Source organism: Zalophus californianus, chromosome 3 (assembly GCF_009762305.2).
Source record: "Zalophus californianus isolate mZalCal1 chromosome 3, mZalCal1.pri.v2, whole genome shotgun sequence".
NCBI classification, from domain to species: Eukaryota; Metazoa; Chordata; class Mammalia; order Carnivora; family Otariidae; genus Zalophus; species Zalophus californianus.
Window position 1 is genome coordinate 148,887,151 of NC_045597.1, and position 114,124 is coordinate 149,001,274.

General features: G+C 34.2%; 2 protein-coding genes across 5 annotated transcripts; both read right to left on the reverse strand.

The window, feature by feature from the left end:
• Positions 1 to 298: 298 nt before the first annotated feature.
• Positions 299 to 102,366, reverse strand: CALCRL (calcitonin receptor like receptor). 4 transcript variants are annotated; one of them, XM_027590248.2, is made up of 16 exons: positions 102,137 to 102,366; positions 80,597 to 80,664; positions 44,905 to 44,995; positions 44,634 to 44,717; positions 43,314 to 43,406; positions 39,903 to 40,038; positions 36,619 to 36,729; positions 36,411 to 36,523; positions 34,933 to 35,024; positions 17,130 to 17,256; positions 13,973 to 14,126; positions 12,439 to 12,499; positions 12,288 to 12,354; positions 7,463 to 7,633; positions 7,268 to 7,309; positions 299 to 2,014 (listed from the first exon to the last, which is right to left on the reverse strand). In XM_027590248.2, exons 5-16 carry the CDS (start codon positions 43,365 to 43,367, stop codon positions 1,799 to 1,801), a joined length of 1,344 nt encoding a protein of 447 aa, XP_027446049.1. In that variant the 5' UTR covers positions 43,368 to 43,406; positions 44,634 to 44,717; positions 44,905 to 44,995; positions 80,597 to 80,664; positions 102,137 to 102,366; the 3' UTR covers positions 299 to 1,798. The 4 variants fall into 4 exon arrangements, with proteins under 4 accessions (XP_027446049.1, XP_027446046.1, XP_027446047.1 ...); XM_027590245.2 differs by having other exon boundaries at positions 7,463 to 7,681; XM_027590246.2 differs by lacking the exon at positions 80,597 to 80,664 and having other exon boundaries at positions 7,463 to 7,681.
• On the reverse strand, positions 27,440 to 28,025 carry LOC113920077 (ubiquitin-conjugating enzyme E2 N-like). The gene has a single exon (XM_027590249.2). The coding sequence runs from the start codon at positions 27,919 to 27,921 to the stop codon at positions 27,463 to 27,465; it is 459 nt and encodes a 152-aa protein (XP_027446050.2). The 5' UTR covers positions 27,922 to 28,025; the 3' UTR covers positions 27,440 to 27,462.
• Positions 102,367 to 114,124: the final 11,758 nt, after the last annotated feature.

A 114,124-nucleotide genomic window follows, 5' to 3' on the forward strand; every position in this document is an offset into this window, starting at 1 on the left:
AAATTAACACACTGGGTAAACACATACACATAGTGATTTCTCCTCCTCAAATTGACTTTTACTAATTTAAGGCATTTTCGTTTTTCAGAAATTTGAGTGGAAAATAACATTAGGGAAACTGAATCGCATTGAAATGTCACTTTAATTCATTAGTAAGGCTTTCTTCCATCTTAACTGAATTACTCCCTAAACATTCTGACAATTCTTCTTCACTGATATATTAAAGTCTTTCACTGATTTTTAGTATCATATTATCATAATAGCTCTATTAAAGCATTTTATATGATATTTATGTATATATATATATATATATATAGTATTCCTCTAGTTTTTTTTTTTAATAGTCTGGAACATTTCCAAATCCATTTATATTTATACAGTAAGAGTCAGAAAAGTAATATTTTTACTGGTGTAAAAACCGTAAGAATGGCAGACTGACATTTATTACTGTAGGAATCCTTTAAAATTTCTGGATTAGAATGAAAGTTCATCGTCAAAATAAAAGGAAAAATATGTCAAACGTACGTACTACTAAGTTATGAAAGAATCACCTAAGCTAATGTAATAAAACAGTGGCCTTGAGTTTTTTTAATAAATATTTTATATCATATCAAGGATATTCCTGTTCTCTTGGTTCTCAAACAAACTTCTGATGCTGGCATCTGGTTGTCTTTAAAATATTTACCCAATATAGAATTCCAGACTCTATTTTATTATAAAATCAGCCCAGACACAGTATCAGATATTGACAAGCATACATTGTTACATTATGTATTTGTTTTTTTTAAAAACTTATCTAGATTATATGTATTTGATTTGAGACTATAAAATAGAATAACAGAGTATTTACAAGCTTATTTTCACAACAATTTTTTTTTACAAACTTCCAAGAAAATAAGAAATCCTTCACTGATTTCCTTCATGTAAAATAATTGCGAATTTGTCTACACAGTAGAAATGGAAGGGCCAAAGTTTCTATTTACAGATACAGGGAAACTGATTCCCTCCCACTTGTGTAGTAAGATAGGAAAGTAGCTGACAAGGTGTTTGTAATATCAACCAAGATGTCTCCCTAATGATAGCAAAGTAGGATTGCATGTCCTACATACTGTTCATCAAATTTCAAAAACAGATATAATATTGGATATGACTATGATGTATCAGCCAAGGAGTAGACAATAGCAGTTCTGCTCAGTCACTTTTCTTGGAAAATAATTACTTCTTTATCCAGTCCATTTGAAAGGGTAAATACAAAAAAGGCTAGAAGATTTACTGGGTTAAAAAAAAAATCAACTGCACCAATGAATTATGGGATAAAAATTTTAAAAACAGACAAATGAAAAGCTAATTTTCCCTCCAAGTCTGGAGGTCTTACCTAGCTCTTTTTAGTCAGTAAGAGTAGAATTGTGCCCAGTGTGTATATGAACTTTTACAGTCTTATTTGTGAATTCATGCAGTGGTGTCCTAGAGCTGGTACATACCAGCCTATGAGATTTGATTGTACTGATATTTTCCCAATTTCACATTCAGCAATGTCAAATTGGTAGCCTTAAATCAGCCATGGTGGGAATATACCACAGAAACTGGAAAACATTACAAATCAGGGTTTCTTTTTTCTCCCAAAGAGCTAGTTATTAAACATTTAACAACACACTACTGAATTGATGTGAAGGTTTTCTTTTTCTTTGTGGCTTTCAAGAAATTCATTGAATATTGAAGTCTTCTGGTTGTAAATCCATAGTTCCAAGTCCTTTAGTTAGGAGTGGCACAAAATAGTTAAGCAGTACTCCCTCAATTATCAATCATATAACTTTTCTGGTTTTAAGACAACATTTTCAATATCATGGATGCTTTTGCCATTTAAGTGTTCACTAGGACAGTCATGACTGTAACCTGTACCATCACTGATTGTTGATACTGTGTAAGATGCACTTCGAAGAGCATCTGTATGGGAAAAGCTGTTTCCAAATTGGATTTTATATTGATTCCAATTTCTTTTTAGAATTGCTTGAACCTGTCAATCAAAAAGAAACAGAAAGGACAAGAACAATCCATTATCTGAAATAAAGATATTGTATTTAAAAGTATAATAAAATGATTTATGTAAAACTTAAAAAAAAGTATTGATGTTAATTAGTGAATAATACTGCTTTATTTTCTTAATTAAAAGAATTAAATTGAGAACATTAAGAAATTTATATTTAGGAAATTCATTGCATTACTCTTTACTCTTAGATCCCATTAATATTTTTATGCCTTATCTTTGAAGCTTTAATAATGCATATGAATGTATTATTGTCAAATAAGTAGTTAACCCAGACCCCCATTTGCAAGCTTGCATGTGTAACATTTAGTTTTATATCAGTATCTTAATAATAGAATGAGAAGACAATTAGTGAGAGTACAAAAGGAGAGAGAAAAGAGGTAAAAGAAAAAGAAGTTAGGGATACAAGGACTACAAATTTTCATCATCATCATTAATAGCAGCAACTACTTTTTACTGAGTGATTATCATGTGCCAGGTATTGTGCTACATTCTGGAAAAAAAAATTAAGGTTTTTGTCCTCCTGAAACTTACTACCCAGAGGGAAGAAAATGTTGAACAGGTAAATTACAAATGGGATAAGCCTGTGAAAAAGTTTAGGAAGGTCACCACTCCACTTCTTTGTGTTTGGATCCCCCTCTGACTGGGTGAATTTGATATTTAATGACTTCCTTCTTCTCTAGGGCTAGAGATCAGGATTGGTAGACCACATATAGTGACTTTGGTTTTAACTGAACATGAGACACTAAGGGGATTTTCTTCATATTGACTCAGTAAGTGGAAATGAGAATATTCAAATACATCTCCCACTTGGTAACCTGGATATTTCCAGGTGTCTGATGACTGGGCAGACCAGTGTGGGGCTATCTCCTCCTACTTTACGAGTGAACTAGCCACATGCCTGTGACATAAGTTAGGTCTGTCCAAAACATGTCTAGCTTTGAATTGTCTTCCCCAAGCTCTCAACTGCTCTTTGACATTTTGATTGTTCCTCAGAGGCAATCTGAGCATCACTAAAAGCAATTTTCCAATTATCCATGTACTAGAAATATACTCATGCAATAATTGTCTACCTTGCTACTAATTATATAGAATTCCTCAACTCTTCATTCACTGTATTCATGTGTAAAATTAATATTAAATATTAAATATAAATATTAAAATAGGGCTGGTTTATTTAAGTCTACATTCTTTTGTCTAATAGATCTAGAAAACTTCTCCAAATTATGAACAATCTATTACTAATAGGTATTCCCAGGAGCTCTTTTAATGAGAGGACTCTGTGGGATACTTCAAAGTCCTTTTAGAGTCTCCTGTACTCTGTCACTTAAAATGAACACAAAGTTTACTGTCTCACTTTATATTTTAACATGTAGAAAAATGGAAGACACAAATACAAAGTCAATGGGTTTCTTTAGTTAGAATTCAAAATGAGTTATTAGAATTTCAGGTATTAATTATGTAATTAGAAATGCAATAAATGTGTTTTAAATGTATTTTTATGAAATTCAGAACTTCAGGACTTTCAAGCTTATATATGTATATGTATATATATATATACATATATATATATATATACACACACAGACACATATAAACTGTATCTAAAGGGAATAATTTATATTCTTGTAAATTTTCTTTGAAATAAAAGCATTTATAGGACAACAAATACATTTATCTTGCAAAAAAGTATACACTACCGCTTCCCTCATGATTTAGTAATGTCTTTCTTAATTCTCCAAATACCATGTTTAAATTAAAGTAATTTAAAAATAATGTCTGCATATGTAATATCTTCATAAGCATAAGCAAATGACAAATGGAATGGCTTTAGAGTGTGCTTTTTAAATAAATATTCAAAGATTTACAACAAAAATGACTTTTGGCCAATTTTCTAGATATTTCTGATGGGAATTGTTTTTGATCCTGATTTTCTGCTAAATGCATTTCTCTTCACTTTGTTACTAAATGATGGACTGACTGAATACATTTACTATATAGTTTCTGTTTGAAAGAAAATAGAATGTAATTTTACACAAAAGATTCTACATAAATGTTGGGAAGCAGCTGACAAGAAGAAGTATCTTAGCTGTGAATGTAATAATTATGTTCTTGAAAATGAAAGCTTAAATTCAATTCCAACAGTCAAAATGACTTTTGAAATATCTGACTGCTCTTGAAATATCTGCTTTGATTACAATCATCACCCTATTTCTTCCTTACAACCAAATCATCAGAAAAACCATGGAAGTTCAATTTCCTGAACTCTGCGGACTTACTGAAGTTAAAAATGAAACTAATTAAAGACCCATTGGCCTTGTAAGGATCTGTTTGTTTATATTATTCTCTATAAGGATTTGTTTTTCATCTGCTTCCTCTAATACAATATCATACTTGTTCAACAGAACATTAAAGTGGCCACTCTTAATACACCTTTAATGAGAAAACTGTAATGGGGAAAGACAACAAGGAAAATTGCAATTGGAAGGGAAGATAACCTGATGTTATTAAAGATATGAAAATGTAAATGCTATACAAATAGTAAGGCAACTCTTTTTATAATGTAACATTACAACTTTATATGCCCATTAGCACTTGATAAGGAATCAATTCTATATTCCTTAACCTAAATTAGTTAAAAAATAGTTAATAGGGCTTCATATAAAAATGCTACCTAGTTCTCATAAAATATAGGTTTGGTTATTCTCAATAAATCTTTTTGTTCACTTTATAAAAGTATCTCTCAGGTGTTGTTAGATTTACCCTTGAGGCTAGGGAGGGCACTTCTAATAACTAGATCTCTAGTTTGTGCTAACAGTCCATATTTGGCTGAGTGGGCTAGAGATGAGATGAACGTGTCCTGAGCACTTGTCATGCCACAATTATTTAACTAGTGAGAAATGCAAATAGGAATATTTTGACTAAAAAATAAACAAAATGTGAGAGTCAAAAAAAAAAAGTAGAGACTACGCTAAAGGGAAGCTACTTGACCTCCCATGGAAAGCAAGAAGGGAACGTAAGCCTGAGCAAATGATTTTGAGAACTACGTGACATAGTTGGAACCACACAAAATGAATCTGGCAGTTGTGCCTTCATGTTATGAGAGTGGGAAAAACTAAGAGGCAAAGAGACAAAAAAGGAGGGATTATAGTATTTCTTAAAATGAGAAATGAGTCATCCACAAATAGGGACTGTATCTTGAGAGATGAAGAAAAGGGGACACATATTGGAGATGTTGTAAAGAACCAAAGGATTTGGCAACAACTAGATTAAAAGATTTTGTATTATTGTAATTTTTTACTGCCCAAATTTTCTCAATTTTAGGACATGGCAGAAGATCAAGGTCTGGGTCTCTTTTGGTTACATAGAGAGTGCAATAAGAGTATTAGGCATTAGTTTAGATATTCCCTGGGCAAACTTTCCAAATAAAAAGTCCAATTTGAGATTGACTCCAATATGACTAATGCTTCCATTTGTGCATGTATTTTTGAAAATGAACGATTTGACAGATCTAGTAAGGAATCTATAAGGTACTGGTAATCTACTAAGGGTGGGGCATGCTGCTAAAAGCTTTAGATTCTTAGCTTACACTAATCTTTGTGAGACTGTGTAAGGAACTTGCTTTTATTTCCTTTTAATAAAAGTAGACACTGAGACTCTAGGAGGCTCAGAATATTGCCCGAAGTATTACAGCATCAGGAACAAAGTGGCATCTTTGGGGTAAAAACACATTGTTGTATCTATGCTTTTATTCTACACTGCTTCTTATCACAAAATATTTTACTAGTAATTATGATTAATACATTTAGAAATTACCCTTTATTAAAATGAAATCTGTTTCTGCAAGTGGAGAGGTATATTGTTCATATTGTATGCCTGTTTTTTGGCATGTTGTCCATTTCTCTCTCATCTATATTTAATTGTAAAATCCCATATAGGCAGCAGATAGGATTGTCTAATTCAGCTCATGCAATCATAAATTTATAGAAGTACATAATAAATGCTATTTGAATTTTATTATCAAAACAAATGATTTATCTATTCTTCCTTATTGCATTTTGCATCTGTACATCTCATTACAGAAAAAGTCACTGTTGTCCACTGTATAACAGAAGACTCATGGAAGCACCACTTAAAGATACAAAATATAGCCTACTATGTTTGACAGTTCTACACTCTGTTATAAATAATTAAATAAATGAAATAAACATTTTAAAAAATCAATTTAATAAAATCAAACATGAAATTTCATCATGTGCTAAGAGAAAGAAGTAAACGATTATTAAGCAAAGGAGAGCAATATTTTATAGTTTTTCATGACATGTACATGATTTCCAATGTTGATTTATTTTTTAGGAATAGTTCTTATAATGTTACACCTACTGGTCCATATGTTTCCCATCTGAAGCTTTGCGATAAGCTTCACAGTTACCAAGTATTTGAGCCTCACTCGGTTGCTGTGTGGATTTCTAAACTTTGTTGAATTTTACAAAATCCTCCAACAGGGTTAAAATTTGTCAAATCGATTAAAAACAGTTAAAGAGCTAAATCAGTATAGCTCAAACCACTGAGCTATAACACTATTCATATGCATAAGAAACTTGGTACCAGTTTCTAAAACACCTGAAACTTTCTTGCTCGGAAAGCCTTGGATAAAAATCTTGAAATATCCAAGAGCACATTGCCATGTTACAAATTACAGCATTCTGTTCTCCTCAGTTTTCTAACTTACTGCATGCCCTCCCTGTATAACTAAGAGTTTAATTCTTTAAAATCTTTTTGTAACCATCATAAAACTGTTTTCCAAACCACATTGTGAGCCAGGCAAAGCAAAAAAATAGAGAAAAGGGGAAAATGAAAATGAGCCAATTCTATTTCCTATTAGAGTGTATGTTTTATGAGGTTAAGGACTGACTAGCATTGTACCTACGACAAAGGCCGGACTTACTAGGATTAGTGCAAAAGGTAGGTCAAATGCTACATGACTAAAAGTCACTGATGGACTATTTTAAAGTGAGGCTGGATTTGCCCTATTCTTGAACTCCAGTATGACCCAAGCTTTTGGGAAGAAGAGTTGCATCCATGAAAAGAGATTCGTTTTTTTTCCTGATCAAAATGGAATTTGAAGTAGTTGTTCCTAGGGAATGTATAATTGTCTTTCTTTTTAGAAAAAGATACATTGCAAATATAAAACGATAAAAGGAATAAAAATAATCACCATACCTCTCCATTAAAGAAACAGAAAATAGTAGAAACCAAAAGACCCTGTAAAAGAAAAACAGAATTTTCTGATTCCAAATGGAAAAGATATATTATTTGTAACCAACTTGCTACATACATAGTCAAAACTAAACCAAAGCTATATGCAATTTAATACCAAACTTCACAAGCTGCCTTCCTGATTCAAGAGCACCATACCTGATAGTGCATAAGGATGTGCATGATGTAGTCATATATCTCCTCTGCAATCCTTCCTTCAGGTCGCCACGGAATCAGCACAAATTCAATGCCAAGTAACGGCACCAGGATAAGTGTAGCTCTCACAGCTTTCATGTAGAGATTGGATTCTGCTTGGTGAGTAACTTTTAACTTGGTAATGAGAACACGTACAATATTTAATAGAAAAAAAAGATTCACCTAAAAAAATAAAATGGCATATTGAAAACTGTTTAATATTTAATATTAAGAAGCATTACTGAAGGATCTTTGATTTTATAAGTTGTAGATTATTTTCAATGTACAAGAATATGTTCTACTGCAGAGAATATATGCCTAATATATTAATTTGTATTTCTAGAATTGTGATTTATTAATTTAACAAGCACATCAATGTTAGTGGACTTAGTTTTAGAAAAATAAAATTACGGTGGAATTATTGTGGAACACATTCAGTTAAGGAATATCTAAGTGTTTTTCTCAGCTCATTTTCTTATGCAGTTTTTTTGAATTTTGCAATGGTCCAAAAACTAAGTCTTTTGAACATTTTCAGCTCAAACAAAGGAAAGAATTGTTTATAACAAATGCTAATTTTTTAAGTGTCTCCTCTTTATCACCGTCCATACTAGTACTTTCTAAATACATATTATACCATAATAACCATTTTCATCTTTTTGGTTTCTCCTTCCTGTGTTTCCTTTTGTAACAGTAATCCTCACAACTCCTGAGATAGTACTGTAAGCTTCTTTATCATTCTGAGGAGGCTGATCACACACTAAAACCAGCTGATGTTCAACCTAGATCATCCTAGAGTTAAAACAATTTTGGCATCCTACAGGGCCATCTGTTAATTACTTTCTGTAATTACATATTTACTGTGTTAAAAACTTTTCCCAAGAGAAATCATTCTCTTTGAAAGGGAGATATAAAACTTCAAAAATTTAGTGTGAATAACTAAGTCACTCAGGAAACAGAGTACTGCTTTAATATATCTCTCTCGCTCTCTCTCTCACTTTGAATACCACTTTCTTATCTTCATCCAAGTCAATATCTTTTATGCTTGTCTATTTTTTCTGTGCCCATATTTTGCGCCTTCAATAAGATTATGGATATTAACTCCAGAAGGGCCCCTGAGGGCTCTTACGTCATTACACTATATTCTCTTTCCTTTTTCTTCACCCTGACTTCTAGCATCTGTGCTTTAATAATCTAAAGCTTTTAAACTACATCCTGATAAGTAATTTATATATGCTTACCTTAATAAATTGGAATAATAATGATAGCCCCTCATTTAATATAGAAAACAATGAACAAATAACATACATATGCTGATTTAAGACATGTGTTATGAAAATAACTGGGCATAAAAATATTCCACTACTATTCTTAGAGAATCTAATGGGACATGTGCTCCAAAGTTTACCACAATCCCGATGGAAACACATCTATGAAAAGTAACATGGTTATAGACACAGGAATGTCTCTCCTAAAGACAAAAGCAGAATAAGCCATTTTAACAGGTGTAAGAATGAAACATGACAAATCAACACATCAGCTGTTTTTCCACCCATCCTATTATGTTCCCTTCCTAAGCACTCATGGTTATTGCAAAGTTTTGACTAAATGGAAATTACTACCAGCCCATGAAAGAAAATATAATAATGCCCTTTTATCTGCTTATAAATTTAGAATATAAAATATTTTATAATCCTTACATGCAAAAGTCATATATTATAAAATCAGTAGAAATGTTGCAATTTAGATGCTCATTATGTGAAAATCTCTAAATGCAAAGTGCTTTTCCAAAATGGCAAATCTGATTTAAAATGTGAAACTAGAACTAGAAAGTCATCCTACTTTATTTTCTGCAAATACTTCCATTTATTTTGAATAGGAATTGAATAAGAATTTTAAATTTCAGATGACCTATATCTGAATCTCATCTATCTTTGAGCAAAACTAGTTAAGGGGAAGAAAAGAAATCTGTTTTTATTCCAATACTCATAAAGATCATGTAACTGGTAGGCACAATAGGACATTTTCATCTCATGATCCCACACTCGGGTCATGAAAGGAAGCAGTGTACCTCAGCACAGTGATGGCAGGGGGATTCCTAGAAGCCATTCCCAGACTAGAATAGCCAGCAATCACTTAACTGAACTGACTTAAAAATCTCTCACTAAACACCAATTAAATGTATCCTCTCTCAACTTCCCTTTGGCAAGATCTCAAAAGTGCTGTAACCACTCAGATACCATCCTGCTCAAGAGGAAATGTGACAAGGGAAGTCTGAGTGGAAAGAAACTGATTGAGGTTGAAATATTTTCTTTATAAAAGTTGTACTTAAGCATGTGACCATATAAACAATTGCTAAGGCCCCTCCCAAGACCTTGGAATCGGCCAGAACCAGTGAGGAGCCCTAGAACTCAAACAAAGACAGAAATATTTATCGTGTTAGAAAAACAGGCTCCTGCTCTTTTTTAAGCCAAGAAAATGGAAAATGTTTTAGGCAAATAATGTGGATTTTCACTTTCTTTCTTTTAGAGTAGCTTGATGGGTTATATTTCTATGTGATATTCTACGCTTTTTTTTAAAGATTTTATTTATTTATTTGAGAGAGAGGGAGAGAGAGAGAGAAACAGCATGAGAAGGGAGAAGGTCAGAGGGAGAAGCAGGCTCCCCGCCGAGCCGAGAGCCCGATGTGGGACTCGATCCCAGGACTCCGGGACCACGACCTGAGCCGAAGGCAGTCGCCTAACCAACTGAGCCACCCAGGCATCCTGTGATATTCTACCCTTAACTGCACCATCTACTCTTCCCTCCCAAAATTGATGTGGATGGGCTTTTCCAAGGATTGTGTTAGTTGCAATTACATTTTTTATTTGCTAGGTGCTTTTACTTAATTTCCTGAACCTCTCTGATTTAAGCATTTGAATTACCCCTCTGAAGAATCAGTCAGATCTCTTGTAATAAAATTTTGCCTTATATTTGTTCTGTAAGTTCCTGGGTGGCCCAAACAACATATCTTATTTCTTTGAACACTCCTCAGAGCAAAATCATGGTATCATGTAGAAATTACAAGAAACTTTTTAGAGCATTTTTTGGGAGAGTTTATTGTATTCTAGGCACTGTGTTGACAAGATGCGTCTCATTTAATCCTTACAATACCCTATGAGGTATCTATTATTATTCCCTAATCACAGAAGAGACAACAAAAGTACTGAGAGGTTAAATACAACAAAACAAAACACCCCCCAAAAAACAGAACTTGCCCTGATACACACAGCCAGATGTGGTAGAATTAGATTTCAATGTTGGCTCTAAGATTACAAAGCTAGGACATCTCAAGGTGTAACTTAAGTCCGGTGTATCATGCATGTCCCTAGTATGTGCAGGGCAGAAAGGAAGGAAATGCTTCTGCTTATGAAATTCTCACTAGAGTCTACATTAAGCTATGTTAAACTTTCCATAATCACTGTAATAAATTCCATGGATTAATTTTTAAGCTTATGTGGTCAGGCACAAATCAGAAGTTTGACACTTGCTACATGCTTTATACATGCCAAGTTAAGTCCTTTATAGGTGTTAACTCATTGGACTCCTTGTTTAAACGATTAAAAATCACTATTATTGTATTCTTTATCTTACCAATGAGGCACTTGAAATGTAGAGTGATTAGTTTAATTGCCTAGGGTCATACAGCAAGTAAAAGGTGGAAGAAGTGTTCAAGCCCAGGCCTTCAGCCTCCAGAAGTTTCTCTGAATTGTGACATGCTTTTGAGAATGGCTCGAACAGTATTCTAACATAATCGTATGCTAAGCTGCAATTAGCAAATATAGTAAAAAAATAGAAGAATCCTTGTCTAAAAAAAGAATTTGAAAACAAGGATTAGGAAGCTCTGAATTTTGACCAAAAAACATAGCCCCTTTATCTTTTTCTGTATAATTGAATATCACCTGTAATTATAATCTCAGACATTAATCACATTCTGGTGTCTAATGCTTTATGGAAAGAAAAACCCTGTTAATGTGGATGAATTTATTTCCCCACATCGAAACAATGTAATAAAAGCACTGAATGTGACTTCTGTTTCCCTGTAACCACACTTAAAAATGTCCAATTGGTGTATTCATGTTAAGTGATGATACTTATGACAGTAAAACAACAGTTTAACCAATACTCTCTTTTTCCAAATTACAGTCTTTTCTTTATTGGAATATTACTCTTATTAGCAACATAGGTGTATAGTTTTCCCCATTTGCCATTCCCTCTCACTAGATCTATCCTCTACCCTTCTCTGTTCTGCTCTGCATCCCAGGAAACTCTGAGGCACCTCGAAAGACTGCACCCTTGCCCAGGCTTCTTGCTCTGACATTTGTTTCATTTGGCCAAAGGGAAGAACCAAGTAATCAGGGCATAGGAAAAGAGAAGTTTGAGTATTTCTTCCTCATTCTTCTTCCCTGCCAGGCTGTGGTTTGGGCAGTGGCTATGTTCCTCTACTCAAGGCCATGCTTCCCAGCACTGGCCCAAATCCCAAAACACTGTTCTGTCCCCTCTTTAGGTCTAAAGCCATTAAGAGTTTCCCCACTGCAGGTCCCTGGTGCCTGGCCATTCCTTATGAATTAGCTCCCTTCCTCTTCCTGCAAATACCTCAAATTAACACCTTTATTAAACTCTCTTCAGTTAAACACTGTGAACGTGTCATTTACGTACACCAGGGTCCTGAAAGATACCATAGGCCAGATGATTCAGGAAATAAAGTTGAAATATGAACAATGATGAAACAAGGAAAATTTTCATTACGTACCAGTAAAGCAGCACAAATTGGACCATGGATAATGTAGAGAAGATGGGTATCAGAACTGATCCAGCAGCTTGGGGGGAAAAAACAGCAAAATTATGTTGGATATTTTCATTTATGTAGTTCCAATAGAAATCAGAAAGAGAGATTATCTTACTTGTCATTGTAATATAAGCTTCTCGCCACAGCATGTATACAAGCAGGGATCAGTGGAAATCCTGCAAATATCAAACAAAAAGAAAATTAACAGGCAACTTTCTCTGTAGATGGAATTCCTAAAATGTGGTCATAAAATATGAAACTCAGGTACTCTGGGAGCAAAAATAACTGGTCACTATATGTTTAATGAGTAAATATTTTCTGTATAGCCAAGCAATAAATATGATAAATATTAGTTATTTATATGTCCAGGTTTGTGTGTCTGTGTGAAGTCATTTTGAATCAGTGGACTTGAGAGCCTAAGTCCATAAATGTGCTGCCTAAGCCCCAAGGCTTAGAAGAATTCATATATATTTTCTATGATATGGAATCAGCCAATATTTATTTAGTAGGATGTGGGAAGAAGTTGAGACTGATCAAGTGAAGAAAAAGAGGAAGAGAGAGAGATGGTTTATATATTAGATATTTTGCATGTTTTTAGCATTCTAAATGAGATCTTTCCAACATGAAATGAAGACATGTTTTATAAAGGTAACCTATACTAAATATACTAAAGAGTGTGTGTGTGTGTGTGTGTGTATGTGTGTACATACCTTTATATATCTGTATCTATTGTCTGACTGGATAGATAGGTAGATTGATATATGATAGATAATTATAATTTCAGTTATGTTTCTAGAAACTAGTCCAGTTGAATTCATTTTCAGCATTTTATATTTTGAATTATTCTAGTTGTTTTTAAAAATGCACTAGAGGCACAGATCAAGAAACAGACTCTTAGTTACAGAGAACAAACTGATGATGACCAGAGGGGGAGGTGGATGGGGGATGGGTGAAATAGGTGACAGGGACTAAGGAGTGCAGTTGCTGTGATGAGCACAGGGTGATGTACGGAAGTGCTGAATTACTATATTGCATACCTGAAACTAATATAATACTGTATGTTAACTAACTGGAATTAAAATTAAAACTGAAAAAAAAACAGAAAAAAAAGAAAAGGAAATATGCTAGAAGTGTATCATTATTTGCATTGTGAATAATACCATGTCAGGAGATTGTGTGGAAAAAATAGATCTTTCGTGTGCCTTTATTCAATTACTGACCCCTCTATTCTTAAGATAAAATGATATTTTTTAAAAACAAACTTTTTTTGAGTGGAATTTCAAAGCTGGCTAAGCCCAACGCCCTCATTTGCACAAAGGAAAAAGAGATTCGAACAATATGAAGACTAGTTCACTAATTCATGATTCTAATTCTGTCGTGTTAGCCACTGCATACTTAGCCAAGATACACACTGAAATATTAAATAGAAAAAACCCAACAACATTGTATTATTGACCTGTGACTACTGAAAACCATGAGTCAGTAGTTCTTTGTTTAAATATTTCAATTTACTGCAATAAGCAAAGGTTAATCACCTGCTGTTGTTTGAGAATGATTAATAATAAGTATATTTTTATTACAAAGGAGCTCTGCATCCTCTAAGAGCTTTCTTAAAAGGTGAGTCAGCAGACACGCGTAATGGCACTTACCCCAGCCAAGAAAATAATACCATATCAAATGTTGCTTTTCCGCAAACACAGCCACCACAATGAGTGTGTGTAGGTAAATGCCTTCACAAAGCATCCAAAAGTAGTTACAGCCCATCAGGTAAAGATGAATGAACTGAGACACTTTACAACTAACCTGTGAGAAAAAAAAGAAAGCCATCAATATTTAGTTGTTTGTGAATTCACATGTAAAGCAATAGTCTAGTTTAAGTTAGCTATATAGAGACCTGGAATTTTCTCTCCTCTACACAAAATCTTATATACTGATGATTCAGATTTGTAAAATGCCAGTCTTCATCCTGATAAGTTTTTAAGCACTGACTCTAAAGAGTTATAATGGTACACCTCCCAGGAAATGTGTAAATTCCAAATTTATTACAGTTAGTGGATGTGTTTTTTCCAGATACATTTTTTCATGAAAAGTGACCAATAATTGAAAGTCTTGCATACTACTGCTACCAGTGCAATTACTCAGTAAATAACAATCTAATGGGCCCGTATTTGATATTATTCAAATATGAGGTTGAGGATTTCATGTAAGTAAAAAGAAGAAAAAGTTATGGTTTCTTTCCTCTTTTTCTGAGATCCCCACTTTCTCTTCTCTATTCTTAAAAAGATCAGAAGAGGAAGGTTCAAATACAGGCTAAAGTAAACATGAAGGAGTAAGAGATATATTTTGCTCCCTTAGAAAGGAGAATAAATTTAAAACTCTCCCAGAAATATATGGCCATTTACTCCCCACAGCTCCCAATTTCTAGTCTGGTCAATAAATATTTAGTGGCAATTATCATTATTTTTGAAATAAATATTTTTTTCACTAAAAAGAATATTGGAAGGGAGATACAGTAGAAAATAGATATTGGGGTTCTCGTAGAATAGTAATCATGACATGTGCCCATTAGTTAGCTTAAAATATTTTCAATGTTATTTCATTTAATCTTTAATTCTGTGTGACATAATTTATCACTAGTCACATATTTTACAGATAGAAAACTGAGTACTGGAGAAGTTAAGTGATTTGCTAATATTCATACAACATCAATCTAAGCTATACCCTGAACACAAGTCTTGTAATTCCAATTTTGTTTTCATGATTATACACAATGCCTTCTGCCCGTAGGGCATTTATAAAACCTATTCTTCCATTAAGTACATTGGTAGAATGCATAACGTTAAACTTTAAAATAAAGTATCTTGATGTCAAACATCATGTTATATTAACAAAGTCTTCTCAAGGGTAAAAGTGAGTTAGTCAACTATATTTATATAGAAATAACAGACTTCAGCTTCAAGTTTTTATCTGGTATAGTTTTTAGACGTGCATATCTAATTGGACTTCTTACTCCTGATTTCACTTAAAAAATTCATCCATAAGTCACTATGATAAAAAGAACTTAAAACATGCTTCAGGAAAGTATTTTTATGAAGGGCATTGCTGATATAAACAAACAATAAATTTTCCAAGAATATATTAAAAATATATTACAGCCTGCAATTTGTACATTAAACACAATATCCTTATAACTAAATGTAAGCTTTAGAATCTCTTGCTCTGTAGCTTCATGATGAAACTTATCTCTTTGCTCTAGAGAAAGTCACTCAAAAGTGGTAGGTCATTGGCCAGTTTTTTTATGTTGCTAAATCTATCCCAGTGTGTTTCCTCACCTAGTGACATTAGAGTGGAACATACACAAGATTAAGCAATCTGGATACACGTGTGCAAACAATGCAGGGAATTTTAGGATTTTGGAAATTACCCTAAAACACACGTAAAACACATAGGAGAGTATTGTTTATTGGGCCACTGAGTGAAAATTCCTTCCCTTCCATGGTTTCTACTGAAATCTAGTTACTAATTTATTTAGTTACTACTAGATAACTTAATCTTTAAAAAACCACTTTATGTACACCATATATATATATATATATATATATATATATATATATATATACACCCCTCCACAAATCCATATCCAAAACTGTAGTATGGATACTATAAACATTATGAAAGCAGATAATTTTAAATACTTGAAAATATGTTTGTTATTTATGCAGATACTTTAAATATAGCTCACATATGCATATAGTTTGCATAAAATATATACACTTATATAAGTAAATTTTAGGTTATGTTTTAAAATATGGCTTTTATATTATGACAGTTTCTGTGCTTATTTTTATGTATCTTTTGATACTCATCCTAAAAATTGTGCTTCCAGAAACAGACCCCAAAATACAGAGAACAAACTATGTATGGTTACCAGGGATGGAGGGTAGAGAAGCAAGAGATGGGCAAATTGGGTAAAGGGGAGTGGGAGATACAGACTTCCCGTTGTGGAATGAATAAGTCATGGGAATGAAAGGTACTGCATAAGAAAATATACTCAATGGTATTGTAATAGAGATGTATGGTGATGGACAGTATCTACACTCGTGGTAAGCATAGCATATCAAGTTGTCGAATCACTATGTTGTACACCTGAAACTAACGTAACATTGTGTGTCAACTACACTTCAGTAAAAAAAACTTAAAAACAAATTGTGCTTCCAAAGGGATTATAAGGAAACAACTTACAAATATTTGCTGAGATACTGAGGACCTGGTAGAGTCCTTTTAAAAAAAAAATCTCATATTAAGAAACTTTAACATTACATAGGGGATGTACAATTCATTTTCCCTGGTTTTATTAACTATTTAAAGTCACCTGATCCCAAATATATAATTTAATTAAAATTTTTCTGTTTTCATGCCTTGTGTTTCTAACTACATCTGTAGTTAGTTGCTTTGATTGACTTTTTAAATTCGATTGAGTAAATGTTACATGGTCATAAACCCTTAAGTCCCACCAGCAGGAGGACTCTAGCCATAAAATGAGGTGAAGATGTGTATAACATATATAAATAATTGAAGCAAAGAAATGTATTCCTCCTTTATAACTTGGGAAAGATTGAGATGTATATACCTTTATAGATTGGAATATAGATATATATACTCTCTAGATGTCAGAACTTAAAATATATATATGAGTATTTATACACATTTACATATATCAGGACCCCCCACCCCACCACCACCTTTCACTCACATTTCTTTCCCTCTAACCTCTTGAACCTAAGGGTACAACCTCATTTTACTTACAGGATTTGTGGCCACTAAAGCCTGGTTGTTGGCCACTGCAGTGAGATGAATGATTGTTACAATAGAGTTACAAACAAAAGAGAAAAATAGATTTTTGTGCAAGGTAATCCTTTGGCAACTTAGGCTCCTAAAAGGCAAGAGAAACCAAATATTTTATTTTTATTAATAATCATTCAAATAAGATACATTCACAATTCATAATAGCTGTTCCAAATCTGGAAGAATTATTTTTTTCTCCCCAAGATTGATTCATGATAAAATCTTAATTAGGGAAAACCTATAATTCCTTAAAAGAGAACAAATGAGTTGCTTCGGTACAGGTAGACATTTGTAGGAATAGAAATTTGCCCATACAAGGCTTCTAAATAAATTTCTTCTGTGAATCTCTCAACATGATTAATATTTTAATTTATTCTGAAAATGTAGAAACTGAGATTCAGTGAAGTTAACTGATCAAAAAATCCTGTAGATAATTAATTTGAAAACTTTGGATTTGTCTGTCAGAATCTTACACAGATAATGCTCTTTTCATTATACCACAAAGGTTGTTCTGTTTATATAGCCTGTTTATGATTGTTTATGGTTGTTCTATTTATAGAGCTTCTGTGTGGTGATAGTGATTATGCAGACCAACCATGAGAAAAATAACATTGTATTCAGAATAGATAAATTTATAAAAATATAGACTTAGCAACCAATGATGTTTGTTTGTTTAGCTTTACTGAATTTTCTTTCTAATTGGTCCAGCCATATGTAAGGCATAAAATATTACCACTTGTGACTGGAGGTCCTCCTATATAAAACAAAATTAAAGAACTGGCTATTTGGAATTCATATAGAAATAAATTTTAGGAAAAGTCATTATTAATGACAAGTAACGCCATTCCTCGGATTGAATCCACATCTACTCTACCAGATTGTCCACATATGACTCTATGCTCAAAGACCAACTCAAGTTCTACCTCTTTCATGAAGCATTTATTTGAATGCTTATGGGTAAAGTTTTAAACTAATAGAAAGGAATCCACTTCAAACTGAATACTTAATATCAAAACAAAACACGTATGTAGGGAGGGAGACAGGAATGATTTCATTACAGAGACTTAAAAGTTCGTTTTGTATTTTTATAAAATTATGCAATTAATATGGTCAACCTAGATAATCCACCCTATTTAACACAAACTAATGACTTCTACTTTGGGAACTTCAAGGAGATTTTAACTTAATTTTATCACTGTATCACCTTATCCTAAATAAACCATGTGCCCAGGATATCATAGTTAGGCTGGGATGCCAAGGTTTTCTATATTTAAAAATGCAAAGTTTAAGCTATATTGTCTCTGAAATTTCTTCCAGCTATAGATCTGTGATTTTATATATAGCTTTAGTATTTTAAAGGGTCTAGAAGTGAATTCAGTCCAAACCAGTATTTACTGATTTTCAATACATGCCTTCCACAGAAGTGGGTGCTATGAGGGAAACGATGAAAGACTTCATGAATGAGATGGCTCTGGGGCAATCAACTGAGCATAAGACAGTCATACATGATAAGTATGTGAAGTGTAGCTGGAGTCCTTCAAAATAGAAACAGCTCTGAGAGCTGCTTGTATTTTCGTATTAGAGAGTCTTTGATTTGATGGTGCAGTGTATGAGAGGTGTGAGAGGCGTGAGAGGCAGGCAGGGATCAAACAAAATTAATGAATGTGAGAAGAGGTTTAGTAAAGAATATTCTTTTCAGATCATTTGTATCATGAATGGTTTGTTTTTTTTGTAATTGGTCACTCTTCACATTATGAACATATAAAATTTGTCTACCTGGTCTTAGTTTTAAATGCCTTCCTTGAGCTTACTCAGTGTCTGTGGAGTGCCAACTATTGTTTAGGGGAAAACTGCCTACCCATGCAAATATGTACTTTTTTCATAACAGAATTTGAATAACTCAGCTACCACCATGGGAAAAATAAAATAAAAAATGTTTTCCTTAGCTGGGCTATTTTGCCCTTTTCTGCTGAACATTGGTTCAGGTCCATTGGTTAAGACATAATATATAAACAACAAAATTTCATAGTTTTCAAATTATGACCAAAACACTGGGAGAGTTTGCTTAGACAGCAAATAAGAAATGTTTGTAAAGAGTAAATTGGAATGAAGGAAAACAAACACTAAATAAGGCTTTTAAAAATAGCAATTCTTGATAGAAGAGCCTAAAGATGACCTAAGGAATACAAAATGAGTAGCATTTATATTATGACTATGGGTGTTTGTAATATTCACATGTGCAAAGGTTAAAAATATGTAAAATGAAATGCTAACTGTAGTTAGTTGAAAACAATTTTAATTTTCTTTGTGTACACTTAAACTTCCTTTTCTCCTCTATGATAGTGTATATTTCTGTTCCTCTCAGAATTCCCACTTTTTCTGATGACTGCTCCCACCTCAATCTGGTTTGAAAGGTAAGGACCTAAAAATGAGCTTCTGGCATCTATGCTCTTCTAAAGATGTAGTTACTGTGAGTCCACCAGCAAAAAAGAAATTGCTTCTTACTCTCTTACTCTGTGATAAATGGATATATTGCATTTTCCCCTTTGAGAACCAAAATAATGCCATACTATGGGCAAAATTTTGAAATAATAAAATGAAATCCTATTACAAATAAAATATTTAATATAAAAACCAAACAAATACTTAAGAGGATACATGAAATCATTTCAAAACAGAGACATAAAGCTTATTTTGAGTGTTTTACAAAATATGGTCAACATTGATAATCCACCCTATATAATTCAAACCAAAGACTTTTGCTTTGTAAACCCTGATATCCAGTTTAGCTGTGAATATTGTTCTGTTGAACTGAACCATTGCAAAAAAATTCACTTTGTGTTGTGTAAATTTGTCCAACTATCTATAATATTAGCCTATGGCTATTGTTTTAGTTTCTTCCATTTCTTCCTCCAGATTCTGTGCAACTTAAATGCAGACAGATGCTATCTGACATATGTTTTCTATCAATGTCTAGTGGTAAAGATGCTTAAATTTTTCTAATGATGCATATTGTTTTCTCTAAACATATTCATTAACACATGTAAGTTCATCAGTATGAATAAAATCAATTGGTAAATGAAAACCAAAGTATGTACTTGGTAAACACATTGTTTTGTTTAAATAAAACCCTAAAAATATCCAGGTATTTTTTCAAATGTTAACCTGAAACCAGTTTCACCTACTCTAAGTTTTAAAATGTGCTTATTTTACTCAAAATACTAAAATAATTGTTTTATACTCTTGGAAAATGTTTTTCAAAAAACTTTCTGCTTTCTTTATAAGTTATAATATTCCTTTCTATTTGAGCATAACCACAGAATAGAAAATATGGTTTGTGGGTTTGGATTGTTTCCATTTCATATTTTTACATATAATTATTTTAGGATACTTTTTCAGTATGCAATTTGACAAGCAGAGTAGTAGAGGCAGTTAATGTAAGCATGTCAACAAACCATTATTCTTCATGTATAAGGTACCTATGTCTTTCAGTTCTCTTTTGGAACAATTAGGAGTGGGTAGCACCCAGTCTATACACATACTTGAAAATAGGTTTTGAAATCTGGCCTGAGAGTGAATCTGGACTGTGTTCTTTCCTGACACTATGACTTTGGGCAAGTTATTTAAAAATTCTAATCCTTAGTTTCTGTATCTGTAAAATAGGAATAACAATAGTACTTCATAGGATTGGCTGTAAGGTGAAGTGAGATTAATCATGTCTAGTGCTTAACATAATATCTCACCCATGTCAAGTTAGCTCTTATTTTTTTAACCTAGTTATCATATGGCTGATTTTAATCAAGTTCTCTAAGGATTTTCTCCCACAAATAATAAAATAGCATCAAGGTTCACCTTAGTAATCTAAAACTGCCCATATTTTAAGTAGTACAATGAAACACTGAATTGCCATCTTTTCGTTACAAAACAAAAGAATTTAGCATTAGAAAGACAATTTCCTGTGATGGAGAGCAATAGAGGAGGCCATCTGAATTATCCCCCAAGGAATTTCATCCTTCCCAGGGTTGTCTCCAAATTACCACTTTCATTATCACACAGGCCCCAAATATTAAAGATTTATTTATTTATTTGAGAGAGACCAGGTAAGCCCATGTAGGGGGGGAGAGGCAGAGAGAGAGGGAGAGAGAACAATCTCAAGCAGACTCCCCACTGAGCACGGAGCCCAGCACAGGGCTCAGACTCACCACCCTGAGATCATGCGCCGAGTCGAAATCAAGAGTGGGATGCTTACCCGACTGCCACCCAGGTGCCCCATACAGGCCCCAAGTATTATGCGGCTCCGTAGTCAAAGTTCCGCCACAGTATGAACAAAATACTTGCCTTTGTTTCCCATTTGGTTTTGACTGGAGATAGAAATTTCCAAACTACTTTCACTCAATACTAGTCCTGAGCAAAACTAGTAACAAAAAGAGGAAATACAAGCAATATAAGAACTGCCCAGGCTACAAAGTACTGCTTTCTAATGCTAGTGTATTTAATTTAATTTCTTAATGCTTAGCTCTTTTCCCAAGAAAACACTAATCATGTATCTGGGAGGAAAGCTCATGCCAATTGGAACACTGCCAGAAAAGTAGGCCGAAAGCAATAAATATATTAAAAGGAAAAGCAGTATGGCTATCTTTTGTCTACTGAAGGGAGCACTGAGTTGATGGACTCACCTGGTTAGGTATGACACAAAGCAGATATAATCTCTATCAATGGCTCTCTTGGGAGGCTGATGGTGATCCATTTGGTCAGATTAGAAAGAGTACATGAGTGTTTCAACCAAGGTGATCAATGAATGTCCTTTTGAAGGGAAATAGTTGCTTTTACTCCATCATGCTCCCTTCTCCCTTGTCCCTGCCTTTCACGGCTCCTCATTTAAGATAACATATGAATATGGGCTGCATAAGGAACAGATGGGCACATTTTGTGTTGCCAAATGGTTTTCCCTCATGTGGGAGCTGCCCCATGCAAGAGCTCTTCCTGGTCTACTAATGGGCAGGAAACCAAGAGAAGAAATAGTCAGGCTTTCTGAATGCCTGTGATTCTTACACTCCCCCAAATTTTAGAGATAAAATTCCTAATAGTAGCTGCCACCATATATTGAGCTTTTAGAATATCCCAGACACAGAGATAAGTACTTCACATTCATTATGTCTTATAATAACCCCTTGAAGTGTTATTATCCTTTAATAAAATGGAATTTAAGTTGCTCGAGATTACAAACCAATTAAGTGATCTGTTGAATTTGAATGTTGAATTTTAAGAAAATGTAAGGCTTTTGTCTCTTTTAATATTCATTTAATCACATAACTATTTACTGATGCATAAGTAATATATTGTGCACTATTTCTAGATTTTGAGGAAACACTTCTGAATAATATAGATGTCATTCATGTGACAATAGAGGGTAAATACATAAATTACATCACATAATTCCTGATAGTGTTATATGCTTTTTAGAAATGAAAATAAGATTAAGAAATAGATAAAGACTGTGGCCAGAGTGAGGGGAGACTCAAGATAGAACTGAAACAGGAGCAGATAGGGGAGAAAAGCATTTCAAGCAGATTAAGAAGTTACCCTGAGTCAGAATTCTCCCCTCCAAAAAAACATAAGCTTAGAGTTTTTACAGGGCACGAAGAACAATGTGAATAAATGCATAAGGCAAGACTCCATGTTGTTTTTTTTTCCTATTGTAACATGAAGAAAATTAAAGAGCATAATTTACTAAAAGACTTTTTGATTCTGAAGCTCATACTCATTTGTGTTACATTTTAATGTTCTATTAGCAAACATTAGCAGCATACTATCCAGTCATGTCTGGTTTTTGTTTTTCCTAACTACTAAAAAGATGCTACACTTTAGAGAGTTTACTGTGGCTTTCTCCTGTTATATAGTCATATCTGTGGGTACAGTCTAACAAAATAAACTACGCCCACAAGAGTAGAAAACCAAATTGCAAAATATATTATGACTTTGAGGAGGGAAATGTTATATTATTTATGTTCTCTATTTCAAATCATGAAGTTTTAATCCATTCAAATGACTGTTTTAACCTCAAGCAATGGATCATTTGTTTTCTTAAAATGATTTGTCATTCTATTCCCTTGAAAATTTAGTTATGCTTAAATAGCACTTATGTTTCAACCTGCTCAAGCAAAATAGATTACACTTATAAAGAAGTTGCATATTTATCAAAAATATTAATAGAAATTATGTGATCTTTAACATTCAGTTATAGCTTTAAATAATAAATTTTCTGTTTAAAGTAAGTCCAAAATCTTTAATTCAGTTATTTACTTTATATTTCCATACCTGGGACTCTATTCCATAAACCAGTAATAGCAATTATATTATAGTGGAACTGGTTTTTGTTAGAGTAAATCCATTAATTCTTGTACTATTCTGTTCTTATCCAAAGCTTTCCAACCAACACTTTTCAGTTCTCACCATGTTCAGTTTATGGGGGATGGATTTTTCAGCACATTGATCAAAATTCCTTAATTTGGAAATAGACTGAGTATGATCTAATAAAATATTACATGAAAAACTATGGTTAATTAACCAATACTCAATGTTAAGCTGAAAGAAGCCTGGGATGCATAAAACAGAATAAAATATGTCTTAAAACCATACTGCATAACAAACTTACAATGAGTGAAATGTACCAAAGAGTTGAGAAAACCAGAATGATCCTGGGTAGGCACTGAGAGCTATGCTATTCAGGGACCACTTGATGACTCTTTCTGAACTCAGCCATTGTCAGACCTCTGATGGGGCATATTTGCCAGGTTTTAAACAACTTATGTAAGTGAAAGTTCTAATTTGCCAAAACAAAAACATCAGGATATGGTTTGTAGAGTAAGACTTTTTGTTCTCCATGTTCCTATGTAGGATTTCTTTAAATAGTTAGCTTTGTTTAAAATTGATTTGAAGATTGAATCATGAACAGTTTTCAGGAGAAAATTCATAGCTTAAAGAAGAAAAATTATACTTTGTTCTAGTTCAAGAGATATATGAAGAAACGAATTGAGGTAAGTGTTCACAATATTGATTGAATATATTCATATATGAGCTGAGAAAAAAAGGTGAGATTTGGATCACTTGTCCTGAAAAGTAGAAATACACACATTAAAGGATTATTTTATTAAGAAAGTTTGTCCTATCTACTGGATGGATTTTTTGCTGGATTTTATTTAGGACTTTATCTCAACTACCTAGAAATTACATCATTGTCTATATAGTTGCAAATGTTCAACTTGGCTTTGAAATTACTTGGAATCAGTGTCTGAAAGATCAGCAAAATTAAGTTGTCAAAAAATAAAAAGAACCGTTTTTTTCCCCATACAAGTCAGATGTTATATGTGCTCTTTTATGTGCAAGAAGATGGAGCCCTTTATCTGGGTTGAAAGTAAAAACAAGATTTGCTATGCTCTCAAATTTTAAACAGTAATTAAAATATAATTTATAACTAATTCTGGTAAAGTTTATTTATTTTTTTTATCTAAAGGGCTGTGCTTTGTTTTTCTAAGGATCATTATGAGTAAGAGTCATTGCCTCTTAGGGCTTGGCAAATCCCAAAGCTCTGTCTCTCTGTTCCCCTCCCTTTCAGTTCCCTTTCTTTTTATCTCCCACTCTGATTCTTTCCTTTAATTGGCTCTAATATAAAACTGAAGTATATCTGGTAAATAGTGTTCTGAGTTCTCTGTTTCTAATTTAAAGCATGGATGAGTAGGAGACTTTTTCTTTTTTCTCTCTAAATAAAAATAACAAACAGCACCCTAAATCAACTTTTTTGTTTGGTTCTTGGCTTTTATTAGGATGGGTCAGTAACCCTGAATTAACAGAAAACAAAAAAATGTTACCTCTACCGAAGACTAAGCAAGAGTGACTACAGTATGGGGAACTGGGGTAAGAAGCAGAAAAAAAGATATTGGTAGCTTTTCAATACACGATGATTTCGTGTAAAACATCAACTCTTATAGGATGTTTCCAGGTTGGTGGGAAGAAAGCTAAAATTTCCAGTGCTCTGGACTATTTGAATGTGCTTTATTAACCATTCAATTCACTTTTTTCTGAGGTGGTCTTGGTCTACCCTCAATCTGCCTACAGAGGATCCTATATTGTTTTATACAGATTCTCCTACTAATTAGAATTTTAAGGAGTCTTACTCGAATGCCTTTCTTTGTTGATGGAGACAACAAAGAATGGATAAACTCAAGGGACTTGTCCAAGGTCATAGATAAGTCATGGGAAAGTCAGTCTTAGAAATAAGCTTCCAAATCACTTCATGTCTTCCATTCCTCAAAAATATCTTAAGTGCCTACTATGAGCAAGGCCTTATCCTAAGCCCTGGAATGTGTTAAAAAAAAAAAAAAGCAGAGACGATTTGTGCTCTCCGGAACTAACTTTGTGATGTTCTTTCCATTACTTGCTGTTCAGTGGGTGGTTGTTTTTAGGAGATGGTGGCTTTTACTGTTTTGGTAGGTGGTTTTAGGAGTATATAGTAGAAGTGTCTTAAAATCAAAGGCTACAAATTCTTTAATATGGTTTCAAGTACTGAGTAAGCTAGATGGTATCTTGTGGGCATAAAAAGTTTTATTATTTTTGACTAATTTACTTAAGCATAATTTTTTTCTGATATAATTATACTACTAATTTGTTTATAAAATTTTTCATTCACTGTTTACTTATTTTTCTACCTGAACATTAAAACAATTTCTTTATACATTTGATAGATACAAAACTAAAAATTGTGTTCTTTAATTTTGTTTAAAAAATTTTTTTTAAAGATTTTATTTATTTATCTGACAGAGAGAGACACAGCGAGAGAGGGAACACAAGCAGGGGGAGGGGCAGAGGGACAAGCAGGCTCCCCGCGGAGCAGGGAGTCCAATGCCGGGCTCAATTCCAGGACACTCGAATCATGACCTGAGCTGAAGACAGATGCTTAACGACAGAGCCACCCAGGCGCCCCTCTTTAATTTTGTTTTTAAAGTGCTTACTGATATAGTGTGCCTATCAGGGCTAAATGTTTATATAAAAATATTTTAATGGACTAATAAGAAAAAGTGATAACTAGGCCAATAATAGACAACGTTTCCAAATTAAACACTCCACTTAACACTGAATATATACTATGTTAGTCCTTATGCCAAATCTATGATATAGATATTGATAGAATAAAATGTGAAATTGAGGATTACAGAAACAAAAGAAGTTGCCTCAGAGCAGGTGAATGACAGAGGTGGTACCTGAGACCAAAGGTGCCTGTCTAGAGAACATACTCTTAAGTACTCTCTGTGAGTCAGGATGTCTAGACATATAAAAAGGATTTCGAATGCTATACCTGGGTCTTAACTTGAAGAGGGTTTTTCATGTTTTACATAAAGCCTGAGAATGTATAATTAAAAAAATTAATTTGTAGTTTTACTTCTTTCTGTTCAAGTGCTCCATTTTTAAATGACAATTGAAGTCAAATAAAATTACTAAACCAAGCAGAAAGAACACAGATTGAGAGGAAGTGTGGATAACTTAATTACTTAGAACATAAAGAGAATTAGGTATTGGACTAGGTAATCTCTTCATTGGTTGTGGCTTACAATTTTTTTTTTTTAGAATAACAAAAAATATTTTACTAAAACATAAGATTTACAGAAGTTTCCAGACAAGCCATACAAAATGGTCACAGCTTTTTCTTGAAGGAAGGATTCTACACTTGACAGCAAGTCACAATGTTATTAGTGAGGGCTGTGATGTTTGTTTAATGTTCCCATTTTGGTTCAAACAATCAAGCTTGTCTAACAATAAAGTTAGACTTGGCTAGAGAGCATATTCTAAAGAACTGGTTAGCTGCTTTTAACCAATGCAATTAGATCACCATAAAAAGGGGGAAAGGAGCCAAAAAAATTAAAATAAAACTACCTCTCCCCCTCAAAAAAGGTAATAAAGAAAAACACCCACACCCCTGCAGCCAACCCTGACAACTACCTTCATTCACAGTGCTTTATACTCAAACCATGATGGGGAAATGAATAAAAGCAGAGAAGGGCCACTGCTTGTAAACGTTTCACAACAATCCAGATGGTACTTCTAGCCTCTCCTCATGCTTTACAACAGTGAATCAGGACAAGACATAGGTTTGCTAATGTGCATTTAATCACCAAAGGACTGAAAATGTCTGAGCTTTTATTCTGTCATGTTTCTAAGACTGTGTCCATTAAATGCAAACAAAAAAGGAAGAAGTCTTGGCAGAACAGGAAAACAGGAGAACTTGATGATCAGATCGATTTTAAATATTATTCATGGCATATAGCCTAGTCCATGCTCTAGCTGTTTCTATGGCTTGGGCTTCGTTGGTCTTCCACTGCTCCGCTACATCATTTGCTAATGGATCATCTGGATTGGGAGCACTTAACAAAGCCTGGATCGATAGCAGAACTGTGCGGATCTGCAGTGCTGGGGACCACTTATCTTTCAAAATATCTAAACATATTCTTCCCAACTTGTCTACATTAGGATGATAAATTTTGGTCATGAAACGTACTTTAGGGGCTGCCATCGGGTATTCTTCTGGTAGGAATAGTTCAAGCTTAAAAGTCCCTCCCTCAAAGGGGGAATCCTGGGGGCCAGCAATGACCACATGAAAATAACGGGCGTTGCTCTCATCTGGTTCTGCTTTAATGCCAGGAGCTGGTTCTGCCAGCAAACGCTGGGTTTCCTTGATAATCCTGCGGGGCAGCCCAACCATCTTGTCAGATCCCGAGTTCGGCCTCTGGTCTCGACTCCGGCTCCGCTCGCCTCACGCACGAGTGGAAGTCCAGGGCTCCACTTCCGGGGGACGTTGCCGCGCCCCTGGTTGTGGCTTACAATTTTTACCTATTGAAATTTTACACATCATTTAACCCTTGTTTCAGTGAGATTATCGCTTTAAGAATCTTATGATTCTAAGTCAGAATGAGTCTTTCCTTCCTCTGTCTTCCCGTAGCTCGTTGTACCACCACAGCTTCTTTTTTTCCACTTTGTATTACTATTAGATAGGGGTAATGTTAGATGACGAGATAGTGGGCGCAGTCTCTGTGCCTACATGATGGATACAGTCCATCTATAGATGGACTGTATGACACAAGTAGAACCTCTTTCTTACCCTTTATTGAGAGATTGCTATATGCCAGGTACTATGTAAGTCTTCTTTGCCCAATATTTTAAACAACATTATGACTCGTTATAAGGAAACTGAGGCTTATTGAAAAGCAAAATCAAGCTAAATCCACACTATTAGTAAGTGGTGATGGCAAGACTTGAATATATCCTACAGTTTTAATTACTGTATGACACTATCCACTAACGTTTCTCATGGTAAATCACCATTAAAGATTTTTTTAAGTTCACTAGAGAATGAACAGTTAATTGTACTTTCTGCATAAAGTTTAAGTGTAAGCAATGTAATTAATTGAAAACCTTAATTTTTCTTTAACGTAAAGGTCAAATTCCATATATTGGCAAGACACTCATTTGCTTTAACAAGGTTTTGCCCATGTAGCATGCTAGATATCATTTATAAAAGCATGGAAATTTTAGCAAATAATAGATACATGGATTTATTGCATATAGTAATCTCAATTAAAAAACTCGCTTTCTTTCTGAAAAAGAGAAGGCCTATTTATATTGAAATATGAGGACGATATTTGGGGCAACAAGAAATTTCTAGCTTCTCTTTTAAAATGAAGTATGTGGGGGCCTGGGTGCCTCAGTCAGTTGAGGATCTGACTGGGTGTTGACTCAGGTCATGATTTGGGGTTGTGGAATGGAGCCCAGTGGAGGGCTTTGCACTCAGCATAGAGTCTGCTTGAGATTCTTTCCCCAACCCACTCCCTCCCCTTCCACTCCTCTCCCCACTCACACTGTCTCTTTCTAAAATAAATAAATAAAAATCTTTTTAAAAATTAATAATAATAAAATAATAAAATAAAATGAGGTATGAGTCTAGATTCTATCTTTAAAGCTAAAGTACTTTGCATATATGTACATAATTGCAATTTAAAAAAATGTTTTTTCATAGAGAAAATAGATTCTGAAGTTTTAAATTTTAAGACTTCAAGTAAAAATTAAAATTACTTGTATTGATTGAATAGTTTTTGCATTTTTAAATAAAACATACCTAAATACAGGTATAAAAATACTGAACCAGATATTCTTGAAATTTCTAATCAATAATAAAGTTTTTCTGTGTAGATTGCTCTTAGCTTGCAAAATACTTTCACAAATGCTAACTTCCCTGATACTGAAATTATGTATTTTGATTTAATAAAAAATATTAATTCTTTCATTCTAATCCTCTTTACTAAATTACTGCTCATTCATAGACTTGGGTCTGGAAATAGCATTACAGAACATTAGGACTAGCTATGAACTAACCCAGTATGGGAATCCCCCATTTCAAAATTCATGATAAATTGACATCTAATTTCTGTCTTGAGTGACAGGAAGGTCAGTTGGTCAATTGGTGGTTCATTCTGTTTTGTTTAGCTGTCAGAATTGTTTATATTTTTTTAATTGAGCCATTTTTTTTATGTTATTATATAAATTCTATTCCCAATTACAGTCATTTGGATTCCTGAAGTCATCTATTGTGCCCCTATATTTTGTCTTTTTCTGGCTTAACATTTTTGGTACCTTGACTCTGTGATCAGACATTATTTTCTTCAATTGCTTCACTGTTGTGATAAGCCAAATCTTTTAACATCCTCTTTTCCTCTTACAAAGTCAGTCCATAGTGACAGAGTAAAGGACTGGTCTGATTAGAGATTTGGAATTTAATACTTTGCATTTACTGGTATATTCTGGCTTGTAGCATTGTTTTCACTAGGCAGTCCCACTGCTGCCTCATTAGTTCACAGCAAGCATTTGCTCAGTTAAGTCACAGATTCTTTCACGAAGAAGCTTTGTTAATTTTACATCTGACTTTATAGAATTAGTGCGGGACTTTATTTACATCCTTGCTAAATTCAAACTTGTTTGCAACCCTAGGACTTTGTATACTAGGGGACTATTATTCTCTTTTTGACTTCTGATTTTGGCATGCAATGTAATTGCTATGCTGCTTAACTTCATGTCATTCAGATATTTAATGTGCTTGCACATTTTCACTTGTTACGTGGAAAATAAAAAGCGATTATTTAATCTAAAGGGTCTCAGTTGTATTAGTTTTAAATCTACAGTGATAGGTGGTCGGTCTCCTCTAAAATGGTAATTAAAAATGTACTCCACGTCCACTGTAACTAGTTGCGTTTTAGTAATGCTACAATAAGGAATTTGGGAAGATTTCACTGAGGAACTGATGCTACAGTTTAGATCTGAAAGTTGAATACATTTAAATAGGCTGGGGTGGGAGGATAGGCAAGATATTCAATTATAGGATACATTAATGATTTTGATTTTATATAAATTACAGTAGAAAGTTTAAGATTTTTAAAGCAAAGGATGACAAAATCACATCTGTATTTCATCTAAAGCTTTGAAAATATTCTGGCTGCATTGTTTAGAATTGAATGAAGGTGGTGAAGGGGATTTACTGAGGCTAGATAACACAAGGGTGACGGTGGTGGCAGTAGAAATGAAAAAAAATTGCATAGATTGGAGGGCTGTTGCAAGGCTAAATCCACCGAGTCTGAGGAAGAAGGACAGGGAAGAAAATTGAGACGATGCCACAGATTGCTCCTAATTCAACTAGATGGCTGGTGGTAGTATTCTCAAAGATGGGTCACTCTGGAAGAAAAACTGCTTTGCTTAGGAGGAGGTACATGCTATGGATTTGTTTCAGACATGTTGACTTTGAGATGCTTTTAAGATGATGTATTTCATGGCTGCATAATATTCCATATTGTATATAAATAACACATCTTCTTTATCCACTCATCTGTTGATGGACATCTTGGCTCTTTCCATGGTTTGACTATTGTGGACATTGTGCAGCCATCAGAAGGAATGCCGTTTGCAACGACATGGCTGGAACTGGAGGGCATTATGCTGAGCGAAATAAGTCAGTCAGAGAAAGACATGTATCATATGACCTCACTGATGTGAGGAATTCTTAATCTCAGGGAACAAACTGAGGGTTGCTGGAGTGGTGGGGGGTGGGAGGGATGGGGAGGCTGGGTGATAGACACTGGGGAGGGTATGTACTATGGTGAGCGCTGTGAATTGTGTAAGACTGTTGAATCACAGACCTGTACCCCTGAAACAAATAATACATTATATGTTAAAAAAGAAGATAGCAGGAAGGGAAAAATGAAGGGGGTGGAAATCGGAGGGGGAGACCAACCATGAGAGACTATAGACTCTGAGAAACAAACTGAGGGTTCTAGAGGGGAGGGGGTGGGGGGATGGGTTAGCCTGGTGATGGGTATTAAAGAGGGCACGTACTGCGTGGAGCACTGGGTGTTATACGCAAACAATGAAGCATGGAACACTACATCAAAAACTAATGATGTAATGTATGGTGATTAACATAACATAATAAAAAAGGATGATGTATTTCAAGAGCCATAAAAAGATATATACCCTTTGACCAAGAAATCCCAGAGACTTGGGAGCCTAGGAGACTAGGCCCATAGCCTAAAAAATAGTGTGAAATATGGGAAAAGTTATGTCTAAAAAGGTCCATTGCAGTGTTTTTTTATTAATTGGAAAAATTGAAAGTAATATTTGTGCTCAAAAATAGAGGAATAATTTAATAAACCTTTGTCGACTTACTAAATGCAATATTATTTAGCAAATTAAATGACTAAATAATAAGCTAAAGAGTTTTAAAAACTCTTTAGGTACATGGAAAGAGTTATATAATACTAAATTATAAAAATAGTTAACACACTTTATATATAACAAAACAGTAAAAACAAATGAATATGAACTAAACTGCAAAAATGTAAGAAATTGCTCAATAGGATATTAAAGTTACAGGTGCTGAATAGATCTTAAAATTACAGGTGTATATATTTCTTTTCCTTATTTAAGTAACATGCTTAAATTGTTTTTGATTTTTTAAAAAGTATTGCAAATTTAAGGACAAGTCTTGTTTCTCAAGATTATAGTTTGTTTTTAATTAAGTCTTTTTCCTGAGGTTAGAAATAGTTAAAACTTGTAACTTTTCCCCAAGATTTGTGAAATAGAATTAAACAACTCTTATTATTTCTATTTTATGCCTTTAGGATAGAGGCTGATCTTTATATTCAGTCATAGTTGTAAGAATTTTCACGCTAAGAAAAAAGAAACTTAGCTAATAGTTACATTTAAATTCATTCTCTCTGGGGCGCCTGGGTAGTTCAGTTGGTTAAGCAACTGCCTTCGGCTCAGGTCATGATCCCGGAGTCCCGGGATCGAGTCCTGCATCGGGCTCCCTGCTCAGCAGGGAGTCTGCTTCTCCCTTTGACCCTCCCCCCTCTCATGCTCTCTCGCTCTCTCTCATTCTCGCTCTCAAATAAAATAAATAAATAAAATCTTAAAAATAAATAAATAAATAAATAAATTCATTCTCTCTGTGTTTTTGTATGGTATGTACAGTGCAGTAGATACGTAATTTTCATGAACTAAAAATCTGAGTTCTAGGAGTACTGCATAAATTTAATGACAGTTAATTGCATTATTTAGTTCTAAGAGCCAAGAGAGTTCTATTTTCAAATTTAGACAATTTTGTATTTTTAAATTGTAAAGATTCTGTCTTCATGAATAAGACAAGAAATGAACTATATCCTTGTGAAACTGTTTAGTCATTTTATTATACTAAATGAGACTTGAAATTTTAATTTCATTTTGTGTTTTTAAGTCACTAAATATTAACTAATTTTCATTGCCCTATTTTACCAATAAGTTTGTTAGCATCAGCAACATTGCTTCACTTTGTCAATTAGCATAAATTATATATCACTGTGGACCAGAGGACTTTATTTAAAAATTTTCACTTTGGGTGCCTGAGTGGCTCAGTCGGTTAAGCATCTCCCTTCAGCTCAGGTCATGACCCCAGAATCCTGTGGGCTCCCTGCTCAGCTGGGAGTCTGCTTCTCCCTCTCCCTCTGCCCCTCCCCCTTCTCATGCTTTCTTCCTCTCTTCTCTCTGTCTCACTCTCTCTCTCAAATAAATAATTGAAATCTTTTAAAAAATTAAGAAATAAATAAATAAAAATTATTACTTTGGAAAATGGTTTATTTTCTATTTTTTAGAACAGATATTTTTAATCTATTATACAATCATAATAAAGTTTTTCCTACTCCAGAGACAGTATTCATTTAAAAATCTTGTGTAAGGAGAGAATATATTTAAGAGTAAAGTCATGAAGTTTTATTAAGTTATATATAAGCAACTGATATGACATAACTAATTATAAAGGCATTGACTGAGAACTGGCAATTTGTTTTGAGCAAGAAACTTTTGATAACTTGTTGTAAAATATAGTACAGTAAATTTAATTCCTTAAGAAATGTTTTCCATATTTTAGGATAAAAATTCTTTTCAACTGACTTTGATACATTTTTACATAATTTACTAAAGAAAACATGTCAAATATAAAAATGTATACAAATGCTTAATTAGCTTTATTCAGAGGGGAGTTTTTTAAAGTCACTTTCTAATGGTGCCTAGATAATGTTATAAATCAAAAGTGCCATTAAAAAGTATTTATGTGGATTCCTCAAAGTAACTGATCTTGAAGATGTTTAAAAAGGCACAGGTTTCCAAAAACAGCAATTCTGATGCAATCTCTAGATCCTGTGATTTTGAAGCCATGAGAGACAATCGTTGTTTGGTTCATATATTATTCTATATACTCTGAATATCTGATGGACTGTGGGCCAAAGCTGGTTCTCTAGTTACATATGTATCTAACATCCAGCTGCCTGATAATTTCTGGGTTTGGATTATTGTGATGTACTACTACTCTAGCTGATTCTGAAGCTGCTAATGTTCCAAGACAATTGTTGAAGAAGAAAGAGGAGGCAGAGGAAGAGGAGGGAGATAATGACAATCGTAATGAAGATACAATGTACAGCTACTCACTCTTCACACTGCATTCTATAATTATTGGTGGTGATCAAAATTATGAAAACCATGTTAATGAGTAAAATATTGTATGCACGTTTTGGAATTTCCTTCCCATTAATTTAAAACATCACTTGTTGATTGGTTAAATCAAGAAATTGGAGTTGACTCTCCCTCCCAAAAAAAGGAAGTATATTTCAAGTAAAATTCAAAATATAAGTTAACTATATTAGTGATGACCTCCCAAACAAGGAAAAGTAATCTAACCATAATATATTTACATTATTAGATTTAATAATATATATCAAATTCCATTGCCATTATTCACACAAAATACCAGTTTCTGTAATGTACCATGTATACTGGCACAAAAATTGACCTAGAAGTTGAAAATTCAATTAAGAAAGCCTATAATATTTGACAGTTTCTAAAACAAATACAGATGGATTTACATAATGATTTTGGCTCTCTTCTCACACATGACTTTGTTTTTATATGTCTACTAATTTTGTAAAGTTGAGTTTCAGATTTTCACCAATCTCTGCTCTATATATTTTACAAAGTCAAGATAAGTTCAATATATTTCAAATTATTTTAAACATCCAATTTATTTTAAATGTTATGTCATCTATATTTCATATATTTTATCAGCACATGACATAAACACGCACATGGCACTGCATTCACCAATGACAACTTGTAAATTAAAAAATATTTTACATGTACTTACTTGAAATAAAAGAATATGCCAAGCGAGATAAGCAGTGAAGCAATAGATAATCCATGTCCAATTATAGTCAGGTAGAACAAATTCAGTGCAGTCTACAATTTGTGTGGATAAAAAAACAAGTAAGGCTCATATCAGTAATATAATCCTCCATCTGTATAAGCTCAAATCAATAGAATAAACTGTATTTTTAAAAATATGTGCTCTGATAGCCTTACCATTTAGCTTGCATTAGATATTTGAATACATCTGGAATGAAGAGTATATGCAAATTTATCAAGTGACAGCAAAATTTATAAATTGTATGCCCTTTTTATTTAAGAAATTAGAAGTCATATGATAGGAAGGAATAATTTTATTGATCTAGGTTGTGTAATATATGAAACTAGCATTTTATGTTTTGGAAGATATCGACAATTTTCACTCTATCACTTTGTGCACATTAAATCAAATGCTATGTAATTATTTTTGTGTGTTTTCTTTAGATAAGGCTTTCTTTCCTACTGGGTTTTTCTTTTTCCCTTGACAATTTGAAACTCTAAGACAAATCTCAATATAGTAATTATAGGAGTCTCTGATCTGCTTTGATTTTTTATTTTTCTGTATTCCATCTATTTGTAACTTATTTTATTGTGTATTTTTATAATTCTCTTTAAACCTTTCTCTGAATAAGCAAAGAATACATGATTTATAATTATAATGATAGCTGACAGTTATCAAGTGCTTATTCTATGCCTGTAGTTTTCTAAGGTTTTCTCTTGTATTAAGTCAATCCCTATGAAAACCTTGAGAGTGGGTTTATTGTTATCTTCATTTTATACACAAGGGAACTGAGGCAGAGAGGGGTTATAGCTTGCCTGCGGGCATCTAGCTGGTAAAGAGCAGGAAGTGGAAATCAGATTTCAGGACTCAGTTTCAATCACTGACAAACTTCTTCTGTGTCCCTCATGTGCAAACATATGCAGGAACTTTCTATAAAAGCTTAATTGTTGTGACAAACTGTGACTAACCTTGACTTTAATGTATGGTCTAAAAGTGGGAATGTGAGCAAGAATAACCTAGCAGCCAGTCGGAAGGACAGCCTTCTGTTGAGGGACAGAGAGAGCTATTTAAACCCTGCTGGGCTTCCCTTGTTTACTTGAGCACAATTCCTGAACTTAGTTCTCAAAATTCCAATACCAATGAAATGTTCCCTTTTCTTATACTTTTAAAGTATGTTTTCTTTGGGAAATTTGAAACTCCAATACTGACACATTGACTTGTAAATACAGTATTACCTAACACGATTGCTTCCTCAACGTCATGACAGAATGAATGATTATTTCCACAAAGATTTTTCTCTGTTGTTTTTCTCAAAGTATATTATGAAAAGACTTTACAATAGAATAGAACACTATTCTTGCAAATTTTCTCCAATACCGTATCAGCAACTAACTTTTTAAAGAGTATCAATTACATTTCCATTTATATGTATTCCATACCTTCACTTTCTCCTGTGTGTTAACATTACACTGGGTATAATTTGTCCATGTTCGGTTGCTTTCTGGATGTCTAAACCAGTTTCCATCTTGGTCACAGATCTTTGTAACTTTTTCTTTAAAATTAAAAAGGAAAGAAGAAAATGGTAACTTAGTTAACTTAGGGTTTATTTAATATCAAGCAGATCTGTATATACATTTCTGCATTTACCTGATGGGTCGAAGTCTTGAAAGTAATCGGGGCAGTGCTGTATTGACTCAGTTCCCGCAGCAACATCATTCCAGCATAACCACCCATCCCAGGTTCTGTTGCAGTAAATGCCTGAAGGGGAGAGTAAACATCAGTGATTACTAGTCCCTCTAGTAATAATACCTGAAGATGTAAAGTCTTACTGGTGGGTTCATACTGACGTGAAATACAGACCACCGACTGAAAATGAAGACATCTTATAAAAGCTATAGCTATTACTTAAATTTTTCACCAAGTATTATTGGAATAACTGCAAAATTCAATTTAGAAATATCTATAAGAGTATATTTAAAAGTTTAACTTTAATTTCAATTCTCAAAGGTAGCCATTCATTCAATAAATCAAACAGTCTTTGCTGGTTGTCCTTAACCATAAAGGTAGTAGTTAGTGTCCCTACGCTTAAAATTTTTAAAAAATATGGGAATTTAGAAAATGTGTTATCTTAGAAAATGTGTTATCTTAGGAATTGTGTTCTTAGGGCAAGGTGTTAGTATTTTCTGGAAAAAAAATGGACACTCCAACATTTCCCATTTCACTACATTGACCCTAACAGGTATTTAAACCCCTCTACCAAATTCTAGCTCTTACTTGTCTTCCTTTACTTTTCAAAACACAGTGTTTAACATTCTCACAGTTTCCTTTTACCAACCTGAAGAGAAAGTACCTCTCTTACATGAAAAAATATAAATTTTTTTAAAGGCATAGAGAAATAAAATGACCAGTGTTCCAATGTTTTAACAGTCTATAATCAAAGAAAATAATTTTCCACCTTGTCAGGCAAGCATCTGCCTGACTGTTGTATGAGATGTTTATTATTTATAACAGATTTGTGCCACAATCTCAGAATCAATCTAACCTTCATGGGAGTAGGAAAATTCTACTGTCCTGAAACTATAAATAATTCTAATTAAAAAAAGAACTCAGATCATCTCAGTTTTTTCCTCCTGTGATTTTTCAAACACTTACTTAAATAGTCTGCATTCATATATTACTAAATAAAATGTATATTGTGGCCTATCAGAGAAGAATTCCCTGATAGAAAGCATCTCAAAGAAGTCCTTATCACTGGTCCAAAAGATTCTATCTAATTAATGACAACACTGGCAGTATGATAGATTGGAAGTTCAGAAACTTTCAAACTGTGTTGTATGGCATTTGAGCAAGACAGGAATAGGTATTCCATTAAAAGAGTTTCTATGGTGAAAAGATTTGCGGGGTGCCTGGGTGGCTCAGTCAGTTAAGCGTCTGCCTTCGGCTCAGGTCATGATCCCAGGGTCCTGGGATCGAGCCCCACATTGGGCTCCCTGCTCAATTGGAAGCCTGCTTCTCCCTCTCCCAACCCTCCTGCTTGGGTTCCCTCTTGCGCTGTGTCTCTCTGTCAAATAAATAAATAAAATCTTAAAAAAAAAATTAGGGAAGCACAAAGTTAAAATAACGACATTCTTTATTGCAAGACTTTCTAGATTATTTAAAATCATAAAGTCTGTTATGAGGCTCCAACAGGAAGATTGATTATGCAGTGATTCTAAAATTATTTTATCACAAAATTATCTCATAAAGATATTCCTGTTGTTTGACAATTAGATTTGAAGACTATTTTTACATATATCTACATGATCTGGAAGGGTTTAATTCAATCATTTTAAGCTTATAACACTTAGATTTTAATGGAATAAAGTGAGAAGCCAGATGGATTAACACAGAATTTGTATACAATTCATGTACTTGATAATTTAGCCCCTATTGACATAATATCAGATAGTTTGTCATTGTCTGTATATTTCAAAGATATTTTTAACTGAATAAATTCCTCATAATAAAAATGTTTGGATAGATATATGTAAATACTTCTCAAAAGATAAGCACATTATATTGTTCAGTAGATTCTTCATTAAGAAGAATTGTTCATTAAGATTCTAAAAGTTGCCCAGTGTGGAAAAATCACTTTTTTCCTCACAAGCAAGTTAATTTTGTCCGTTATAAATATTAATAATACCCTACTTTTAACATTTTGTTTATATAAGAAACATTATATATTATACCATCCAATATTTTTCCAAAAATTTTAGGATCTTTGTTTCCACTGATAATTTATAAATATCAAGTCTTTACATTTTGCTATGTTTTGTTGTGAGTTTTGCATTTTCTATTTTGAAGATATACCCTGTCTTTAGTGTTGCCAGATAAAATACAGGGCCTGGTTTTGGTTTTGATTTTTGATTTTGCTTTTGTTAAATCTGGCAACTTTAATTGTGCTACTCATCTGTGTATCTTCAGAATCAAGGCAGACATCTGGCATTTAGCAGTCTCTCAGTAATGTTACAAAAATATCTAAAGAATATCTTAATAGAAACAGAAGCACTTAGACTTCATTAGCATTGCTACTAAATGTATTATGCAAAGCACATTATACAAAAAAATTATAATTTTGTTGTGCAAACTCCTATCAAGCAGCTTGTGAAAAAAAGAAATACAAATTACATAAACTGAAGATCAACAGCCACCAATTTAATTCAAGACACACATTTGATATTTTAAATATCTTTGTACCATAAAAAATGTTACTAAAAATATTCCTGTTGGGCGCCTGGGTGGCTCAGATGGTTAAGCATCTGCCTTCGGCTCAGGTCATGATCCCAGAGTCCTGGGATCGAGTCCCGCATCGGGCTCCCTGCTCCTTGGGAGCCTGCTTCTCCCTCTGCTTCTCTCTCTCTCTCTCCCTCTGTCTCTCATGAATAAATAAATAAATAAAATCTTTAAAAAAAAAAAAAATAAAAAAAAAATAAAAATATTCCTGTTACACATACTTTATTAGAATTTTTTAAAAGAAGCAAGATAAGTTATGTCATAAAATGCTCAAATATAATTAAGAATGCACACGTCAGGAAAGCTAACAACTAACCCATTTTTTTATAATCTTAAGTATTTTATTTTCTTAATTTTTTATTGTTATGTTAATCACCATACATTACATCATTAGCTTTTGATGTAGTGTTCCATGATTCATTGTTTGTGCATAACACCCAGTGCTCCACGCAGAATGCGCCCTCTTTAATACCCATCACCAGGCTAACCCATCCCCCCACCCTCCTCCCGTCTAGAACCCTCAGTTTGTTTTTCAGAGTCCATCGTCTCTCATTAACCCATTTTTAGTAATGGACCTAAGGAACCCATAAATGATGTAATGGAGTAGTTTTCTTTTAAAAATATATCAAATGCATTTAAAATTAAGAAGTCATGTTTACCTTCTGTTTGTTGAATAGGGTCTTGCATAATTTTTTGGTAACATTCATATTGAGCCGTCATGATTTTATTTCTAGTATAGACACCCAACTGACTTAAGCCTTCAATGTTCTCTTCTGATTCTGCTATGTCAAGAATCTAAGGGATTAAAAAAAAAAAAGAAACAACTTCAGAATTGTGAGAATGTCCGTCAGAGGCATTCTGTCACAGTGGGAAACAGTCACTGCAATGATATGCTACATGGTCATTTGGCTCTGGTGGGGGAAATCCCTGATCTGAAGTGTTTGCCAATTTTCATGGTTTAAATATCCCCACCGTGGGGGCACGTGGGTGGCTCAGTCGGTTAAGTGTCTGCCTTCGGCTCGGGTCATGATCCCAGGGTCCTGGGACTGAGCCCCGCATCGGGCTCCCTGCTCGGCGGGGAGTCTGCTTCTCCCTCTGCCCCTCCCCCTGCTTCTGTTCCCTCTCTCATTGTCTCTGTCAAACAAATAAATTTCTTTAAAAATAAATAAATAAATAAATAAATAAATAAATAAATAAATATCCCCGCCATGTTTAATTTCAAGTGCCCCCAAACAGCTGCCAATGGCAGCTCTGGGAAGTGTAGTCTATAGACAGTTCTCAGAAGTCTGTGGGAGCTGGCTCGACATGTGTTCTGGAATACACACAGGGCTGTACTCAAAGTCCACCTCTACTTTTTCACCTGCTCTGTGAATATAGGCAAGATATTTAATCCTCTGCTTTCTTATTGTAAAATGGGGTAAAATAGTATCAAGATAACAGAGGGGAAGTATCTGACGCATGGCAAATATTCAAAATTGTCGTCATTTTTATCACCATATTTTGATAATCACAATATTGAGAATATTCATTTATGGTGTGGGTAAATGGAATTTTCATTGAACGCACATCAATAAATGTTTTTGGACAAGCTATATATTTATGATCTTCCAGTTTAGTAGCACTATTTTAAGCTTCACTTCAGTTTTAATATCTATATGACTTTTTGTTTGTTTTGTAACACGAAGCTGTATAACCTCTCTTCAACCTTATTTCTTCTTCACTTTTCCATTATTTCTATTATTTTCCATAAGGAGTAATTTTCTTTTATTTTGTCCCCTTATTCTTTTTTTAAAATTTAAATTCAATTAGCCAACATATAAGTACATCTTTAGTTTTTGATGTAGTGTTGATTCATTAGTTGCATATAACACCCAGTGCTCATCATATCATATGCCCTCCTTAATGACCATCACCCAGTTGCCCTATCCCCGCCACCCACCTCCCCTCCAGCAACCCTTAGTTTCTTTCCCAAAGTCAAAAGTCTCTCATGGTTTGTCTCCCTCTCTGATTTCTTCCCATTCAGTTTTCCCTCCCTTCCCCTATGATCCTCTGCTATTTCTTATATTCCACATATGAGTGAAACCATATGATAATTGTCTGTCTCTGACTTATTTCACTCAGCATAATACCCTTGCCTTCCATCCACGTTGATGTAAATGGTGGGTATTCATCCTTTCTGATGGCTGAGTCATATTCCATTGTATATATGAACCACATCTTCTTTATCCATTTTTCTGCTGAAGGACATCTTGGCTCCTTCTACAGTTTGGCTATTGCGGACATTGCTGCCATGAACATTGAGGTGCAGGTGCCCCTTCTTTTCACTACATCTGTGCCTTTGGGGTAAATACCCAGGAGTACAATTGCTGGGTCATAGGGTAGCTCTGTTTTTAAATTTTTGAGGAACCTCCGTACTGTTTTCCAAAGTGGCTGCACCAACTTGCATTCCCACCAACAGTGTAAGAGGGTTCCCCTTTCTCCACAACCTCGCCAACATGTGTTATTTCCTGTCTTGTTCATTTTAGCCGTTCTAACTGGTATAAGGTGGTATCTCATTGTGGTTTTGATTTGTATTTCCCTTGTCCCCTTATTCTTGATTCTCTGTTCTCTAGCCCAAACTTGTATTTAATAAAGTCTAAATAGTAATATTCCCTCAGTGTGTGGCACCACTCAATTTCACTATAGCCTGCCCACCATTTAACATTCACCCTCTCTCTCATTCTTTGATTAGTTTTAATTTCCTAATAAAGATTTATGAAGCAGTTGTGCTGCAATAAATGTAAATTTACAGCATCAAGAAAATTAGTATTTTTCTCCTGTTCTCAGGAAGTTTATAGAATTGCATAAAACCAATATCATTTTTATTCTTAAAAACTCAGATTTGCACACTGTCTGGATGAATTCAAGAAAAATGGTCACAATCCTTAAATTACAATACTCAGATTGGTAATCTGATACAGAATTACCTGCAGGCAACCAGAGTTGGCAGGTGCAGCTCATTGGCACGCTCAGTGGAGGAAGCGAGCTGTAGAAACAGGAGTCCTGCTTCTTGAATTCTAGTCTATTTACCTAAGATAACATCTAAGAAGCTCAGGATTTGGACTGCTCCTAGACTGGAGAATGTTTTCAAATACAAATGCTGACAGGAATGTAGTCTTGCTTTTTTTTCCATTTAGGTTTTCTATATTTTTCTTGAGTTTCTTTGTTTGAATCTTTTTATGCTTGAAAACACCACAGGAAGATTATTTGCTGGCACAGAATTAGATGAGATTACATCTCCCAGTTTCTAATACATATAATGAGATAAGAGTACCGTCACTCTTTTCATGTGGGACAGAGAAAAATGTGAACAAGATATATCTGTAAATAAAGATAACATGATATGTATAAGGAACACGACCCCTCCAGTACAGCAATAGGCTTGTATTCATCCTTAGTCTACCTTCCACCTTCAGCCTCACATTCCCTGCACGTGCATGCAGGGGCATGCATGAGTGCACACACTCACAGACACACCTGCCCCAAGCTTAGTATCAATGCCTGTCAGAAAACAGACACTTAATACTTATTTGAATGAATGGGTAAGGAAATTAATTTAAAACAGTGCTTGGTTTCAATTAATACAAACCAATCAGTTGGCAGAATGAGAGAAAAACCAACAGGTTGGAATCTGCTTTTTAAATAGATCTAACTCAGAATCAACAGGTCTGGCTGAAAATATTTAATCTACTAGGTATAACTACAATACAGAGCCATTTCATTTTTCTTTCAAACTGATAATTACCTTTCTCTGGTGTCTTTTACATTTTATCATTGACCTTCCTCACTCTGTCATCCCACCCCCACTGCCACTGCCTCACCATCCTATAGTGCCTCCCATTGACTAAAACCTGAAAGTGTACGCTAAAAGGTAATAAAATATTGCTTTGTGGATTAAAAATGTACTTAATTTATGCATCAAATAACTGCATGTCATTCTGTTGTTATTAACCCTTATTAATTATAGGTTTATTGGAAGTTAAAACAAATAATCATAAATAGAGAGTTTTATTAGAGGAATTTATGCTTACCATAAAAAAAGGCAAGATTAGCCGTAAATACAGGATGCACTTTTTCTCCATCATTGAACCCAAAATGAAATATGCTATACAATATAAATCAAACTGCAAAGAAAATGAAATAAATATAATTAATCAATATTTATGAAATATAGATGGTACTCAATGGTAAATTTTTAAAAACTATACAATAATTTTGCTTTAAGGATTTGATTAATAGTTTTATGTATTGCAAATGTTAAGAACATTGGATGCTTGGGTGGCTCAGTCAGTTAAGCATCTGCCTTTGGCTCAGGTCGTGATCCCAAGGTCCTGGGATCCAGCCTCTCAGCGGGAGTTTGCTTCTCCCTCTCCTTCTGCCCCTCCCCCTGCTTGTATTCTCTCTCTCTCTCAAATAAATAAATAAAATCTTTAAAAAAATGTTAAGAGCATTATGGCTTAAAGTACTAAAGAGCCTAAATACATTTTAGTCTTACAAACAGGAAAGCTTCTTACATATATATTTTTAAGTAATAAGAAAACATCTTGCTTTCTTTGCCTTTACCAAAATTGGAATAAAATGATTAAAGTATCAAAATAAAGAGCTTCACAAGGACATACAAGCACAAATTTTGATAGTGTATTTTCCTATAAAGCTCACCTTTATTTCCTATAAACATGAATCTCATTTTTAATTTTCTGACTCTTCAATAATTTAAGGGGGAAAATTGTTCTCAGGCCAGTATCTTAAGAATCAACAACCATATGTCATAAAAATGGCCTTATAATTTAATAAAAATTCATCATTTAATCAGGAGATAAGAGATTTCCTAAGTCATCTGTTATTAAAATAAAGTTACAGGAAATGGCCAATACCACATAAAGTATTTCTGTTAAATATTTCTGAAGGTAGATACAATTCTGAGCTAATGAAAATGGCCTCTAAAACAATACCCCTAACTTCTTAATTCTTAGAGACAAACATTGCTGGACTTGCTTACTCACTATAAGGCCAATGAGCAACCTACTCTGACAGCATTTTTATGAGATATAAATTATCATGGTATAGTCATAATGTATTTACTTAACTGAATGTGTAAGAAGTATTTTTCAAGGCAAGGGAGATTTTAAAAATCCGATCAATAGATATTTGCCAGAAAACTATGAACTTAGATTTAATTTTGTTAAGAAAGTTGTCATGATTTTTGTTATAGGGCCAATATTAGGGGCAAAGAATTATAAAAGCCATTTCCACATATTATACTTATTATTTTTATTATTACATGCAACGAGAGCACACCAATTTCTAGAACATAGAATCTGTATCATTGCTTGCCCTCACCAATGACTCACCCAGACACAGCTTTTCTTTTTAACTGTAGCAATCTTCAAATAATGTTTTCTCTTGTATCAACTGGGTTTTTATTATTAGTTGATCTAAAAAATATATATAACCAAACAATCAGTAAAATTAATACAAAAAATGTATTAATTTTAGATATTAAAGAACATGTAACAGAAGGAAAACAATGAATCAGAGTTTTTGCAGTTTAGTAATTAATGCATTGATATTTTAGTTTTTATTACATTTTACCACGAGAAAATTTAATTTTCCAATACTCACATACACAATTGTCTCCAGACTCAAATCACATTTTCCCTCGGATCATATTGGACGTTGTCTTGAAGAATTTCTTAAATCCAAGGGTCATGACCTGAAATGTTGATTGAGGTAATAATTTAATGTTATTTCAATGAGCCAACAAAATTTCCATGGTAAATTGAAATTTTCAAAGAAAATACCACTATTAAAATATTTTTATTAAGCTATTCCAATCTTTAAAAATCTCTTTTGCTTACAATACTTGAATTTTTTCACAAATATTTGTTGTTTTCCATTATTTGGGGAAACTTAAATTAATTTCCATTCATCCAAGATGGTTAAGATATTGAAATTTTAAACTACAGTTTAATTTTCCTTAAAATGACTTTTTTAAATAACGTCTTTGAGTGTGTTAATAGTCTTAGTTACACATATCCATTCTCAAAGCCAGAAAACATATCTGATTGATCCATGTATCTTTGGTTACTGGCAGTTAACTTACATTGGCTGTATAAATGAATGAGTAAATGAATGAAAAAAAATAAACCAATAAACTACTTTAGGATTTTAAACTTACAATCAAGAAAAAATAATCATAACTATTAAACAACTGCCCTTTCTTCTCTTTGAAGGCTTGATAGTGTTGTAATCTACACTGACAATGAAAATTGGAAAAGAAAAGTTCTTATACCAGCAATTTTACTTTCTTAAAAAAATAATGTCCTGAAAAATATTTATTTTTCAAGTTCTGTGGTTGTTTGGGTATTGAATAAACAATAGTTTACTGACTTTGGAAGTCTTTATAAAGGTTAAGCCAAACTTAAAGCATTGGTAGTTCACATTTCTTTGTACTAAATATACAAATAAGAATGTAAAGAAATATTATTCTATTTGGAAATCAGATAGGTTTTTTTATGCAACAATGCTTTGATGATTTACACATGAGTCAGGATTAAACTAACTATAATATGTACCTGGGCTCAAAAACTGAAGGGAAAAGTCCTTCAAAAACATGTTTGGAGTTTTGCCAAACCCAGTATATTTGAAAAACATTTCACCCAACACTAGCAGTTGTTTGTGTTGCTTATCTAATCAGAGGCTTTAAAATCAGAGTTCCAAAAAGTATGTTAGTGAAATACCTTTTAGTGTTTACTAGATTATCCTGGCACCTGCAATTTAAGAAGACTTTATTCATTTCACTAAATACCAATGCAAATAATTCCACTTTTATAACTTCCTGCTTTACCCTATTTCTTAGTGATCTGGAAAATGTGTTACTAGTAACAAGGTTGTTTTTTGCACTGTGTAAACTTGTAGCACTCCTAATCAAGCGGCGGGTCTATAGCCCTGGTTTTATCAAGGATGCAGCAGCAAGTTTGGGTGGCAGTTTTTGAAACACCTGGTGGACACCTGTACTCTCCATGAAGTCTAACAATGACCATTTCAGGTGGTGATCTAAGTCATTTGAGTCATCCACCTGGAAAAGGACCTATCCAATTTTCTTGCCAGCAGACACATGTGGTGAGTGGTAGTTAGGTAGGAATCGCCACTTTCACCAAATGTTCTCAAGGTCAATAATGGAGGTGGTTCTTTGTATACTCCCTCTAATATGTTCATTCAGCAAGTCGTTCTCTTTTCTATATTTAGCTTATTCCAAATTTATCTTTGCTAAAATACATTCGATATTAACTGACTAAAGCTGTTAGGTAAATCATTGTAAATCTGTTTCAGATCTTGTTAAATTATTTACTGACAAATGAGTTGCATGGTGCCTTGTGAGATACAGTAGTTTCCATAATTCTAAGGAGAGATAAAATACGCAATGAAGGGTCAAGTTAAATTACTAAATCTGCCAGTGGGTTTTTCCGAGTATCCTTAGGTTTGTTTAGTAGGAAAAGGGCTTATTCAAAACTAAGAAAGCTCTAATTTAAACTCTTAAGTGAATTTGTAATCATAATGGTACTAATAATAGTTACTGGCATTTTCTCTAACTGCTAGCCTCATGGATCCTATCAGTACTGTTTTATTTTCACTTTTCAAAATTATACAAAGTGGAAGATTTGGTTCTACTACTAGAAACAAAATAATTTTATTTACGGTACACATGGAATAAAAAAAGTAGCTTATTTCTAAATAGTCGTCATTCTTCTTGTGCAAAGAATCACCAACATAAAGTAAAAATGATTTATTTCATCACAGAAAGAACTTTGAAGATGAAGAATGTTGTAAAACCTCAAAGAACTTTTGAAATATAGCTTCCTAGTCACTCAGGACTTTATGTAATCTCATTCTGGTTTCATCTCCTAAAATAACCATTGATCTCTACCACAAAACACTTTTCATAGAGCTACATTTCCAAGAACAAAACTTTTAACCAATCTTTTTTGCCTTCTTCAGTGTAAAAGCATGATTTATTCTGCATTAAAAAAATTATAAATCAGTGTGACCTAATCAATACTATCAGAACACAAAAACCTAAATCCTGTAAATGCATAGCAGTGCCTTGCAAACCTCCTTCTTATTTTCTCAAAATTTTATTATTCCTGTACACACTTTTCATTAATGTGTTTTTCTTTATAACAGTTCTTAGTTTTAGTTGTTACCTAACCCTGAAACTAAAAGTATATGTTTGCGCCACGATTAAGGAAAAAAAAAAACTTTTAACTTCTACTCCTCCATTTCCAAAGTATCTTGGATTTCTATGGGTCCTATGCCATATTCTCTTCTCCCCTTATTTATCCAGTCACTATAAAGTGGGCTAACAGAAGCATTTCCCATACATACCTCATTTACCATGAAGTGTCCTGAACTTTTGTATGAGCAAAGTGAGGACTTTCTATTTAGTACATGCCTTTCCCTTGTGGCAAATTCAACATGTTACATTTCTTTTTTTGTAATTTGAATTCAGTTAATTAACATATAATGTATCACCCAGTGGCCCCATCCCCTCCAACAACCCTCAGTTTGTTTCCTATGATTAAGAGTCTCTTATGCTTTGTCTCATGCTACATTTCTCAATCAAAACAGGGAATAAGCACTCTTCTCCAAACTCAGTTTTTCACACTTGGATGGCAAATGGAAACTTCTTTCTGTCATTCTACACTGTGTAGAAGAGATTGTGCCACTGAGTAAAAATGTCAAAGTACAAGATCCCAGTTACCTCTTATTTTCTCCTCACTGCTTTTTTTTTTTTTTGTCAAAATCCTAAGTCTTTCTGCTAGAATTATTCTTACAAATTACTGTCTTTACTTCCAATAAAATCTTTAAGAAATACATGCCAGGTGGGGCGCCTGGGTGGTTCAGTCGGTTGGATGTCTGCCTTCGGCTCAGGTCATGAGCCCAGGGTCCTGGGATCGAGCCCCACATTGGGCTTTCTGCCCAGTGGGGAGTCTGCTTCTCCCTCTCCCTCTGCCCCTCGCCTCCCCACTTGTTCTCTCTCAAATAAATAAATAAAATCTTTAAAAAAAAAAAAGAAATACATGCCAGGATAAGGTTTTAACTCCCTACCCCCATCCTGGCCTGGAATGTCCTTAACACTTTTAATACAAGAAGCAGTAAAAAAAATTAAAATATAAGGACCTCTTCTTCCTAAATATCTGTCTGATGTAAGAAACTCAAATATAAGTTGTTGTTGTTTTTTTTAAATAATATCACTTGGGGCTTCCATAATTTTTGAGACTATTGAATGAACAGGTACCAAATCTCTATTGTGGCATAAACCAGTGTTCCTCAAATTGTGGGTTCATGGATCACTGGCTTCAGAATCACTACTAGAACTTGCTGAACATGTTAGAATGTCTAGGCTCCACCACAGACCCTCTGAATCATAATCTTTGGGAGAAGAACTAGGAATCTGACTTCAAGGAAATTCTTGGCCTATTAAATTTTGTGAAACACGACATAAATACAACAGCCTATCTGGACCATGCTGAAACCTGGACACACTTCCTCTGTCTCTAGGTACTGCCAGACTATTTTATTTTATATTTTTAAAGACTTATTTATTTATTTATTTATTTGAGAGAGGTGGGGAGGGGCAGAGGGAGAGGGAGAGCGAGAATCCTTAAGCAGACTCCCGGCTGAATGCAGAGCCTGAACACAGGGCTAGATCCCAGGACTCTGATGTGAAATCAGGAGCTGGTTGCTTAACCGACTGAGCCAGCCAGTGCCCACTGCCAGACTATTTTAAAAATAACTACTAAGGGGGCACCTGGCTGGCTCAGTTGGAGGAGCCTGTGATTCTTGATCTCAAAGTCATAAGTTCAAGCCCCGTGGGGCGCCGGGGTGGCTCAGTCAGTTAAGTGGCTGCCTTCAGCTCGGGTCCTGATCCCTCTGACAGAGCCCCGTGTCAGGCTCGCTGCTCAGCAGAGAAGCTGTTTCTCCCTCTCCCTCTGCCTGCCTCTCTGCCTACCTGTGCTCTCTCTCTCTATCTCTCTGTCAAATAAATAAATAAAATCTTTAAAAAAAAAAGTAAGTTCAAGCCCCACGTTGGAAGTAGAGCTTACTTCAAAAAATAAATAAATAATAATAATGACTATCAAGTATAAATCAAGCAAATATTCTACCGTGTTCCCAGGCACAAGAAATGTCTCAGAACTCCCAGAGCAAATTATTCAAATATCTATTTTAAAATGTATCCTGTAATGTTGTAATTATTTTTGTGTGTATCTGTTTATCACCCCTGCACACAATCACACTAGATTGTGAACACAGTAAAAATAGGACATGCATTGTATCTACCTCTGTAACTCCAAACCCGAGGCATAAAGAGAATAAATCGAAATTGCGTTTTGAATGGATTACTTACAAAATGAAGTTAATTAAGTTGAAAAAACTGGTGTTTGAGGGTGCTCTTAGCCCTATGAAGCACATTAGAATTTCTGACACCTTAAAAAAAAAAATCATTGACTAGATTTTACTCTAGGAAATTTGGATTCAGTTTATCATTTGGGGCCTAGGGATAAGCATTTTTTTCCAAGTTTCTAAGGTGATTCTAGTATATAGCTAAAGTTGAGAAGCAGTGGTACAGATAAAAGAATTCTGTGGTAGGTGGAATAATAAGCCCCCAAGTATTTCCATGACCTAATCTCCAGAATCTGTCATTTCAAGATTATGGACCTTAAAAGTAGGAAGATTATCCTAGCTTACCATGAAGTATTCTAGTAGGCTAAACTAATCATTTGAGCCCTTCAAAGTAGAAGAGGAAGGTTGAATAGTCAACCACAGAGATGCCACAGAAGAAAAGGAAGCAGAAGAGATATGGCACAGTTAACAGCTTTATGAGGGAGCCCACGTCCAAGGATCAGAAAGAAGCCTCTAGGAGATAAAGGTGGCTCTTAAATTAATAGCCAGCAAGGAAATGGGGACCCCAGCTCTACAATCTCAAGGAATTGAATTCTGCCAACAACAGGAATGAATCAGGAAGTAAATTCTCTCCCAGAGCCTCCAGAACAGAATTCCTTGATTTTGGCCTTGTAAGACTTGAAATAGAGAAACTAGCCAAGCCCACAGGACTCCTGACCTATAGAGCTGTGACACAATAAATCTGTGTTGTTTTAAGCTACTACATATGTGGCAATTTGTTATAGCCGTAAAAGAAAATTAACTGCAAATCTTCACCTGATCAAAAATTACATTTTCCCATCAAATGTAAGTGGTAACTTTTTGCTTCACAACTGGCCAGTCATTCCTCCTAACTTTAGAACACATTTATCATAGTGCAAGGCAATCACTTTAGCTGAATTTCTTCCAGATGTTCCTAAATTGTTAGGTGATTTTAGGAAATCATTTCAACTCTTTTCTGCTTGGCTTACCCAACTAGAAAATGCGCACTTAATCTTTAGCTCCCTTTTCTATATTGCAGACTTATTGAAAGATATGTGCTGGAGTCAGAGAGGCATAGCTTCAAACTCCAGTTCTTACAACACTTAAACTCACTATTTCCTGACAAGGAAAGGAGTACAAATAGTGGCTTGATCAATGTTGCTTAGAATTTTTATCATAATTAATCTTGTCAGGTTCTTTTAAGTGTTAAATTACATAATAGATATAAAGAACTTATAATAAACACCCAATAAGCATTAGCTATTGCTATTATCTTTATTGTTCTATAATTTTAATTAGTTATGGCAGTGTTAATCTCATATCTCATACCTATCTTGGCCAAGGGCATACAGATGCTTAGGGCTGACCCTAAGCTAAGAACTCGGATTCTCCAACTCTAAATCTGAAGCCCTTTGCCCAAACTCTACTGACTCAGAGAACTGAGCCATTTTTTGGATAATTAGGATTTAGAAAGTGGTGCTGGATACATTTCTGTTTTGCTTTTTCAGTTATTTTGCCTAACCATCCAATTTTCACATTTCATTTCACTTTCATTTATCAAACACATTTTTATTTTTTCTCACACAATTTCTTCTTTTGATTCCTTGTCTTAGTAAAGTCAGGATATTTTACTTTTTTTAAACTTATATTAGTAAGTTTCACAACTCAGACTTGCCATTCTGGTAAGGTACCAAGATAAAAACCACATGCACTTTAATTTAAGAAATACTTCTGGAAATTCGATTAGTCATCTTACCCTATTTATTGAGCATCTACTTTCACCTAGTTGTGTAGGGAGATGTAAGTGAATATAAGTTAAGTTTCCTCAACAAAAATATTTATCAAGTTAGAGAACAGTAATCTTATTTTAGTGGCTTAGTTCATTACTTTTAAATAGAGTCCATAGGACTCATTCGTAAGGTTCTAAAGAGGGAGGATTTCACCAACATTTAAGATAGGAAGTTAGTCCTGGTGCTCAGTCAATATGCTGTCATTCAGTGAGCTTGAGCAAGTTACATACCTTCCCAGGTATCTCATTTGTAAAATGAAAGAGTAGAATAAGTTTATTTAAGCCTTGGGTAAATGTTCAAAATTTATGTAAAAGACAGGAGGAACAGTTTTGTTCAAACTAACTCAAATCCAAAATATCCTTGAAACCAAGCCTCTCGGACACAGTTTTTTCTGGCTCAGGAAGACTTTCCCTAGGTTTCTTCCTTCTAATTGCCCAAAGGAGTTTGAGTTTGAATCTAAGACAGTGGAACGTAGACCCATGATTTTTTCTTTTGCTACATGAGAATTCAAGGAAAATGTATCTAGATCAAAAGAAATCACATCTTGATTTCACCTCTTCATATACTGCCTCTTTTTAGAGCTATTCTTATTTTTGAAAGGCTGTTTGGGGTAAGTCTAGTTCTCTCTTCTCCACTGCAGAAAACTGAAATTAGAAAAGCAAACATACTTCTTCATAAGGCCCCTTGCCAGACTTCTACAGAATGGGATCTGATTAATTCATCTAAGCCAAGATATACTTATTGTCATCAATAAGCCTAAATGCTCCTGGAACTGGAAGCCAGCAATTTATGAATTTGGGAGACAATGGGTTTTTATCTCTTTTGCACTTAACAAAAAATGACAGGTAAAAAAATTTTAAATTATACAGCTCAGAAATTACAGGACATGTTAAGGAATGATTCAACAATGCATAAACTCAACAAGGTAATCAATGAAATAGCAAGAAAGATTATTACATTTAATTCATCAAAATCTTATGAATACCTAGTATATAAAAGCATTCTAATAGCCAATTTTAAAAAGTCAATAAAAACCTCCAGAAACTATTTTATTTTGAAGAGACATCAGTGTTTAACTGTAACTATTAAATTCCACGTGCTAAGAAAATATATATTATAAATATTGCCCTACTGACCAATGATACAATTTTCCCTTTTCTAGGGAGATTATAAAATGAATAAAGTAACATCCACCTGATATTTAATAATTAGCCTAATAGAGGGACAACTGTGATAAGTAGAGACAGGAGTTGTACTGGTTACACAAATTCTGATTTGAAAACCCAACTCAACCTCACACTTTCAAGTTAAACAACTTCTGTAAGAATAGCTGTCTCATTTGCAAAATAGCTCCTACACTAAAAGGCTATTGTGAAAATAAAATGAGATAATGTACATAGACTTTTTAGAACTCAGTAAAGTTAGCTATTATTGTTATTACTGTTATTTTTATTATATCACATTAAAATTTTTAGAAACATAAACAAGATTATACATGTTTTTAAATTATTTGCCACAATTTCTGTAGCATTATAAATGAAAATTTACCCTATATTTCAAGGGGTGGTCATATGCATTGTGAGTTTATCTTCTTTAGAAATAATGTGTTTGGTTTTTATTATGTTATTTAAGCCAATTATGAAAATATCAAATAAAGTGAATGGTAACAAGTATATTCCCAAATATGATGTCCATTTAATTAACATAATTGTATATTTCCTAATATTGAACTTAATAAACTAAAGCTCTAGCAAATTGTTTGTATACATCATAATCAAATAGTCACATCTTAAAGAATATAACATGCTAATCCAGCTAAAAACAAGATATAAAATCTCCCAAATTTGAGTTTAATTTTAGGTTGACCATAATAGCCTTTACTGATACTGTATTGGTACCACAAAAAAATATTGACTCTTTGCTTACTTGCTTATCTAATGAACATTCCAGGTTGAATAGCTGAATAGCCATTAAAGACAGATAAAATTGTGATTAAATTTGGGACTTCATTTTACACTCTGAAGTATGTACTCATGGGAATAATTTTCCCATTGTGGGCATGATTAGCCATTTTCCGGTGATTTTGGTCACCTTCTTTTTATTTGAAAGAGGCAAGTGGCCAAATCTCAGCCCAATTAGTAAAAGGTGGGAGGGAGACTGAAAAAAATGCTTTGTACTTGATGGAAACACTCTCCCTCCAGGAGATCTAATATGGAAAGAATTGCTTGCTCAATGAGCATAGAAACAAAACATATCTTTCCAGCTCTTTGGACTAAGAGCTTTACACCTATTTCCCTTTCATAAAGTCAAGAGTCAAATTCTACGTGAAAACATGTTTTCTCCAAAGGCAATAAAATCAGAAAACATATAATTCCCCTGGAATTTTAATTTAACACAATAGCTCATTATCAACACTGTATTTCTGTTATTTGGGGCTTTCAATTTTTCTAAAAAAATCAAAATTTATACAGTACCTCCTAGCATGTCTCAGCATTTGGGAAGCTGATGATACTGTCGATCCAGCACAATTTCCTTTTTTCCCTGATAAAATGAATCCCTCTTTCCAGCAGAGAATCTATCCCCTCTGGTTCAAATGAGTCTGTCCTCCTGGTCATAGAGGTAGGAAGTCACTAAAATCTGGTCAGATTAGCATAATCTTCTGATTCTGGTGTGTTTAGGCATGGAAACATGGTCAAGCTACACCATTAGTGTTCTCCCTAGGACTTTTCTATTAGTGTTATCAGGGAAGGTTTTCTCTTTCTGGGGGGTTGCAAAGCAAGTAGGAGAAGGTATATCCTAATGCATCTTGCTTACGATATGGAAAAAAATATTGTAAAATATGAAGTCAATTAGCTGAGAGTTAGGTGGAGATTGGTGGAGAATACGATGACATTATTAAAGCCTTTGAATCTGGCCACATCCAAAATAAGCTATAATAATGGACTTCCTCATCAATGTAGCCAGTAAGTTATATTTTATGCCTATACAGGATTGATTTGGAATTTTGTCTCCAAAACATTTGCAACCAAACCATTTCTAACATTTTTAGAAATGCTGGTGGAGTGGAAAGATTAATAAGAAGGTTCCATTTTGCATTTTGCCTAGCTTACAGAGCCTGAATGTTTTCATTCAGGCCTTAGTTTCCTGACCTGTAAAATAAGATGACTTAGAGCTCTTCTCCCTTTTGTAATCTAAATATCTACAAATTATTTTCCTTTTCACCAAAGCAAGACATCATTATTCATTCCCAAAGCCTATCGGAAGCCCAGCCAATAGGAGTTCAGAAGCTTTTCTCCCCAAGTATATCTATGAAGTGATTTTTTTTTTTTAAATCTGAAATAGATTTGGAAGTCTATGTTCTTGGATAGTCCACAACTAGTATGTGCCTACAGCAAGATATTTATAGCTTGCTCAGAAAATAATGGGACACCTGGGTGGCTCAGTCAGTTAAGTGTCTGCCTTCAGCTCAGGTCCTGATCCCAGGGTCCTGGGATCGAGTCCCACATCAGTCTCCTAGCTCAGCAAGGAGCCTGCTTCTCCCTCAGCCTGCCGCTCCCCCTGCTTGTGCTCTCACTCACTCTCTGACAAATAAATAAATAAAAGCTTTATTAAAAATAAAAAATATATGCAACTCTTATATGAAAATGTATGAATAAATTTTTGTGACCTTGGGTTATGCAATGTGTTTTTAGATATAATACCAAAAGCACAAGTAACAAAGAAATAGATGTTGGACTACATCAATATTAGATATTTTTGTGATATAAATGATACCATCAAAAAATGAAGAAGCAAATCACAGATTAGGAGAAAATATTTAAAAGTCACATATTTGATAAAGGACTAATATCTAGAATATACAAATAACTTTTATTATTCAATAATAAAAAGAGGAACAACCCAATTAAAAAATGGGCAAAGGATCTGAATAGATATTTCTCTACATAAGACATACAAATGACCAACAAGTATGTGAAAAACATGTTCAACATCATTAGTTATAGGGAAGTGCAATTCAAAACCACAATGATACCACTTCATACCCACTAGGGTAGCTATAATAAAAAGGTGACAATTATAAGTATAGGAAAGATGTGGAGAAATTTTAACTTTTACATTGTTGGTGGGATTGTAAAGTGATGTAGCCACTTTGGAAAATAGTTTAACAGTTCTTCAAAATGTTAAACAGAATTACCATATATACATATATATATGACAGAAATGAAAACATATGTCCAAAAAAAACTTGTACATGAATATTCATAGCAGTATTATTTTTAATAGCTGAAAAGTGGTAACAATTCAAATATCCATCAACAAAATGTGATATATCCATACTATAGAATATTATCTGGCAATAAAAAGAAAGGAGTAGTAATACAACATGGATAAACCTTGTAAACATTACACTAAGTAAACAAAGCCAATCACAAAAGACACATATTGTATGATTCTATTTATATGAAGTGTCCAGCATAGGCAAATTTATAGAGACAGAGAACAGACTAGTGGTTTCATGGGGCTGAGGGAGAGTGATGATGGGGACTGATTGCTAATGAGTACAGGAATCCTTTCTAGGGTGATAAAAATATTCTAAAATTAAATTATGATGATAGTTGCACAATCTTGTGAGTATACTAAAATCATTGAACTATACACTAAATCGGCAGATTATCTAGCATGTGATTTGTAAGTTAATAAAGCTGTTTTTTAAAAAGTAAATGCAAGAGAAAAGGTATGTGTATATAAAGGAAGATTTGTGCTGAGCAGAACATCTAATTTCCTCTCTCTCCTTTGTCAAGAGATAATACTCACATTGTAAAACAAAACACCATGAGCAAAACCTGCCTAATTTACAGTGTATCCCATGGATGTAAACTCTGAATTATTCCTTCAATTGTGTTCCTTCAATTTGATGCATCAACTCTATTTTACATGTTTAGAACTCTTATTTGTAAGGAAAAGTACATTTTCCTTGAAATTTGCTTTTCAGCTCATACACAAAAATATTATATTTCCTTTGAGATAAAAATTTTAGTTTATACAAATAACCATTATACATAAGTGAGGCAAAAGCTATTGTGATAAACTTACAAAATATTCCTTAGGTTTAAAGAATTGATAATTGTTTATCTGTTTTCTCCTGTCAGTAATTTCTTTTCTTTACATTTCTACAGTCTTATTTTATTTTTCTTACAGGGGTGGAAAACTGACAATTTATATATAAGAAGAAATTGTAGATATTTGTATTCCGCTTGTGACATATGGAAATTGTATTATTACAAACAATAACAAAGAAACAACAAATGGGAGTATTAGCAAGAAAAATTAAGGAACTTTAGTACATTCTTAGAAATTAACCCAAGTTAAAAAGCTTACATCCCAACTATTTCCCGTCTATGAAGTTGTTACTAGGTCAAAGAAAAGTGAAAGAAGGATGGAAAAGAGAGAGGGAGGAACAAAAGAAGAAGGTAGAGGGACGGAGGAAAGAGAAAGATCAATGGGTGTGTCTCAGGTAAATGCACACTTTATTTAAAATTAACCACATTTTCCATTATTTTTGTAAAGAAGCAAACAATGTTGATAATACTGAAAAAAATTTTTAAAGATTTTATTTATTTATTTGAGAGAGAGAGCGTGTCCCTGTGCAGGAGGCGGGGGAAGGGCAGAAGGAAAGGGAGGAGCTGACTCCCCACTGAGCAGGGAGCCCGACAGGGGGGCTCAATTCCAGGGCCCTGGGATCATGACCTGAGCCCAAGGCAGACACTTAACCAACTGAGCCACCTGGGCACCCTGGTAATCCTGAAATTTGTTCCTTTACAGGATCTCTTTTTCTTACAACCATTAAACATAGTTTCATCTTCGTTTATTTTTTAATATATTCATTTATTTATTCATTCATTCAAACATTTATTTAGAACCCAATATATTCCAAAAGCAATGTTAAGTGCTGGGGATCCAGAAATGATACAATTTTTGCTCTTAGAGTTGGTTAAAAACTTGTAAGTGAAAAAAGGCATGTACAAATATGGATAATGAAGTGTTATAGGTAGTCAATAAATATTTTTTAGTGTTTAATCAGAGGGAATGATGCATTTTACATGGGAGTGGTTTATGTGTGAGTGTGAGTGTGCACGCACACACACATGTGGAGAGAGCGAGAGAGACATAGAGAATATGACACTTCAGTGTAGTTTTAAAAAATCAGTAATTTGAAGTGCCAGGTACTTGAAAGACACAGGTGCAGAAGAGATGAGGCTTTCCAGGGAAACAGAGAGGCATATTAGAGATGGTATTTTCTGTCATATTGAGGAGTTTTTGTTTAATGCTCCAGACTAGAGATTTTCATCTAGAATGCCTGCTGTGATGTGCTGTGGCTGTGATTAGCAGGACTGTGATTAGCAGCGATGAGCTTGAGTCTAGACTCAGTGAGAGGCACTGATCCATCATTGATGTCTGCCATGGGCACCATCCTAAGGAATAACATATATCCCAAAGATTTGCTAACTCCACTACAAATAATAATAATAATAATAATAGTAGTAGTAGTAGAGCACTGTGACAAGTTTTTTGTTTTAGAAAGCAGGAGGATTGGGTGTCTGGGTGGCTCAGTTAGTTGTCTTGGCTTCGGCTGAGGTCATGATCTCAGGGTCCTAGGATCAAGTCCCTCATCAGGCTCCTTGCTCAGTTTCTCCCTCTTCCACTCCCCCTGCTTGTGTTCTGTCTCTCTCTGTCAAATAAATAAATAAAATCTTAAAAAAAAGAAAGAAAGCAGGAGAATTAATTCAAGGATGACAACAAGGGTAGTTGTAGAGAGACAAATTAGAATACTGTAGTGACTTGTAAGTAAGTGAAGCAAGAAAATAATCATGAAGGCTAGAATTAAGAAGAATAATAATGGGGACAGAAAGGAATATTTAACAGAGATATTAAAAATATTTAATCTGTGAGAATAGGAGAATTTAGGGAGTGTAAGAAACCTAAACAGATTCCCCAAATTCTACCATGAGTATCTGAATAAGGTCCAATCACTAATATAGGGGGTACAGCAGAGGAAAAGGGGTGGTAGGAAAATATCTGAGTATAGATCAGACATTTTGAAGAAGAAAGTGCCTGGGAGTTTGTCTAAATGGTTCTGGAAATCCGTTAAGGGAGGGTTTTGAAATGGAAAGTTCACACCCATCATCATATAATAGAATAGTAAATGGTGAAATTTCATCCAGAAGGACTGTCATAATGGGAAGGGAGAAGACAGTGCATTCTGAGATGTGTATATGAATGGAATGAGAGCACATTTCAAAACATTAGTGTTGAAGGAATTCAGCGTAAGTATGTGTGTTGATAGAGGGCAGGGGTAGGGTGTCTAGGGACAAGGAACTAGAAAAACAAAGGCATAGGTCCAGAATGAGCAAGGATTGTGTGAATGAAGGAAAAGGTGCAGGCCTGCGAGGAACTTGAGATTCTTTGGGGAATTAATGAGTGGAAACCTGGCTATGTCATTTGGACCTTTGCTAGGCACAGAGTCCCATGATGCACTCTATAAACCGCTGTAATTTTGCACATACCAAGCATGGCTTATTTTTAATTATTTACTCCTGTGACTAAGTCTGGGTTGCAATTTAAAAATAGGTTTTCCAATGCAAAAGCAGTTGCACAGGAAGAAGCTCCTTGCTGAATTAAGCCTTGCTTAAGTGAGAACTGCTGCTTAAGAAGAACGTGGTCCCTGTGAAAAAAGATTGCAAATCCATTTCAGTGAGTCCAACCTTTACGGGGTGCTATTATCAACACAATTGTATGTTTTTTCCTGTTTCACAAACATGTTCCCAAAAGACTTTTAAAATAGCTTTCTTTCCTGCTAAATTGTTGTGTCAAGCACTTTTTCTGAATCTCAGCCTTCACTGGACCAGGATGTGTTAAAGAAAAAAAATGCCCTGTCACGCTTGACATGGTATAGGAGGCCTTAACAACAACAGTAAAACATTTTCCTAACCTGACTGCCCCCCCTCACTGCATCTTAAGACGATGCATTTTCATGAAAATGCAAAATACCCTGAAGAAACAAGAGATGATTTCCCAAAAACTCAAGTATAAAATCTGTCCACTAAACTAGGATTTTTTCCTAATAAAGAGAAAAAAAAATCACTATAGAGAAATAATTTTTTTAATAAAAGTTAAGATAACCTAAAATAAAACCGATTCATCATATGGAATGGCTCCCTAGGTACCTCAAAGTTGATCTTTTATTTTATTTTTTTCTTTTTTTGGAGGAAAAGAAAAGATCCACAACATCCTGAGGTCTGACTTGGTTACTTCAAATGAATCTCATGCATTGTTGGGGCCAGTTTCTCAAATTGCAACTTGGGTAGTAGTACTATGTGTGTTTGTCTTCCTAGTAAGGAGTGTTTCCCCACCAGAAGTCTTTCTGAGCCGTAATAACCCTGGTAATCTCAGGGCAAATAAAAGAAGGTGATGACAAAAGTCAATAAAAGATAAAAGTCCAACATCCATCTTGATAGAGGCTATGGCTAGAAAACTCACGTGTGCCCTTCTAGGGCAAGAGTCAGTCCACCTACCTTTTGGCAGCAGATAACAACAATTAAAAAAAAAATAACTAGGGACTTGAATTGGGAAAAAAAAGAGACAGGAAAACGGAAAGTAAGATGCAGGGCAGGGAGCACAGCTTTTTGCATCTCTGGTTTTGGATACTAGCTGCCATATCTACTAACTGGGAATCTAAGCAGAAATTTAACCTGCAGGCTCTCCCTGGGTTTCTTTCTTTCTCTCTCTTTCTTTCTTTCTTTTCTTTCTTTCTTTCTTTCTTTTTCTTTCTTTCTTTCTTTCTTTCTTTCTTTCTTTCTTTCTTTCTTTCTTTCTTTCTTTCTTTCTTTCTTTCTTTCTTTCTTTTTCTCTCTCTCTCTCTCTTTCTTTCAAGATTTTATTTATTTAAGAGAGAGAGAGCACAAACAGGTTGAGAGAGAAGCTGGCTTCCTGCTGAGCAGGGAGTCCGACGCAGGGCTTGATCCCAGGACCCTGAGATCATGAGCTGAGCTGAAGGCAGATGCTTAACCAACTGAGCCACCCAGGTGTCCCCCTCCCTGGGTTTCTTTAGCATGATACAATGTCTCTTAAATACATACATAATCACCTATCACATTCTGGAACATGACAAGTGCTTAAGAAGTAATCTTTCTCCCCTGCAGTAGAGAGGGAATGCCTTGGTTTGCTTTAATCGGTCCCAGTGACAAGATTTGTAATTTTAAGTGAAATTATATATGGATATTTAACAAAGCCAACTCTTAGCTTTCTTTTATAGAAGGGCTTTATCAGCCATCATAGGCATGGGATTACCATATTCCAGGGAGTGTGGACAAAAGGCACTCTTTCCAAAAGCACTTGTCTTCTTACCAAAACTACTTCACTCAGTAAGTAACACTGCTGACCAGTGTTACTGGTCCTCCTGACCTCTGTTAGGAGGTGCCTTTTCCTATATATGTTTGGACTTTCTTCTAAAAATGGTAATAATCACCTTTTGTTAAATCCCTCACATCATTTCTCTAGATCCCCGGGATAACACTATTGAAGAAGTGAAATCTTTTATGCTTTTTCACAAACACATACCCTAAGAAGACTTGTTTTGCATTATCAAATGTTGGTTTTTATTTAAGGCAAATAAAATCAATTCCTGGATGAAGAAACAAATGAAACTGAAGGTATCAGAGGCATCACCTGGAAATAGCAGGGGGTAATTAGTTGGAGATAAAATTGTGCAGGTGCAAAATGTAAATTATTCAAGGAGAAAGAAAGCAAAGGCTGGAGCAGCTCTTGATTAAGCTTATTTTGTTGTCCAAAATAATCAAAACATAATAATACACACACAAAACAAAATAATTAAGTTAATAATTTGTTATTAATGAAATAAAATTTACTGTTTTGTGTTTTAAAACATAATGTAGTCTTTTAATATAAAATAGTGCCAGTATGGGGTTGTGATGCAGTTGGGCTTTATCACTTCATTCTTATTGCCAAAGCTTGATTCTGGACCACCTACACCATCCCAAGGAAAAAAAAAAGTTGATATGTCTGTGTGTGGCAAAGAAATAATAAAAACAAAATGATTTTTAAACTAAAAAATACTTTCTTGTTCTGTAAAATTGCATATATTTTGATTTAGTTCTTAGTATTTTATAAAAATTACTTGTAAGAAGACATGTGCTTTTAAAAATTTGGAATAAATTCTTTAACTAGTAAAGATGTACAGAATATTCAATTTACAAATGAAACTGAAATTTTCTACTATACATCTTCATCATGAAGAAAATCTTAGGAGGATGCTGCCTCTACATAAGAGAGGGTCCCAGTTGGTAAGAAAAAAGAAAAAAAGAGGAAGCAGAGGGGAACCTAATATTGTTGGTTGGTTGGTTGGTTAGTTGATTTCTATGGATTTTTAACTAATCATTGTTTGTAATGCTATGGTTAGTACTCAAAATAAGCGACTGAATATGTCTCTGAAAAAAAATGTGGTTTGGTCCCCTTCTGCTGTGTGTGTGTGTGTGTGTGTGTGTGTGTGTGTGTGTGTGTGTGTGTGTGTGTGTGTAAGAGAGATTGAGAGAGAGAAAGAAAGGCAGCTAAAAACTAGAAGATAGGACTTGTTTTCCTGTTTTATTTCCTACTCAGGGAAGGAGTGATAGAATCAACATCCTTAAAAACACTTGTTAACTAATCAACTGGAAAATCTTTTAGTCTGATGTAAGAAGAGTAGAATTTTGGAAAAAAATAAACTGTTTTATACAATAAGGCTAATATTGCTTTATGAAGGATCTCATTACTGTCTTTTCAGGACTTAATTTTAACTTGGCCATCCTTAAGAACTCTGAACTTATTCCAGTAGTCTCCCCTCCCTGCCCACATTATGCCTCCACCATACATGGCTTTGTGGTCCTTTTTTATGCATCCTCTAAATGGCACGTTATAGCACTAGACTTGGTAAGGTCTGATCTTTTATCTTCCCCACTAAATATAAGTGCTATTTGAGGGCATTGCCTTCCTAATCTTTAAGTCTCCAGGGCATTGCCTGGTGTGTAGCATCCTTTATTTAATGATTAAGTAAATATCACCCATTACCAAACCAACACTCCTAAGCGTAAACTGTTAATAGAGATTAACATTGTTTTAATGATTTACAAAACCTGATCACAGTAAAATTCATGTGTATTTAGGAAGAATAAAAGAAAAGTTAAGATGGTTTGTCCCATCCATTTGTTTTTTTGTGGGTTTTTTTTTTTTTTTTGTATTTTTCTCATAAACATATGTAGAGCTCGAACCCACAACCTGGAGATCAAGAGTCACACACTCTTCTGACTGAGCAAGCCAGGCGCCCGCCCCATCCCACCCATTTGTAAAATAAAGATGAACACTATTAAACTAGTCATAAAAGTGTTCTTTCATAATTCTGAAAAAAATTTTAAAAATTGATAGGTGAATATATTATGGCAATCAAAATGGAGAAATAGCAACAGTTTCAAATGAACTGTTACTTCTAATTATTAAATAGTGCATATTCAAAAGTTTAGTAGTATATTTTTGCCTGTTAATCCTAGAAATTTGTGACAACATTGACTTTTATATTCTAAGAGAAAAAAATCCAAATTTAAAAATAAAAGAATGAGAAGTCTTTGGGTATAAGGTGAGGACTGAGGTACAGTGAGATATAAATATACATTGATATTAAAGCTTTCCTCAGCAATAAGCATATATTTAGGTAAAATATTGCTTTAAAAAAATTCAAATAGCCTCTAGCTGAATATGAATAAACCCAAGGTTCGATTTTTAACCAAACCTGGGGATCACAGAGGGAAGGGAGTGAGGGCTGGTTCTAGCAACAGTTTTGACCTATGGCTTCCTGTGCATGGTGCATTAAGGTTACTAATATCTTCACCTCTATATGTTGTCTTGGCTTCTGTGACTAAACAAGCTGTATATAATTTGAGCAAACCCATTTATCTTTGGTGGTCTCAGTTTTGTTTTGTTTTGTTATTTGTAAAATAAGGGTATTGGACTAGATTCTTAAGGTTCTTTTTTGTTCTTTAATTCTGTTGTTCTGAGTGGAAAATACTGTTACTACATTCAAGATATATATATTAATGCAAATACGTTAAATATCAAAGGCCAAACTGGAAAAAAAGGAATTTTTCCCCACTAATTTATATCAGATAGACAGGCACAAAATATTAGTTTGCAAAATAATGCTATTTTGATATTTATTGATATATTTAGAAAACTTAATTTTGGATTTTGTTTTAGCTATAGGGAGTTTTTTTCCCCACCTTTTCTCCTCAAGGCCTTAATTAATAAATGAGTTGTCAGCACTCCTAAGAAACACTATTTAGAAATTGGGAATCTAGAAATAAACCCCAAAGATGCATAATATGATGCTCATAAAATTCTATCATGTGCTGTGTACCTTCCTTTGGAAAAGTTAGGATGATACAGAGCCCAAAGGCCTATTACAGAAATAAAGAAATGAATTCACTATAATCTTGGACTGGATTACTTTGTCCCGTACAAATGAAAATTAAAAAACCCTCCTTTGCACCTAGTTTTATTTTTTTTGCTCTTATGATAATCCAGAACAACTTTTGGACTTTATTGTAATTCATCTATAAATTCTCCCACCTCAGAAAAGTTACCAATAAAATTTTAGTAAAGAAATTAAGTATTTTAATCACTGTATAGTGGATGAAATGATTATACACCAGTGATAGCTAAAGAATAACGATAACTAGACAAAGAAAAAAAAAGACTAAAAATGCAGTGTTTTCTTTAACATTTTTATGCTAGTCCCTCATTTTCCGTGCTCTATACAGTTTGTAATTAAAATGTTTCATGGAGTTATATAATTTGTTTTTTTTTCTAAATTCTTTCCTAAAAAATAAGTAGCAGTTACATTTTGATGAGAGTACACATAGATTAATTCAGATCATATAAAGTGTTTACAATACTCTTGGTTAAAAGCCTACCCTTCTCTCCTTTTTCTCCCCCCCCGCCCCGTTCTGCCCCACGACTTGGTAACAGTCACTGTGAGCTCTTTGTAAAGGAATGTTTTACATGTGAATGCCTTTAATTGACTCGGTTTACCAAACAATGATGGATAATAGCCCTGAAATCCCTGGGAAAATGTTTTAAACATCAAAGTTTTTCCCCCCTTCCACTGGATCAGTTTTTCAAACTCATTTGTTTTGATTCAGGAATCAATCTTAGTTAAGATCGGGATTTTCCTCTGGACAATAGAGAAGATATTATTGTGATCTAAGCAACTGTAAGAGAGAGGGAGGGAGGGATGGAGAGAGAGAGAGAGCCCGAGAGGCTATTCCAGAAGGGAAGTAACATGGGCAAAAAAAAGTAACAAAAGACAGGGAGAAAAGCATGAACATCAGATAGGCATAATACTTACATATCAGAATTTCAAATTTCAGAGATTAAAACATTCATTCTGTTTTCCTTGACAACTATTATATGTGATTATTGTCAGCTGTTATATTTTAAATCTTATAAGGGTAATTCCTCTATCTGATGACTGCTCTACCTATAACTGTTAAATTTTTTACAAGTTCAGTAAATTCCATCTGCCCCCTGCCATAAGAGGAAAGCGAGAGGATGTTATAGGACTATAATATTAATTACCACACTGTTATTTGCACACCAAAAGGACAAAAGCAGGTTTGGGGCAGACAGTTTCCAGCAAATAAGGGAATTATTCTTCTCTTTAGCAATTCTGATACAAAACTGTGCAAAGTAGTTGTCATTGGCCTTATCTTGAAATAATCCTTTTTATTGAAGGTATAACTTGTGTGCTGACACATCCAAAAACCTTTGATTCATGTCTCAATAGATATAAAGTACCACAAAGGGCAACCCAGAGTTTGCTTTGTTCACATTTACATCTTGGGAGAAGTGAGAAAGATTATTTTTTTGGAGTTAGTCATTGATTGAGTCTGTATTTTGTTGCTCTCTGATATAAACTGACACTATGTATCTATCCAATTTAGGCAAATTCTTTCACCCCTATAACCTTGATCTCTACATAAAATGGGGATAATGATAGTATATCCTATTTAGAGCTGATGTATGTAAAATTTGTATGTAGTAAGTTAAGAACACTTTCTGGCAAATAGTAAGCACTTAATAAATGCTAGTTATTATTATGGATCATTATAATGCAAATTTAATATTATCATTAGTTGTCATCCAGCAGGAGGAATGAAATCTAAATTGGGACATCAGTAAGCAAATATTTTATTTATACAAAAATTTCACTTTTGGGAGGAATGTTTCTTTTTCCATTATGTTTTATTAGAGTGTGAGTATGGGAAAGTTATATAATTGTAGTTGCCTAAGAAAGTCAGTTAGCATATTTTATGCAAGGAGGTTTTTTAATTCCTGACTATTCATCAACAATATTTCATTTATAAATATAAAAGTTACTTTAAATAATAAAGTTATTAAGTAGATGACCACATTTTAAACTCACTGCTCACGTATTAATGTAGACAGCAGCATGTCATAATGGACTCCTTTAAGTCCACTTTTATTAAGAAAGATCATAATTATTAGCTGCCAAATCTGTAGGAGATTGAAAACATGATCTTTCTTTATCATAATACAAGAAATCATACCTAAACTCAAAGTACATATGTGAATCCTGGCTAAAAATAGCAACTGACTGGCAACCTCTGAACTATATGCCATCTGCTATCTTTATGCCCACCACACATTGAATACACAAAAGTTGAAGAAAAACCCATGGAAACACTGACGTTTAAGACAGATTTTTCCAGGACGATGGAGGCATTCTAATTAACATAGAACTGGATTCAGAAACAATCAGCCCCTACCCAACAGACAAAAAGTTGACAAACACATTATCCCCAAATTACTGTCTTTTCTGAAGCTCATAGGATTGAGAGTTGTGCTTATCAGGAAATTAATAAGTATAGGTGGTTTTGTTTTTTTAAGGCATCCAGAGAAATGAGTTTATTCTTTTTGTACACACCCCCTACTCCCACACCCTCTCACCCCCCATCCCCCACCTCTATCATTCTGGAATTGCACTTTCTGGAAAATAAAATACATTTTGTCTGTTGATTGATTGATTGATTTGGTTAGGAGTAGACACTGGTGTTGTCTCAATAATCTCTGTGGTTAAGAGTTAATCTAACAAATCAAGCCCTATAGGGAAGGAAGGAAGTAACAAGAGCCCTAGTAGCAATATATTGAAGTTCCTGGAGAAGAGGTTTTTATGCATTCTATTGGTCAAAGTGTACGAGCTCTAGATGACAGGATATGGGAGATATATATAGCGATATATCTATATAGATATAGATATATAGATATATATATAAGATATGAGACAATTCCACATTAGAAAAATCTAGGTAAATGTTTAGATAAATGCTTCCTAAGTGTTGGGAATTTGACTACAATCAGTACTTATATGCTTGCCTTTGAATTTCTGACCAGAAAAGAGGTTTTGGGAACCCCTAGAGAACAGTGAGCTAGCAAAGGTCATTTCTCAAAATGTGTAGGTCGGCAAGTGGGTCTCTCTTCAGGCCATGATCAGCAAACAAAATAAAATAAATTTGTTCTTTAAAGGGGCATGCTTGAAAAATATTGAAGAATAGGGAAAGAGAAATCTTTCTGAAGAATCTGAGGAAGAGTATAGATCTGAAAAGTATGCTTACTAATATATAGAAAATTTTTCATAAACCATTGTGGCATTTAATAGTGTCTCTGGGAGGAAACTATTAGTATCTCTGCTCTCAATTTGACATTCAATCATAAAAGGTTTTTTAATTATGTATAGTTCATGAGATATTTGGCTGAAAAATTCTTTTTGAAGGATTGATATGTAAGAAGTTCTTACACAACAATTTAAATTGGGGAGTTATTGGCATATAGAGGACATGATGATTATCTTCTACTTAAGGATTCAACGCGGTTATTATCTGGGATAACTTTAAATTTTTAAAGTAACTCTTACCTATTTACATCTACTCCTTCGAAATAATGCCTTAGAAATTGTTGGCATTATGGACTAAATTGTTTCTTCCAAAAACTTATGTGTTGAAGCCCTACCCCACAATGTGACTATATTTGGAGATAGGGTCCTTAAGGAGGTAATTAAGGTTAAATGAGGTCATAAGTGTGGAACTGGAAGAAACATCAGGTATGCACACACACAGAAAAAAGGCCATGCGTGGACACAGTCAGAAGGTTGATATCTATAAGCCAAAAAGGGAGGCCGAGAGAAAAACCAAACCAGCCAACACCTTGATCTTGAACTTCCAGCATCCAGAACTGTGAGAAAATTAATTTATTTATTTAAACCTCCCAGTCTGTGATTTTTTTTTATAGCAACTCTTGCAGACTAATACAGTTAGGTTTTAACCTTATAAATGGTATTATTACAAATTATCTCATTTTAAACACTTTCTTATTGATGAATAGGCCATTTCATTTATTCAAAATTTAGAACAAAGAAATATATTTTAATTTGTAAAAGAACAATTTGTGCTAGGGGCGCCTGGGTGGCTCAGTCGTTAAGGGTCTACCTTCGGCTCAGGTCATGGTCCCAGGGTCCTGGGATCGAGCCCCGCATCAGGCTCCCTGCCCTGCAGGAAGTCTGCTTCTCCCTCTCCCCCTCCCCCTGCTTGTGTTTCCTCTCTCACTATCTCTCTCTCTGTCAAAAAATAAATAAAATCTTTTAAAAAAAAAAGAACAATTTGTGTTAACTAAAGAAAATACTACACGTGAAGCTAAATTAAAATGCATTGAAAAGACCTTCCTTAGGTTAGTTTAACTAGTGGCATAAATCTACCTCTAAAGGATCTATGGTATCTGCCTGAAGGCATTAGAAAGATGAATAGCATAATATTAAGCCATTAAATATAGCAGTTTAAAAAATGCTATGATTAATAACTCTTAGTTCTGGAGTCACATGCTCACCTTTTTGGAAGCAGAGACTGGCTCAAATGCCAACTTACCCTCTGTTTGCCCTACTAATCATTGAACCTTCAGTTGTGATTCCAAAATCTATAAAAGGTAATAGATGCTAACATTTCTAAGAGAGCTTTCAGAATAAGAATATTGAAAATCATTTTCATGGAGTAGTTAACGTTAATCAAATCTGTTATTCCATGTTTTTAAAAGATCATATCTTTCCAAGATAGTAAATATAAGATAGAAGTTTGTCTTTTGTATCAAAAATCAGTTTGATTAAAAGAATCATTTATTTTTTTAAGATTTTATTTATTTATTTGAGAAAGAGAGCGAGAGAGATTGAGAGAATGAATTGGGGGGGGGGACAGAGGCAGTAATAGACTCCCTGCTGAGCAGGGAGCCCAACATGGGGCTCTATCCTAGGACCCTGGATCATGACCTGAGCCTAAGGCAGATGCTTAACTGACAGCCACCCAGGCATCCCTAAAAGAATAATTTAAATAACTAGTTCTGGATGAGATCAAAGTTCTTTCATGACATTATGACTTAGTGTTCATAATGCATATCTTGGAAAAATCTCTTATTTATTGAACTACTGTTTTTTTCAAAGTGTAAAGATAACATTATAATGAAACTGGCCAAAAGTATAGCTCAAATAGACTAATACTCATAATTATTTTTCTTCTTCTTTTGATAATTTTTTAAAAGAAAAGACGTGGACCAGTAGGGAGAGGCAGCTGTCTCTGTGCTGAAGAGCATACATGATGCCTTTGCCAAGTTTCACGTATTTGCCTACAGCTACAAAGAGCTCAGCAAGCCAAAAACAATCTATTAAAAGAATACATTGAAAGTGCGTATGAATTCTTGTCAGCTTCTTCCAGGAGGAAAATAAATCATTAAGGGCTTCATAAGACTGAATTGGGAGTCCAAACTCAACAGGAGATAATATGAACTTACTTTTCAAGAGTATATATGTTTCAGTGGTATCTTCAGGAAAAGAAAAATAATTTTGAAATGTACATGAAAGGGATACAAGGCAGTAAAGTGTGGGGGAAGTCTAGTGTTCAGACAAGAAATGAAAGAAAATTTCTAATATCTAGTCTTAAATTATTTGCACATAAATATATCAATCATACATGTCTAGGAGTTTATCTTTAAGTAAACTTATATCAAGTATTGAATGCTTTGCATGGGTTTTGAGAAATGATTGAGTTAAGGGTTTCAGAGCCATTGGAGAGTTTCCTCTGAACACACTAAATGCTGACTTAACAAGAATTTACATGTTGCCTCTTAGGTAGAACTATCTAAACCATGAATAGATTAATCCTTGGGGTTACATAGAACAGTAGCAAGACCTCCCATGTGGATGTAGCTATCTTCATTTTTTCCTATCTGAAAATAACTTTATTAGGAAATATCACATACTTTCTTTGTTGCCAAGTGACTCATGTGAAACCACAAGATACTTTGAATCAAGTGGATAATACCATAGTTCACTTAACTATTTCCATAAATCCAAACCCTTTGAAACCTACTCTTGGTTCCATACTATTGAAATATCTTAATTATCAGTAACACTAACTAAGGACTAAGACTAAAAAACTCTTTTTTGTGTGACTGAAATCTTGTTAGGCCCCAGAAGCCTATGGATATCAAGTCGTGTTATCAATGACCCACAAATTTCTGATTTTGTCACCCCTTAGAACATAGGACCTCCAGCATCCTGCAGTTTCAAGTGTCTCTTGAAATCTCTAAAGAGATGGTTTACAAGCCAGTCTCTTTCATAGCACCAACCAACACCATTCTTTCTCTAGCATTCTGACTTCCTTTGTCTATGCCCTCTGCCCTTAGAATCACTGTAAGTGACCTTAATCTTGCCATATCTTACTACTTCAACTTGACAGTGATATCACAAAGACTATACCCTAATCCTCTCAGAGTCTTCAAATCTACAGGTGCCAGAGTCCTTCTGTGTTCTGTGCAGAAATGGTAGAAAATGGCCTCTAAAAAAAAAAAAGGCCTCTAACTTTACCCTCTGCCACCTGGGCCCTAAGACAGCACAATTCCTCACCAGAGTTTTGCTAATTTTCTCATGAAAGTGTTGCCTCCCTCTTCAGGTCCTCAGAATCTCCAAACCAATTCAAATGTCCAGTAAAGTATAGGCACCATGCCACACTCTGAATCTTTATGTCTTCCTCATCATAGTTAGGTCTCGACAAAATAAAACAAAACAATCTCCTATTTCCTTCTTCAGCAACAAAGTTCCTCTGAATATTTTTTAAGCATATAGATGTTGGTGGAGGGTAGTAGGAAGTGGACAAAAGTAGGGTGTTTGGACCAAGCATCTCATCCTGGTTCCTCTAATTAGTAAAAGGAAAGCAAAAATCGTCAGGAATTCTTTCAATAATCTATTAACAAAATATCAAAAAATAGATATACTATCTAAATATCTAAATACTGGGGCACCTGGGTGGCTCAGTCGTTAAGTGTCTGCCTTTGGCTCAGGTCATGATTCCAGGGTCCTGGGATCGAGTCCTGCATCGGGCTCCCTGCTCTGCGGGAAGCCTGCTTCTCCCTCTCCCACTCCCCCTGCTTGTGTTCCCTCTCTCGCTGTGTCTCTGTCAAATAAATAAATAAAATCTTAAAAAAATATATCTAAATGTTATCTAAAATAAATTACTATAAACCAATGTTTAATTTGATGTTATTTATAACAATTCAATCAGGATTTTAGGATAATTTACATAGTAATAACTACCACTTATTGTTTACTGTATGCTAAGCATTGTCTTAGGCACTATATATTATCATATTCAATTTTGAGAGTGAAAAATCATTACATTCTTTCTCTTATTTTTTCCAGATAAGGAAATTAGAGCTCAAGGTCATCTCACTAGTGAACGGAGCAAGCTAAGATTCCAACCTGAGACTCCCTGACTCCTAAACATACACTTTTTCTTCTTTATGTTATGTTAATCACCGTACATTACATCATTAGTTTTTGATGTAGTGTTCCATGATTCATTGTTTGCGTATAATACCCAGTGCTCCATTCAATATGTGCCCTCTTTAATACCCATCACCAGGTTAACCCATCCCCCTAACCCCCTCCCCTCTAGAACCCTCAGTTTGTTTCTCAGAGTCCATAGGCTCTCATGGTCCATCTCCCCCTCTGATTTCCCCTGCTTCATTTTTCCCTTCCTACTATCTTCTTCTTCTTCTTTTTTTTTAAACATATAATGTATTATTTGTTTCAGAGGTACAGGTCTGTTATTCATCAGTCTTACACAGTTCACAGAGCTCACTATAGCACATACCCTCACCAATGTCCATCACCCAGCCACGCCCTCCCTCCCACCCCCCACCACTCCAGCAACCCTCAGTTTGTTTCCTGAGATTAAGAATTCCTCATATCAGTGAGGTCATATGATACATAACTTTCTCTGATTGACTTGTTTTGCTTAGCATAATACACCCTTAACCAGAACTACTTCTGGACCCTGTTATATTTCACTTCCCCAAATAGTCACTGGCTATATAGATATTTATCAGTACTATTTTGAAGTTCATATGAAGCATATGCTTCCCCCCCCATAGAACCATCACTAAAAGATCAATGTTTGTGGAGCATTTGCTTACTATGTGCCCACCACCATGGTAGATCCTACAGAGAGAGGATATGAAAATAAATAAATAATATAATAATAAATAAATAAATAATCCTTACTTTTCCACTCAACTTGGTTTCTTTGCTTATAGTAAGAGAATAAAAATATACTTCAAGAAAAAAATGGGCCATATTAAATAATACTATGCAACTTCTGCCTTGAAATTGTTCATTTTAGCAATCACATACAATTTGAAATCTTTCTGACTCCAGAAAGTATCTTTTTTTTTCAGAATTAGTAAAACAGTATATAACATGATTTTGGAAGATTATGTAGTGAGGTATCTTTCAGATAAGCCATCCATGTGTGACCAGTTAACAGTTGAGGAGAATTAATCATAGAAGACACTTTTAACTCAGTATTTTATCTTGATACTAGCGATACATAGTAAGTACCCATGTTTTTACATACAATTCTAGTGAAACACAGACTGTTGAAATGATTCAAAACAGAACACTGTCAGACAAAACTGAACTCAGTGCCATTCATAGAAATTAAAGTTAGAAGGACTTAATGGTTTTATTAATAATAATAGTAATAATAGTAATAAAAGCTTTTATTTGATGAGAACCGATTATATGCATTTTATGTTTATTATTTTGTTTAAATATCAATTTCACAATATAAACAAGATCAAATAGGTACAAAACCGTTACTTTATAGATGAGGACACTCAGGACCGGGGATGTGAAATGTCCTGACCACATTAATGCTACCGGTCAGAGGCAGAGGAGAGACTAGAAATATGTCCCCTAACTCAAATCCCTATTTGTCATCCTATGCTGTCTCAGGGAAATGATCCCAAATATACAAAATCCTGTGAACTGAGCTAACAGCATTTTTAATATATCTATTTTTTTAAGATTTTATTTATTTATTTGACAGAGAGAAACACAGCGAGAGAGGGAACACAAGCAGGGGGAGTGGGAGAGGGAGAAGCAGGCTTCCCGCTGAGCAGGGAGCCTGATGTGGGGCTCGATCCCAGGACCCCGGGATCCTGACCCGAGCCGAAGGTAGACGCTTAATGACTGAGCCACCCAGGTGCCCCGAGCTAACAGCATTTTTAAGATAAAATGTGAACAGCCAATTATATCCACAAATGGTCATGTGTTCTTTATTACTAAGATTTCAGTAGAAAATAGATATTTACATATGGGTTCAGGCAGATTTAAAAATCAGTGACTTCAAGGAGTTATATTGAATGAATAGAGTTTGTGCTTTGTCTTTATTTTTGTCTGCTTCACCAATGTTTGAAGTCGGCTTGATACCCCTGCTAAGTCTGGCTTTATCTTCTGTAATAAAATAAATTTTACCTCAAACCTTTTTCAATATAAAAACTTAATGCCTAGTGGGTTTCTTAAGGCCCTCGTGCTAAGTAGGTTGCTACATAAAGAGAGAAAAATACAATAAAATGGCAACTGAAAGACGTGGAATAGACACAGTGGCCACAGTCTCTATGCACATGTGTGCGTTGTCTGTTAATTGGGTAGCATTTTCATGTCAGGTTATGGAGAGCAATTTCAAAAATTTGATAGGTCAAATTTTTTCAACAGAGATACAATCACAGTGCTTATTTGAACAGAGTTTGCGCTAAAACTGCATGAGAGATCTTGAGGCAACAACTATCCTGAAGTTTAAGATACATCAGCACAGGATGTGAGCCCAGTTAGAAAATAACTTGACAAATTCAGTGGACACTGGATTGGACATGAACCCAAAACAGGGTGACTTCTTGAAGTACAGATTGAACAGAATGTGACTATTTGGGGGCATCGTGAAAGGGATTTATCAACTCTAACACGAGTGATATCCTAAGGATAACAATACCCTTAATCAAGTTCACCGTATAAGAGAACATCCAGAAGAATTGGAGAAAAATTAAGTTTATGTGAAGAATGGAGTATTGCTTATAGATAATTTCTAAAAGGCATGATTCTGTAGGTTTGTAGTCATTGTATAGATTAGTCAATACAAGTATATTGAAAAGAAACATATTAATTTTGGTTGTGACACCAGGTTACTATTTTCTTTCTTTTAACCATTTTTTTATTTGCCTGTTTCTCTGTTTTTCATTTCAAAAATGTAGGGGGTTGTATCAAAAATCTCTAAGGAATCTTCTGGTCCTACAAAGCTATAAAGCTAATACATTAGAATGTTGAAGATAAGGCTTTTTAAAGCTCTGTGCCCAGAAATGGCATCAAAGACTTCCAAGTTATAGAATTGTAATAGAGAGAATAGAAATTACAATTTACATTATAATATTTAGGTAGATAAGTCTTATTAGAGAAAACACGGCTATTCCCTGTTCACTACTAAAATTTTGCAAAGATTAATTTGACCTTCAAAGATAGTAATAGAAAATAATAATAGAATGTAATAGAAGAATTTTTCTTTCCTTTTTTTTTTTAAAGATTTATTTATTTATTTATTTGGAGAGTGTGTGCATGTCTGCAAGCAGGGGAAGGGCAGAGGGACCCACAGAGGGAGGGGCAGAGGGAGAGGGAGAGAATCCTTAAGCAGACTCCCCACTGAGTGGGGATCCCCACAACAGGGCTCGATTCCAGGACCCTGAGATCATGATCTAAGCCCAAATCAAGAATCAGATGCTTAATTGACTGAGTCACCTAGGTGTCCCTAGAAGAATTTTTCTGGCTACAAAAATATGTAGATTTTTCCAAACCAGGCATTACAAACTGTAAATCAAAATAGTCTTATGCTTTTTAACTTAATATATCTGTGTGAACACACTTCTTTCTCTCCATTTTATTGCATGAATTTTTTTTCTCAGAATGCACCTGAAGTTCAGCTAATGTTTTTCAAAGTTATAAATATATATGTATTTATGTTTGTATATAATTTTCCACTAAATATCCTAGCAAATGTAATGCAGAATCTGAGATGTTATAGAAGTAGTTAAGATTATTTTTCCCTTGTAAAGAAAACACAAAATTTATCTTGATACTGTTGAGGAATATTTTTATGATATGGATATAATCATAAATTCTAAGGTCTGCTATGATTCAGAAAATTTACACTTACGATGGGAACATTCATTCTAAAGTATTTTATGATTTTATATGTGTGTGTGTATTAGTGTTTCCAGTGATAAGGCAGCCTATGTGTCATAGCACTGTTTTCTGGATCTTTTATTGAATGTTCAAAGACTTCGGAAGAAATTGAGAGTAAATAGGGAATAATAAACTTTTTCTGGAAATAAGTAACTAAGATTAGCACGCTCAATAAAGTGGAATTCCAAATGATTTAAAGTTGGAGTTTGTTACTAATTATGCAGCAAATGTGAAAAACAAGTTGACCCTATTTTGAAATAATAAAAAAATAACAAATTCAGCATGGCATAACTTTTTCCTTATAGATAGGAGCTATCCAGAGCTTAAAGCCTCGTTAACAGTAGCTAACTTTTATTTTTATAATGTGGATAATCTTTGCAACTAGGTAATTCTTTACAACGGGAATTGATAGTTATTGGTTACTTAAATTTCTCTTACTTTTTGGTGTGTAGACAAAACATTTGATAGAAGTGTTGAATTTTCATCTGGTGGTTGGGGTCATATAAAACAGCCTAAAACAAATAAATGTAGGTCTAAAGGCTGGCTTGAGTTAACTAATTGTCACCTATCTATTTGCCAGGTTTATTGAATCATAGCTTTAGTTTTCTTTAAATCCAGTCTGTTTCTCACGGCAGGCAAACTTTAGATTCAGCCTATTAAAAGCTACAACAGTTTGGGTTGGTTTTCCTTTGTCTTATATCTACAGCAGTCTGAGAGAGCAACGAACTTTTAGCCACAGCAGGAATTTCCTGTAAAATACAATAAATGACTGTGCTTTCCTCATATTCACATCCTTTTTTAATTCCTAGGTCCTAGGCATTTTTCCACTCTCTTAGGTAGAAATTTGTTCACTTTTACAGGAAGCAATACATGTAAATGTTTTTCAGTTTTTTAATAACTCATAGACTTATAAATAATATATGATTAAATATATTAGCAGGACAATGTACATAAATGGACCAAGCCACAACGTAGAAGGTTTGCCCAACTGGCACTTATTTTTTTATTTTTAAATGTTTTATTTATTTATTTGAGAGAGAGAGAGCGAGAGCATGAGCTGGGGGGAGGGGCAGAAGGAGAAGGAGAAGCAAGCTCCCTGTTCAGCAGGGAGCCTGATGCTGGGCTAATCCCAGGACCTCAGGATCATGATCTGAGCAGAAGGCAGATGCTTAACCAACTGAGCCACCCAGGCACCCCCCATCTGGCATTTATAAGTATATTGTGACTGATGGAATAACATAAACAGAAAATGAGATAATCTCAGAAAGATATAAATATGGGCAGTTTAGGAAAAGCGGGCTGGAAGCTAAGAACTAGCTCCTGATAGGTATAAATGAAGTGGCATAAGCCAACTGATAATTTTACTTTGTCACATTCAGGCTAAGGTCTGTATATTTTGGGAGGAGGAAAGATTTTGTCAAAATCGATATATTCCATAAAAAGATAACTAGGTTGCTTTGAACGGAAGCTTAAGGAAGGCCTGGGAGATAGGATGGAAGACAAATGAAACAATAATAAAATATCTAAGCAAAACAAACAATGTTTTTTTGGGGGGGTGGGGAGGTGCTTTCTTTTAATGTGGGGTTTTCCTACATAGGGGAAATCCACATCACATCAACTGTTAGAATTCATCTGGAGTCTGATGGACTCTGGCTGAGATTTGGCCGCAAGGGTCTAATTCTTAATCATAAGTATGGGTCTATCCCACTACACAACTTTTTCAATATAAAAATCCCTTCAATATAGGTACTCTCTGTTCAACTGATTGCTAGTTTTCTGAGTCAGTGCATCTTGGTAAAAGTTTAGGGAGTTTTCCCACATCTAATGGCAACCTCTTATGTTTTTGCAAAGGTATAATGTTCTTCATTATCAAAAATAAAACTTCATTATCAAAAAATAAAAGTAAGCTATTTGTTAATGATCATAAATTACAAATATAAGTTATTACACATAGAATTATAAGCCCCAGGTTCAAAGGAACTTTCTTAGCCTCCTTATAATTTATTATCCTTAATAACAAAAGAAGCCTTTTTGGTATGTTCCAGCCCATTGCTTATTAAAGCCTTGTATTTATTCGCTTACTAGTAGCACCAACAGCTCACTTCCATATGTTATATGTAGTATAGTATCTAGTCACATTATTCCAGATCCAATTAATCTTATTGTAATTAAGCCAGAAAGATAGAGAAAGGTAGAAAATAAATCACTGAATGAGCAGGACATTTTAAGAAAAACTGCAATGTTTGTTGTCTTCCCTTTCCTTTGAAGTGATTGCCTGGCTACTGTGCAAAACTCTTCTAATCTTTTCCTAGGAAAATTTTCAATGAAGTCTTCCTTGTTCAAAATCTTCTATGCAACAAAATATGCACCTTGGTGAAATTTTATTAAAAAAATCCTGTACAAATGACTGTCAATGAATGTTTTTAAAAATCCTACTTGATTGCATTACTATTACAATTTCTGCAGGTAGAGCCATTTTGAAAATATATATAATTATTTTACAGGCATAAAATAATTTTTAATAATAGACACTGTATTAGTAGATGAAAAACTAAAATGTATGAAGATGCTTAATTATCTCCCCGATAATCTATAAATGTAATGCAATCAAGGTAATGAATAATTCTAAAGTTTAACTGAACAAATAGCAGAAGACAAATGGACCTTAGAATCCACAATAATTTTTTTAAGATTTTATTTATTTATTTGAGAGAGAGAGAGAGAGCACAAGCAGGGGGAGTGGTAGAGGGAGATGGAGAAGCAGGCTCCCCGCTGAGAAGGGAGCCAGACATGGGGCTCTATCCCAGGACCCTAGGATCATGACCTGAGCCAAGGGCAGAAGCCCAACCAACTGAGTACGCAGGCACCCCTTCAAAATAATTTTGTTAACAGAATTTAGTAAATATAACAATTTAGTTAAATTTCAAATCAGTAATAGAAAAGGTTAACTACTTAATGAAAAGTATCGATAAACCTGTCTATCAATTTGGAGGAAAAATGTATATCTGAGATTCAGTTTCAGTTGGATTAAGATTTAAATGTGAAAGTGGACTATCAAATTATTAGAAATTTAAAAATTAATATTGCTGCTATGTTGGGACATAAAAGGATTTTTAGTAAGATTATTAAACAGTAGTGGTAACTAGAAACAGATCCTTCTATTGCCAAAATTCAATCTAGCCAGAGATATTCTCTTTATTTTTTTCTTTCCCACTTCACAACCATCGGTTCTGTTTTTGAGTCTAATTGATGATTAAATAAAGCAGTGCAAAAATATTCAAAGTTATAATTGAACTATTACAAATCACTTTGTTACAAAGAACTTCAGATAATATTTTATCTCATTCCTATCTTTAATTCACCATAGTTACATTCAGAAGTTCTACAATCTCAGAGCTGAATGGACCCTGAGAAGTCTTATAGTGAAAGCTGCTCATTTTACAGATTTGGAAAGTAGGAATTTAGGAGACTTTTTGCCTTCTATCCCACAGCCATAGTAGATGATCTAAGACTAGGAGTTCTCTAAGTTTCAGTTCTGTGCTTCTTTCATTAGGTTAAAATTAAACCATAGATGAGTCAAACTAATATGATAGCAAACTGCAATCCTGGTTCTCATTTATATTTTTTAATCTCCCCAGAGACAATTTTTCAACATCTTTTCTGCTGGAATTTAAATACATATTCACTCTAAACAATACTTGTTAAAAATAAAATTTTAAATACTACAGAAGAGTAGTATTTAAACTTTTATTAAACTTCTCCCAAAAAATCTTAGCAATACTCCTCAAGTCAGAGATCAATCTAATGAAGAGGAAACAGTTTAAATTTGTACCTTTCATTTCAAGCCACTTCCAATTTATCTCCTTCAAAGCATCAATAGATGTTAAAATTTATAAGTTGGAAAGACACTTAGAAAAAATATTGTATAATCCTCTTAGTTTCCACATAAAGATGACTGGTACACACAGACAGTGGAGGTCAAAATCAGTTTTTGCCTAGTAAGTGAATTTTCTTCCATATTATGCTCCTTCCTATATGTCTTCATTAAGCAAAATTGGGGCTTATAAAAATTGATCTGGCTCCACTTGACATAAAAAAGCTCAGGAAGAAAAATCCAGCTTTCAGATATAAGTAGGCATTTTGAGCATAAACCTTGCTCTAAGGAACAGTGAGTCATATAAAATGTAATGTGCAAAGGAAGCTGACACATAAAAGGATAGAACAACAATGATGAGTTCCCAAAGACAAGCTGTGGGAAAAAGAATAATTATAGAGGGTCTATTTTTGGGTCCAGCAGAATGACTTGGGAATTTAAAAATCAGAAGAAGGAATTATGTCACTCAGCTTTGAATTTAAGATAAAATTATTTAGGAGCCTTTTTTCATTAATGCTATTATAGTTTATCAGGATGATACATGATTGAATTGTTAAATACTTTGCAGTCTAAAAATAAGTTAGGACAGGAAAACTACTTTAATTTTGTCAGGAAGGGGGCTGTGAGGTGTAATAATAATTGCATAATTATTATGTTATTGACATGGAAGTATAATGCTAAATATAAATTAGAAGACATATCTGTCTACAACAGTAATCTTTTTGGAAGCACCAGTGCCCCTGAAGTTTGTAATTAATGCCCAGGATTGAAGTGGAAACTGTTTGGCCAGGGAGTTCTAAAAATAGTCTCTAGAACAACTTAGATCTTTAAAACAGCTTACCCCCCATTTTCCTGTTCCCTTATTTATAAGTGATATCCTCTTATGTTCCAATTATGGGAAAGTTTTACAATCATATATAGGACTAGAACAGTGACTATATGATTCAGAAAAGAAAGAACTCTACAGAGGAAAGTTATTTAGTTCAAATGAGCAACCTAGCTCTATTATTTAATAACGTTAAACTTAATTTGTTTTCTATGTAATCCATATAGAAATACATATATATATATAGTTATAATAAGGGTAACTACAGACGTTGTATATGTGCATGTATGTACATACACGTATGTTTGTGGCAAATATTATCAAATTACTAATATTAATAAATCTGATTGGACCCATTCAAATTAATTAAACACTCCTAGTTCTCTGGCCAAGAGAACAAGAATTTAGGGACTAAATGCCTACCCTGAGGTCCAGGAAATAACTTCATAAGGTTTCCAGTTGTCCATATGTCCATCTCTACCAGCATTTTGTTAGACTACCTTTCAAAGTTTTCCTTTATTCGGGAGTTGTTTGACATTAAGTTATAAATCATTCTGTGAAATCTTTCTTCCTATCGTTAACATGTTCATATTATTCTCAACTTCATTGGAAATCCAACATGTTCCTTTATTTAGGTCCTGAATGTTCTTTTGTAATGTATGCAATACCTGAAAGTAGGGCCATCCAAAGTTTTGACAGGTGGCAGCACAAGTGGTTGGTGTATCATCGTAGAACCCTGGATGACAAGAGAACATTCCTGTGAATTTGGTAATATTAGTAGTGAATAATGGGATTTTTACAGAATTTAACTTAGTTATATACCAGTGTGGGTTTTTTGTTCAAACCATAAACCCCTGTATTTTAAATGCTGAATTTTAATGGGAAGTTGGGAGATGTGTCAGGAACTTTTAGGTTGCCAGGTTGCCATCATGCTAACCTGGAAGTAATCAAGAACTTTGTTCTTGGCACCTTATTTTTTAATAATGAAGATTTTAAGGGGCGTAAACATGAAGGATGGTCCTTGTTGTTCAAGATCTTAGCAGTCGGAAGAGGTGGATGCCCTGAAATGTTTGGGAGAAAGGTTGTTCCTGGAAGTATGGAAGGATTGGTCAGTGGTTCTGAGGGTGGAATGACGTAGCTGGTTCAAAGTACAGAAAGGTCAATGTGATCAAACTGGAATGAGTGAGAGGCAAAGAGCATCACAGATCTTGTCAAAAAAGGAGGCAGAAGCTAAATCATGGCAGGTTAGCATTTAACTTTCTTTAAATAGGACATTACCAAAAAGCGAGATTCACCCACCACTGAACAAAGCCTTAATGTATATAAATGGGGTTTATGCTTCTTTTCAGACTCAAACTAATGTTGAAGGCAAGATATAGCTATAATTGAATTTAATCCAGCTTTGCACTTACATGGTATTTGGACTTACTGAATTTCAAAGATGTCAAATTTGTGTTCACAAATTATTTATCTCCATTAGTTTATATTGTGATTTGAGAGGTTTTTTTTGCACTTACTTTTATGGATCATCAATTTGTAGCTACTTCTAAAAATAACCTTTGAATTATTGCCAAGGATTTCTATGAAGTCAATAGGGATATTTAAATGAAAACTCAAAAGTTAAGAAAGCTATGTTAAAAGCAATCTCTGTAATCAGATTTTTGTGACTCAAAAAACATTTTGGATTAGTTTGTAAAGTTGTCCATCTTCACATATTTTTAATAATTTATTATATATTATTTTAAATTGTGTAGTATATGTTACAATTAGGATCATGATCTAGTCTTATTAAGGAGATGTGTATTTTTACACCAACAACCACTGCACATTTTTAGAATCTGGATTTTCTACAAGCTATTTTGGAAAAAATAAAAACTCTTGTCAGTCTCAGGCTTTACTGGCATATATATAGAATTCAGAAGGTTCAAAGTTGAAGTTTATTTTGAGTATTTTCCCAACTTGTTAGAAAATAGCACATGAAATAGAAAGGACCATGAAGTGTTACTGGTTTTCTTCTGCATGGCTCTAGAGATTTTATTTTCACTCCAGCTGAAAATGCTTCTTTCCACCATTTTGGGGATTTGGGATAAGTAAAAAACAAATATGTCAGTAGTTTCTTCTGGCTATCAGAAAATTTACTGATGAAGTAATTATGATTAGTAAACACACTGTACTTTTTAAAAAAGATTTATTTATTTATTTGAGAGCAAGAGAGAAAGATTGAGAATGAGCAGGGGGAGGGGCAGAGGGAGAGAGAAAAATCTCAAGCAGACTCCCCATAGAGTGCAGAGCCCTTTGTGGGGCTCGATTGCACAATCTTGAGACCATGACCTGAGCCAAAATCAACAGTTGGGCACTTAACCAACTGAGCCACCCAGACACCCCAAAGTGTTGTACATTTTAATAAAATAATGCATATGTCAGCATGGTCTGACTTCCACTTTTCTCTGAAAAATATCTGTGTCTGTAGTACCAAAGGTTAACTAACATCGAAGAAGAAAAGATGCAAAGAAAACATAAAGCCTCTAGATAGATCTATCTAGAGAAAACTCAAGAGAAAGCTAATTTTGTTCAAGTAGTGCCATTGGCTGAACTGATTAGAAAATGAAATCAAAATCAACTAAACCCTAAAAACAAAGAAAAGAAATATAACAAATAAGAATAATAGATAAACCTTATTAATGTAATGTCATAATGAAGCACAACAATTCAGCTAAAAAGATGTAACTCTAAGTATATTTAGTAAGAAGAAACAAAACATTGAAAAAATATATTGGTTAGATTCAGCTAATATGTATAAGGACAATCAAGTGGTTTCCAAAATGAGGGATTATGTGAAAGACACAAACTCTAATGCCTTCTATAGTGTTTTTCTGTATAAGAAATAATTTTTACCACAGTAGAGAGACACTATCTCTTTCAAGAGATTTGTAAGTTCCATAAATGATTTTAACTATTCAAGAAATCATAAAAAGCATACAACACATGTCATTATACATTTGTCCAAAATTATAGACTGTTAAACACCAAGAATGAACCTTAATGTAAACTATGTATTTTGGGTGATCATGCTGTGTCAACTGTAGGTTCCTCAATTGTAACAAATATGCTAGTCTGACGGCGGACGTTGATAGTGAGGGAAACTGTGCATGAATGGGGACAGAGCTGTATGGGTAGTCTTTGTTCCTTCCAATTAATTTTGCTGTGAACCTATAACTGCTTTAAAAAATAAAGTCTATTAAAAAAGTGCACATGCATCTGAATGGAATTATTCATTTTCTTCCTCTCTTTATTTTTAAAAGAGGTTTTGATGTGTGTTTGATGGGATATTTGAATAAAGGAAATGGGAAGTTAGAGATAGGATTCTAGGCATTATCAGTTTGTGTTCTTGACATGCTGAGAAATGCTATTTATACCTTCCCAGTTTTAAAAGTAATAAAATACACTTTCTCCTTTTCCTGGACCACCTAACCAAAACAAGATAGTTCTTCTCTTAAATAATTATGAGCAAAAGTGGCTTACCCATAATTCTACAACATGAAGTCACTGCTACCCAATTAAAAACAAATGTTTCAGAGAAAAATTTTAATTCTTTCTACATACGAATTTGCTGTGATTCATAATCAGGGCAATGCAAATTAAAATCACAATGATTTTACACTGAGTCACAATGAAAATACTACATTACTCCCACCAGTCTGGCAGAAATTTAAAAGTTTAACAATAATAGAAAGTGTTGGAAAGGATGTGGTGCAGTGGAAACTTCATACCCTGTTGATGAGAGGATAAATTGGTACAAGCACTTTGAATTGCTAAAATCCTGAAATCCCACTCGAAACAGTATTCCCTGAAGAAACTCAGGCATATGTGTACCAGGAGATTCGTAAAAAATACGTTCACTGCTTCATTGTTTGTAATAGTAAAATGGTGGAAGTAATCCACATGAAATACACTATGGTATACTCATACCATAGAACACTCCAACAGTGAAAAGAAAGAAACAGCTACATACATTAATAGGGCTGCATCTCCAAAATGCTAAATGAAAGAAGCAATCTCCGAAGACTATATTCAGAGTGATTGCACTTTCCTAAAAATAAAAATAAAAACAGCAAAACTAAATAACACATTGCTTAAAAGAATGTACGTATGTGATAATGCCATAAAGTAACGCAAAGGAATAGTAAATACAAGTTTGGGTAATGGCTTACTTCTGGGGCCATGTGTGTGACTTAACTAAGAGGAACATGATGGACAAGCTGGGTTCCATAAACAGGCATTTATTTATTTAAACAGTATATTTATGCTATGTATAATCTTCTGTATGTACAAGATTTTCAAAATTAGAAAACATTTTTGTAGAACAGTATGAAGAGTATAATTCCTTAATCTGGGATTATGCATTTGTTGTGGATTTATGGATCAAAATATCAAAATGCAATGTATTTGGGATAGGTCAGAGCACTGGGGTGGGAGAAATGCAGCTGCCTCACACATCACCGATCCAAGTTGAAAGTTTACCTTACTTTTGTCAGGATATTGTTAAGATAGACCCCCTTTGAATATTTCACAGTTAAATCACAGTCAATGCACAATTTAAACACTAAGAATTTTATAAATATGATTTAGGTGTATGAATTCTATTTGACTTTAGGTTACTCTCTTAGTTGTATGGAGGAAATTTTGGAACACCAATGATGAACAGCCCATGAATCAATTGTGTGTGTGTGTGTGTGTGTGTGTGTGTGTGTGTGTGTGTATTTACCCCTGAGTCCAGTGAAAGAGGAAAGGGTCAGTAAAGTTGTATTTTGGATTATTACCAGGTTCTCAAGACTTTTAGGATGATTCAGACAGGGAAAATGCACCCCCAAATCACAAAACTAATAATTCTCAAAGCCAAAATTAGAAGAGAAAGTAATATATATGTCTTGTTATTTATATGTAGTTCATGTGAATTAACACTTATTTTATTATTTAGAAAGAGAATCACTTGGTTTAAACATGTGTCTTGTTCATGCTTTTATTTTGTTATTATAAATTTGAACCTAACTGTGTTTTTATGTCTTAAGTCTCACCACATCCAGAATTCAGTAGAGAGAAAACTATTTTCAGGGCACACAGGGATCATTTAAGCATTCTTCCCTCTGTATGCTGAGTGATCTCAGCCTGATTTGGTAGATTTGGAATGAGCCAAGGGATTTGTATTTTACCAAACAGTTCTGCTGCTTTAGATGTGGTATGATGAATATAGCCCAATGTCTGTGCTGCCTTTTGAAAAAGTGTCCTAGACAGACTAAGACTTGCCAGTAGGTCAGACCCTATGAACCCTTAAAAGTACGGTCATTATCTTGACTAATAGGGCCCAAGCCTTAGAACATGATTATCATCCAGGAGGTGGTGTTTGCCTCTCACGAATTCTTCATAAACACTCTTCACCTCTTATCAGAAGGAATAATTTCTAGGCTTAACCCTCAACCCAATTTCCCAAACAAAAGGGTAGATACAAATAGCCAGAGGAATGTTGAAAAAGCAAAGCAAAGCTGGTGGCATTACAATTCTGGACTTCCAGCTCTATTATAAAGCTGTCATCATCAAGACAGTATAGTATTGGCACAAAAACAGACACATAGATCAATGGAACAGAAGAGAGAGCCCAGAAATGGACCCTCAACTCTATGGTCAACTCATCTTCGACAAAGCAGGAAAGAATGTCCAATGGAAAAAAGACAGTCTCTTCAACAAATGGTGTTGGGAAAATTGGACAGCCACATACAGAAGAATGAAACTGGACCATTTCCTTAAACCACACACAAAAATAGACTCAAAATGGTTGAAAGACCTAAATGTGAGACAGGAGTCCATCAAAATCCTAAAGGAGAACACAGGCAGCAACCTCTTCGGCCTCAGCTGCAGCAACTTCTTCCTAGAAACATCGCCAAAGGCAAGGGAAGCAAGGGCAAAAATGAACTATTTGGATTTCATCAAGATAAAAAGCTTTTGCACAGCAAAAGAAACAGTCAACAAAACCAAAAGACAACCGACAGAATGGGAGAAGATATTTGCAAATGACATATCAGATAAAGGGCTAGTATCCAAAATCTATAAAGAACTTATCAAACTAAACACCCAAAGAACCACTACTCCAATCAAGAAATGGGCAGAAGACATGAACAGACATTTTTCTAAAGAAGACATCCAAATGGCCAATAGACACATGAAAAAGTGCTCCACATCACTCGGCATCAGGGAAATCCAAATCAAAACCTCCATGAGATACCACCTCACACCAGTCAGAATGGCTAACATTAACAAGTCAGGAAACGACAGATGTTGGCGGGGATGCGGAGAAAGGGGAACCCTCCTACACTGTTGGTAGGAATGCAAGCTGATGCAACCACTCTGGAAAACAGTATGGAGGTTCCTCAAAAAGTTGAAAATAGAGCTACCATATGACCCAGCAAGTGTACTACTAGGTATTTACTCCAAAGATACAAATGTAGGGATCCGAAGGGGTACGTGCACCCCGATGTTTATAGCAGCAATGTCCACAATAGCCAAACTGTGGAAAGAGCCAAGATGTCCATCGACAGATGAATGGATAAAGAAGATGTAGTATATATATACAATGGAATATTATGCAGCCATCAAAAGGAATGAGATCTTGCCATTTGCAATGACATGGCTGGAACTGGAGGGTGTTATGCTGACTGAAATAAGTCAATCAGAGAAAGACATGTATCATATGACCTCACTGATATGAGGAATTCTTAATCTCAGGAAACAAACTGAGGGTTGCTGGAGTGGGGGTGGGGGGGAGGGATGGAGTGGCTCGGTAATAGACATTGGGGAGGGTATGTGCTATGGTGAGCTCTGTGAATTGTGCAAGACTGTTGAATCACAGATCTGTACTTCTGAAACAAATAATGCAATATATGTTAAGAAAAAAAAAGAAGATAGCAGGAGGGGAAGTATGAAGGGGGCGGAAATCAGAGGGAGAGACAAACCATGAGAGACGATGGATTCTGAAAAACAAACTGAGGGTTCTAGAGGGTACGGGGATGGGGGGATGGGTTAGCCTGGTGATGGGTATTGAGGAGGGTGTGTTCTGCATGGAGCACTGGGTGTTGTGCACAAACAATGAATCATGGAACACTACATCAAAAACTAATGATGTAATGTATGGTGATTAACATAACAATAAAAAAATTAAAGGAAAAAAAGGGTAGATAAAGTTTTCCTATCTGAACTGTTTGGCCAAGCAGTTGGAAGACATTTGCATACTAACTTTTTGTCCATGGCCATGTATTCAAAGTGTCTCCACATCTTAATTTATGCAGTTCAGTGCTGGATTTGTACTTTCTAACCTTCTGGCAAATAAAATATATCTTATTGAACCAATTTATCTTCTTTTATTGCCTCCCCTTTTATCTTCTCTCTTTTCTCTCTATTTTGTTCACTCCCTTTTCTTGATCTAATTTCTTTTACTTTCAAAACGCATCTCGCACTCTGATATTATGTCAGTCTGTTTACTCAGTAAGCGATAATTACTAAGTTAATTGTATTCTTACAGTCATATATATCTATTCTCTAGATGAAAAATTTTCTGAATCTTCTCTTTTCTCTGTTCTCCAGATTGGCCCTTCACTCCCTAACTTGTTCCTTTCATGTTTTGTTTTATCAATTTCTGGTGAATCTTCAAACCCTTCATCTTGTCATTTACTAAAGATACTGTCACCAGACCTGTAACAAAATGCAGTGTTCTGGATTTACTCCAGGATTCGATGCATGTAAACATAGACAGCACATTTGTTCCTCTAGAGATGTCTGAGGTGAGGACAGCTAGAAAGAGGAATTAGTTAAAATAGGACTAATTAGAGAATTGTTAATAACATTTGTTTGGGCAACATCATGAACTACAAAATTGATTTAAGGTCCTATTCTATGCTGTAGGCTAGCTAACTATGTCTCTGGTGTTACTATCAATCTCCTGGAACAGAGATACTTAACACAGTCAAGGTGATCTAGCCGATATAAAAGCTGAAAAATTACTAATATATATATATGTATATTAGGATATATCTTAAAATCCACTATGCAGCCAAGAGTCAATTGTAATATTTAGTGAAACTATTTTAAATTGACAGCAATTTTTTATATCAGGCAATTATTCAAACCTCAAAACAGCCTTTTTCATCCTACAAGTAGCACTATTAGAAAAGGCTCTCGAGAATATGTGGTGTCTCCCTTGAATCTTGATGAGAGAGAACAAATATTTTGGCACTGCCTTTTTCTGAATCAGACTACTGTGAGTATCTATTTGTCACTGTAAGGACTGATACTAGCTTGAGGAAAGTATAAAGTATGTCTGCTCACTGTAAGAAATTAGTCCTTTTTGCATTCTATTTTTAAATTTTTTTTTAGGATTTTATTTTATTTTTTTAAGATTTTTTTTTTATTTATTTGAGAGAGAGTGAGAGAGAGATATCACATAGGCAAAGGGAGAAGAAGCAGACTTGTTGCTGAGCAGGGAGCCCGATGTGGGGCTCGATCCCAGGACCCTGAGATCATGACCTGAGCTGAAGGCAGATGCTTAACCGACTGAGCCATCCAGGTGCTCCTATTTTAAAAGATTTTATTTTTAAGGAATCTCTATACCCAATGTGGGGCTTGAACTCACAACCCTGAGATCAAGAGTCGCATGCTCTTCTGACTGAGCCAGTCAGGTTCCCCTGTAAAATATTTTAAAATGAAGTACTTGAATTGAAACTTCTATTGGGGCTTTTATTGATATAAAGTTTATTTTTAAGTGCTTTTTTTCAGCATTTTGCCAAGCTCATCTAGATTAAAATTTGTCAATTGTCTGTTGGTCTCAGCTTTATTTTATTATTATTAATTTTGTCTATTTTAAGCTACTTGGGACAAAGAAAATGTGTTGTAGAATATTGGGTTGTGATGCTATCTATAAACATACCAGAATAAATTGAATGTAGACTAATCCTTAAAACAAAATACAGTTTTTATAAGGGCATTGTTATCATTTATGTTTTGTAATCAAGAATTTATTATAAGTACATTATTTGATAATGACCATATCCAATAAAGTCAGGCAAGAAGAGTTAAAGAATAGGAAAGGATGGTGGGAAGAAGAAGCTATTTGACAATTTGCTCTTACGTTTTGAGCAATACTTCATTCAGGACAGAGAGTTGTTTAATCCAAGCTGGTTTTGTTGCTTGTGGTTTAAAATTCAGCCAGTGTGTTATTAGATGATATGTTGAAATAAACAGTAAACTAACTTAAACACATTTTATATACACATTTTCTCTGAATATTATGAGCATAATTTAAGAAGCAGTCTTTTTCTCAAAGGAAAATTACTGTTTCATAACATTTATGTTTTCATAACAATTATTATTGTTACACACAAGTGACATGCGTATCTGGGCTCAGAAGAAAAAAACCCTCTTATGATATTTCTAGGTAAATGAATGATTAGCACTCTGTTTTAAAAGAAAATAAAGTTAAATATATGAATTTCAACACATAGAGAATCTGAATTTAAAAAAACAAGTATCATCATAACTTGTGAGATGAGTCAATTCAGAAGATATAGTTTGTGAAAACCCATCATGAAGCCCTCAAACAAATCATGACTTTATGTAATGACAAATATATATTTCAGTTTATTAAAAAAATTCTTTGGCTTAATGTTTGGAAAATGTCCAAAACTATACAAGGATGAAAGGGCATTGACAGTTGGTTTTCTTTTTAGAATTATCTTTAAATATTAAAAATCAACACTTAGAAGCTTGATAAAGAATAGATTTTCAAACACATAACTTATCACACAGTTGTACAATTTTTTGTGAATTAAACAAGCTTGTATTCTACATATATATATATATATATACATATTTTAAATGATTGCTTTACTTTTTTTCAACTTCACTGCTAAGTTTTTCCTCCTTCTATAGAATTTTTAGTGTTACTGTCCAGAAAGGCAATAAGTAATGGAGTAAGACTTTTGTTGGGAGACAACAGTTGGCAGGTCTGCCAGTTTCAACAAGAAATTCTGCCAAGTTCAGCCATTGTTTGGCCATTTGAGGAAATGCTTCAACATTTTGTGTTAAAATACCAAGCAACCTTCTCATTTACCCTAGTTTGAAAGGTCACTCCTTGGAATTCAGTGAAACCTGAACACTAACTATGTTACAGAAACCATCTTTACTAATTTATTTCCCTTTATAAGAGCAGTGGGATAAATATTAGGTTGACCTAAGAATAATAAAATGATAATTAGTTTCTGAATATTTTCTCTTTGGCGATGGGTCATGTTTCTAACACCTTCAAAATTTCAGCTCTAGCATCTATTGTATAACTGCATACAAAATCACAGAGTCACCATCTAGTTTTCTGTGGAGACTGATACAAAGAAACATATTCATTCATTTAATAATTTATTGAGCAGTATTAAGCACTACTAGGTTCAGGCACTTATCTAGATGCTTAGGATATATTTGTGAAAAAAAAGCAGAGTGCTTGTACTTGTAGAGTTTATGTGTTAAAGATATGGACAGAAAATAAACAATAACATAGAATATATGTAAATTATAGTTGATGGTTTGTTGCAATGGGATTGATGTTACAGGAAAAAGCTCGCACAAACTAAAATAGATGAAGATGAGCAAAAGGGTTATGGTGGTGTAGGTGTAGCTGACTTTAAATAGTGTCTAGGTTAGGTCCCCAAAAAAGGTCTGTATCTGAGCAAAGACTCCAGGGAGGAGAGGAAGGTGGCATATGAATTTCTGAGAGAAGAGCATCCTATGCTCTTTAAAAGAAATCCACAGATAATTTTTAATCTTGTTTCAGATAATGTGTTTACCTTTCTTCAATTTTATGCCAGTTGATACCAGAAGTACTAACAAGAAGTATATTTGTCTAAAGGAAGAAGAAATACTGAAGTCTGGAATCCAGGAACTACAGGCCCACAAATAAGGAAGATTAGCATTTTTTCTATATTCAGGTGCTGTAATGACGGATAAATGATGAAGAGTAAAGGAAACATAATAAACTTAAAAAAGTTGGTTAATTCATTCAAATAGGTATTCCTTCATTAATTTCTATTATAATCTTATATCAATAAATATGATGCACAATGACCTTTGTTGCTTATTATAAATTTAATTCTAAAGTGTTATCCAAGTTAGAATTGATAGAAAAGCTAGAAAAGCTCATACGTTTTATTTACAGTCTGTGTCCTTCACTGATTATAAAATTATGCAGTTATATCTGGAAGTAAAATCATAGACCAGAATGTAGAACAATCCTTTAAGTCTATATGACTTTGAGTAATTAGGAGTGGAATGTTGTCTAAATGTAGGAATCTAACTTTTTTTCTTAAAGCAGATGTTACTTCAAGATCTACATCATAGTTACACTTAACGAAACCCTCTGAGGACGTATGGAGCTAGAGTCTCCTACTTCTGTTAGAAACCCATTAACTAGATTTATTTACCTTATTCAGGACTCTAACTTCAGGAACTATATGTAACATGAAAAGTTTTGAACATATAGTCCTTTATGGTACAGAGAGTACTGGAACTGATATAGTTGAGAGCTTGCAACCTTAAATATGTAGTTTTTTGTTGACGTTGAGAATTTAGTGAATAATCAGCTTTCAGGATTAAATCTGAAAAATCATACAATTAGTGAATTTTTAAAGGATATTTGAGTTATACAATGACTCAAACATAAACTCTTTGTTAATTTAGGTGTATTTATTTTGAAGGAAGTAGACTGGAATCTGGTTCATTAAATATGGACATATATTAATTTTATGATCAAAAAGATTCAGTAAGTGTTTTCTAATAATTTTGAACTGATAACATGGAACACAGCACAGGAAATCCTTTTGGAAAGTGTATAATTAAGGAAGTTAACTCATGTGAGGAATTCAATTAATTAAAATATTAAACAATATTTAGGAAAATCATTTTATGGGCTTCACCCCTGCCAGTTTTTTCTAAACCTTAATACTTGCTCATATCTCATTTGAAGGCCTTTCTGTTCAAATTAATGAAACCAAGCATTCTTCAAAGCTTTATTCTTAAAATATCTTTAAACACATTCTGTCTTTAAAATGAACAGTTTCTGTTACCCAACCATGATGTTTGCAATTTAGATACGAGGAAATCTTTCTGTTAAAGTATGAAAAGTCAAAGTTATATTAGAAGCAGTTGAAAATAAGATATTTCAGAGTATCTTAACCAAAGCACATACAATTGTGAACTAGGTAGAGTCCATTAGACTGTTCTTTATTTCAGGGTTGGGTTTTTTTTTTTTTTATGTTTCATCTATAATCCAAGGTTTCCCAAATATAATAAATATGTACAGAAAATATCTGATTTATCAAGTTTTGTCATTTTAGAAAACATCCTGCTTCAGGCATTCAGTCCTGAACTTGGGACAAGATGAAAAGTCGAGTGGAGGCCAGGAGAATAAATGAAGAGTTCATACTTTATTATTTTTTTTAAAGATTTTATTTATTTATTTGACAGAGAGAGACACAGCAAGAGAGGGAACACAAGCACGGGGAGCGGGAGAGGGAGAAGCAGGCTTCCCGCAGAGCAGGGAGCCTGATGCGAGGCTCGATCCCAGGACGCTGGGATCATGACCCGAGCCGAAGGCAGACGCTTAATGACTGAGCCACCCAGGCACCCCAAGAGTTCATACTTTAATCGGGATTGAGCACGGAGGTGGAGCTGGTATTGTCCAGAGCAGGGGTCCTATCTTGTTTACCTTTAACATCTAGCACTGGGCCTGGCACATTGTGAGTGCTTGCTAAACTGAGGATCAGTCTGTTTAACCCTAGCACCCCTCCATAGCAATAAGTCATATAACTGTTCTCTGATAGGATTAAATTCTGGTGTGAACAGAAAGTTCCCCAAATAAGATATGCAAGGAGAACAGACTTTAATTTCATAAAAGAAAGAACAATTCTGAAAGGTCTTATGTGAATCATGTAGAGCAAAAACAAGCTACATTTTTGGGGGAGAGTGTAGAAACCTTATATCTTTCAGCCTCCCTCATTTATAATGTTATTGTTTTAAATGTTTCTTCTACCTATATTTAGAACCAAATCAGACTCCACCCCTCTCCAAAAAAAAAAAAAAGCACTGAGTAACTGGAGAATATATACCATGCTCATAATTAGATGACTTAACATTATTAAGATGTTAATCATTTTCAATCTAACTAATGACTACACTGCAATTCCAATTATTGTTCCAGCAGGAATTTTTAAAGAATTTCCAAAATCTAAAAACCTAAATAATTTTTGGGAAAAAAGAGCAAGTATGGACGAATGCCCCTAACTAGTTGTAACGGTTAAATGTATGTGTTAACTTGGCCAGGCTATGGTGCCCTGTTTGATCAAACACTAGTCTGGATGTTGCTGAAAGGTATTTTGTAGATATGATTGACATCTAACATCAGTTGACTTCAAGTAAAGGAGATTATCTGCATAATGTGTCTGGGTCACATCCAATTAGCTGAAGGCTTTAAGAGCAACACTGAGGTTTTCTGAAGAAGACAGAGTTCTTCAAAATTTTTGTTTCCCAAGCTACTCTCAACTACCAGAGGATAGAGAGTAACTACTGGGAGTTTGGTTTGGAGGAAGGTGAGGGTTAAACAGGTATAAATGAAGGAACTTAGTGGAAGAAAATGCATACAGAAAGAAAGATGGGAAATTACCAATTGCAGATTCTACCTACCATACACAGGCATGTCTCATTTTCTTGGGCTTCTCGGCTATTGTATTTTTTACAAATTGAAGATTTTGGTAACCCTGCATTTAATAAGCTTATCAGTACCATTTGTCCAACAGCACTTGCTAACTTCATGTCTCTGTGTCACATTTTAGTAATTCTCTGAGTATTTCAAACTTTTTCATTATTATTATATTATTATGGTGATCTGCGGTCAGTGCTCTTTCATCTTACTATAGTAATTGTTTTGGGCATCACTGACCATGCCAATATAAGATGGAAAACTTAATAAATGTTGTGTGTATTCTGACTGCTCACCCGTCTGTGTCCCTTTCCATGGGCCTCCCTATTCCCTAAGATACAACCATATTGAAATTAGGCCAATTAATAACCCTACAATGGCCGGGTGCCTGGGTGGCTCAGTTGGTTAAGCGACTGCCTTCAGCTCAGGTCTTGATCCTGGAGTCCCAGGATCGAGTCCGGCATCAGGCTCCCTGCTCAGCAGAGAGTCTGCTTCTCCCTCTGACCCTCTTCCCTCTCGTGCTCTCTATCTCTCATTCTCTCTCTCTCTCAAATAAATAAATAAAATCTTAAAAAAAAATAACCCTACAATGGCCCCTAAATGTTGAAGTTGAAGAGTCGCATATTTCCCATTTAAAATCAAAAGCTAGAAATGATTAAGCTTAGTGAGGAAGACATGTTGAAAGCTGAGATAGGTCAAAAGCTGGCTTTCTTGTACCAGTTAGCCAAGTTGTGAATGCAAAGGAAAAGTTCTTGAAGGAAATTAAAAGTGCTACTCCAGTGAACACACAAATATTGAGAGAACTATAGAGTCTTATTGATGATAATGGAGAAAGTTTCAGGATGGGTTAGCCTGGTGTTGGGTATTAAGGAGGGCATGTATTGCATGGAGCACTGGGTGTTATACACAAACAATGAATCATGGAACACTACATAAAAATAAATAAATAAATTAATTAATTAAAAAAATAAAAATAAAAAGGAAGATCAAACCAGCCATAACATTCCCTTAAGCCAAAGCCTAATCCAGAGCATGACCTTGACTTTCTTCAATCTATGAAGGCTGAGAGAGGTGAGGAAGCTGAATAAGAAGTTTGAAGCTAGCTCAGGTTTGTTCATGAGGTTTAAGGAAAGAAGCCATCTCTGTAACATGAAAGTGCAAGGTGAAGCAGCAAGTGCTGATGTAGAAGCTGCAGCAAATTATTCAGAAGATCTTCCTAAGATCATTAATGAAGGTGGCCACACTAAACAACAGATTTTTAATGTACACAAAACAGCCTCCTACAGGAAGAAGTTGTCCTCTAGGACTTGCGTAGCTAGAGAAGAAAAGTCAATGCCTCTTCAAAGCTTCAAAGGACAGACTGACTCTCCTGTCAGGGGCTAATACAGCTGGTGACTTCAAGTTGAAGCCAGTGTTCATTTACCATTTTAAAAATCCTAGAGCCGTAAGGATTATGCTAAATCTACTCTGCCTGTGATCTATAAAATAGGACAACAAAGATTGGAGGATGGCACATCTGTTTACAACATGGTTTACTGAATATTTTAAGCCCACTGTCAAGAACTACTGCTCAGAAAAAAAATGATTCCTTTCAAAAGATTACTGCTCATTGAAGATGTACCCGGTCACCCAAGAGGTCTGATGTACAATGAGATTGTACAATGAGATTAATGTACAATGAAATGAATGTTGATTAATGTTGTTCTCATGCCTGCTTAGCATCCATTCTGCAGTCCATGAATGGAGTAGTTTCAACTTTCAAGTCTTATTATTTAAGAAACACATTTTCTAAGGTTAAAACTACTATAGATAGTGATTCCTCTGATGGATCTGGACAAAATAAACTGAAAACCTTCTGGAAAGGATTCACCATTTTAGATGCCATTAAAAACATACATGATTCATGGGAAAAGGTCAAAATATCAACATTCACAGGAGTTTGGGAGAAGCTGATTCCAACCCTCAAGGCTGACTTTGAGGGGTTCAAGATTTCAGTGGAGGAAATAACTGAAGATGTGGTAGAAATAGCAAGAGAACTAGAATTAGAAGGAGAGACTGAGGATGTGACTGAATTGCTGTAATCTCATGATCAAACTTTAACAGATGAGCAGTTGCTATTTGTGGATGAGCAAAGATAGTGGTTTGAAATGGAATCTATTCTTGGGAAAGATGCTGTGAAGATTGTTGAAATGACAACAAAGGATTTAGAATACTCCATAAACTTAGTTGATAAAGCAGCCACCATCAACATCAAGGCAAGACCTTCCACCAGCAAAACATTACAACTCACTCAAAGCTCCAGATGATGGTTGGCATATTTTAGCAGTATTTTTTAATTAAGGTATATGTGTTGTTCTTTAAACATAATGCTATTGTACTATACTATTTACATAACTTTTATATGTACTGGGAAACCAAAAAATTCATTCGGCTGGCTTTATTAATTATGGTATCACTTTATTGAGATGATCTAGAACCAAACCCTCAATATATCTGAGGTCCACCTGCACTTTAACCTAAGGTTTGGGGACCAGCATCCATTCACACTAGGGGTGACTAAATACCAGCCACCAATGGGAAAGGGAAGCAGAGTGGTTAAGAGCATGAGCTCTGGAGTCTGGATTCCTAGGATTCAGTTCTTGATACCTCCACTTGAATTACTATCTGATTTGGGCCCATTACTTAGAAGCTCTGTGCCTTGATTTTGGAGTTTCTTATTGGCAAGCAACAATAAACAACAACAATAATAATAATTCCTGAGGCTTTGGGGAAGGTTAAATGAGTTTATACATGAGTAATTAATAATGTACACGGCAGAAGGCAAATCCTCAAAGAAATCAGCTAAATGATCTCAATAGGGCAAGCCACCCTTTGAAAAGGGGTTCTCCTGTATTAGTGCAGTATGGAAAAATTCATCCACTGCTAACTTTGGGAGGGAGAACTGCAGCCGGGAAGGCAGACTCTCCTGTTTGAGGCAAAAATAAAATTTATTTGTCCCTCAGGAATATGAGGATATGTGCACTCATCTAATAATGTCAAGGACCAGAGGATTAAGCTGACAATATATATATATATATTTACCCAAATAAACCTGACAAGTTCAAAGATATTTTAGTTAGTGAACTGGGAAATTAAACTCCCAGTTCACTAACTAAAATATCTAATAAAATTAAAATGTAGCAGCGTCCTCACTATGTATGACATGAATGCTGTCTGAAATGTACTCCATTCTAGGCAGTTGTGGCAAACAGGGAACGTTTTATTGAAAATAACTTTTTGAAGAAGACATATGTAGACTGATTAATAAAATATTTAAACATGTTAGTCTAATATTAGGTTTCCATTATTTAAGTAAAAGTAAGTCTGCTCTTTTGCCTCACATTTGAAAACAACTACAGAGTTAAGCAAAAAAGCACGTACACACACACACATTTTGACGACATGCTTTTCGCATAGTTTTAATCCTCCTTATTTTCAGTTATAACATGCTTTATTCTTCTCTAGTACTTACCAAAGTTCCGATTTTCCCTTCAAATTATCCTTGGAAAGAAGGCAAAATTGAGGTTTATGCCCCAAATATCTAAACAACAATTGGTATCATGTTAATGAAGATGGACTCGATTAATACTCATTTGCAGAATTTATGAAATTGATACTTGGATATTAGACAAATTTATCTTAGTTTGATTGCTAAAACCAAGCCTGTGTGCTCATGAATATGCTAATGAACCTCCACGTGACTAAGCTGTGAGGAGAGGGGCACTCTTATAAACCAGATAGTTGCCATTTACTGTATCACTGTTATTTAATATACCAAATGACATGCTCAGGAGTCACTGTGGTTTCATAAGAAACACAGTTGAGCTCAGGTTAACCTAAACACAAATAGAAAAATAATGACAGATTTATACAAAAGTCTATGCCATATTAACATTTTTTTTAAAGATTTATTTATTTATTTGAGAGAGAGAGAATGAGAGAGAGAGAGTACATGAGAGGGGGGAGGGTCAGAGGGAGAAGCAGGCTCCCTTACTGAGCAGGGAGCCCGATGTGGGACTCGATCCCAGGACCCCGGGATCATGACCTGAGCCGAAGGCAGTCGCTTAACCAACTGAGCCACCCAGGTGCCCCCATATTAACATTTTCTAATTAAAAAATACATTGCATGTTAAGGGGAATAAGATTTCTCTGAAAATTGGGCTCCATCCAACAACCTCAATAAAGTATAGAGCTATAGCCTTAATACTATAGGGGTAGGTTGGTTATTTATTTATTTATTTATTTATATTTATGTTGGGTTGAGCTGTGTTGAGATTTTTGACCTTTTAGTTGGTAGTAAGGTAAAAAACATACATTTAATTCAAAGCACAAAGGAATAAAAAGATAAAACTTGTTTTACATTTAAAAAATAAATTCACTATTTTGATCACTTTTGCAAACGATAATATATTAGTGTGTTAGTTTTGTAGAATACTATCTCTTTTAAGTAAACAAACTAAAGGAAAAAAAGGAAGAAACATGTTCTAGGAAAATATTTGTAATTATCATCTGAAAATACTAGTAATCTCATAAACATAGACTCTAACTCAGTTCACAGCCAGTGATTCTCTTTTATTTTTAAATAATAATAAGACTTTTATTGTGTTGTTAAAAATTAAATTCATTTCTTCATTTTTTGTAAAATAATTTATTAAATTAAAAACTAATTTGCTTTCAAGATTACACAAATATTGGAAAATGCAAAAATTATTGATTTAATGCCCAATAAAATTATAATACTAATTAGACATGAAAAAATAATAATCTAGATTTATTGAGGACTTTTCTGTTTAAATTGAAATGGCAATATAATGTATAAAAATATATTTTCTATTATTTAAATGGTTTGCTTACTTAATTTATTTAATTATATGTTCTTTTATCCTAAATAACACTAGCTCAATACTTACATTCCAAATTTTACAATTAAAGGTATTCTACCTATTACTGCTTCAATTTTATACTAATTAAGACTCTATATCTTCAAAATTATAAACCCAATTATAGGTAGGTAAACCAAAATTAAGGTGTGAAAACTATCTGGATCCTTTGAGTTGTGTAACTGCTATTGATGAAGGAATTTGGGCAGGAATTCCTATGGGAATTCTATGGGAATAAATGGGAATTGAAATATCTGGTTAGTTTGTAGCCCTGATCTGTTTCTTGTAAATTTTTATTTTCCTTCTAATTTCATCAAAACATTTTCTTATTATTTCTTGAAATAATGTAATAGTGCTGCATGGTAGAAGTACTTTGGTAGAAAAAGAGCGCTTTCCTAAGAAATTATAAATGTTTATAGTTCATGCATGGACTTCAAACCCAGATACAGACAAATGTTTTAAACAGTTATGTACTGACTTTTCATCTTAAGAGTATTCTGCTAGTCTGATTGAGTCAAAAACTCAGGTGCTACACATTTGACACTGAGTGTCTTTCATTAACACCATGCAATGATACAGCTTATGCTTTGGGGTTAATGCCATCTCTGAATCCTAAGCAAAGATAAGATAGAGAATAAAGCCAATGATTTCAAATAATGTCCTTTGAATATATATGTTTTTTGAAAAGTTGATACCATAATCCTGATATCTCTAAAATAAGAATTATTTTTTCAAGCTGTGTTGATAGTCATACACAGAGTATAAAATCAGTTTTGTTTTGTGAATGTATATTTTGACCCTTTAAAAAATGTTTTGTTAATTTTTGTATAAATATCTCTAAGACAATTCTTATAAATTAAGTTACTATCAAATTTTAACCATGGAGCTAAAAATTGAAAGTAAATAGTGTTATAATGGTCACAAAAATGATGTAAGTTAAAAATATGTAATAATACTATTAACTGAAGTTTGATTAGTTTTATGTGTTATCAAAAGATTTATCCACATTAACATAAAGCATATAAGGTCATCTTTCTTTGTCTTAATATTATTTTGAATTTCTTACTGAAATAAATTCATTATGCATAAAATAATGGTAAAATACAGTGAATGTGAAGGTTCTCCTAAATATGCTAGCATTTTTGTTCCATTTAAACTTATGCTAGGCATCACCAGCGAGTAAAGTATATACACCTTGGTCACTCATTTAACACAATTTTTAAAATTACAGAACCAATTCTAATTTCTTTTTGTTTTCTTGTTTTTTCCAATCTTTGTTTTTTAGAGTGAATGAAGTTTTATATATTCTAAAAGTTTACATTTTTTAACTAACAAAACAATATTTTGGAAAGTGCTAAGATATGTTAGAAAAAAAAGAACTTGTAGTAATAATTAAGCACATTTCTTAAAGATAACTGAATATTGCAGGTAAAACATACTTCAGCTCACATTATTGTTATGATTTCTGAATCCTATGTTTCATACTTAGAACTGGCCTTAGACTCTGCATTAATTTTATGATCCTATAGCATCTTAAAAAGAAGTTAATTCTTTATGGCTGAAAGCATGCATTGATCCTCTGATATTCTCTTATCATTAAGGAAAGCAAACTTTAGAATATAATAATATGAGTTCTTATTTCTAACTTTCAATTATTTTCTCAAATAACAAGTCTTTGCCTAATGACCTTCGAAATTCAGTTCTTAGTGGTTTTCAACAGTAGTTCCTGAAAAAAACGAACAAACAAAAAACAAAAAAACCTATAAGTTATACTATTAGTACACTTTTAAAAATTTAATTAAATTATGGAAGAAAATTATGGGGAGTTCCTTTTTATAAAATACAATATTAACATAATACCTCCTTTAAGAAAATAATCTAAATTAAAAATAATGCTATTTTAATTTTTGTTACTAATCGATGGCATTGGGTTAGGCATTTAATGTGTTCTTTTCATTTCCTTCCCTAATTATCTAATGGCTATTTACAAAGTCACCTTCTAAAAACACGCTTTCCATTTCTACATATGTGTCAGGGAATTCAGTACACTTGATGATGGAAAGGAAATAGGAAATCAGCCATAATATTTTTAAGAATCACAAAAATAAGACTCAATTGAAGTTTCCATTATTTGGAGAAATTTGTGGAAAAAATGCATAGAAAATTATGAGGGAGTTACTCAGAATGAGTTTGTAGTCCACTGTTGTTGTGCCAGATTATGGGTGATTAAGTACGGGATTTCTCCACTGAAGGACATTTTGCAGGGTATAATTATATAGGTGAGAAAGAATATATATGTGTGTGTGTGTGTGTATTCTTATGTCAAATTATGTCAGTCAGTATAATTTGAACCCAAATCCGATATCTAATTTTTATATAAATAAATTATATCAGTCAATATAATTTGAACCCAAATCTGCCAGCTAATTTTTCTTAGCAACAGATTTGTGACAGCTCTATACCAACACCCGAGTAGACAATGGTTTCCTAACAGTCCAGCACAGTCTGCACTGGTGAAGGAAGCATTAACAGATGTTTCATCTCAACAGTACTGTAAGTTTTTTTCTGGACATTTTTTTAACACACTTTAATTTCTGTTTAATAACCTGACATACATATTGATATCTGTATGTTTAATAATCTGACATACATATTTGGGAAAACTTTGTTACTTTTCTTTTTTCACAGTTATCTCTGTTTCACATCCTCCCCCAAAAGCCTGCAGAGGGATACCAGACAAATTGAAGTAATACGCTGTTAGCTAAAGAGTTGTAAAATTACAGTTAATGGACAAATAACATTTTCTCAATCCTAGCTGGGTTTTTTTTTTTTTTCTTTTTCTTTTGTAGCCCACCCCATGATCCAATACGGCGGAAACAATTCAGGGTTAGCAAGAGAGAGACTTAACCACATCTGGCAACAATGAACAATGAAAATTCTATTAGTTCAATAGTTGGAGATATATATGTGTAAATAAAGGTGAAAGGCAAATAGAAGACACATAATAAATTCAAAGTGATTACTTTTCTTTTAATTCTCCATTTTGTTCAACTACAGAGTGACTGAGACTCCAGGACCCCGTAAGTAGTCACTCTGTCCCCCCTTTCTCAGAGTACTAACTATATAAAAAGTTTAAAGACCCTTCCTGGGGGGGAAATGTTTTCCAGCTGTCAAAATTTAAGCCTAGCTAATAGTAGAGCAAATTTTAAAAGGCATTGTTCCCTGATTAAGTTACTTGTTTGAAGTATGCCTTTTAATCCATTTAGATTTTTATTACTTGCTAAATTTATCTTCTAGAATATCACTGTACATAATAATATCCAGTAGTAATAGATTTTGTATACATTTTGGAGTAATACACTGGAGTTTCTTTAACATATGAAATAAATGAGAATATGTTTCAATATTATTTCAATATCACTAAATTCTACAGTAGAAACACTGCCAAACTAAATGAGAATACTATTCAGAATACATAGATTTATTCTGAATAATGTACTTACCCAGCACAGCTTCTAAAGAAATTCTTGGTGAAATATTCTTAGGATGGAATTTGATTTTCTGAGATTCCACAGAAGAGATTTACCCCCGGGGCAAGGTGAGGGACAGGGAAAGCCTTGCAATGTAATCCCGCAGGCAGGCTGAGGTCCAATTAGCAGAGCTTGATGATCCTAAATCAGGAGGTGATACTCTCTGCTGGAGAGAGAGGGTTGTTCTGAGTAGATTGGAAGTGTTGTCACATTGTATGTGCTCAGCAGCAGAAGGGAAACATCAGAGCTTCCTGTTACATCACTCTGACCCCGCCTGCAGTTAGTGTTAGGTTACTTTCTTTCTCAAATAGCATACCCCAGGAAAGCAGCACTCCTTTCTTATTCTGAGACATGAGCAAGAAGCAGCCTGAACAGACAGAGATCATATGCTGTATGAATACATTGTTAGCAGCAAAGCTGGCTGGATTTCACCTTGACGGAGTTCTGTTAGAACTTGCCACATGGAGCTGCCTGTGATTTGAAGGAAATCTGAATATAATATTCTGCTCCAACAATTAAAGGAGTTAGGGGAGTGTGAGTGTGGTGTGTGCATGTGTGTGTTGAATTATACTTTACAAAGCATTGAGGAACTATTATCTAACATGTCTTTCTTCATAAGTAAACACAAAAATAATACCTGCATCCATCATAATTAACTCTGTGATCCAACTCTTACTGAGTTCTAATAACCAGAGCCATTACCCGATCAGTTTTTCACAATGAAATGATGAAACTTTATCCTGTAGGTTTTTTAACTTTTTTTACTTTGTCCATGACATAACTATGTGTGTATGTGTCATAAACAAAACCACTGTGTGTGTATGTGTTGTGTGTGTGTACATATACATAGGATTTTTTGTCATTATATGTAGGAATATATATTAGGGAAAATGATCTTTTGAGACATATTTATAAGTTTAAAATAATTGCAAATATTTTAATATATTTAACTTACTGTCTTATCACCTATGAAATAAAAAAGTAATTTATATTACATTTATCCCTCAAAATAACCTTACCAAAAATGCAAATCACTTATAATGATTATGTAAAATATGTAACATATTCTAATTTTTTAGAAAAAGTTTTCCCTCAAAACATAATTTTATTCCAAATGTGTTTAATAAATCATTGGACATTATCTGGGAAGAATGCTTTAAATTTGAAATGCACATGTTTTTAGATAATATGATAAGTGTTTGAGGTACAACAATAATCATAATTGCTGAAGACTAAACAGCACTGGGCATCAATTTCTTCCTCTGTAAACTAGAAGAGATGAATCAAATAATATATAAAATCGCTTATATCTCTAAGATTTTGAATCAAAAAATTATGTTACATTTAGAAATAGGTAAGATACTGGGATAATTATTCAATTCTTAGTAAATTTGAGATGAGAGGCACTGGAAAAATTAGTAAATTACTGCAAAATTCAGGAATAACACTTTTTGTTAACTAATAAAGGAAGACAAGGCAACATAAATTAAGGGGATACCATGCTCTGAAGCAGTACGCTCCTGTTGACATTTTTATTACCTGAGTCCATGGAAGAAATTTATTACACATCTTTGATTTTAAGATCAATAGGATCAAGGTGAATAAAAATAAATAGATTTGAAAATAGGATATGTACTAATCTCTGTCAGTAATAGTTAAAAGACTTGTAAGAAACTGAGTGTTACAACTTTGGTTATTGAGAGCTAGAAATAACCAGAGGGGTTAAATTGCCAGGTTATAGAATATTGTATTTTCAGTTACAGTTTGGTTAGCTTTGCTTTGGGAGGCTGCTGAGACGTACTTCATTTTGAGCTATTTCTTTCAGCTCATTAGAGGAAAAGTCAATGTTGCAGATTATGCCTGGCTCCACAAACAAGGGTTCTTTAATCAGAATACTGCTGTAGATAATCCCAAGTGAAAGCTTGAATGAATTCTGCTACGAGGGAGGACACTGCTTAGGGAACTACTAAGAAAGAAGTCAAAAGCACTGGGATTGGACCCAGAGACATGAAATTCCAGTCCTGGTTCTGACACTCTCTAGTGTGACTTTTGACAAAACTTTTTAGGTCTTAGTGTTCCCATCTGAAAATTCAGAGTGGAATCAAGTACTAGATTTTAATATCTGAATGATCACTGTCCATGTCTTCCCGTCTTCCATGTTTTATATAATATCCGACCCCTAGAAAGAGATTAATATAGCTTTTGAACTTAAGTTATGGAAAACTAAAACTTTTTCCAATAAGTTCGCAAAAGCATTAATTTTTTTCAAAGATTCTTTTATTTCATTTGCCCGATACTAGTAAGTTCTGGTGAATAAAAAGTCTATGCTTGGAACTTATGTCTTAAGACTCTCACACCAATGCTCTTTCCCCTCTACTCTACATCAAGTGATATACTAAAGGCTAATAGAGGTTATCATATTCCTATTTAAATGATTGGTCAGGCATATGGCTATAATCCATGAAGATTCTTAGATAATTCTTATGGGTATCATCTATAAGCCTTATTGAGAGGTAACAGGCAAACCTCTTCCCACTAATCAGATCCTTAAGAGTTGCCATTTTATAAACTCCAGATGAAAAAACGGCATGAAGACTTCCAGGGAGCCCCTCTGGGTATGGAGGGACAAGACAAAAGATAGATGATGCAAATCTCTCAAGTACACACTGAAATATGATAACAAATATTTAAGAAAATGAGGTGGAACAAAATGAAGAAATTTCAGTAATCAATGAGGTGATTCTTAGGCAATGTGGCATTAATCAATAAATTAATTCAACATTATGTATTTCATATATATATAAAATAATCTTTTTCCACACAGATTGAAGACACTGGTGACCATTTAATAATTAGTGATCAAGCTTATTTTTTGAGCTACATACTGTAATAGTTGTGTTGGGGAGTTAAGGAAAAAAAGGAAGTGTCCTGCTATATAGTTATTTGTAGCCCAAATTGACTACACGTGAGGATTCAAGCACCAAATTCTCTGCAGTTAGCAACTAATGTTATAGACAGAGTCAAGATGTAGCCACACAGAGCTGTCAATAGAACTGAGGAATAATGTGTAATTGAAAAATGACATATATAATGGTAAATAGTTGTCCATGTTAGAGTCCTACACACAGGACTGTACCTGCGTTTGTGGTCCCATGTAAGTCTCACAAGTGCCATAGTCCCACAATAATGAATACCAATTGCCATGTGCAATGCACTTTGACTCATACTCAGGAGGAAGCTAACTCAAAATCTCTGGATTACTGTTTTTATTATTTTACTAAGTTAATCAAATGGACCAAAAAATATGGTTTGACAAATTTCTCTACAGGCTGCACTGGTCACTTATTTTGAATTTGTGTAGCTATAGCCTTGGAGGATGGTTCTGCCACAAAAATAAACAAGACAAAACAAAACGAAACACTTTTACATAAAATATATTACGGACAGGACTACCTCTGAGGAGAATGGTGTAAGATCTTTACAAGTGATTTCTATGATTATGTTGTGAATTAATATGTTTCAGGTATTATGTTGTATGTTAATAATTCCTCTGTGTTCTCAGTCGTCTGAAAGTCATTAGTTATACTCAGAGATAATTTATGCACTCAACAAAACTAGGTATACGATGCTTTATTAAAAATGCACCAATTATTTAAGGAGAAACACATAATTTTTATAACCTTTGCATCAAAAAATTCTATTAAGGTAATAAGTTGACTTTACCTTTTATTATTTTACCAAGCAATTGCTTAGTATACTTAAAGTTATTTCATTATGAAATGAACTGTATTCAGTAAAAGGACCCAGATCCAATGGCTGGGCCATTAAGAGTGAAAATGCTGTTTTCTCTTATTAAAACCAAAGAGCTGATCTTTAAATCTAATTGTGCACATAATTTATCATCTTGAAGGAAATTATAATGTTATTTTTAAAATATCTACTATGACTACAAATTTGAAAAGAGCAGAAAGCATTATATCCATATATAGGTAAATAAAACTATTTTACTGATTTATAGCTCATATTTCTTTTAGTATTTTATAGTGTGTTTCCCCAAGAAAGTCAAACAACATATCAAAAACAATTGGCCAAAAATCTGCCTAATCTTTTCGTTATTCTCATTCATTTTCTTACTAAGTTCTGATGGATTTGGATCCCCCAAGAAAATCAATATGTTTTATAGATATTCATGATATAAAATATCAATAGCTAGAATAAAGGGCTAACACTGGCAAGGGAGATACATCATGGACGAAATCAAATGAACGCTTCAATACAACAAAATTATAAATGCTCACTTAAATGAAGGTACAAAATGAACTTTCTGAGAGTGAACATTGTTAATTAGGGTGATCATATGTCCCAGTTTGCTAGGGCAGTCCCAGTTTATCTTTCCACACTCAAAAATGTCATGATCTGAGTGGGAAAAAAATATATGATCACCCTAGCCATACTTATCCATGTTGCACTGACAAGTGGTAACATAAATATTGACAGTGAGTAATGCCTTTGGGAAACTTGAGTCTCTGTTTCCCAGAAGAGATTAAAATAGGTGTTCCTATTTCTAGGATAGTTTTAGTTGGCATTGAAAAAGATGCCCTTTTCGTCTCTGTATATGTATTTATTGTGAATTTATACTGAATTGCTTCTTATTTGCAGAATATCAATCTTGATTACGAGAATGAACGATTTATTTAACTTTGAGTTTATGCGTGTTGACTTAAGTAGCATACGATTAAATTCCCATGTCTTAAGTTCTAAAGATGCCAAATAGCATGTTTTCCTGCCAAAGACTTTTGTGTTCAGCTATTGTCATATTGATATAACTTGTAAAGTTATTAATAATTTATATTTTCTCTTTAATAATTTACTCATATTTAACATCACTATTATATACAGTGAAAGTTTTTAAACAAAAAGGAATGTGGAATTATATGCAGTGCATATATTAAAGAATAATAGTATAAGAAAAGTAGCAGATCCTTTTTATAAGCTTAGCTTTGAGGAATTAGGTATCTACAGTCTCATCCTGCCATCTAGTGTTAAATATTCTCAAATTGCAAAAAATTTCTCTCTAACTGAATAATGAAATTCTTTTTTTCTCTGATTAAAAAAAATCCCAACAGCTAGGGAAGATTACAAAGAAAATATTCTGCTGCACATGATAACTAGAGTTACAATGGGCAAATCAGGCTGAATAGATAGGAAGATAGGACGGAGGGAGAACATATTTCCTGTAGAAAAGCACTTTCTCTGAAGATAGTAATTACTCTGCGACCTAGAAGGGAAGAAATATGAGACATTCCATAATTAGAAAGAAGTATTTGGATGCCAGTAATTTACTGAAAGAGTGCTCTTTAAACATTAGGGAAAAGCATTAAGGGAATGAAGCAGGTTTGGAAAAAGGATGAGGTGAGCAAACATGTGGATTTGACCTAAGCAATCAATTGCTTGCTCAGGGTAGGGCTCTAGAATGTAATTTGCACAACAGAGTTGGCCTCCCTTGATGCAAGGGAATCTGTCTTTACTGGCTCCTTATTAGTCAGTCATTGTGTGAGCCACTCTGGGAGTGGGGCACATAATTTCTAGAGAAAGAACTACTATCAGCTGAGGAGTTTGGGAGAAGGATGCAGCTGAGGGCTATGAGCAGCCAATTCTCCCAGCCACTGCGAGATGAGTGCGCTGGCTCAATAAAACGCATATGGGAGGGGGCACCAAAATAGAGTTTGCTGGAAAACTATGACAAGCAAACAAAACCTGTCCAAGTGCTGCACCTCGATTATTTGTAGAGTCTGGAGACTAGTCAGTAAGACGAAAGTCCCACATGAATACATCAGGACATACTTTGTAGGACCTTGTAGACTATGGTAAGGAATTCATATTTTATTCTGTGTGTGATGGGTCATACAATTCAAATCGAGCTTTATGCTTTGTTTGGGTGTGGTTGGGTCTGGCTGGGGTGGGGGCGGCTAGTGTGAGGAGGCAAGTACCAAAACTTTTCCTGTGAAATGTTTCCATGTCTTTCTGCAGTTATTAATGAAGTTAATGTTCACAGCGTTCATCAGGGTTCCTTACATCGGGTATCCTTAAAATTCCCTTCTCGTGGTATTTGTGGATATTCAGAAAATAAAAACACTACGATTGAAGGAATCTCTTTTTATTAATTGTAAAGCATAAAAACAAATTCAAAAATGAGTTGTAGTGATTAATACATCTTTAAGTACTTAACATCTGGCAGTGCTGCTGGGTCTCTTCTGTTTTAGGAGAGGTTGAGGAAGAAAAGTAACATTGATAACTGGGCATTTTTCCAGATATCTACTATATGCTTTAGATATTTAACTCCGTGAGGATTTTATTCTCACTCTTCAGATGAGGGAATGGAACCTTAGTAAGTTTATACAACTGGAAATTGGTAGAACTGGAACTTGAAACCTAAGTGGTTTAGTTTTTAAACCCGTCCTCCTTTACAACATTATTGGCAAAATATTTAATTTGGCAAACTACTTCAGATACTTTTGGAAGAAAATTGTATGGACTATAAGTAAAGTGATGTTGGTTACTGAGGCTTCAGTGACATAATTCTACATAGAAAAAAATGAGTATTAGCAAGATAGGAAAACAGCACAGTGTTTAGCAAATTACATTAAAACTTCCCCACTAGTTTAACTATTTTTCTATTTAAAATATTTGTATTTTGATTTCTATCCAGATCATGCATTTTTCAATATTATTCATATATGAATGCTAGTATAAGTTTTTGAATATTTGAGAGGATGACACAAGGAATAAGGGTGGTCATTTTTTAAACTCAAAATTTCTTAGAAACAAGACATTTAAACTTTGTAAGGTAAATTTTACCTCTGTAAAAGGTAAATTTTACAGAGAAATAAAAAAGAACATTCACTGATTTTAATCACCTTTTTACCATGTTATAGAACTTTCCATATTAAAAATATTTGTAGCACCTCTTAGGCAATTAGTTTAAAAACAAGTTACTAAAATTTTAAAAACTTCTCATATACATAATTCTTACATTTTTCTCAGTTAATCTTAAAACCACTTATGTCAATTCCATTTCTCATTTTATAAAATTGTTACTTTAGCGACAAAATTTACCTAAAAGTTCCTACTTTAACTATTATTGCCTCACTTATTTGAGTAATTGTTAGAGCTCAGAGACTATATTCTGGAGCCTTAAAATATTAAATATTTAACAAATTGTAGTATGAGTAGTTAACCATTTATTAAAGGCTTACGATGTAGCAAACACTATGCTGAGTACTTTACATGTGCTCTCACTTACCCTCATGATCATTTCACAATAAAGAGACCATGAGGGATACCAAGGCTTAACAAGCTCGAATCCAGGCTGATTTGAATCCAAATTCTATGCTCTTCATTATTTTATTTGATTTGGTTTTTTTCTTCCACAGCCTTTAAAATATTACTCATTTGTATCTGACAGTTTATTGAAGCTGTGAGATTTACTACATTTTGAAGATTTTCCTCCTTGATTGATTGTGTATGTATGTAATTTGGGACGGAGAAAAAGAGAATGTGCAGAGTTAAATAAAAAGTTTCCTATCATACTTAACTTTACAGTTCCAAAGACTTTCTCATTGAATAATGTCAGATATTTTGAGTAAAAAATGGTACTTGTTTATTCTCTGGAGTAGCAATTTCTTGGCCAGATGGATCATTTAGGTAGCTCACAGCTGTTCACATTTAGAAACTCTGGAAATTTCCCTAGAGTGATTTGCAAATTTTGTGGAACGTTTGTTGAGAGTAGGGAATATGTTTAAAAAACAGACTATTGGAAAGTAAAAATTCTTGCTTTCTAACTCCAAAAATTGATGAAGGAAGAAGGAAGTAGCAGTTTCCTTTGTCTTCTAACTTGAGAGCACCTGCAGCTTAAGGGGTCAGCATATTAGAATTATAACCTCTGTGAAAATACAGATTAAATATACATCAACCCCCCCCAAATAGGTTCATAATTGCTTTAGCTGATGTTATCTCGTGATGAGAAGAACAGCAAATGAAGAACAGCAAATCATCAGTAATACTGACAGGAATGATTTAATTTTGGCTACAATTCAATTTAATTAAAACTTGTTAAAATAAATTTTATATTGAAATAAAAGATTTGGTCCTAGAGATTTATTTTCACTAAATTTTGCTAGTTCCTTTATGAATGATTTAAAAAAGATGGGTGCCTATGTGGCTCAGTCAGTTAAGCAGCTGACTTTTGGTTTTGGTTCAGGTCATGATGTCATAAGTCCTAAGGTGGAGCTCCCCACCGCATGGAGCCCCCCTCCCATGAGGAGCTTCCCCCCTGCGTGCAGCCCCCCCCTCCCATGGAGCCCTAGCGCTCCATGCTCAGCTGGCAGTCTGCCTGAAGATTCTCTCCCTCTGCCCTCCCCCAACTCATGCATGCGCTACCTCTCTCTAAAATAAATAAATTTTAAAAAGAAAGATTTAAGAAAAATTAAACAATTTCATAATTATTTCAAAACTTTCATGAGCTTAAAATGCCTTAATGATTTAGTGTAAATCAGAAGCACATGAATTACTTTCTCCAGAATGCATATAATCTTGAGAGGAAAAAAAGCTAATGTTTCAGAAATTTTTAAATCTTAAGCAAATCCAAAATGTTAAGGCATTCAGAATCTCCCAAAGTGAGTGGAACCCCTGTAAGTAATAAATTGGAAGCTTATCATAAAATCTTCTGATGTCTGGGAATCAATCAGGTACTGAAAAAGAAAATCTGTTATGGATGTGGTCAATTTGGATGTGGCAAGCTGCATCAACATAGGCCAGTTTTGAAGGAAAATAGCCGACCGCTGAAAATGACCACCGTATGCTAGAAGAGATGTTATTACCAAGAAAAGAGCCTAGCCAATGTTGATTTTTTTGTTTGTTTGTCTTTTTGATCACAGACCATCTTTACACTTTTTGGCATACTGTGTATTGGAGTTGAATGCTTTTAAATAGAGAACATTCCCATAAAAACCTAAAATGCCAAAATTGGGAGAATTCTTTTAGACAGTCTATCTCAGTCGTTCATTTCAAATATGGGCAAATGTGAGACTAAAGAAATGAGATGACAACTTCACCACCAGGTAGGGTTAGTATTGGTACAAAAAACAGTATCTTAGGTCACACTATAAAACTTTTCCCCAAAGCCTCTGATGGAAGGTGAAAACATTAACTCTATTTTAATTTTATTTTTCTGGAAAAGCACTACAGGCACATCATTGAAAGATCAATTAGCATTAAAGCCTTTTAATGAGTAAACAACTAGTATCCTCCCTCAGACTTTCACATCCAACTTTATTCTGGCTTCTTCATTTTTGCCATTGAGAGGTAGAATTCCACTTTCTTTAAACTTCTCTGTGATTATTCGCCCACATTCTTCTCTGTCCTTTAGGAATTTTGTCTTTATCACTAGTATCTGAAATTTCCTCGTGTGTAGGGGGTGTGCTGGGTAGTTTTCTGTTGTTGGTTATGGCATACCGTTTCAATAAAGGAAACCTATGTTGTTTACATCTTTAAAATCTCTCTCCCCTCTCTTATAGCTTCTCTATTTTTCTGGACTTTCTATCACTTCAAGATTGGGCTCCTGAATTGATTTCCTAATTTTCTTATTTTTTATTATCCAATTTTTTTAAAAAAGGTTTTATTTATTTGGCGGAGAGCGAGCAGAAGCAGGTGGAGTGGCAGAGGGAGAGGGAGACTCAGCAGGGAGCCAATGCAGGGCTTGAACCCAGGACCCTGGGATAATGACCTGAGCCAAGGGCAGATGCTTAACTGACTGAGCCACCCAGGTGCCCCTTTTATTATCCAGTTTTCATTTGTATGTCTCTTTCTCTTTATAGCTTAGAGATTTTCTTCACTCTGTTTCTTAATTTGAAAAATGCTTATGTATTGGAATGCCTGGGTGGCTCAGTTGATTAGGTGACTGATTCTTGATTTCAGCTCAGGTCATGATCTCAGGGTTGTGAGATCAGGCCCCGCGTTAGGCTCCATGCTCAGTGCAGAGTCGGCTTGGGATTCTCTCCCTCCCCCCCAATAAAAGCTTATGTATTTTAAGATTTTCTTCCTTCATAATCTCATGTTCTTGTGTCCTTTCTTTGCAAATACTAAGGGCTACAATAAATAGAAGAATATTTAGCTCTTTTTATGTCCCTCAACATATTTGAATTTTCTCTAAAGGATTAAAAAAATTTTTTTGTATACATCTTTCACGAGATTTACTGCTACATGCATTATGCTTTTTCTGTTGTAGCCAGTATATATTTTGTGTCTTTCTATTTAGTGTACAAAAATGCTGTTGATTTCATGTAGTGAACTTGCATGTAGCAATCTTGCTGTACTTGTATTATTTCTGTTTTTGATTTTCCTGGATTTTCACTTATGATAAGCATATTATATGAAAATAACTGTGATATAATATACTTATGCCTAATTTGTTTCTGTTTGTTTTGGGAATGTTTCTGAAATTTTGCCACTACATATCATGTTGTATGTTTTTGGTAGATATGCTTCATTAGATAAGGAAGAGCCCTCTTTTGCTCAAGTTTTAAATCCTGAAACAGGTGTTGAATTTGGTCAAATGAACTTTATCTATTAAATGATAATTTGGGTTATTTTTTCTGTTAATACTTTTTGTTACACTAAATAATGACGAAATGTGAACCATCTTTATATTCTTAACAATCATCAGTATTACTGATTTTTTTTTCTTTTTGCCTCAGATTCCAATATGGCTGTTATTGATCTTGTCTTTTTAATAATTTTGTTACTTTCATCATGAATTGCTTTATTTTTAAAAAATGCTGCTTTACAATATTATTTTTCTTGGTTACTTTTTTTATGTCTTCTCAAATTTGTGCCTGAGGCCTCACTCTAGGCCCAACACTGGCAGTCAGATCACAAATTGCAGATAGTGCTTGTACCAGCTGGATACCTGGAGTGGACTTGTGAACTTAACCAGAAAGTAACATTTCTCTAAGCATAATATTTGGGTCAAGGCTGGCCATAAGATATTTGGGTCAAAAAGAGGGTGGCCAGGATTTTTTTTTTTTATATAAGAAATTTTTTTAGGAGTTTTATGTTCACAGCAAAATTGAAGAAAAGGTACAGTTTTCCCATATATCTTCTACCATGACACATGCATGGCCTCCCCCAGCAGAGTGGTACATTTGTTACAGTTGATGAACCTCCACTGACACACAATGATCATCCAAAGCCCAGTTTTATCTTGGTTCACTCCTGGTGTACAATCTATGGATTTGGAAAAATATATAATGACATATTTCCATCATTAAGGTAACCTACAGAGTATTTTCACTGTTTTGGAAATTCTGTGCTCTGCCTATTCATCCTTCCTACTTATTCATCCTTTCCTACTTACCCCTGGTAACCACTGATCTTTTTACCATTTCCATAGTTTTGCCTTTTCCAGAACACCATATATTAGGGACCCTACAGAATGTAGACTTTTCAGATTGGCTCTTTCACTTAGTAATATTCAAAATTCTTCCATGTCTTTTCATGGTTTTGTAGTTCATTTCTTTTTGACATTGAATAATATTCCATTGTCTGGATTTAGCACAGTTTATCCATTCATCGGCTGAAGGACATCTTGGTTGCTTCCAAGCTACAGCCATTATGAATCAAGTTGCTACAAATATCTGTGTGCAGGCTTTTGTGTGGACAAATATTTTCATCTTATTTAGGTAAATAGCAAGGAGCATGATTGCTAAATGGTATAGTAAGAGTATGTTTACTTTTGTTAGAAACTGCCAAATTGGTTTCAAAAGTGGCTATACCATTTTGCATTCCTACCGGTAATAAATAAGAGTTGCTCTTGCTCCATCCACCTCCTTGCCAGCATTTGGTCATGTCCGTGTACCTGATTTTAGCCATTCTAATAGATATGTAGTAGTAGCTCATGGTTGT

What these genes read in the sequence shown, in the direction of transcription:
- LOC113920077 (XM_027590249.2), bottom strand. Translation starts at nt 27,921, where the DNA reads ATGGTTGGGCTGCCCCGCAGGATTATCAAGGAAACCCAGCGTTTGCTG.
- CALCRL (XM_027590246.2), bottom strand. Translation starts at nt 43,367, where the DNA reads ATGATGGAGAAAAAGTGCATCCTGTATTTACGGCTAATCTTGCCTTTT. An exon ending in TAATCTTGCCTTTTTTTATG is followed by an intron (nt 40,039 to 43,313) that starts GTAAGCATAAAT and finishes TTAATCCCTTAG; the next exon opens with ATTCTTGACATAGCAGAATC. An exon ending in ACATCCTTATGCACTATCAG is followed by an intron (nt 7,310 to 7,462) that starts GTATGGTGCTCT and finishes TTTCTTTTACAG; the next exon opens with GGTCTTTTGGTTTCTACTAT.